This window comes from Hesperophylax consimilis, chromosome 17 (genome assembly GCF_061612785.1).
Source record: "Hesperophylax consimilis isolate HC1 chromosome 17, BYU_Hcon_1.0, whole genome shotgun sequence".
Lineage (NCBI taxonomy): Eukaryota > Metazoa > Arthropoda > Insecta > Trichoptera > Limnephilidae > Hesperophylax > Hesperophylax consimilis.
This window is the reverse complement of record NC_142852.1, coordinates 9,082,543-9,184,123: the sequence shown is the minus strand read 5'-3', so window position 1 is coordinate 9,184,123 and position 101,581 is coordinate 9,082,543. Positions and strand designations below refer to the sequence as shown.

Sequence of the window (101,581 nt, the reverse complement as noted above, 5' to 3'; positions counted from 1 at the left end):
AATATGTTGTTTATTGCATAACTTAGAAGTTTTTATTATTATACATGTCACATAGCATGTGATACACTTCAGGCCGCCGGCCGCCCAGAAAGGTCTCACAGTGAACTGGGCTGTAAACCGTTATTTTACTTTTGGTCTTTACTTTTCTGCGCGGTGGTCCTGAATTAGCGCGTGGAACGTCAACAAGTAGCGACGGCAATTCTGTACAAGTACCGTACCGGGCGGGAAAAGCAAATATTCTAACTTAAAATATTAATTTAACTATGAAATCTTAATCAATTTTCTTTTTTTTTTAATAACATCAATTCTAATAGACGGTTAACATTGGTAAAAAAATTACTGGAATTCCTTGTTGAAGAATTAAAATTTTTTCCATACAAAATGCTTGAGCGTCGTGGTTTTCACAGTTCTAATGACGTCACACCACACCCCGCCTCTTACCGCTCGGATTCCGCTCGTTTTGGCGGGCTTAATAAAATTTAAACTTTGAGAATTAATTTAATTATGAAAACAAACTTTAAAAAAAAAAAAAAAATACCAGTATTTAAGTTTGAATGCGAACATTGATAAAAAAAAAATAAAAAAAATGGACTCAACTTCCTTATTGTCTCAATTTTGAAGGGATATTATTTTTTCGGTAAATAATCACTGCGTGAAAATATTGCGCAAAAGTATTTTTCGTTATATTGTCACTATTCTGAGGAGATATTATTTATTGCACTGGCACTCTTTTGCAGCGCCCTGTCGGCAGATTCCCAAACTACGTCAAAACAGCGTCGCCATATTGGAATTGTCAAACAATCCGCCAATGCTCAGGAAAAAATGCATTTCGCCTTACTTAACGTCGGAAATTAAACTATTCGCACCGTGCAATTTGAAACGTTATCGATTAATACTAATCGAGCAGTGACCTGGTTATCTGTTCATCCTATGGATGATGTATCACCGAGACAAGTCCCACAGCAACAGAGATGGGAAGGGAGAAGGGCCGCTTCAGCCCGAAGTCCCTAGTAGGGGTGCAGGAATGGAGGGCGATCAGCTCGACAGAGGACTTCCTGGAAATCAGAGACTCCGTGATAAACTGCTGCTGGAGTCCGAGGACCCAAGTCTCGGAGGAGAGCTGAACATCTTGGCTTCTCTGGCGGATGCCGAGAGACATCGCAGCAGGGATTTCACCGGCTGCTTCCCACTTATGGAGGTGAGGCACCATCATCAAACAACATCCATTTTAAATTTTCCACCCAAGATAAAATTAAATTTAAAATAAATTCATTTAATAATTAGGTCTGGAACAAGATGGCGGGTCTGCTATACTAATATTTCGATCTGTCATCGGAACAGAAAGACTGGGAGGTCTATTGCATTTCATCATAATATAAACTTATAGAAGTTTGCTGTGGGTGTCAAGGTTTGAGCTCAGATTTCTTGCTTTTGGTGAAATGATAATTGATGGTAGTTGTCAAATCTCGAGGCAGATAAACACTGTCATTGTACGCCTGTTTAGGGCCCAGGAGTAGAAAGTGTAATGTTATCTTCTGCTGTAATTGATTGTACAATTTCTAATGTCGACATTATTTCGTGAAACAGAAAAGTAGTGTCTTTGCCCTATCTGGGAAGTGTAGAAATGTTTTATATTATTAATTGGCGGAGTCAGTTTTCTTTCAAATCGGTATAGATTTCAATTTTTAGGTATTATCTGTTACCTGAAGAAGACATGGCACGATCAAGTGAATCAGATAGTCGGTTCTTGTCAAGAATCAGAAAAGAGTGACATGTATGATGTGATGTATGAATGTGAATGAAACAAGAAGTGAATGCTAAGACAGTGTGTTGTGCGGCGGTCTCCTCTCTGCCTACCCCTGCGGAGAAACGGCATGATGTTTAGTTAGTTGGTTTAATATAACTTGACAATGTTTTGCGGTGTTGACATAGAGTTCAACGAACTCTATACAAATGGCTACACAGCTGATTGGCAAGTAGAGTTTCTTGTGAAATATACATCTGCATTTATTTTGTGTTTTTATTTTAGTACCCCAGTGGGAATATGACATCACTTAAGATCACGAGAATGACGAGGAATGTTGTGAAGTACCTGACTATTCAGATCACTAAATAGTTGTTTTGTTTTGATATTGCAGAAGAAAGATGATGTTAACGACAGATGACTGTTGGAAATTTCAATAAATATTGATTCATTAATAAAAAAATGATTTTGCGCCAAAATCTACAAATATTTAAAAAAAGAAAATTTGCTTAGATAATTTGTCTACATATAGCTATTTTTGTGAAATATCACTTCATTCAGCTGTACAGCTATTTGTGCAAGGTTCAGCGAACTCTGTCGACATCACTAAATCTAGTCCAAGTTATAGTATGCTACTAAACATCAAATGATAACGATACTTTTACTATAGCCCTGGTGAGAGACCACAATTCAGAATCGGAACATTGCTTGAAATGGCTTTGGCCGTGTTTGGTGACCTCCTTTTCCTCAATTGAGCATGCCAAAGTCTCAGTGACTCCAGGTGTTTGGGAGCAGTTGGGATTGCATTTTTCCTCTGGGGTAGGCTGAGAGGACAGACCGCTACACAGTTTTGTCTTGGCGCACTCTTCAATCATACATCATCTCGTATACATCTTCCTCGGGGATCTTCGACTTCTTTTACTGAGAGAGAATGAATGTTTCTTTCTTTATCCCCTATAGACTATAAAACTACTCGACCGATTTTGCTGAACATTTCAAAGTGTGTTCTTATTAGTGCCAGTAGTGTTTAGACGAGTGTTTTGAATTGAATCCTATAATTTCTATACCCGCTATATCTGATTTTTTGACAAAATGATCTGAGTATGACATCTTGTTCACATTTTTGTGAGCAACAAGAGGAGCCTAAAATTGAGTTTCAAAACCCTCCTTATCACGACCAAAAACCATGTTAAAACTGCGAGTGAGAAACCAAATCCGCTATATCATACAGAAAGTTACTATCAAAACCCGCTATATCGGATTCAACCAATCACAAGCAGTTATTTTGCCAAAATACAATATGGCCGCCGCTCTGACGCCGCGCTCGTGTGTCAAAATGATCTACGCGTGTGTTTCTAAACCCGCCATATCAGCTCAGTTGACTTTCAAAAGCCTCTATATCACGAAGTGAGTATCAAAATCCGTTTTATCCATTTTATTTATCGAAATTACCTAATTATTGCTAGACATATATAGAAAAATAAATGCTTTTCGAAATTTTATTACTCCAATTCATTATATAAAAAATTGTAATGCAATTACTTATGTACGCTAGAGATGTGACAGTTTTTTGCGGTTTTCTCCAAATCAATGAAAGTTGATATAGAATTAGAAGCGGGTATAGAATTTACACGACTCAATTGTAAGAAGAAGAAGGGGACGCCCGAGATATACTTGCACGCGAACGAATGTGCGAGGAAGACGTATTTCTGCACTGGAAAGAGATATGGAAGGCGCCTAGGAAAGACATGGGACGATCAAGTGAAACATGTAATTACTATAATACGGTAATAGTATTTCCACTTTTAAAATGCACCCAGTTGACAGGTATACTAAAATTTACAATCTCAACTAACAACTGACAACTAACCGTCGTGCTGTTTTACACGGGTAGGCTGAAAGGACCGAACCAAACAACTCGTTCTTAGCACACACTTTTTTGCCTCATTCACATCATGCATCGTCTCATACATACCCTTCTGTTATTTGGACTTTTGACATGGCCCGACCCAAGTATGTATCTGGTTCATGTCTTCCTCGGGCGTCACCGATTTCTCCTACCATTCACATTCACGTCATAAATCCTTACACTCTTTTCTTCGTTCTGCATGCCTAAATCAGATAAGCGTCTCATTCTTAATCTTACTCTTTAACGCTCACATCTGCCTTGCATTCTTTGTGGATGTCTACATTTCTCACACCATCATACACGGTTTTACCACACATACGCCTCGGAGATCTTATTTGTATAGCATTCATTGTACTTTCGTCCTTCTTCTACCAGTTCAATGCCCCCCTGCAATAGGATAGGTACTAGCACTGCATTGTGGACTGCTAACTTGCGTTCAGTCCTCCATGAATGGAGTTACCTGCATTTCCCCTTGTTTCAATATCTCTGTCAGCCTTCCCATCTCTCTAGAACATACTTCCTAAATACACAAACTCATCCACCTGCTCCAAGTATTCCTCAGCAACAACTATATTGCACACTCTTTATTTTTTTAGACTTATAGTGGAATCTCGATCAATCGTTTCTCGCATTGATTGTTTTCCCGCATCGATCGTTCCCCTATGTATCGTTTCAGCGCATTCATTGTTTAAATCACGCAGTTTTCTGTGCATTATATACTCAATCGATCATTTTTAAAATATACATCTTAAAAAATATTTATATATTTTAATCAACTCATTATAATAATAATATTTGGATGATTTGTATAGCGCTGTTTTTGTGCCAAATCACCTCAAGAGCGCTGTACAAATATATAATACATTTCTACAATGATCAATGTTGTTACTAACTATATATGTAGATAATATACAGTACCATACTTACCTGGTAGGTCATTAGAGATTAACACTTAATTAACTGATTGTTTACTAGCGAAATTTAGATACAGGATTTAGGACATAATTGGATATAACTGGACTTTCTCTTAGGAATGGTATATTTAATTTAAGGGTACGACAGCTTAAAAAGGCAAGTTTTTAGTGTAGACCTGAATTCTGTTGGACTTGTTATGGATCTTAGTTCCAGAGGGAGTTTATTCCAAGACTTCGGCCCAGCTACTCCGAAAGCGCGATCACCAAACTTAGTATTTGGCTTGCGCTTAGGTTCTATCAGTCTGCCTACAGCTGCATTCTACGTAATTATGCTTGATCTTAAAACATTAATTTGAACATGTAAACTTAGTGCTAATTAACCTGTAGAAATCCACCCGTGCGCCTATTGAAATATATATTAAACATGGGTAATGAATTATTGTGTGAATTTTTTGCTTTAGTCTGTTTTTCAAACATTCGAAACAAGAGATAGTGCGTGCGTGTGATATTTTTTACTTAGCCCAGGTTTCGGGAGTTTAAAAATGAACCGTCCTGTGAAAAAAAAAGTGCGCAGTCTTCAAATGTGTACTCTAAAATATAATAATTAATATAAAATTATTCGAAGATTTTATGCGGGTTTTTTTTTTAATAGTTTAGGAGTTATAATATTACACTGAATACTAAAAATATTAAATTTAAAATATTTCATAAAAATTTTATTATCTAACAAAAAGAAAATGCAGTTGAGATTAAACACAAAAATAACATTTCAAAATATAAAGATTGTTTCTGCTTGAACTGCAAAGCCAGTTATACCAGCAATTGGAAAACGAAAACTGCCAATTTTAATTAGCTCGATAGTGTGGAAAAAATTCTCGATCTTTGCTTTTTCAAATGTACACACGGTCTGAAATTATTGGCCTATGTCATTTTGGAGGATCAGGTCGTTTTGTGGAAAGGAAAGAGTGAACGTGGGTGTTGAAGAGACTTACGAAGTAGGAGGGAGGAAACACAGGGGTCGGCAAATAGTTGCACAACCGAGTTGCTAAACTCAAGAATAAGTCGTAGGAACGATTCGTTGTTATGTGACATATGTTGGGAAGTGCGTTTGGCATGCATAACGGTGCACTGGTACCGAAGGAATCAATGACTAGTTCCTCAGAGCATCTTCCAATAAAGTGCTCTAACAATTGCAATCTGTTTTTTAAGATAAAAGAATCTATTGAACGGATAACGAGATAACGAATGCTTTAATGTACTGATTGTTTTGTTTGTCTTTTGGTTCCAGCTGCCCCTGACGGACTCTGACGATGCCTCCAGCAGCCCCCCTGACGAGGAGCAGTGGACGCAACTCCAAGAGAGCGGTGACTATACCTATTTAAAAAAAAATTTCATGTGAATATCGCACAAGGGTCCCAAAGCGTCTGGAACCAGTGAGACTATGGCATCCCCAGTTGGGGTATATTGTGAGGCTGATGGTAGTGAGGAGGGGACGGATATGGCGAAAAGTAAAGAGGGGAAGTACCAGGCTAATCAGATCTGGTCATCAAACACAGCTAAAGACGTTTCAAGCAACGTCACAATCCTGAATCGTGTTCTTACACCAGAGCGATCGTTTGCAAATATACTATATATTATTTTTTAAATGAATAGATTGTGGAATAATGCAAATTAATCATATTTAATTTGTTTGTGCACGCCGGAATTTGATCCTGTGACCTCTGGCATGTTAGTCGAGATCCTTACCCATCGACCATTGTTTCCGTCAAATGAATGGAAACCGGTCGGTGGATGAGTTGACATCGCGTTTGGGTCCTCCATCACAACACAAGCAACATTTTCTGTTAAGTGTGGTGGTATTAAGAGATTTTAAAATATTGTCATGTTATCCGTAACCCGGGAATTTTTGTCTATCTTTTTAAAAAAACAAAAAATCTCGCAACTGACTTAATAACTTTTGGTTCCAGCGCATTTAGCACACGCTCTGTCTCCCTTACAATTGCCTGACATTGTATATCGCCATCCCATTTGAATTTCATAATCATAACGAAACATTTGATTGGAAATTTAAGACCCATTGCATTTCTTGTCTTCTTCTTTATTCTATGTATGAGACAACGTATGAATGTGAATGAAGCGAGGAGGGTGTGCCGAGATAGAGTTGTGTGGCAGTCCATGCTCTCTGCCTAACTAACTCTACGGAGAGAATGCATGGTGGTTTTAGTTAAGTGGTTTATGTGCCTATGTAAATTAACGCTCTGTTCGCTGAACCAAAAAGATAGGTATTCGCAAATGTGACTTACGGAAGAGTTGGTTGTGAAGTTTGATGATATGGTTCTTTTGATAGCGCTCGTATGGTAGAGGAATTCACAGGCACTCGTATAAGATTGAGCTAATTATAACTCCGGCTAAAATTCCTAGTTTTATCGGTACTGTGTTTTGGTCAACTGTCATTAGATGATGTTTTCGCTACGACGCCGGCGCGGGCGGCTAGATTCCACTCAAAGCAACACTGCGCAAATTCAACCAGTAAAATTTGAATCCTAGCCTCCTTATTGGTTGGAAGGTAAAAAACAATTCAGCGTCACAAAACAGTTTATTTACAGTCCTCCTCGCTACGTGACTGTAGGTTGTTGTATGGGTGTTACTGTAGTTTGTTGTATGGGTGTTACTGTGGGTTGTTGTATGGATGTTATTGTAGTTTGTTGTATTATTATACTGTTACATCATGATTTCCTCATCTTCATGTTTGTTGACTTCCACTAAATAAAAATTAAATTACATAGTTTGTACAATTGTGCCGGTCCCAAGATGATAAGTTGACTAATTTAGATTGTTTGCTTGTTTCAGCCGAACACCTTGACCCTTCCAAGATGGCAGCCCTTTCGTCGGCTTTCTCCAACCATATTTCATCGCCCAAGCACTCCAAGGTAAAATTTTATGACTACTAGCTTTTTTTTATTATTTTTTTTATATTAACTCCACACAGGAGGCCCTGAAGAAAATAATTTCCCTCAGGGCCTATATCATCTTTGGGGATGGTGTGTGGAGGGTCTTTTTGTGGAGAGGAAGGAGTGAACATGGGTCTTGAAGAGTCCCATGTTGTAGGAGGGAGGAAACACAGAGGCCGGCAGTTCGTTCCACAGCCGAGCTGTTGAACTTAAGAACGAATCGTAGAAGCGACCCGTTCTCATGTGACAAATGTCAACCGTGTACAAATGTTGGGCGTGCGTTTGGCGTGTATCCCGACTACGCACCGGTGCCGAAGGGATCAATGACGCTAGTTCCTCAGAGCATCTTCCATTGTAATACCGATAGAACAAGGACAGCATACCTACCTGACGCCTGTGCTCTAAAGATTGCAGTCCGTTTGTTAAGATTGGGGAATCTATCAAACGGACCGCCCGTTTTTGCACAGAGTCAAGGGTTTTTTTCATGTATTTAGGGGCTCCGGACCAGAGATGGCTGCCAAATTCGACAGTAGGGCGCACTTGCGATTTGTACAGGGTCAGCAGTTGTGTACTATTAAAGTATCTGCGGGCCCTGTACAGTACGCCCAGCTTCTGAGAGGCCAACTTTACTCTGGCTTCGATGGAGCCCCCGTACCTGAGCTGGTCACTTATAGTTACACCGAGCATATCAATGGAAGGCCTGTTGGGAAGATTGCTTCCTTTGAAGGAGACTAGATTATCATTTGGATCCCTTTTAGACGTAATCAGACAGGATTGGGTCTTGAGATTATTTTTACCCCAGGAGGAAATACTCTCGAGATAATAATAATAATAATAATATTTGGCTAATTTATATAGCGCCGTTTTCGTGAGAAATCACCTCAAGGGCGCTGTACAAATATATTTCTTAAATATTTAATACTAGAACTACTGACTTATCTCTAAGACTTATATCTAGTGACTTACGACTAAGGCCTATAACTACTATCTTAACGACATATACACGAGTATTTACATATTTGGCAACTTAAAACTAAAATTAAAATTAGCAATTTAATCTTACTAACGCCAGAAGAAGAAGGAAGTTCTATTATATTAGGGTGGATTTATTGTTAGCTGGATATATTATATGTTAAATGAATTAAATTAATGAATAAAATCAATCAATCGCCAATCTTAAACGCATTTAGATGATTCATCTGCCAACAATTAAACCGATTAACTTGTTATGTTCCCGCTGATATTGTCCATTGTCCACTGGTAGGCAAGTCAATAGCAAAATTGAATGAACGGAATCGCTAGATAATGTAACAATTACGGTATAAAAAAATGAAAAAAAAGAAATATTTGGATAGAATGACGGATTTATGGAAATGAGTGTCTGAAAAAGTGAGTTTTTAGTTTGGATCTAAATTCTGTTGGGCTGGTTATACATCTCAATTCCATAGGAAGTTTATTCCAAGCCTTGGGGCCGGATACTCCGAATGCACGATCACCAAACTTAGTGTTCGGATTTCGCTTAGGCTCTTTCAACCTTCCAATTGCAGATGATGTCGCTGATCTAAGAGTTGACTGCCTTAGACCAGTATTTTCCGGAATGCATAGCTCAGTAATATACGGTGGCGCCATTTCGTTGATAGCTTTAAACACCATCCAGCATAGCTTGTACTGGATCCTTTCAGGACACTTCAGCCAGTGAAGATTTCGGAGGTGTTCCGAAATGTGCGAAAACTTGGGTACCCCGGTGATAAGCCTTGCTGCGGCGTTGAACACTGATTGTAGTTTATCAGTTTCGCATTTAGGAAGATTTGCATAAATGCCGTTGCAATAGTCAAGACGTGATACTATATATGAGTTCACAAGTAATTTAGTTGCCTCTGTTGAAAGGTTTCTACGAACTGACTTAAGTTGTCTAAGGTAGAAGAACCCCGTGCTAACGGTCTTATTTACCTGACTTTTTAAAGAAAGGTCTGAATCCAGATAAACTCCCAGAAGTTTGACGGTTGTTTTAGCAGTTACGTCGTTGCCGGAAATAGCGATTGGTGAGTTTTCTATTAAATGTTGGCGTCTATGTGTGGCTGCCCAGAGAAACTCCGTTTTTGAAGGATTTAGCTTAAGTTTATTTGAGGACATCCAGAGATTGATTGCTTCTAGACACTCAGCTGTGCGAATTTTTAGGCCGTCGATCTCATTTGGTGAGCAGTAAAAGTATATTTGCTGATCGTCAGCATAACAGTGAGATAAAAGGCCAAATGACTCGATAATTTTTGCGACGTCATTTGTAAAAAGAATGAAGAGAAGTGGACCCAAAACGGATCCCTGGGGTACCCCTGAAGAGAGTTTTGAGAAGTTGGACTGTTTATTTCCAACCTTTACTGCTTGCGAGCGATTGGATAGATAGGATTCTAGCCAATATTTGATGTTAGAATGTAAGCCAAACGTTACTTCTAGTCTCTTAATGAGAAAGTCGTGGTCAATGGTATCAAATGCAGCGCTCATATCCAAAAGTGAAATAAGTGCTAACTTACCTGACTCTATGGCAAGGGTTATATCTGACAGGACACGAAGTAATCCGGTTTCTGTTGAGTGGAACCTCCTATATGCAGATTGATGATTTGTGATTAATTTATTAAGATTTAAGTGGGAGATTATTTGAGAAGCCACAATTTTTTCTAGTAGTTTAGCTACGAAAGGCAGATTTGATACAGGTCGATAATTACCCAGGTTGTCGGCATCAAGCTGTGGTTTTTTAATAATTGGGGTAACTACAGCAGACTTAAGTGGCTCCGGGAAGTCACCTGTGCTTAGGGACTTATTAAACACGTGAACCAGGAAAGGGGATAACACGTTGCAACATTTCTTGAGAAGCCACGTTGGGATAGGGTCAAGAGTACATTGTTTGTTTGGCGAACTAAGGATCAACTTTCCTACTTCTTCCAGCGTTGTAGGTTCAAAAGATGACAGTATCCTTGTGGAATTGGCTGTAAATCTTGGCGGAGGGGCAGAAGATGTGGAGGCGCGTATGGTTTCTATTTTTTCACAGAAAAACTTAGAAAAGGCCTGCGGTGTAATTTCTGTAGCAGTTGGAACAGTATTACCAGCGATGATAGTTTTGACCGAGTTCCAGAGACGTCGTGGATTTTTCCGCTCAGAGTCAATTTTATTGATCCAATAATCGGATCTTTTGGCACTTATTTTGCTTCTGTACTCATTTTGAGCATTTATCCACTGATCTCGTGTAGTAACATCTGGGTTTCTTCTATATGACCTCTCTAGTTTCCTCATTCGCCTTTTCTGGCTTCGGCACTCTTCGTCGAACCAGCCGTCAGACTTTCGAACTTTCCGCGTTTTCGAGGTGGTTGGAGCATATTTTATTAATAAGTTTGAAAGAGTGGTGTTATACTCCTCGATTAGATCTGTCGTCGTCTTAATTTCCCAGTTGCTTTCTATGCATAGAGAAGAATTTTTGAGATCTTCAAGGAAATTTTCGAAATTAAATTTACGCCATTCCCTCGATTCTATTGTTTTATAGGACACTTTTGGCGGGTTGAAATGAATTTCGGTGCGGACAAGTCGATGATCTGATAAGCCTATATCACAGACTTTAGCGGTCAGTGGTGGGCTACTACACATGGATACAAAAATAACCGAGATAACCGTTCATTCTCTGCTTCAAAGCCCTCCGAGCCGTTGGAGTTTGTGTGCCCTTTGCAGCTGTACCCCGCCACGCGTTTCTATGGCTCAGTCTGTCTGCTGCAGACAGAAAAACAATAGCGCATGTTGTTTTCCTTCCAACTACATCAAATATGACATCTATATAATAAAGGTATATAAAAACACATGCGTATTCAAATGCAAAGTTGTGTCAAAATTTCAAAACAATCGGTGAAGACGTTTTGAAATTTTAAGACTTTTAAGATACGAACATTTACATTGTTATTTATTTAGTTTTGAAATATTTATAAAATTCTGTGAAATATCAATCTATTGGTCTTCGTAAAACGTTTTCTCGCATTTGCTGACCCTGCACTAATCGCATGTGCAACCAACTGTTGAATTTGGCGGCCACCTCTGGTGGGAGCCCCAAAATACCGAAACGAAATATTTTGACTCTGTCCGGAAACGGGTGGTCCGTTTGATAGATTCTCCTAACTTAACAAACGGATCGCGAACAAACGATCTTTTAGAGTTCAGGAGTTGAGTAGGAATGCTGTCACTGTTCTACCGGTATTTCATTGGAAGATGCTCCGAGAACTAGCATCGTCGATCATAGTCGGGAAACGCTCCAAACACGCGCCCAACATTTGCACACAATTGACATTTATCACATGAGAACAGTTCTTGAGTTCAAGAGCTCAGCTGTGGAACAATTCATCCCTCCTATAACATGCATCTCTTAAAGACTCATGTTCACTCCTTCCTCTCCACATGGCATCCCCAAAAATGACACGAGGGAAATTATTTTCCTCAGGCGTCAGGTGTGGAGTAAATGTAAAAAAAAAATCATCCATCGTATATGTATAACTGTGTCAAACGGTTTAGGAGAACCTTTTTTTAATGATTTTGTTCACCTGAAGATGTGAGTACTGCACAAGAGTCCCAACTGCTCTGATAGACTGAGAGTGAGACTGACATCTGAAGTAGATTCAGAATGGTGGTTATACTAATGGTAATGGTTGGTTTGTTTGTTGCAGATGTTGTTGGGCGAGCACAGTTTGAGCGCCCCTCCCATGGGACAGTTCCTACTGCCGCTGGTCACGCAGAACATCCAGGAACCCAGCAGCGGCATGGTCACCATGGCCGAGGGCATCATGCAGGTTAAACCATCATTCTAGTCACCATCTTTATCGTACGGTCTTTCTCCAAGTCTCCCGCTGTCTCCCTCTAGCTCCTGACACCCGAGGCTGCAGTGTTACATCCTCCCTCCACATTCTCTTCGAGTCCTCAGTCCTTCCCGCCCTGCCCCAATTCTCTTCCACAGTCTATCCAATAGTATAGGTAAGATATTAATTTGTGCATAGATGAGGTTTCGTTTACTAAGTTTTCATCTGTGTTGAATCGAATTACTAGAAGGTTGATAGAATTGTAGCTACAAGCTATTTGCAAACCCGGGAATCTTTGAGATTGACAGCGAGAAAATGCCGTCATTCCTGCAGCTTGTGCGTGTGCATATATAAGCTCACGTTCAAACACAGTTTGGTCTAATACGCACGTACTTCAAGTCAACAACTTGCGAGCGAAGACACTCTGGCACTTGGCCGCGTCCGCCGTCCGAGACCGACTTTATCTCCGGCCTCACGCACCACCAGCCGACTACTTCTTCACCAAGCCTCCGCCCGCATGGCGTCGAGTACCAACCTCATCACTACAGGATAGCTGAGGTGTACCTGGCGATTCTCGACTTTTCTCTAGTTTCTGTAGATACAATATGCATGCATTATATATATAAACCTTCCCGAAGAAATTCTCTGAATGATAGTGAAAACCCTATCAAAATCCGCGTAGTTTTAAAGAACTAAACGCACAAACATATAGATAGCGACTTTATTTTATACTATTTAGAGATTTCTCTTGAACACTTACAGAGTAAGCGACCGCTATGTCTCTCACATAGACTAGTATAGGGGGGCCGGTCAGTCCGTGATGGGCTGCTACAGTTGGGGTATCCTGAGGCGCAAGTCAAATAAATCAAGGTGGAGATCCGGAGAGAAGCAGTCGCGGCGAGCAGGAGTAGAGCGGCTGGTGGCGGTCCGAAGCGGATAGTGCCTGCTGAAGGATGGCGCTCAGTATTTATTGTAATATCCCCACTCCTGTATTCGGTGATGGCAGTGTCAACGCGCTGCCTTCTTTTGCGGGCCTTTGGTGGTTCGCAGATTGGACGTCTGCTATGATTTATTTAGCGGAGGTCACTACCTTTAGAACTACTCTACTCCTTATGCTCTTTAAGTGGACCCTAACCACTTCTCTGTAGCATTTTTATTAATCGAGATAATAAACTGTAAGCAATAATGAAACGCTAATAGATGTTTATGATGAAATACTTTAATCTTGTCTCCACGGTATTACAATCAATAACTTTAAATGGTGTGTATTCGCTCATCGTGGCTGTGCTTAAGTGTTGATCGCTTCCAATCCTTCCTCCTGGCGGGGGGGGGAGTCGCTCCCGCCTAAAACCAGCAGCGCCTCTGCCGGCCGTACCGCAAACCACCCGCGAAGTGTAGATCCCTGATTGGCCGACAGCGATGAGAGTGGCGCCTCTGGCGGCCAATTAATAAACTAAACTCTGTGGCGACAGTATTTGAATGCGCTGCTAACAATACATACAGTGTTGCGGTGTGGGGATACCCGGCCCAATAAATTCAGGGGAATCTTAATTATTTTTCCTTATCTCTAAATTTTATACTATTTCTTATCAACTAGTTATGCTAAGGAGAGTCCGGCCGTTTTATCTGTGTTTTTATTTCGTGATATCTACGACCAAACTTAATCTAAACATTTAAATACATAGTGAAATCGACAAATTACGCCGTACAGCCTCGCTTAAGGGCGCGCTGATTGGTCCCGGGCGAGAGCCTTTGCCGGCCCGTGCACCCAGAGTGCGAGGAAGCGGGGCGGGGGCAAGCAGGATTTGAGGTATCGAAGCCTCACGTATATTTTAAAAGCTCCCCCTGCTCGTCGATCTGTTTATTCTGTAATGACAGCCACATACCGTCCGGTACATACGGTCTTACTAAAAAACGTGTTGAAAATTTTATTCTATTGATAAACGTGAAAACCTTACTAATATAGAAACTGACATAAAATAGTTCATAGAAAAATAAATAAGATTTATATGTTGCTTATCCAGTCATAATGGGTTTTTTATCTGTTGTATAAACTTCAAATAATAATAATTTCTCTTTGAATTTCTTAATTTTGCCAAGGTATTTTAAATGTTCTATACAGGGTGTATCGGCACGTACCCGACAAACTTTAACCAGCTTTTCCTTAGCACATTTGGAGTAAAAAATGTTATGGGCACTTTGCTGTCCGGTAACATTTTTTTTCAATTAAAAACAAAAAATTATAAAAAAATCCACACTCCGTCACTGTCATTGGCATTGTTTCTCGTGTTCAACAGCTGTTATTAGCAAGTGTGTCAAAAAGCGTCTTCGCTCTTTCATACACACTTAATAATAATAGTTAAAAATGAGACGAATGGTGCCATGCCATTTCGTTGTGATTGTAAAAGCGCGCCAATGTAGGTACGTACGTATATTATTCAACGAAACTCGAATAAAATATTGCCAGATGGGTTTTCAAACTGTGACAAAGGATAAAACAGTGGTGACATGTGGTGAAAATAGGAATGGTAAATTTTTTATTAAAAAAAAAATGTTACCGGACAGCAAAGTGCCCATAACATTTTTTACTCCAAATGTGCTAAGGAATAGCTGGTTAAAGTTTGTCAGGTACGTGCCGATACACCCTGTATATTTCTTCATTTTAAAGATGTCGTAAAACGAATACCATTTTAGAAACTAGATAAAATTACGTATCACATTTATGTATTTGAAATAAACTTTAATGTTTAAAAAGTGCCATATATTAATTTCAAACATGAAAAAGTAAAAAAAAATAAGCTTATTGCAAACGTTTTTGATCAAAACGTCGCACAACTTCAGAGAAATCAAAATTCTAAAAACACCAAGTTTGCAAAAAAGCTGTCACACAAAAAAATATATAATTAAAAAATATTTTCAACTTGCTTTTAATTTCCAGGAAACAACTGAAATATTAAACGCATTGCTTGCACATTTTAAAATGTTTATTTCTTCCACACATGGTTACACGTGCATTATGCATTTATGGTATAAAAAAACATCACTTTATAGAAGTTCTTTTGAAATATAGGCCATAAAATTCAATTTGAATACTAGAACTGTTTAACCTATCTTTATGACATAACATGAAAATAGATTTTACAAATGCTATTATTTAATAATTACTTGTCTAAAACTGATGAAAAATAACACAAATAAGTTCTAAATATGTTGAATTACACAAATGTAATAGAAAATTGACCTCTTATAAATTAAACACGATTTGTGAAGATATTCAAGAAGACCTCTAAACAGCTGTCAACCGCGGCTTACGCGCTTAAAGAATTTCATAAGCGTGAAGTCAAACATTTTGTTTTGTCATTTAACATGTTATAGTTATGAACAAATTTACAGTGTATCTTTGGGTTTTGAGTTTCAGTTAATCGGGCATTTGTCGACAGAGTTTTGCTCTATTTTAAACGAGTCGTGTTTCATTAAATATTTTCACAATGTTCGCTTAGTTATCATGGTTTTTTTGTAAAATTTAAATTCCGTCCAAATGTGTTTTCAACTAGTAAAAATAACAGCGGATTATAGTACAGGGTTTTCCAATAAGAGGTGTTATTTTGATATTCAAAGAAAAATTTCATTTTTTAAAATAAATGATCTGATGTTTATTTCATTATAAAGAGGAAGGTATGCAGTTAATAGTAAAAAATAAGATCAGTCAAATGACCACCACGACCACGCCTACAGGACCATATCCTTTTCGTGAAATTTTCCATGACCACATCGCAAAGTGGCTGCCTTATGTCCTCGATAGCCTCACGAATTCCATCTTTGAGGTCTTGAATCGACGCTGGGCTGTTGGCGTAGACCTTCTCATTTACGTGGCCCCAAAGGAAGAAGTCGCAAGGTGTTCAATCACAAGATCTCGGTGGCCAATTGTGATCACCTCTTCGAGAGATAACACGGTCCGGAAACTTTTCCGGTAAAAGTTCAATGGTCTCGTTGCTTGTGTGGCACGTAGCGCCGTCTTGTTGAAAGTAAACGTTGTCCAGATCAATACCATCCAATTCCGGCCATAAAAAATCATTAATCATCTCTCGATAGCGCAATCCATTAACCAATAACACCTCTTATTGGAAAACCCTTTAGTTGTCAGATAATGGACTGAATTAATGATTTACATTATTTATTTTCAGACGTTAGAATCAGAAGGTCGCAACTACACCCTTCGAGAAGTGTTCTTTTTGTGGCTATCCAACTACAAAGAGATCGTTCACAAGGATCCCTCCGGGGTGACGCAGACCCGCCAGCAGTCCCTCGCCGACAAAACCTCGGACGTGCGCAAACAGATTGACGACGCGCTGAAACTACTGTTCCTCCTCGCGCACTGCACGGACGATGAAGAGTCCCGGTGGGTCATCAACGAGGTGAACGCGAAGCTTATTGCGCAAAAAGCGCTCATCGCCGAGCACACCGTCGATCCGAACGATGCGAGTCTGCGAGAACTGCTGGATAATGCGCATAAGGTATTATACATTATCGTTTTTTTTTATTTTTTTTTTTATAGTGAATACCTCACAAGAGTCCCAACTGCTCCCGTCTGGAGCCAGTGAGACTATGGCATCCCCGATTGGGGGATGTTGTGAGGCTGAAGGTAAGTGGGGAAGGGAAAGAGGAAGGTGGGGAAGTACCTGGCTATTCAGATCTAGTCACTAAACACGGCTAAAGCCATTTGGAGCAACGTTTCAATTCTGAATGGTGGTCTTACACCAGGGCGATACTGGTAGTATCTTCCACTCTGGAACGTGCCGCAAATATACTATATATTATTTTAATTAATTAATTGTGAAATAACACAAATTAATCAAATAAAATTTATTTGCGCACGCCGGGTTCGAACCCGCGACCTTCTGAATGGCAGTCCAATGCGTTACCACTGGACTATGCCGGCCGTCGTTAAACTAACCGGGCCTTCACAAAATAATGTCATGTCATCAAATATTATCGCTTGACATTCAATTTCAAATTAGTATTACGAATAATTATTGTTTAGTTTTACAAATCGACATAATATACGAAGGTTAGATTAGGCAATTTAAATTTCATTTTAACTAACCGATTTTCGGATGAAATTTAAAATCTTTATTGTTATTTATATTACTGGTACTTTCTGGTAATGCATTAAATCACTTTACTCCGAAATATTTAAAATTGAATTGCCCCATTGTTTTTTTTTTTTTTTTTTTTACATTAATTCAGAGAAATTACTTTTTAAACGTATCCATAAGGATGCGCTGGCGTTTACATGGTTAAAAGACATTAAGGCGATGCCATGCGTAGTAATGCAAAATCATGTGTTTTTTGTTTGAAAATTTGTTCGCCAAGAAATGTTTCAGATGCTTTAATTAAATACTGCGAGTAGAATACATCTTGGTCTTTGAAACAATCGAGTATTTTTTAGATAAGTCTTTTTATAAGCCCAGAAAAAAATAAGGTAAAGGCCTATGAAAACTGCTTTAAAGTTCAAAATCTCCTACTTATGAAACCATTTTCGGTTATGATTTTATTGTATAATGTGGCAAATTAAGTTATTTATAAAATGATCGAAAAAAATTTAAATATTTATGCATGAACATCCACAAAATAAAATAAAAGGCACTTTTTGGCCATGTTTTTTTCTTGCATAAATCAAAATGGTGTTAAGCGGGAATTTAAACCTTATCGCCATCTACGGGTTGTTACTGATAGCGGCTCAATTTATAATATTACATGACGTTGTGCATCGCCTTTAACAGCTGATATTAATCCCCAGGTGACAGATTTGCTTTCAAATTTGACCAAAAAATTCCTACTTCGGTTGAGATATACTTGAAAAAGAAAGTTCAAATCAAAAAGTTAAAATTTGTTGTAGAACCACCAGTTTCCTACTTGTACTACGAGTTTCCAGAGACAGTGTAAATTTTTAACAGAAAATCATTTGCGATTTTCAAGATTTATCACCGGTCTGCGCTAGTTACATATTAATGCTTATTTGTTGTTCAAGGTGATTGACATCATCCTGATACGGCTGAACGACGAGCCCATGGGGGGAAGCATTGCCTCGACGACCGCGGCAGACCAAGACGTCAAAAGCTTTGTGGCTGCGGACAAGGAGTGCGTCAGCTTCAAAGACACGCGTCTCGTCAAGAACATTACGCGCTGCATCAACGATACCACAACGTCTAGTCGCTGCGCTGATAACCCGGCGTCCATATCTCAGGTAAATTTTTATTACTTATAATTTAACACTACTTGACTTCGAAATCGCTTCGCACAGGCGTACATAAAGAAAGGGATGAATTATACAACTTCGCAATTGTGCGGGGTTGGTTGCGGTAAGTGAACAACGAATTGAATTTGCCTTAGTGTTTGCAAGAGGAAATGAGTGGGAAAGGCCAAAGACTTACCCTGGTCTCGTCCTCCGTAGCCGCTGGTTCCTTTGCACTTAATCAGCTTGCATACAATTAAGGTGTTATGAAAATAACCCTAAGTAAGAACCTGTCAAATCTGTGATTTATCTTGTCTATTGTTTATGCTCTGGCAACTTAGAACTTTAACAGGAAGTGAGAAGAAATTCAAGATGGTGGCACTTCCCGGCCGGTGACAGCAGAGACAGGCTGTCCGGTCGGGGGGTCAATTATTATTTCTGGAGGTCTGAGGCTCTAATCGAAAGTTATTTCATGGATTTGCGATTAATACCGAAATGTTCAGTTTGTGCTTCGAGATTAGAAGTCTAGTCATATTTCCCGCGAGTGGAATTCGCCCCGGGTGGCGTGAATAATTAAAACGTTTTTACCATGTGTGGCCGTGGGGGTAATCATAGTTTATCCAAGCGATCGGTGATTATTTCTGCCGATAAACTGTTTTCGCCGTGTGCATTTTGATTCGGAGCATTTTTTAAATCGAACCTCACATCTGATGCCGTCGTCTACTACCTACATGGCTGAACCTCACATCTGATGCCGTCGTCTACTACCTACATGGCTGAACCTCACATCTGATGCCGTCGTCTACTACCTACATGGCCGGACCTCACGAGGCCGTTGGCCAGCCACATCCTGATGCAGCGGTCCACTCCTCTTGGCTGGTACTCACTGGGCCGATACCAGTCACATCTGAAGCCGTCGTCCTCTAGCTACATGGCTGATTCATCTACTCCGCTATTCGCGGCACTCAGTATTCGTTCCTCATAACTACGTACGTTCATATTATTTTAGACAGGGTAGATAGATTCTACTTTCTGGTCGATGGGGGTAAGTTTTCACCTTTTTTGTATTTCTCTGTGAAATTTATCAAATATAACTTGTTACGGCCAGTCCAAAGTTTATCCAGATTACTTTCATTCTACAACCTTGCAACTTCCTCTCAAACGTCATGCATCTATTATATAATTCTCCCGCCTTGTATGTAAATTAATACATATTCATAACATGGCGCATCAACGTGGTTGGTTCGTATTTGTTCTTATTATTTGATTTTGAATCGAAGTTGCAAGCATTTTAGTAATCATGTGTATTTGTTTTGTTTCGACGTGTCTCTCATAAAACATAACCTATAAATGTTATTAGGTACATAAATGTCAGTCAACAGTGCGAACTTATTAAAGTGCCATCAGTGCAACCAACATAAATAACGATTTGTACGCATTATTATAATTTATTTTTATTTTACGGGCAATATTATTTTATTTTACGGGCAACACAATACTATGTGTCAACTTGACAGCTAGGAATGTCAAGCGTAAACAAACATCGCGATTTTGACAACAACTGTCAAAATAATAATACACTTTGAAAGTTTCGATAATTATGTTATGCAACCAATACTATACAGTGCTTATAAGTGCATTTAATTATATATTTGCCTCGCGGGAGTACAATATATTCATAGCTATCGTCATTAGCTAATTTATAATCATTTTGTATTCAATACTTGCGGTTTCATAAGTAAACTTCAAAATGTCGACAATAATAGACAACATCAATGAGAAAAGGAGATGTGTCATACTGAAACAAATTCTTCAGGGAACAATATTTATTGTTCTTTTTGTAAATTAAAGGGGCATCTAATATCGGAATGTAGGAAGAAGAGTCACAACAACTCTAAACCTAGGGTTGCTTCTTTAAAATATGGAGATTCAAAAAAAAAAAAAAGGAAAAAAACTAAATGTGAGTCGCTCTGTTCACGCGCCTTCCTTTGCGCAGAGGAAGTGCGAGTGCAGAGTTGGCTCCGCTTGGTTAGACGGGTTCTTTCGGGCTCGAGTTCTGAGGTGGAGGTACCGCCGCCGAAGAAAAACGGAAAATTTAATTTTACTCTAGTTGATACTCGAGTATAATTTCTCATTAGAATAATAAGTTAAAATTTTGTAGATTATAAAATATACATATTTTTAAGTTCGTCCTTTACGGAAAATTAATTTTACTCCAGTTGATTACTCGAGTATAATTTCTCATTAAAATAATAAGTTAAATTTTGTAGATTATAAAATATATATACAAATGTGAGATGCTTCGAAACACAAATACATTTATATTTCTGGTCACGATCAGTTCAACTTAGCTCATATTTATTTTTAAGTTTATTTTTATGTCAACTTGGATTATACGACGATATGAACCCGCATATCCTCTTGTATTCTAAGCTTAATATCATATGAACTGTGTTCATATACCTTTATATTGTATTACTTTAAGTAAAAACATATGGAGTTATTCGCCCAGTATTTCAAGATGTTCCGAGTTTAAATATATTGTGCTTACATAGGTCTCATTGCCCATTTGTCTATGTAAGTATCTTTACTATTACAAAAAATTCTTGTTAAGTTTCTATAAACAAGTTACTACTGAACTAATATTAATAAATTTATATAATATTAAAACTTCATCATTTGAAAAATGTAAATCAATCCTAAAAATAAATTAGTGATTGATTGGTTCCTGTGAGAACCTCGGTAATTAGTTACACTAATACTACAATTTACAAATTGAACCCTCGGGGACAAAAGACGAATACTTAATTGATTGGCACCATTTTTAACGATGGTTGTAGACTATTTATAGCACCATTTATTTACGATGGTCGCTAACAATTCTATTGGCACCATTTTTAACGATGGTTGTTTACTAAATAATGTGGCATCATTTTTGCGATGATTGTAAAACTATTCATAACACCATTCATTTACAATGGTTGGTTATATCCTGTATTTCATATACCAATAGTAAAAATAAACTTATATGTTGTTTTCTATTGTATAACTGTCAGAAAAACTAAACCCACGAGACCAGTTTAGGGAGTTAGATAGGAATACTCTTCTATAGAGGAACTCTTCTTTTCCAAAATGGATTTAGAATCAGTGATAAAGTGCAGATGGTACACCATCTACGAGTGTAGCCTACTTTGGCTTATTTAAAAAAGTGAATCTGAACAGTGATGCTTTGTGCATATTTAATGTTTTGATGTATATTGATGTCATGCTTTAGTGATAATATTTGTATACTAATTTTAAGTTCTATTCTGTTATAGATGCTACGTCTACGGTAGTCCCAGACGAGAGTCAGAATACATCACCCAGCGTCGTACATGCTGCGGGTGATTACGGGCCCCGTCCACGTATCTTCTTACTGCTAATTGTGTACAATTTAAGGTCTTTATTTCTAAGTTCTGATTTTGTTATATCTAATACTCTGAACTTCAATTGGATGCGCCGCAGACTCATCCATCATGTCTTACGCATGATGGGCGCGACTGATTTTGTGACACACCCTTTTGCAAGCATACTATTACTTTTAGTACATTTCTGCTATATAACTCGTTTTTTATGTTATTATATCATGTATGTTTTAGGAACCCATCAGACCAAGTTAGGGTATCTCTTAGCTCAGGCTTTTATTTTGTTCTCCTTGTGTTTGAGGGCAAACACGTTGGGGGCGACCGGGGTAATGTTATGAAAATAACATACGATTTTCACTCTAAGTAAGAACCTGTCAAATCTGTGATTTATCTTGTCTATTGTTTATGCTCTGGCAACTTAGAACTTTAACAGGAAGTGAGAAGAAATTCAAGATGGTGGCACTTCCCGGCCGGTGACAGCAGAGACAGGCTGTCCGGTCGGGGGGTCAATTATTATTTCTGGAGGTCTGAGGCTCTAATCGAAAGTTATTTCATGGATTTGCGATTAATACCGAAATGTTCAGTTTGTGCTTCGAGATTAGAAGTCTAGTCATATTTCCCGCGAGTGGAATTCGCCCCGGGTGGCGTGAATAATTAAAACGTTTTTACCATGTGTGGCCGTGGGGGTAATCATAGTTTATCCAAGCGATCGGTGATTATTTCTGCCGATAAACTGTTTTCGCCGTGTGCATTTTGATTCGGAGCATTTTTTAAATCGAACCTCACATCTGATGCCGTCGTCTACTACCTACATGGCTGAACCTCACATCTGATGCCGTCGTCTACTACCTACATGGCTGAACCTCACATCTGATGCCGTCGTCTACTACCTACATGGCCGGACCTCACGAGGCCGTTGGCCAGCCACATCCTGATGCAGCGGTCCACTCCTCTTGGCTGGTACTCACTGGGCCGATACCAGTCACATCTGAAGCCGTCGTCCTCTAGCTACATGGCTGATTCATCTACTCCGCTATTCGCGGCACTCAGTATTCGTTCCTCATAACTACGTACGTTCATATTATTTTAGACAGGGTAGATAGATTCTACTTTCTGGTCGATGGGGGTAAGTTTTCACCTTTTTTGTATTTCTCTGTGAAATTTATCAAATATAACTTGTTACGGCCAGTCCAAAGTTTATCCAGATTACTTTCATTCTACAACCTTGCAACTTCCTTTCAAACATCATGTAGATGGGATATATTTTTCCCCGCCCTGAATGGAGAATTATGCTCTACCGTCGGTAGGTCGGTTTGGCGAGCTCTTTTCCAGTTCAACCACTGGAAGGGACTCTGGCGCGTTGGCCTTCAAAGACCAACAAAGTCAAACTTGGCCACCCACTATTCAATCATATTAACAGTCAATAATGTACTTAGAAAAACCACACACAATAACAGCCTATTAACACATCTATGGGCTAAGTAAGTATCGTAACATTGTGACAAATACATATTCATAACAAAGGGGCAATTCCCTTTTAACATTCGCTCACTCAACACAAAACAAAACAGTGACATTCACTGCGGCGGGTAAAAATGTTTCACTGGACGATGTGTGCTCCAAAACAATCACAGCCGAGTTCAACATATGTGACCATTGGTATCAAAACTGGTCAACTCCACTTTAGGTGAATTTTCAGGAAACACCAAAACAAGTGCTGGATTTGACTATTTTTCATACCACAGCCGCTTTTTAAACCGGTTTCTCTTACAAAATATGCGGATATGACTGCTTTTGAAAAATAAGAACTGTTCTTTTGTTAATAATGAACACAGTTCAATACTTAGTTTATTTTTTTTAAATTTTGGATCTGACCAGTTTTGATACCAAACAACTCATATGCGGGTATTCACAAGATGACACGCATGTTTGCGGACCAAGATGCAACGATAACAATGCCTCTTGTCGTTTGGCCGGGTCAAGGAAAAGGGACAAGGGGCAAAGGGGGGGTGAAGGGTACACATTTTAAGGCTTCAATTTTAAAACCTCACGCGCAACTAATAAAGTGTGAAATAGTACAAATTAATTAAATAAAATTTACTTGTGCACGCCGGTATTTGATCCCGTGACCCCCTGCTTGCTAGTCGAGCACGAAACACGTGATTATGAGCGTAATCTATCTCAATCATGTCGCACAGCTGTCTCGATACTGCCCTACAAGACTATCTTGTACGTGTCTCCGAAATATGGCAGAACGAAGTTTTGAGCACATCGGAATATGCAAGACTGGTTTGCGCTTGCGCGGGATTCTTGTACTAGATTACTAGAAGATCAGCTCAAATAATGACCTGGCGGGAATTATGATTGGAGCTTACCTTTGTATATCGATGAGTGGGGCACAGATGTCTTTGTAAGTTATTTGAAGACTTAAGACAAGCAGTGTTATGCACAAATCACATAACTGTTAGTGACGTGTATATTTTTTGAAGTATTCAATAAAATTATTTTTAATGATTAATTAAGTCCGTGGTAGGCCCTATCGAAATTCTAACTGCGTCAATTTTTTGTTTGAAAAAATGATTTCAATAAAATTCTCGATCTGTTGGCAGGCTTGCTTGCTTGCTGGAAACAATTTTGAAAAACACAAGGTAAAACGCATTGCTTTGTGCAATTTTTTTAACGCGATAAATGAGCAACCACACCAAACAGAACATGATTGAAATGATACATGGGTTAGGTTAGAATATTATTCTTATTTTTCTTTAGTTCTGTTTTGTCAAGGAACTGCTAAAAACTGATGTCAAATTTCATTGGTAACGTTGTTGATATTCAGATTCCAATAATTGTTTAGATATACTTGGCCGAAAGGTAATGTAGCATAGCTAAGCTATAAAAGTACTAAACGAAAATCGAATATATTTGAAATGCAACTCAATTAACCACTCAGAACATTAGAACGTCAAAAGACGTAAATATGATAATAGCGGTCAAGACATTAGAACATCTTTTCACGTAAACGCGCGAGATTTTACAAAAATCGATTTATTTCCATCACTAGTATACGGATTGCCATGATTTAAAAAACAGAGTATCGATAATGAATAACGCTACGCGTCTGTATTCAAGAATATCTATGGAATGTAGAGGTGCATTATCTAAGTCGATTGGATCTGTCATCTTGTTCGTTCATAATTTATTGCGTTTCTAAATAATTTATTAAAAATATTTTAGTTTGGACGGTTAATATTTTGAGGTGACTAATAGTTTTTAATTATATTTCTTCAATATATAAAGTGTTATTTCTTTATGATACTCAGAAAAAAGTACATTTTTCACAGCTTTGAAATAATGGTCAGCGATTTTTACATATTTTTGACGTTTTCAGAAAATGTATATTTAGAAACGCAAATATTTACGTATAACAAAACAATACGATAGTGAATTTCATAATCTTTCCAAAACATTTTTTAGAATAAGGCTACGTTTCCCAAAACGTGAGTTATGAAGCTTTTAACAAAAATTTTCACGTTTTGACAGTTCGCAAAGGAACACAAAGTAAATAAAAGTGTTTGTCTGAGAGGTTAACCTTGTAATGTGTTTATTACGGTCCGCCTATCTGTATTTGCCCATACCTGCCTTCTTTAAATACGCTCGACATCTCTCGCTTGCTTGCGCATAGGAGTTGAGTGGGGCGGAACGGAGAAAGAGATTCGAATCGGGTTTCACGGTCATAAAAGCCCTCATTCCAGGATTGAATTATTACAATAACAAATAATATACTATCCTTTTATTGAAATACCGATGTAAACGAAAGCCACGAAGATAAATATAAAAAGAAGACTTGCATTACGATTGGATAATTATGTACATATAGTTGGGACCTTTACAAAGAGATTGGTATATAATATTCAGATAAAAACATTGAATAATTCCTTCTTTTTTGCAATGAGCCCGGCGCGATATATAGCCACTATTCATAGTTTGGAGTACCGAATAGTAAACACGGACTTAATAAATAATTTGTGAATCTTATGGATACACTATCAAGAGGATGGTGAAATAATCAATCAATTTTAAATGATTATCGTAAAAAAAGGTTTAAAGCTATGATATCAATATTTTGCTCACTAATAATGCTACTACAGTAGAACCTCGTTAATTCGAAATCCATGGGACATCAAAAATCAAATTTCGAATTGACGAATTCCCACGTAATTTGAAATTTTAGGAATAAAAAAATAAAAAAAAGATTCCGTCCCTTTTAAATTCAGATATTTGTAATAAATTTGTAAAAATGCGATTTATTTACGTGTAAATCGAGATTTCGCAATCGATTTCGGTCGCGGCCTGCCGTTTAAATTAAAATATTCATAAAAATACTATGTATTTATTTCCGTGTAAAAATATGATATTTTTACACTTAAATCGAAATTTCATAGCCGAGTTTCGCGGACCCTTTAAATTCAGATGTTTGGTGTAAATTCGTAAAACCACGACATATTTCCACGTAAAACGTATTTTCTCGGCCCTTCAAACTAGGATATTTGAAATAAATTGTAAAAAATCGACATTCCAGTGTCATTTTATTTAGATTTACAAAATAATAATAATAATAATTAGAACGATGTATAACCACATACGGATACATTTTTCGGGGTTTTATCGCCACGGCTGTCGTTTAGATTCAGATTTACGAAATTTTATGATTTTTTTCGAATTACACGAACAAATTTTCGTGCACAGACAAAAATAAATTTCGGATTACGAATTAACGAATTTCGAATTTAAAAACCATTTTGTATGAAAAAAAATTTCTTTGGATATTTTTTGGGCGAAAGTTTTGCATTATGCGTTTTTTCTAATTATCGGGGTTCGAATTAACGGAGTTCTACTGTAATTGTCAATAGATGTTACTTTGATTTATCAAAGGAGCTATAGTAGTAACTTTCTGTTTACCACTGGAAACATTTATTATTTTTTCAATTCAGAATCAGTTTTTCTCTCTTCGAATTTCAAATTGAATTAACAACGGCTTGGGACCAAGGTGTCCTTTGTAATATTATTATATTTGAATAATGAAAATGATTGACCTGTTATAACAGTGCCCTTTATTTACCAAAAATTTTTCTCCAGGATGAGGACACGCCCGACAATGCCACAGCCGCCGCCCACGACTCTGGCGACGGAGACAGCCGCGCAGGGGACACGGACAACAACGAGGACGAGGATGACGACGATGAAGAAGATGATGACGAGGATGATGACGAAGCTGAGGACGGCGAGGATGAGAATGAGGACGAAAACGAGGACGAGAATGAGGCGGCTGTGGAAACGGTCGTTACCGCTGTCGGTGCTGGCGTCACATCCTGTCCCGCCGAGGATAAGGACAGCGATGAGGCCATCAAGAACATGCCGGTCGATATATTGACCAAGTTTGAATCCTTCAACAAGTTCTTGGAAAAGTGAGTTTTGGCTACTTTTAAACTTTCTTTTCGTGTACTCTGTAGCAATTTTAGAATAAAGAAATTTGCATACTTGGCTCTTAAGAGATAAACAAATGTTTGTTGAAGCGTGTATAGCAACTTGAGTTGCCATCTGGTTTTTTTTCAGCTCCCCCATGCTTGATGCGTTTTGGGACTTTCCGGGACTTCAGGAATAAATTCCAAGTAAATGTAATGTATGTAAGTAATTCTCTATTACTTATTATTGATATTAATTTTTGTTGTTATTTAGTTCTCCTCTGCGCTCGACCCTGGAGCAATACATGATGTCCCAGATGGCGGTGCGCGAGGCCGAATCCCGCCGCCGTCCGCACCCCTCGTCCCACCTCCGCACCGTCCCGTCCCCCGAGGACGCCGTCGCCGTCGGAGCCGAGGACGACCCTGAGGACGACCCGGAGGACGATCCGGAGGATGAAGACGAGGAGCTGCCGCAGAAGATCTTCGACTGCGACTCCATCAACACGTGGGAGCGGTTCATCGGGAGGGAGGATGGGGCCAGGAGACGGCTGTGTCCGGGGGGGTGCGGAAACGCAAACGCTTGCAGTCGGTATCGGAGGCAAAAGGGGGACGGAAGAGGTACACACATCTTTAATTCATCTTCTTTCATTCAACTTTTCACTTTATTCAGCTTCTCATTTAATTTTCACACAAATTCTCATTCAACTTTTCAGTCAACTTTCACTCAACTTTTCACTCAACCTTCATTCAACTTTTCACTGAACTGAACAACTTTTCACTCAAATTTTCACTCAACTTTCACTCAACTTTCACTCAACTTTCACTCAACTTTTCACTCAAATTTTCACTCAACTTTCACTCAACTTTCACTCAACTTTTCACTCTAATTTTCACTCAACTTTCATTCAACTTTTCACTCAACTTTCACTCAACTTGCATTCAAGTTTTCACCCAACTTTTCACTCAACTTTTCACCCAACTTTTCACTCAACTTTCACTCGGGGAATCTACAAAACGGACCGCCCGTTTCTGCACAGAGTTGAGGGTTTTTCAGGTATTTTGGGGCTCCGTACCAGAGGTGGCTGCCAAATTCAACAGTGGCGCACTTGCCATTTGTACAGAGTCAGCAATTGTGTACTATTAAAGTATCTGCGGGCCCTGCACAGTACACCCAGCTTCTGTGAGTCTAGCTTGCCTCTGGCTTCAATGGAACCTCCGTGCCTGAGCTGGTCACTTACGAGTTGCACCAAGCATATCAATGGAAGGCATGTTGGGAAGATTGCTTCCGTTGAAGGAAACTAGATTGTTATTTCGATCCCTTTTAGAGGTGTAATCAGACATGATTGGGTCTTTGAAACATTAAATTCAGCTAGGAAACCATTTGTTAGTTTGTGTATCCTTTGGGAGCTTGTCAATAGATGTCATAGACAAAAAGCTATCATGGCTTAATCTATTGCAACACTCTCTTTCCTCTGATTCACCCATAAGGATGCTGTTCAACACTGGTAATGTCTGTCTATTATAAGAATGTTGGCTGTACGTAAATCTTTGGTTGATGTAATGTTTGTCTGTGGTTTGCAGCGGCGCCGTGTGTCAACTCTGGCGGCTCCTCGAAATCTGAGGGATCCACCAGCCGATCTCACTCCCAGGAGCCGATGGACGTGGAGGAAGACTCTCCGGCCAACAGCAACCAGGTCCTTAGAAAGGTGACAATACTAAACACAAAAACAAATAAATACATTGAACTTACGCAGTGGAACTTCTATATTTGTCTGTCCCTATATTCGTCAGATTCTTTATTCGTTGGATTCGATATTGTCAGATTTCCTGAAGCCAACGGAAGTAGAGGCCTCCAGCAACAAGGTTCTAAGAAAAGCGACAATATTTACACATAAACTAATAATACACTTCTATATTTGTCTGTCTTTGTATCCATCAGATTCTTTATTCGTCAGATTCGACATTCGATATTTTATCCGAACAAATAATACACGCAGATTTACATCATCTTTATACAGTGGGATTCCATGACAAAACAGAGAAGAAACTTACCTAACCTAACTAAGTTATGTAAAGTCACCGAACATTCTTGTAATGCATGGTAAAAAGTTGGGTATTCAAGCGATAGATGGCACCAGTCAGAAAGCTTACTCCAGAGTCTGACAGATGTCGCTAGTGTAGCAATTGCCTGTGGGGTATCCTTGTCAGACTTCAAGCTTGCAGAAACAGAGAATTACCAACCCTCGGGTAGTGAACAGTATAGCTAAATCCAGACTTAATTTATTGTAACGTAAATACACGCAATTAAGAGTAAAAAACATTTTACTTAATCAAGAGTTCCCAACACACACTAAATCTGCTAGTAAGCAGAGATATAACAATTCTAAACATAGTAGCCGGGTATAGGTACCGCTGCCCTGGGACCCATTCATTGGATAACCAACACCTCTATCAAGGATGCCCGGGTTCATGTGGTGATGTTTGTCCAGGTCTTGGCGCCTGTCAGCTGCGTGGCGGACCGGATCTGGAGAGGCCGCTTGAGGGATACCCTTTAATCACTACGGCCATAGTCTCTGACCCATCGCAGTGGGATTGGTGGATTCATCCGCCACTCCTGGATACACTGACTCACAGATTCCCCCTTTTCCTTCCTAGAACGTATTCTCCTTCGATTTCCCAAAAAGGAGTTGCGAGGAACTGAAAACCAGATTGGTATATATTATAAAACATGTTTGTTTATGTTTCAGGAGTGCGTAGAGCGAAATCCGCCCGACAGCGCTCGCTTCATCGACCTGCAGTGGGCGTGGTGGGAGCTGCGCGCCCTGCTGGCGGGAGTCTGGCACGCGGCCGAGCGGCGCGGGGAATGCGACGTTGCCGTGGCCGCGCGACCGCCGTGCCATTGCTGCCGGTGCGCCTTACTGCGCGCCACCATGCATCCGCTGCAGGATCTTCTCAAACAGGTGACTATTTTATTAATAATCACAGTATGCGCATAGTTCCTGTGATCATGGGCCCATTGTGCTCCACCCATTTCACCTCGTTCCTCTGGAGGATCCTGTAGCGGTAAGGGTTTTCGGAAGGCCCCAAGAGGGAAAAATCCACTGAGGTGGCCCCAGCTCTCCTCTTCATTTCCCAAAGGTTCTGCTAGTTTTTTTGTTTGATTGGTCCATTGTTAGTCCCATGAGTATCTAGGGAAATAGAAGGTCCACCCCAGCCGAGCCCCGAGTGCTGGCATAAGATGTAAATACTATTTTACTTATACTAGTAAGTGCTCTCTTCAGTGACTAATGTTTGGTATTGTTGCAGATGCACGAGACGTCGGAGAACATGGAAAAGTGTACGTGCCAGCGCAAGCGGCGGCCGAGCGTTCGCGGAGGCGTGAACCGCGGCCGCTCCAAGCACCGTGAGCCCAGCAAGCAGGACAAGTGCCGCGTCTGCACTTCGCACAACGGTCAGTATCATCCATTTATAAAGGTGTTATATTAATATATACATCTTTACCCAGCATTATGCTCGTTGGTCCATTCATCCCACTGCGGTGCAAGGCGGTGTTCCTGCTGGAGTGGCCAAAAGGTTTTCCTCAACCATTCTCTCTCGATCTGGTCCTCGGGGCGGAGGCACCCATACCCGCCTCCCAAATTTGCCATATTGCTACCTGCCTTACAACAGATGTAAAAACTCAAAATACAATAAACAGCCTGGGTTACTTAAAATGAAAAGAAAGAGTCTGTGAATGAATATTACTTGCACGAGCCCTGTGATTTTATAATGTGTATGTTTTTGTTGTAGCGGAGAGTCGACTGAAGCTACTAGGGCTGCTGTGGGGGCGCGGTGAGCCCCCTTCCGCTTGCTGCTGTCGCTCCAAGATGCCCAGCGGGGACACTTGCAAGGTAAGCACCTACCCATACAAAAATTTGTATAGAAAGTATGATACAGTTAAATATGACCGAAGGAGATAGGTTACCATTAGCTCAGTTGGTAGAGCGTTTCCCCGGCAAGGCAAGGTTCCTGGGTTCGAGTCCTAGATGTGACCGAATCTCTTTTATGATTTCAATAATTAAATTAACGCTTTTATTTTTATAAATAATAACTGTCTAACTACTGAATTACATGGGCTATAATTACTCCAAAAATTCCTCATCCCACTACATGTTTCTACACCCGCTGACATGTTTTGTGCTCTTTGAAACTCCAATATTGTGTCATAGAATTTAGTCCTAACTCCATCATTCTCCGTTGAACTCGATCACTTCATCTTGGGAAATTCCTTCATCCAGGTGATATGGTCGTCACCATAAAATGAGGAATAACACAAGGAGTATGTTGACGCAACTATTAACCTTCCTTTAACCTTGTCCTTGCAATTTTTCCCATCCTATTTTACCTACCTGTCATTATCTGACTATACCCACGTGTTTGTGTGACATTCTACAACATTAAAGGTGACTGTCAAATTAGTTTATTGATGGAGCCTGTTTGTTAAACATCTATTTGTGTTCAGTGCTGTTATTGATATCAACTCAGGATAGAAAGCCTGTGCAGTGAATATATTCGGTTCCCTCAGTGTCTTTCGTATCCAACCTGGATGTTATGGAAGCTTGTGCATGAAGTAAATCATATCTCCTGTGAGTGAAACCATCCATCAACATCTTTGAAGAACATCAAAGAGGTAAGTCGGATTCCTTCCTTACTCCATGTTCACCATCTCCAACCATAGTTGTGTCAACTTCCAAGTTAATTTTTACAGTCCACTTTTGATTCGCCTATTGCGATTACAGAGTGCCGTGTGGGCGTGTTTCGTGATGCAAATATTTGCCTAATCGAAGCTCTAAATATCCAATATAAAACTGTGTTTACGACATTCAAATGGGATGGAGATCTACGAAGTCGGGCGAGACGCAGCGCTGGGATATCGGGCTAGATGGAACACTTGTTCTCTTTCAAATTTGTACAGAAGGGGCTTCTAGCGTTATTCTTTATTCTATGGTCGTCACCTGGTGAATTCTATAAAACAGTGTATTGGTGCATACTGGCTTCTTGAGCTCGATGAATACGGTACAGCTCCTAATATGTGGCAGGGCGTTGTGACGTATGACTCCGTACTTGGCGGTTCCGATGCGCAGAGAAATTTGACAATTCCGTTCATAAGAGACTAACTCGGGTATTATCCTATGGAACTGGATTGTCCACACAGATTACCGACTATAAGAAAGGCCCAGAATATTTAAAATTAGATGCATCGGAATGAACGTCTTGACAAAAATGATGTCAAGTTTATTTTAAAAATATGTCTCTTGGCCTCAATCTAAATCAATATCAATCCAGTCTAGTAAGAAACCCTGAAAACTTTCCATATTCCGTTACAAATAACCAACTTCTCCCTACCTCTTGTCAGGTCTCTTTGTTAAAGTTCACCAGGGTTGTCATTAGATATTGTAGTGTATCCTAGTTTCACAATGTGTCTTCCCAGGTAGCTGAGCTATGTTCCTATTTATTCCTATGGTTATGTTGTAAAGTGGTTATGTATGTTGTAAGATGGTTATTTTAACATCTGGAGGGCTTTTACATACAGGTAGTAAATCTTTCAGGTAGCTGAGCTTTGTTCCTATTTATTCCTATGGTTATGTTGTTAACCTCTCAGACAAAGACTTTTATTTACTATGTGTTCCTTTGAGAACTGTCAAAACGTGATAATTTTTGTGTTATTTACAAGTTTTGCTAAAAGCTTCATAACTCATTTGGGAAACGTAGCCTCATTCTAAAAAATGTTTTGGAAAGATTATGAAATTCAGTAAATATTTGCGTTTCTAAATATACATTTTATGAAAACGTCAAAAATATGTAAAAATCGCTTACCATTATTTCAAAGCCGTGAAAAATGTACTTTTTTCCGAGTATCATAAAGAAATACCACTTTATATATTGAAGAAATATAATTAAAAACTATTAGTCACCTCAAAATATTAACCGTCCAAACTAAAATATTTTTCATAAATTATTTAGAAACGCAATAAATTATGAACGAATAAGATGACAGATTCAATCGGCTTAGATAATGCACCTCTACGTTCCATAGATATTCTTGAATACAGACGTGTAGCGTTATTCATTATCGATACTCAGTTTTTTAAATCATGGCAATCCGTATACTAGTGATGGAAATAAATCGATTTTTGTAAAATCTCGCGCGTTTACGTGAAAAGACGTTCTAATGTCTAGACCGCTATTATCATATTTACGTCTTTTGACGTTCTAATGTTCTGAGTGGTTAAGTGGTTATGTATGTTGTAAGATGGTTATTTTAACACCTGGAGGGCTTTTACATACAGGTAGCAAATCTTCCATGGTAGATGAGCTTTGTTCCTATCAGAACAGGGTACGTTTCATGCATCTATTGGTGTCTTCCACTTCTGCATGTGTCTTCTGAGGTGGCTGTGTCCCGTTAGTAGTCCTGCCAGTTCACTCATTGAGTTGCCTGCTTCCTCTTGTCTGTTTATGGATACTTTGAATTGTCCCATTCCTTCCAGCGCTGGGATGCGACCCGCCTTTCAATTTGTCGTACGGTTTTGGAATAAATGATGATAATATTTATTTTGTCGTTCCAGGTGACGATATACTTCAAGGATCCGGCCATCGAGCCTCTTCACCTGGACCTGGCCAAGGATGACACTGTCGACCAGGTCTCTGAAGAGGACAGCGAGAAGGTAAACTATTTACATTATTACGTATTTCTCTATTGTATCCAATATTTTCTGCACCGCACTGATCTTCGAGATTGAGTGGGTTTCACCGTGCAGTAAAATCCCGTCAATTGGAGCCCAGAAAATTAAAAAAATAAATATTTGTAATTTATTTTGGATAAAAAATTGTCTCGCGTCACTACAGTGTTGCTAGTAGGGAGAGAAAGTGTGGCAAGTGGAGAAAAGAGGCAAATATAGGGAATAAACACGCGCGAAACGTAAATGCAAAGGGCGAAAGAGCAAGCTCTCTCTCCTATAATGGATTCCAGGCATCGATGGAAACAAAATATAAATTTTATTGGTAGGTAAAATTATTTTATTAAATTCAATTAGTGCATAAATTTCAGACATTCTAATTTTGGTTGTCTCTGCGTGATTGTTTGTCCCCATGATATCTGGTTCAGTGAACTCAATTTGTTATGAATTTAAGCGTCATTTTCAAAATTGGAATATGTGACGCATGTTTGGGGGCGGTGCCTGGAACGTCACGGTGAGACCCAAACGGTCGCACTAGACATATCCAAGGCCTTTGACCGGGTCTGGCACCGAGGACTTGTCAACAAATTGCATTCTTACGGACTTCCCGCATCCCTGTGTACGTGGATTGCTAACTTTTTAAGGGATAGGTCGATTCAGGCGGTTGCTGACGGTTTCACCTCTTCCTCGCACTCCATAAATGCTGGCGTCCCACAGGGATCGGTTCTGTCTCCGACTTTGTTTTTGTTGCACATCAATGACCTTTTGACATGTGCACCGATTCATTGTTACGCGGATGACAGTACAGTTCATGATAGCTTTTTGTTTGATAAGCCCCCAAAGGGCACACAAACTCCAACGGCTCGGAGGGCTTTGAAGCAGAGAATGGACGGTTATCTCGAGAGTATTTCCTCCTGGGGTAAAAATAATCTCGTCGAATTTAATGTTTCAAAGACCCAATCCTGTCTGATTACGTCTAAAAGGGATCCAAATGATAATCTAGTCTCCTTCAACGGAAGCAATCTTCCGAACAGGCCTTCCATTGATGTGCTTGGTGTAACTATAAGTGACCAGCTCAGGTACGGGGGCTCCATCGAAGCCAGAGTAAAGTTGGCCTCTCAGAAGCTGGGCGTACTGTACAGGGCCCGCAGATACTTTAATAGTACACAACTGCTCACCCTGTACAAATCGCAAGTGCGCCCTACGGTCGAATTTGGCAGCCATCTCTGGTCTGGAGCCCCTAAATACCTGAAAAAAACCCTTGACTCTGTGCAGAAACGGGCGGTCCGTTTGATAGATTCCCCAATCTTAACAAACGGACTGCAATCTTTAGAGCACAGGCGTCAGGTAGGTATGCTGTCCTTGTTCTATCGGTATTACAATGGAAGATGCTCTGAGGAACTAGCGTCATTGATCCCTTCGGCACCGGTGCGTAGTCGGGATACACGCCAAACGCGCGCCCAACATTTGTACACAGTTGACACTTGTCACATGAGAACGGGTCGCTTCTACGATTCGTTCTTAAGTTCAACAGCTCGGCTGTGGAACGAACTGCCGGCCTCTGTGTTTCCTCCCTCCTACAACATGGGACTCTTCAAGACCCATGTTCACTCCTTCCTCTCCACAAAAAGACCCTCCACACAGCATCCCCAAAGATGACATAGGCCCTGAGGGAAATTATTTTCTTCAGGGCCTCCTGTGTGGAGTAAATATAAAAAAAAAAAAAAAAGCTGTGTGAAGAATTTAATCATACAAGCGAAAGTACCTTCTACTTATAATATAATATTATGACACTTAAAAAATTGGAACTGACTGTCAAGAATCGAGAATTCAGACTATCCTGTGATTTTTTGCGGGTCTGCACTAGTACCATACAATATTTCATAAATCTGAATTTCACAGGCCGTCAATCAACCGCGAAATTTCGATTTACACGGAAGTTGTCTGTTGTATTTTTACGAATTGAGTTTGAATATCTGATGCCAGCGGTTATCGGCTGTAAAAATTCGATTTACACGAAATAGGTCATATTGTTGCGAATTCATGGAATTAGCGAGGTTCTACTGTATAGATTATCAATGTGTATGTGTGTTTTAATTTCAGCCGGATCCCGAATCTGAGGAGTTCTTTGCCAGCTGCTACAAGAAGTTTGTGAACGGTGACGAGGACATTCCCAGAGGAGACGAAGGTCACTTGAATTATATTATAATCAGTATTAGTTCTTCATTAAAATCTTATTTCATTGATAATGAATCATGTTTTGCAGTTGTGCATGTTGAAATCTGGTTGTTTTGTATGCAATGAATTTATATCATGAAGTGGTTATGTTGCGATTATGTATGTTGTAATGTGGTTACGTATGTTCTAAGATGGTTAAGTTGTTAAGCCACACAGATGGAGGTTACGCTGTAATGATGTATGTTGTAAGGTGGTTTGGTTATGGTATTATGAGGTTATGTTGCAATGAGGCTTATGTTGTGCGCATGTTGCAGGTGTGGTGCCGATCTGCGGGCGCTGCCGCTGCATGTGCGGGCGGGCCAGATTCTACTGCCCCAAGCAGAGAGACATCACCATATCTGAAAATATCGACAAGTCAGTTCTTCATGCACATTTATTTAACTCCCCTAACATTTGATAAATGGTCCTCCGTCAATAGAATAAGGTACTGCCATTATGCCCATTTGATGCACTCTCCTAATGGAGATTGGCTATCATCATTCCACCTGCTGCAACTCGTACCAACATGAAGTTGCGCATCTTATCCTGATTGAGTAATTGAGACTGGATAATTTCGCATTTACGAAAATACACATTTTTATCATTTATTGAGTTTAAAAATCCATCTGCGTCAACTTTTTCGATTTATCCAATCCATCTGCGTCAACTTTCTTGGGTTATCCGATCCATCTGCGACGACTTTCTCGATTTATCCAATCCATCTGCATTAACTTTCTTGGGTTATCTAATCCATCTGCGACAACTTTCTCGATTTATCCAATCCATCTGCATTAACTTTCTTGGGTTATGCAATCCATCTGCGACAACTTTCTCGATTTATCCAATCAATCTGCGACAACTTTCTCGATTTATTCAAGACATCTACGTCATGGATTTATCCAATTCAACCATAAAGTTCATGATCTTCAACATTGGGCCAGATTGAGGACTTTTGGCGCAGACATTGTTTACATAATTTAGTCTCTCTCGCTGCAGCAGCTGGTACAGTTCCTTCGCTACCTAGGATTCTTGCAGCAGAGTCTCCATCTTCTGTCTTCGTAGAACGTCACAGTGGTGCTGCTAAGGTTTGTTATCTATGTGAGGATGTTGTGTCAGCGCTCTTTATTGGCAGCAGACACATGTCAGCGCTATATTGGCGGCAGACACATACCTGAACGGATGACGAACCTCGTGTTGGCACAGTTGGTCTAAATAACAAATGTAGATCCTAGGAAATAAATTGTACAGCGCCCTTGAGGTGATTTTTCACAAAAACGGCGCTCTACAAATTATCCAATTATTATTATTATTATTATAATTGTCATTTTGATGATGTTTTTGTTGTGTTTTCAGTTTCACGCGTCTCGCTCCCCAACTGCTGATCCTGCGTCTGGACACGTTATGTGCGGCGCTTTGCGCGCGTCATAGCGCAAGGCTCGCACAGCTCCTGCTGCAGGGCGCCGTCATGACTCTGCTCAAAGGTTAATTCTACTTGCTGATTTATATATTTCTATTGACTGTACTACAAAGCTGGTAGTAAGGAATTCTTGGGCACAATCCGTTGCATGTCGAACCTCTCACAGCACAGCTTCTGAAGTTACTTTACGCAACTTTTTCTTTTATTTTGTTCAATATGTCAATAACTATGTATTTGCCTTTGAGATATGCAATTTTACCCGTCTCGTAAGAGTTAAGTTAGGTTAGCTTGCGAATGGTTTTCTTTCACCAGGGCAATACTGAGAGCAAGTGCCACTCTGAGTAGCAAGAGTTCAATGCTAAGCGCATCTTGAATTGTCAAACATCTCACTAGATTTTAACAGAATGTAATATTGTTACTTCCAGAGTTGTGGAGACGGGCGGCGGCCATGAGGGCCGGCGGCCTGGCGCTGAGCGGCATTCTGGGGCCGGCGCGACGCCGCCTGGCCACGGTCTGCGGCCGCCTGCTGGCTCCCCACCGCTTCCTGACGGCCGTGTACCGCGCCTGGGCGGACAGGGCGGCCGCCAGCAGGGTCGTGCATGTGAGTACATCTCCGATTCGACATGGTTCCGAAGCTTGCGATAGAAGTGATTTAGCAAGCTGATTTAAAAAATAATACATTATGTGACACCTTACAAGTGCCCGAGCTCTTGGGGTGAGGTTTGTCCAAGTCTTCGCAGCGTATGACTCTCTTAACCCATCGCCTTGTACCGCAGAAGGTTATAACAGGTTTTATTAGATAATAATAAAAATAATGCCTGCGTCATACATAAACCACAAGTACAATCTCAACCAGCAGTTGTAAGATGTATGGAAAAGAACCATCATCGGGTTTGCTACGATTATGAAATAAAAGAGAAAAGAATTTCAATATTACATTTATTTCAACATCGCATAGAGCTAGAGATCTCTACTTACAACAAAATTAGTTTACATCTCTGGGGTGAGCGACAATACGAAGTATTTGAACGCACGGATGGAATTTATATTGGTAGCAAAAGTTTGAGTGTGACATAGTGTAATGACATTGAATAACTAACCTGTTAACGTGAGTAGGGCGCCAAACAACACCTAGGAAAGCGTTGTTAAATTTAGAAGCTGTACGAACCGATGACCAGAGAATTAATTTTAGCTAGCTGATTGCGTCATCGCTTGGCCCGGAAGTCTGTCGACTGGAGCGCTCGCTCGTATCTTCTCACAAGTCACGTCGTCCCCGGCAGGCTGCCCGATTGGTACTAACGGTCCACGCTTCTCGAAATTCTGTCTCGAGCTCCCTTCTAGAATCGGCCATAGAGCATGCGTCACATAGATAACTGAGAGGTCTTGTCAGATGTTTGAAAATTAGTGGCAGGGTAAAATTGAACTGCTACAAGGTGACATAGACTCTAAGGGAAATGATTGCCTTTGTCCTGTAAATATGTACGAGGAAACGTTTTAGTTCTCAGAATGGGGTGGTAAGGAGTGGAAATAATAATCCAAATTTATTTTTCCTTTTCAATATATTCACCAGCTACCCTAAATACATTTTTCGGATCTTTCAAATGCCGAAACTGCATCCTTCACTTCTTCATCACTTGAAAACTTTTTACCACAAAGTTATTTGTTCAAGTGGGTGGTGTGCCTTTCTTGTGCCACTGCATAGAGTCCTGTTTAGACTCGGGTTCATAATGATGAACACAAGTATCATCACCAGTAACAATTTGAGCCAACACTCCATCTTTGTATTCCCTACAGAGGTCCAAAAATGCACGAGAACACTCCACACGCTGTTGTTTTTGAGGCGGCGTGAGCATTCTCACCACCCATCTTGCGCTGACTTTAGTCATGCCAAGATGGTCGTGAAGAATTTTGAAAATGGTTGTATCTTATACTTCAACCATTTCTTTAGTCAGGCATCTTCTATTATTAATATTTCGACTTTTTGAATAATTTCCGGAGTGGTCACCTCGAGAGGCCTTCCTGGCCGTGGATCGTCTTGAAGCGACTCCCCGCCTTGTTTAAAGAGGGTATGCCACATGTAAACCATAGTTTTACTTGGACAAGAGTCCCCGTAAACGGATGACATCTCTTCCATTATGATCTGAACTGATTTTCCTTGCTTTGTAAGGAATTTTATGACAGCGCAGAACTCGATTTTCTCCATATTCACAATTCTTGTGACTTGTTTGGTCGACGATAGCTCAAAGACTAATGACCTAATTACGATAAAACCCAGTATTACTAATAATGAGTTGCTCAATTAGTACCTAATTCAGCGACACCCCCACTAATCACCTACCTACCCATTTCGCGAACTTAATTACGCCCCCTCGTATATCCTGTATTATCATTGTCTATAACAGTGAATAATATATTTGGTTGTTTAGTTGTCGATGCTGCTGTTGTTGGGCGAGGAACCTCCCCTGACGATGGACGCCCTGCGCAGCTTCTCCTCGCTGCTGTCCATGATGACGGAGGCAGAAACCTTGGACGCCGACGTCACTGTCTTCCTAGGAAATTAGTAAGTCACTAATACGCCTATCCTAGTCACTTACATCCAACACTTAACATCTCTTCAAGATCCATGTTGACAAGTTAAAGCATTCTTTATAGGCCTGGTACTTTATATTTTTCTAGGCTTATAAAAAGATGTGTTCAAATTTTCAAATGAAAAACATATGATTTTGCATTACTGTGTTTCTTTAAATGATAAAAATCACTAAGTTACGTTTGTATTACAGTCGGCAATGCGAGCGGGATGATTACCTAGACCGGATCACAATGCGTTACCGTGAGGTGGCCCAGGACTGTCTCGGTAGGGCCTCCGCCGCTGGCCTCTTGGAGGATGACCCCTACGTCCTTCCGGAGGGAACGCCACCAGGTAAATATACATATGTGTTGACTTGTTCAAGATACCACACGGCAAAGCAAAGCAAATGATGCCATTGAATGAAATATGTATTTTATATTTATGTAATCACTCTTTAACCCTCTGGGATATTGACCGTATATTTCTTAAAGACGCTCAGAATGTCGGAGAATTTGTGTGTATTTTCACTTAAACCTAAACGGAATATTTCAGAATGTACCCAAAATCTAAAAACTGTTTTTGAAAGGTGATGAAGTACTCTGTTCGCTAAATATGCAAACATAAAAAAGTTTTTAAAATGTCTCACCTTTCGTTTTTTCATCTAACACTGAACTAAACTTACCGATAACGAAAAAAAAAAAAAAAAAACATTTTATTAGACAAATGTATTATAAACGTTACTTTGTGTGAATGTGTGAATGTTGTAGCTCTAACATTGTACATTAGTATTTCTAAGTGAATACATTCCAGACGCATTGGATTACGCATGATCAAAGTGTTGCAAAATTCATTCGCCGTTGATGAGTCATATATCTGCATTGCTCTAACGCATGATTTGACATTAAAAGTGTAGTCTGTCTCGCTCATATCACCGTTACGGCTACCGCCCGATGCTGTTTCGGTAGTATGGTAAAACATGGTTCTGTGCATATCAGGGTATGCACGGCCCACGGCAATTATGACTGGAGCGTACTTTCGTACATCGATGACTGGGGCACAGGTGTTGTTGTAAGTTTTTATGTGAGGACTGAAGACAAGCAGTGCAATGCACAAATGCACATACCAAGGAACTGCCTCTGATCTTGACTACCTTCTGGTGCACTGCAATGTGCAGTGTGTAGAGTTAGGTTTTAGAAGTTTTTAATGCATTTCTATTTGGTCCATGAAAGTTCCCAAGTAAAACATTGACTTTGTAGTTACCTTATATAGTTGCTAAGGGTTAAGATGCCTGTCCCGGTAATACAACAGATCCTGAATTCAATTCCTAGTTGTGACCGTTATCTTTCTATTTTTCTATTAGATTTATTAGTTTTATCTTCTTCTTCAATAATAAGTTATTTTTTTTAATTTGCAGATTCGGAGATGTGGGAGGTGTGCTGGCAGCTGCGCGCGTGTCTTCCACGAGAACAGCACGATCTGGACGAGTTCAAGCGCATCGTGCAAGCCATGCTGGTCTGCACCACGGTGGGTGGTTTCACGCACCTGGCGGGACGGCTCGTCGGAGGTGTTTTGGGCGGCCGATTGGGCAAGGTGAGTTCATTCCCTCCCATCAGTCAAGATCAAACGCTAAATGTCTTTGCAAAACTGTTAACCACTCGAGCAAAAGTGTGTCTAGAGATTTGCAGGCGTTTAGTTTTGGATTTGACGTGGGGAAGTACACAAGTACATTTGATAATATGTACATTATACTTAAGTGGAATAATCAAAAATAAAATTTGCATCTAAAATTATACAGAACCCATGCAGAAGAGAGCATTATTCTAACCTTAATTGTTATTATCAGAGATGTGCTTTATTTCAAATAAATCCATTTCAAATGGAAATGCAAAATGGGTATTTTGCATTTTAAATGCTTTTTTAAAAACCATTTAGCATTTTGCATTTTAAATGCTTTTCTCAATGCATTTTCCATTTTAAATGCTTTTTTGCAACATTCTTCCTACTATCTCCACTCATCTTTTTTTCATAAGCCCCAAATATCAGTCGGTCCTCAACCTCGCTATGAGAGATAATTTACATTTGTCAAGTTGCTCCCTGGTAGGAGCCCTGGCAATTGAGTGATACCATTACAAAACATACTTATTCAAATACTGAATATGGGGCCATGACGCTGTAATATTAAATGTTAGATAGCAGTTTCTATGTTTTTACGTTGGCAACATTAGTCCCGTGTAAATTTTTTGTGGTTTCATAATCCATAGTCGTGGTGTTTTGGATTTACCATCATGTAATATGTTTGTTCTACATTGATGTCCATTATTTAATGACAAAATTGTTTAAAAATTCTATAATTATTTTGATTGTTTGACCTGAGAAACCATTTTGAATTTTCAATGCATTTTGAAAATAGGTATTTTGCATTTTGCATTTGAAATGCTTTTCTAAAAACCATTTTTCATTTTCAAATGCAAAAGTTTTGACCCATTTCCATTTTGCTTTCAAATGGTTTTGGTTACCCATTTTGCACATCTCTGGTTATTATTACTGAGGCTTGTTATTATAGCCTTTTTGTAACTATATTCCGTGCGGTTGAACACATAGTAGTTTAAGGCCTTAGTCGTAAGACACCAGATATAAGTCTTGGTAACTAGATAAATCATCACAATGATAATTCATCACATCTTTAAAAAGTTATATAAAGTCATGGAAACTGATGAAACAAAAACTTTATTAACTGGGTTAAGTAGGTTAGGTTTAAATTTTTTTTTTCATCGTTTCCAATGACTATATCACTTTTTAAAAGTGTGTTGAATTGTCACTGTGTTGAGTTATCATGGAACCGTAAGTCTTAGATGTAAGTCACTAGTTTTAAGTCGAACCTTAGTCGTAAGTCACTAGAAATAAGTCTTAGATGTAAGTTACCAGTTATTATGAATCCTAGTTGTAAACCAGGTACAGTAAAACCCCTATTTTACGTTTTTTAAGGGACTGAAAAAAAAAAACCTAAACGGAGGGAAAATGTAAATGGGGGGTATTGAATTTTATTTTTTATTACAAAAATTGTGTATAAATATATTAGGGATACTGAAGAAAAGAACCTTTTCATTTAAAAAAAATCATATATATCATGGGGTATTGAAGAAAAACACATTTTAAATTTTATTTTTTATTAAAAAAATCACGTAGATTAGTTTGTTGCATTTTTTTTTTTCTGTTCTATTTCTTTTTCGATCTTGTATAGACATTTAAAAGTTTCTTCTCGAACACCGCCAATGCTTGAAAAATAGGTTTTAAGACCCTCGATGTACTTCATCGCTTCTTCTTTTGTTGGGATCACATTCTCTTCTTCATCGGATGGCTCTTCTTCACTGGACGAGTTTTCTGGTGCTACATGACTGTCCACGATGTCGTCCACTTCCACCAAGTCTGACGTCATCACGTTGGAGTCGAGGTTCATGAAGTCCTCCAAGGGTTGATCAGAAATCCTTTCCCAGCTATCAATAAAATGATCCTCGGTATCTTCTTCTGCCGCTGCCTCCTGCTCCTTGTTTATCCCAGCTTTCCAGAAACAATTTTTTATCGTCACGTCCGTAATTTCACCCCATGCCTTTACAATATAATGCATTGCATCTAAAATGGATATTTTAAACTTTTTGGGGTCCTCACCTCGTTCTAGCTCAGACAATAACTTATTTACCAAGTTTTTTCGGTAGTAGTGCTTGAATGAACGGATTATCCCCAAATCCAGAGGTTGCAGTTCACTCGTGCAGTTGGGTGGAAAAAATGCCAACTTAACATTCCTCAGTGTCAGATTTGTGGGGTGCGCAGGGCACCGATCAAGGAATAATACAATTTTCCGATTTTTTACTCCCATCAAAGCGTCTAATGCAGTAAGTTGCTTTTCGAATAAGGTTGAAGTCATCCATGCCTTTTTATTAGCTGCATATTTTGTTGGCAGCGACCTCACATTTTTGAAGCAGCGGGGCTTTACAGACTTCCCAATTACAAATGGGGGAAGCTTCTCACTGCCATCTGAATTCGTAATCAAAAGAACAGTAAGCCTCATCTTGCTTAATTTTCCTCCGTGACAGTCCTCCCCTTTAAAGCAGAATGTCTTAGACGGTAGTACGCTGAAGAACAGCCCAGTCTCATCCGCATTGAAGATATCTCCGGGAGCATAGTCTGCAATTAACGTCGGAACATCTGTCTGCTTCCAATCTTCAGCAATATCTAAATCAACACTTCGTGATTCTCCGCAAATCGATCTGTAGACCACATTATGCCTCTTTTTAAAACGGTCTATCCATCCATTTGAGGCAGTAAATCCTTCGATACTGAGTCGATCCGCGATGCGTAGCGCCTTTTCGCGAATAATCGAACCACTGACGGGAACATTGCTGGCCCTCGCACTGACGAACCACTCTTTCAAAATTTCTTCCAGTTTTTCATACTTCGACGTAGTAATATATTTACGTTTTTTCGCCATGACACCACATTGAATCGCACTTTTTTCGATAGATTCCCGATTTTTAATGATTGTAGCCAACGTAGTTATGGGTATACCCAAATCACGAGCCAGCGAAACACGTGAACCAACGTGTTTATTAACCTTTTCAAGAATGTTCCTTTTCTCTCGCACTGACAACGTTTTTCTTTGTTGAGACATAATAATAATATATGTATACGTAATACACTTTAGATTGTAATAAACTTAACGAAAACAAAACAAGAAACGTAAAAACTATGTGATGATCGCGAATAATGTCAGAAAGAAGTGTCACAAATCGAGTTGAAAACCGAATGACAGATGCGTAAATAAACCGAACAAATGATGCTACAGTATTTTACACATGGCTAAAATTTAAAAATGTCGGCCAATCACCGCGTTATGCTCCGTACCCCGACCAATCACGGCACGGCTGGCTAAAATTGAAATATCTCGGCCAATCACCGCGTTATGCTCCGTACCCCGACCAATCACGGCACGGCCGGCTAAAATTGAAATATGTCGGCCAATCACCGCGTTGCGCGCCGTAAGCCGACCAATTACGGCACGGCCGTGTCAAGCCTGCGAAACTAACATTTTTTGAATATTTTCGACGTAAATTGCGGGAAAAAAAACGTAAAAAGCGAGTATCAAATGTACTAAAATATATCGGGACTGAAATAATTACGCGTAATTGGCAGGAAAACGTTAAATCCGGGGACGTAAAATTCGGGTTTCACTGTATATTTATTATTTGATAAATATATTTGTACAGTGCCCTTGGGGTGATTTTTCACGAAAAACGGCGCTATATAAATTAGCCAAATATTATTATTAAGATGTACAATTTCTGCGAAAGTATTTAACATATTAGCTAATTGTGGAGTTCTAAACAAAATCATTTTATTTCATAAAAATCACCCACCTACAGCTACCCAAATTTGGGTAGCCATTGCTCAAAAGGATTAGTGGTGCAACCCAAATTTGGGTAGCGATCGCTCGAGTGGTTATTTATTATATTTTGTTATTGCAGAACTCGGAATTGAAGGAGGGCGCAGTCTCGACCACCGTACCCGAAACACCACCGGAGGAGGAGAAGAATTCGAAGCCTGAGGATGAGGACAATGATGATTATTGGAGGTGAGGCAAAAATACTTTTTTTATATAAGTAAATCAGACACAAGGCGAACCAAGAAACTACTCGATATGGACAGAAACTCACTGAGAGAACTGGTAGGACTACTAACAGGACACTGCCATCTCAGGAGACACATGCTCAGGAAATGTGAAGAGGATGAAGAGACTCCAATTCACCTTTGGTGCCAATGTCCCATTCCGTTGGGAACAAGGCTGATACCCGGGGAGACATACAGTAGAACCAGAAGACATAGCCACATACCCAATGACAACCCTGGTGAACTTTATTAAAGGGACTGGGTTGTTGTTAAAGGATTGAGGTAAAATGGGAGATTGCGCAATGGGCCTATGGCCGAAGTGCTCACGGGAACCTTACGTCAACCGTCTCCTATATAAATATAAGTAAATTAATTATTAGCCGCTCGAAAAAAATATTTTGAAAATAATTAAAAGTGCTTTGGAAGGATACAAATTCAAGCCAATTAATTATTTAACTTGAGCAAGCTGACAATTTGGTACATCTTATTGAGAAGTCAATCAATTTCAAGAATTTTTGTTTAGTCATCTGTCATAGAATCAAAGGTATTTTCAATCTATTAGAGCAAACTGGCAATCAAAACAAGTTAACTGTTGATAAAATCAAGAACACTGTCAATCAAATTAAGAACACTGTCAATCAAATCAAGCAAACTGTCAATCAAATCAAGTGCTCTGTCCAAATTAAGCACACTGTCCAAATCAAGCACACTGTTCAAATGCAAATTGTCAATCAAAACAAGTAAACTGTTAATAAAATCAAGAACACTGTCAATCAAATCAAGTATACTGGCCAAACCAAGCACACTGTCACACAAATCAAGCACAGTGTTCAACTGCAAACTGTCAATTAAATCAAGCACACTGTCAAACAAATCACACACACTGTCCAAATTTAGTTAACAGTCTAGCAAATTGTCAAGTCAGTCTCAGCAAACTATCAATCAAGTCAAGCAAATTGTCAATCACTCTTAGCAACTGCATCATGCAAATTGCAGTAGCAATAAATAGATATTTAATATAATGTTGTGATAACCAGGACCAAACGTCAACTGGTGGAGGGACTCCTGAGGGATTGTGATCAAACTCGGAGGAACCAGGATTCATCTCTGGGGTGAGCTGATATATATTGAATAAATAAAATGATCATTATTCTCGATTGATAAGGACACCCATCATAGGCCAATTGCACATAATTTTATCAAGTTTTGATAAGCTTGGGTGCGAAAATGAACAATCTGAATGAATTTTGCCTGATGGATGTTGAGTAGCCTAGTTCCCTTAGTAAAGTTACTCTAGCAAGCTTGTCATTATAAGTATAATATTACACATCCCCTTATAATATTTTTTGTCTTTCAGCAGATGTCAACTGCAGAATGATGACTGCGACCGAATCCGCTCCCGTCCGGTTAAAAGAAAGCTAAAACCGCACAACCCAGACCCGAGCGCTACCGAAACCCACACCCAACCCAAATCGACTGGATTCAACAAGACTGAGTTCAAAGAAAAACTAACGGAGACCTTCAAAACCCTCCCGACTGAAGTTTTGAAAACTTTACTCAATGCGACCAAGCACAATCGAAAGAAATCTAAAGAACCTCAAGAAACGGTAGTTAATAGTGTTGTTCGGTTTGACGGCGATGAAGAAAATCTCTTGCGGACCATGCCGACCAAGTTTGTGGTGAAGGACGTGGACTTGTACGAGCGTTGGGGCAGCACCATCTGCCTGATGCAGTCCAGTTCGGAGTGCGGCGTTCCGGGCGGACGTTGGGAGTGCATCCGCAACTCGTGGAGGAGCTCCAAGTCGTGTCCGAACATCCGGCAGCAGTGCGGTGTCGGACGCAAGGATGCTGCCGGCGCGGGGCTCGGATGCGTGGCCGACTTGGCGGATGACGCGAGCGGTGGTTCGGCGGATGCGGAAGATGGCGGGAGTATGGACGTGGCTGAGGCGGACATTTTAGAACTTAAGGAAACTGAAGAAAGGTAGGATTTGATTATTATTGCTCTTTTTTACATTTATTCCACACAGGAGGCCTTGAGGAAAATGTTTTCCTTCAGCTCCTGGTCATCTCTGTGGAAGGGACTTTTTAAAGAAAGCAATTAGAGGAAGTTCTAGGAAGGAAAAAGCTATCGGTATATCCAGGACTGTATGAATCCATCCCTCCCACTGCTGCTCAAGGCGGTGGATCCAGCTGAAGAGGTCAAAGGGTGTCCCTCAACCGGCCCCTCCCGATCCGGTCCGCCACGCAGCTGGGGCTCTATTCCTGAATCGAGGGCGCTCGTAATCGCCGTCGAAAGTACGTACGTTGGTCGTCGTTGCTATTCCCGAAATTGGTCGAAGGTACATACTTCGACGCCAAACGTCAAAAGTCATTCCACACAACAACTACTGGGTGCAACCAGTAGAAACAGGGCAGCGAGTGGTACGTTGTTGGCGTTTCTATGGAATTGGCTGTCAAAATCTAGTCTAGCTGTCAATTTTTGTTTTACCGCGCGGATTCCGCAAATGTAAAAGTGGGTGAAAATTTCCCACTTACTAAGTCTTTATCGGAGCTTACAAGCTCAATTAAGAGTTGCTTTTGGCAATTTGTAATATGTCCCGCAGCCATTTCTGTTTTGAATAACGAATAACTGTTGTCTGTTTGACAGTCACACCATAGAAATCCCAAAAACATCAGGAACATAGACAATATTCACAGGGGTGCCAATATAATCATCTCTTCTACCAACTTCGACCGTTCGACGCTCAAGAATACGTAATATTGAAACATTCGAAAAAGTTAGTCGCGACGACTAGTAGTTTTTCACTCGAAGACGGCGCATACGAAAACTATTGATCGTTTAACTCCAGAATCGCAGGCCTGGTGGGCAGATGCATCCGCTTCCGAGACCTGGACAAATCTCACCACTTGAACCGGGCATCCTTGCTCAGTCAGCGGCAGTACCTTGTCACCTATGGCAAAATGTTGGTTATCCAATAAATGGTGCCCATACACACCTCCCAAATTGAATTACTATGCTATTGTCCTTTTTATTTAGGCACAAGCTGAGCTGCATTTACATTATGCATTCATTATTCCATGGTTATTTTTTTTGTGGCTTACAAATATCTCATCTTAATTTATTTTCATTCATTTTTCAGTAGTCTTATGACCCTGGACTCTGGCTGTGAAGAACTGAACAAAGTCTTGAACCCCGAACTATTCATTCCGGCCACCTCTTCGGTCGACCCGTCCCTCCACATCGAACTCAAGTCCCAACACGGGAGCGACACTTCCAAGCGAAGAGATACCACGGACGAACCAAGCAAGAACTCGGTGGACGAAACTCTTAAGATGGATGCTGATGATCAGGAAAATCTCCGAGCCCAGATGCTGGAATGTCTCAACAAGATGGAGATTCTCGGACTCGACGAGTTCAACAGCAAGCGGGCTAGCGAGGAATTGAGTGATGTTTCTAGTCCGCCGTTGCACGAGCTTTCACCGACTGAACAAACCCCAGCGTACAGTGCCGCCCTCAACCAAAACAGACGTTTGCTCGCTCTCAATCAAACCTTGCGGCGCGGTCAGACCGACATCAGCCACTTGCTCAACACGGCGCACGACATCATGGCACAAGAAAAAAGCATCCTTAAAGAACTGATTGATTACGAACTATCCGGAGTCGTTAAGAAAGAAGAGGTTGTCGTTGAGACGGATCGACTATTAGACGACGTTATGGTTAGAGAAGCTAGACCTTTACCCTTTTTAGAAGATAACGATTTGAACCAACTGGACGGAACGGACGATCAAGATAAAGAAACGTGGGAATACAGTCCTTTGTCGTCTCCAAAGCGACGAAAGACTTTAAAAGAAGTCATGCAGGATGCTCAAGTTTCTTGGTTGGAAGAACATTGCGCTGCCGGTTTCAAACCACCTGATACGGGCCTAGTAATGCAGTACATCAGCGAATCTGATGGCATCCCGGATCTAATCAACCGTATTTTAACCCACGATAACAAATACCCGTCTCATAATCTCTGGAAGATTGCTGCCGATCATTGCTTCTTGACGCCTGAAACTAAAAAGCAATTGAAAGAGGTACGCCTCGCTAAAACAGCGAAGAAACAAGTGTGTGGAAAGCGAAAAAACGGTAACAGCTTCAAGAAGGTCAGCACGATCACATACGAGAATAAACCCACGGGAAAAGTTATGAAATTCGAAGACCCGAGTAAAGAAGAGATTATGGTCGAGATGTTAGGACACAGAGACAGCTCCAACGGTTTCACTCAGAAGGAGTTCCAGACTAAACTGTTCACGGCTTCTATTCAAGTTGTGATGAGGAAGGTCTTAAAGGTCATGATGTGCGATGACGAGCACGAACTGGAGGCACTCGATCTCGAGGGGAAGTTCGGCACCGAATTCGACGTCAAAGTTGGCAACAGCATCGATGGACACAGTATCGACGACTACTGGGAAGAGATCAAATCGCACTTCACGTCCTGGCGGCAATTCACGCTCGAACAATACTGGGGACTCACGGAACCGTGCAGAAAACCCGCTAATCGCGCAGACTATCTTAAAGGTGACGCAAAGCTGCGCGAGATACAAGAAGAAGCGGAAAAAATGGCTGCCGAATGCAAAAAGAACAACAAATCTAGCTGTTACGTGTGTAAAGATTGCGAAAGCGTGAAATTGAAGGAATCCAGCGACGTGCAAGATGACCCCATCAAAAAACGCGCAGTTAAGAAAACCGTAGCCAATAAAATAACCCTTGAAACCAAAACGATATCAAAAGCAAACTACATCACTCCAGTTGAACACGCAATGTTTGTAGAAAAGTTACAAGCCGTTAATAAAGACTACGTTGATAAGCTGCTCAAACAGAACTTTACAGGCGAAGATTGGATCTTGACGATGAATGAACTTCAGAAGCTCGAACGGAAGCTGAAAAGCGCAGTCGGTAAACAGCCGGCTAGTTCTCCGGCCGCTCCCACGAAGAACACGGACGAAGCTCGCGAAGCAGAACTGCTTGCGGGCCGCGGGTTGAGCAAATTAATCAATCAGTTCTCTTCGAAGAAGACAACGGCGGAAGCGAAACAAGATCTGAATTCGAAAGTGGCTTCAGTTGTGACTACTGTGATTTGTACCGGCGATCTTCCGGCTAGTTCGGTTTCGACGGCCGTTGTGAGTTCGGCTGTGAGCTTGCCGGTTCCGAGTTCTCCCGTTGTTACGCCGGTGATGCCGTGCCGCGTTCCGCTCGAAGACATTCCCATCTGCAGCGGGTGCGATTCGGGTGGCAAGTGTTTGTGTGATAAAGAGAAGGATCGACAGTTTTGTGAGCTCAAGATTAAAGCTAAGAAGATCGAGGACACGCTGAAGATGCTTAAGGAGAAGGACGATGAGGAGAAGATCAGGGAGAGGGATGCGAGATTGAAGGTAATTCATTTTGCTGTGTCTGTTTTAGAGGTATTGCAATGGTAGATGGCTCAAGGAACAGTTAATATTACCCACATGAAATCTGACGAAAAATTTATCTACCTACTGTGTAATTATTCATCTCCCATGTACTTTTTATTGTGGTTTAACGTCTCATAAATAATGACTTATGTGATTCATAAATGGGAAAAAAACTCTTTACATTGCAATTTTCCCGCTTACAATCTTGTATTTATGTATCTTATATTTAAAGAAATATATATGTTTTTTTTTCTATTTTATGCAAAACTACAGATTTCTTACCAGATTGATGAAATTTTGCACACTTGAAAACAACAGAAAACCACCCCCCTTTCCTATCTCCTAACTGTGGATGGGACACCGGTGTCCTACGTACAAAAATTCATGAACATTTTTAAGTGTTTTTTACCCTTATGTACAAATGAACCAAAAATAAGCTCAGAATCATCGCTTGCACTAAATATTGCTTTAGAAAATATTTTTTATTTGATGAGTGTCATTACACAAGGTTGTCACCACTGTCAACTGCAGATATTTGATACATGATGCAATTTCAAAATAAATTTTAATTATTAACGCCCGGGCAATGCCGGTGACTGCAGCTAGTTATATACAAGTGTAAAGCCCGGGCAATGCCGGGGACTGCAGCTAGTTATATACAAATCAGTGTAAAGCCCGGGCAATGCCGGGTACTGCAGCTAGTTATATACAAATCAGTGTAAAGCCCGGGCAATGCCGGGTACTGCAGCTAGTTATATACAAATCAGTGTAAAGCCCGGGCAATGCCGGGTACTGCAGCTAGTTATATACAAATCAGTGTAAAGCCCGGGCAATGCCGGGTACTGCAGCTAGTTATATACAAATCAGTGTAAGCCCGGGCATGCCAGGGACTGTAGCTAGTTATGTATATACAAATCAGTGTAAAGCCCGGGCAATGCCGGGGACTGCAGCTAGTTATATACAAATCAGTGTAAAGCCCGGGCAATGCCGGGTACTGCAGCTAGTTATATACAAATCAGTGTAAAGCCCGGGCAATGCCGGGTACTGCAGCTAGTTATATACAAATCAGTGTAAAGCCCGGGCAATGCCGGGTACTGCAGCTAGTTATATACAAATCAGTGTAAGCCCGGGCAATGCCGGGGACTGCAGCTAGTTATGTATATATGTACAAATCAGTGTAAAGCCCGGGCAATGCCGGGGACTGCAGCTAGTTATATACAAATCAGTGTAAAGCCCGGGCAATGCCGGGTACTGCAGCTAGTTATATACAAATCAGTGTAAAGCCCAGGCAATGCCGGGGACTGCAGCTAGTTATATACAAATCAGTGTAAAGCCCGGGCAATGCCGGGTACTGCAGCTAGTTATATACAAATCAGTGTAAGCCCGGGCAATGCCGGGGACTGCAGCTAGTTATGTATATACAAATCAGTGTAAAGCCCGGGCAATGCCGGGGACTGCAGCTAGTTATATACAAATCAGTGTAAAGCCCGGGCAATGCCGGGTACTGCAGCTAGTTATATACAAATCAGTGTAAAGCCCAGGCAATGCCGGGGACTGCAGCTAGTTATATACAAATCAGTGTAAAGCCCAGGCAATGCCGGGGACTGCAGCTAGTTATATACAAATCAGTGTAAAGCCCAGGCAATGCCGGGGACTGCAGCTAGTTATATACAAATCAGTGTAAGCCCGGGCAATGCCGGGGACTGCAGCTAGTTATGTATATACAAATCAGTGTAAAGCCCGGGCAATGCCGGGGACTGCAGCTAGTTATATACAAATCAGTGTAAGCCCGGGCAATGCCGGGGACTGCAGCTAGTTATGTATATACAAATCAGTGTAAAGCCCGGGCAATGCCGGGGACTGCAGCTAGTTATATACAAATCAGTGTAAAGCCCGGGCAATGCCGGGTACTGCAGCTAGTTATATACAAATCAGTGTAAAGCCCAGGCAATGCCGGGGACTGCAGCTAGTTATATACAAATCAGTGTAAAGCCCAGGCAATGCCGGGGACTGCAGCTAGTTATATACAAATCAGTGTAAAGCCCAGGCAATGCCGGGGACTGCAGCTAGTTATATACAAATCAGTGTAAAGCCCAGGCAATGCCGGGGACTGCAGCTAGTTATATACAAATCAGTGTAAAGCCCAGGCAATGCCGGGGACTGCAGCTAGTTATATACAAATCAGTGTAAAGCCCAGGCAATGCCGGGGACTGCAGCTAGTTATATACAAATCAGTGTAAAGCCCAGGCAATGCCGGGGACTGCAGCTAGTTATATACAAATCAGTGTAAAGCCCGGGCAATGCCGGGGACTGCAGCTAGTTATATACAAATCAGTGTAAAGCCCAGGCAATGCCGGGGACTGCAGCTAGTTATATACAAATCAGTGTAAAGCCCGGGCAATGCCGGGGACTGCAGCTAGTTACATACAAAATCATCTCCTTTCACAAAATACCCCCTTTTTCTGAATATATTTACCGTATTTATGCATAATGAAAAATATGCACTTGGACTATAACGCTCTTTGATGATCATTACAGAATTTTAAATGGCGGCATTATTGAAAATAATATAAACAAAAATAAAAAAGTTTACGTTATTATGTGTGTTTTAGAAAATGGCGAGTGAAGCGAAACCCGGCGCAGTGCCCCCTACCAAGGAGGCGCACGCGCTGAAGACGAAGACGGTCATCAAGAAGATCGTCATCACGAACCCGCTCAACAACGCGCAGTCCATCATCGCCATGGAGGAGGTGAACAATTTACATTATATTTAAAATAAAACCTCTGCTTTAACTTGCCGAGATTAAAAACTTACGATGTGGGTGATTTTCACACACTCTTTGCCTCATTCACATTCTTACATCGTCTCATACATACTCTTCTATTATTCTGACTTGATCGTGCCACATCTTCATCGGGCGTCCCCGACTTCTGCTACCATTCGCATTTGCATCATATATCCTCCTTACACTCCTTTCTTCGCTCATTTGCTCTACATGCCCAAACTATCTGCAGTCCCTTTCTTGATCTTACTCATTACGCTTACATTAGCCTTGCACTCTTTGCGGATCTCTACATTTCTCACACGATTGTACATGGTTTTACCACACATACGCCTCAGGGATCTCATTTGAACAACATTCAGTCTACTTTCATAGTTCCAGTATTTTTAACTATACGTAATGCATCTATTTTCAATTTTTGACATCTTTTGGGCCACCTAGTAGCCAATTTCAAAGAAAAAATAAATTAAAATTGATTTCACCGAGGATTGAACCTTCCTCCCCAGGACTGGAGACAACCACGCTAACTGAGCCAAATCCCAATTGGGTATCACCGACATTTATTTCTTACGTTAACTGCTGTAACGTCGTCCAATTTTAGAGAAATTAATATATGTTTGCATGTGACTAACTAGCTAACTAACCATCACGCCGTTTCTCCGCAGGGGTAGGCAGAGAGGACGGACCGCCAAACAACTCAGTCTTGCACACACTCCTTGCCTCATTCACATTGATACATGGTCTCATACATACTCTTCTATTATTCTGACTCTTGACATGGCTCGACTCAAGTATCTGATTCACTTGATCGTGTCATGTCTTCCTCGGGCGTCCCCGACTTCTGCTACCATTCACATTACAAGGGGCGGCCGAGGAACCCGATTTTCATATAATTTGGAATCACATGAGAATTCGTTAATTTGAGATTTGATGTCCCGTGGATTTAGAATTAGTGGGGTTATGTTGTTGTATGTGTACAATTTATATGGCTTTAAAATAACATAACAAATTGCTAGCAGAGAAGCTGCTATTTTATTTTCCACGGAGGATAATGTGAAATCGAGAAGCTAACTTTAAAAAATGGTCAATGTTTTTCTTCAGAATAAATCAGTAAACATTTTCACTCTAAATCGCAAAAAAATTAACGCAGCGTGTTTAATTTCCAGGAGGTGCCCGACACGGATGAAATCCCGTCCGCCTTAACGCCCCCCGCCTGCGACAAGGCGGCCTCCGATGCCAAGAAGACGACCGCCGCGCCGGTTGCGGCCACTGCGGCGACCAACAACAACAGCTCATCGTTGTCGTCGCCAGTTTACCGGGCGCGCAAGAGCGACGTGGCCATTGTCAACGGAGTCGCCATGAAGGGGGGAGTGCCTATCAAGGATAGCGTCACCATCAGGGATATCATTGGTAAGAATTAATGAAATCAGAAACGGACGCTTTAAAATTCCTTTTAACCCTCGAGCCTTTGGAAGTATCAAGTCATTTCATCGTTCTTGCCGGATATTTTTTGAGTCCGGGTGAAAATAAAGGTCCTGTAAAATATGTTTATTACGGTCCGCCCATCGGTATTTGCTCATACAAAATACGTTTTCATCATCCACGCCACCCGTGGCGAATTCCACTCGCGGGAACTATTATTAGACTTCTAAACTTGAAGCACAAACCGAACATTGCGGTAATAATCACAAATCCATGAAATATCTTTCGATCAGATCCTCAGACCTCCAGAAATAATAATTGACCCCCGACCGGACGCGCTCACTCCTCTCTGTCCGGCCGGGAAGTGACGCCATCTTCAATTTTAGTCACTTCCTGTTATTGCCAGAGCATAAACAATAGACAAGACAAATCTCAGATATGACAGGTTCTTACTTACTGTCAAGTAAGAAAAATAATCCTATGTTATTTATAAAACCCTCATTCCAGGAATAGAATTATTTCACTAACAAATAATATACTATCCTTTTGTTGAAATACCGATGTAAACGAAAGAAACGAAAATAAAATTAAAGACAGACTTGAAATGAACGAATTATAAGTGGCCCGCGTGAACCATTTTCAAAAAACCCGCCAATCCACCAATTTGAAAAAGTGTCGCGGGCCCGCGGTAAAACAAACAATGCAGCTTGCGCGCGGTCACCAGTGTTGCCAACGAAGGCGATTTATCGCTATTTAGGCTACTCAGAACGAGAATCAGCGACGAAAAAATCTAACCTGTTGAACTTACTTTTTAAACAAAAATACACCGGTTTTTGATATAATATTTTTTGCGTTCGAAATGGAATCTTGTAGCCACCCCCCCCCCCCCCCCATGGAATTCGAAAAATTGTTGTGGGGAATCACATATGATGTTTTTGGGTGCGCGGAATGTTTTTTCAGCGAAGTTCCGTAACAACCCCCATCCATGGATTTCAAATATTTTGTGGGGAGCACTCATTTTGAAGTTTTATAGAAATTCTCTAACAACCCCCCCCCCCCCCCCTATGGAAATAGGAACCGTCAGGTATTCAGTGGCCCGCCAGTGATTCAAAATCGTCAATTTCGCCCAACTGTTAAAAAGGTTGGGCAGCCTTGCTGTATTGCATACAAGCATGTTACAGAGCCGAAATTCATTTGTAATCCCAATCATACCTCTAATGACACCTGTAGAAATATTATTATTATTATGTAATGAGCAGGCAGCATTCTGCTGATGCGCTCATATCTGATTTGACAACAAGTTTGCCAGTAATTGAGTTGTTTTAACCTGTCGAATGTGGATGGGACACCGGTGTCCCCCATACAATTTCCATTTATTAATTCTTTAAAGAATGAAATTAAACTCACCTATAGGTTTGTCGATTCTCATCAATTTGACGAATGGGTCAATTTTCCTACTAATATTCATAAAATTCTTTGGTAAATGCTTAAAGAATTAATAAATGGAAATTGTATGGGGGACACCGGTGTCCCATCCACAATCGACAGGTTAAGTTTGAACTAAGTCCTTTCTTCTCTCCAAATGTGAATCCAATAGAGCTTTGAATTGATTTATATTTGTTGCATCGATGACATGTTGTGGGAGTTTGTTCCAAGCATCCACTACTCTATTTGCAAGGAAGTGTTTTCTAGGATTAGATGCAAAAGGCGTTTTGGTAGTGAAGATTTGTTGGATGCTAGGGCAACTGTAATGTCCAGATAAAAGTCTCCATCAAGTCACCCCTTTCTCTTCTTTCTTGTAAGGTTGGTAATCTTAGTTCCTTGAGTGTATCTTGGTATCGTAGATCTTTCAGAGCTCTTAGTATTTTGTCTCTGTACTCTCTCTAACAGATTTATATCCTTTGCGAAGTAAGGACTCCATATTTGGAAAGCATATTCCAAGAGAGATCGCAAATATGTTAAATATGTTCAATAAATTTATATGGATTTAAAGCGAACGAGATAGTTTTCTCATTCAGCTCGTTTCAAATCTCCCGTTGTCGGTGCAAATGGCCTCGTTCGGCACGCGGGGGTTTTAGACTATTGGTGCGATATCAGTTTTTTATATATCTATTTATGTCAGCTGTTAACCTAAAAATTCATGTCCATTTTGAGATTTACGCCCAGTGTTAATATGTTGGAACAAAACGTTTTAATAAAATTAATTGAAATATTTATGGTAATCATTTATTTTTCAGGCTACCGAGAACCTATAGTTCAGCCGCCCAAGCTGGAGTCGGGGGGGGCGGTGACGGGAGCGGCGGCAGTGGCGAAGGCGCCGCCACCTGGCCTCCCCGGCCTGGCCAAGGTGCCAGCCATTGCGGCCCGCCCGCCAGTTGACAGCGATCACCACCACCAGCACGTCTGCACAGGTAATTCACAAACATTACACTATAGTCCTCAGTCTAAAAAAAATTCCGTTAAATTCGTAATTTGGTGCGCTGATGAAAATTGGTTTGTGTAATTCTAAAATATTCAATTAGATAATTACGTATATCGGAATCTGACTTGGGAATTTGTTCATTCGACATTTGGATTTGTGGATTTCGAATTAGCGGGATTCTACTGCATATGAATTTTGAACTAATTAAATATCCTACATGTATGTGTTTGTTGCAGTAAATCACGGAGGAGACAATTGCAGTGGCAACCCGGAATCGGGGCGCTGCTCGCAGCACCCCGCCTCCCCGCGCCCCGACCAGCCGTGCAACTGCTGCTACTGCACTGTTTTCGGTCATGCGGTACGTACAACGCATACTACCCTTTTACTTGTTACCCTGTCACTTCTCGTTGCTAAGCCACTGTACACGTTTTTTTTTTTAAATATGTTTTCGGTCGGATTGATAATAACGAATATTTTCTTAAATTGGTACTTAAATTCCTACCCGTTTATTTTATTTAGGGGGTATTTCACTATGTCGGGCTAAATATCTGACTAGCTATCCGTTGGCTGGCTTTAAAGATCAGAATAACTTCGTTATTCAACGGCGACCGTTTCACCATTGTTTCGAGCTTCCGGATAGATAACACTCGAAATAGTCTGGCAACATCGCAAAATGTTTGCAGTTACTCCATCTACTGCCACGGCTGTCATGCGTCACAGTCCGCACACCGCAAAGTGTGCATTTTTTTGGTTATGTTATGTTGATTATCAGGTCATTTTAGATAGATTAGTGTCGAATTAATACATTGTTTCTTATTTTGAACACAATCAAATAATTCAGGATGGATCATACAAGCATTCAAATTCATTCAACAAAATTCGACTCACTTCTCCGCTGTCAAACTCGGAATGTTTTGACGCCATCTTTTTTTTTTTTTTTTGTAATTATTTTTTATTTTTAATAATAAGATTACATGGTATATAATTCATTTTACATCTTGTATTTTTTTACTACTCTTCCATCTTTGATTCGAGGAATAGCGCCTAACGTGAGGTTTGAGCACTGATTAGTTAAATCGAACTTTAACCCGAGCGTTAGCGTTATTCAGATATAGTGAAAATGAAAAAGTGACTAATCCGCGGATTAGTGCTTAGTCAGAACATAATCAGAGATAGTGAAATACCCCCTTAGTGTAGTTACCCAACAAATGATCCCCCGACAGTTGGGCGAGGGATCAACTGGCAGAGGGATCAACTGTCGTGGGGCTAACTGTCGAGGGATCAATTGTCATGGAATCATTTTGTGTAACGTTTTTAAAATAAGAAATTATCCAATTTGTCCAAAGAATCGTCACTATCTCAATGAAAATTATTTCTTCAAAGTTTCTTCAGGCAGATAGGTAGGTACCATTATACTGTAAAATAGTGAAATAAAAACTTGGCGATTTCACATTTGAAAAAAGAAGCTTTACTGAACATCTTGAAACAGAAACGGAACTTACAAACAAATTTACAGACAGACAAAATGCGAAACGGTTGAGTTAAAACAGGACTTGTTTGAATTATAGCCTCCTGTCACGACGCCCGTATCCAAGAACTTCAACGAGACCCGAGAAAGACTCCGCTCCATCCTGAACCGCAAGAAGCAGAGGTGCCGACCAGCGGGCTCGCAATCTTCTCAGGTAACAGCTTTTACCACTTTCATTTCAATGCTCCACAGCTCATGATGAAAATTATAAAATTATTCAAAATAAGTTTTTTTTTTCAAATTTTTATAAGCAATAATTAGTCGCCTGAAATATCAATACAAATTGAAAATAAATGCCGCTGACGGGAATTGAACCCGCACCTTCTGATATCCGGTCAAGTGCACTGAGCCACGTCGGCTTATTTCCAACCCGCTAAATAATTCAATATGTACTAGTATCTCAATCAACAATTACTGCTTATTATATTTTTTCACCTGTAAACAACCAACTTTATTTTTGTAGGAAAGGCTTTGTTAGTGCTAAATTTCTCACTAGATGGCGTCGAGACATATTATATCTACATTTGTTGGTGAAATATTTTGACTTGTCAAATATTTTTATTTTTTTAATGGTAAAGTCACAGACATAGGAATTAATAGACGAGAAGATAATGGCGAGGGGTAAAATCAACTGTTGAAGAACGAAGGGAGTGAGGCTGACTGTGATTCGTCAATAAATCAATCTGACAGTAAATAGGCATCTCGCATTATAATATCACCATTTACTTCTTAAAAGTAAAATCTGCTTTTGAATGAATAGACATTTTTACATGGGAGCGCAAATTACTCGCCACGTTATGAACAAATTTGCGAAGTCCAAATTCGGCAAAAAAATTCGGTTCTATTTTCAGAGACTAATATTTCGTTTAAGTATATAGTTAAGACACTTTTATAAATGTTCATAATTTACTTCCCAGCAACCAACCAGCTTTGTGTTTCGCGTCCAGACGTATCTCGATGTGATAGTATATGTTTCTACAACTGATCCATATTATACGATGTGAATATGCTTAGAATAAAGTAAAATAATGCTTATATATGGAATGTAATACGACAATTGGGTTTATTCTCTTTTTCACATCTATTTTTACAAGTTTTCATAGCACAAGCCACCATTTTGCCGTGTTATTTCGTAAAATGAACCGATGATGCCTCGACCATAGTTCGCACAAGAATGATGACGTCACGTTTTCAAATTTCACTTGAGGCCATACGCGAGCACAGCCGGCTCCAATGGAACCGGTATGGGGAGTGGGGATAATACGCTTTTAATCACTTAGGGCAGGTCTACTATTATTCACATGTCTATGGGTAAAGTAATGTTTATAAGACAAGGGTTTTTTTATGCATAGCACAAAGGATAACAAATTATTTTTATCCTTTTTTTTTAACCCCTCTCCTAATTTGTTCGCTTTTGGAATCATCTCATAGAAATCGTTGTCTCCCTCACCGTCATGGTGAGCAATATGATCTTAATGGTGTTAGAAAGAGAAAACACCACGCTTTATATTCAAATAAAAAAATCACAAAGTTTCGTAAATTTCTCTCAAATTGCATTCGGAACCTTTGGAATTCGAATTCTTCTGTTGTTTACTTCTAGATTTGAATATAAAGCATGGTGTTTTCTCTTTCTAACACTGTTTGGATCATATTTCTCACCATGACAGTAAAGAAGGTAGGTTCGTACAAAGATTTTTATGAGATCTTCCCAAAAGCGAAAATATTTGCCCGAGAGGTTAATTTGATTTTGCAATGTCAAACGTGCTAATATTTTAGTTTAGTAAATTGAAAATTACTGACCTAAATTATAATTTGCTAAACAGCCATTTTTATGTTTGGAATTATTCGAATGTGACCTTATTTTAAATAGTTAACCCTTCATACTCCAGCGGTGAATGAATTAAAAAAAAAAAACTGGTCGTGTGTATCTTTTTTTTCTTCAAAAGAACTTCAAAATAACCGTTTTAATTAATGTCAATGTAAATAAATATATATATAAATAAAGCGAGATCGACGGTATGCACATCTAAATTTGGGTACCTATCGCTCAACGGCAACCCAAGTTTGGGTACCTATCGATAAAGGTCTAACCGAATATGGGTAGCTATCGCTCAAGGGCTACCCAAATTTGGGTAGCTATCGTTCAAGGTGTATCCGAATATGGGTAGCTATAGCTCAATGGTTACCCGTATATGGGTAGCTATCGCTCAAGGGTTACCCGTATATGGGTAGCTATCGCTCAAGAGCTACCCATGTTTGGGTATCTGTCACTCAAGAACTATCCAAATTTGGGTAGTTATCGATCGAGTGGTTAAGGCGATGCCATACGTAGAAATGCAAAATCATGTTTTTTTGGTTTGAAAATTTGGTCACCTTGAAATGTTTCAGATGCTTTAATTAAATACTGCGAGTAGAATACATCTTGGCCTTTGAAATAATCGAGTATATTTTAGATAAGTCTTTTTATAAGCCCAGAAAAAAATAATGTAACGGCCTATGAAAATTGCTTTAAAGTTCAAAATCTCCTACTTACGAACCCATTTTCGGTTATAATTTTATTGTATAATGTGGAAAATTAAGTTATTTATAAAATGATCGAAAAAAATTAAATATTTATGCCTGAACATCCACAAAATTAAATAAAAAGCACTTTTTGGCCATGTTTTTTTCTTGCATAAATCAAAATAGGAGGATGGTGTTAATCGGGAATTTAAACCTTATCGCCATCTACGTAAGGGTTGTTATTGATAGCGGCTCAATTTAAAATATTACACGACGTAGTGCATCGCCTTAACATTGAATAAAAATAAATTTCGTTGGTAAAGGGTTAAAAAAAAACATGTCAGTTTTCAATCAGTCAGTGTCAGGAAGTTTTCTGTTCTGTGTAGACCGCTGATTATTTCACAGTGTTTTCTAATGTTTAGATATTTGTATTTGTTGTGGTTTCCACAGGGCGACTCCGAGACTTCGGACGGGGCCAAGACCTCCGCCAAGGAGAAGGCGGAAGATGGATGCGCCGGAGGGATGCACCAGCCCATCGCGGGTGCGGGCGGCAAGACGGGTATGTACAATTATTTTTTTAATGTGAATATAATAATTAATTTAATCAGATTGCTTTTATTGTTTATGATTGCGGATGGAACGAAACTTGTGTGCTTTGTTGTTATTAGTTTTTAAAGATGTATTTCTGTTTGATTTCAGATTCAGTGGCAGCTGTAGCTAAACCCCTTCCGCCCAACGTCATAAAACCTGTACCGACCAACACTGTAAAACCACTGCCGTCAAATCCCATAAAACCCGTCCCAGTCAACACTGGTTTCAACCCCAACTCCAAGTCAACCATGGCCACAAAACCCGTGCCGGCAAGTGCTGCCACCGCTGCGAAACCGAATCCGGCGAATCCCAGTGGTGCAACAGCGAAACCGAACACAGCAGCGAATCCCAGCATCGTAAAACCAGCGACAGCGGTCTCAAAACCAGCGATGACGAATTCCGCCGTAGCAAAACCATTGAATACCGTCAATTCCGCTGTAAAGCCAGCCGTACTAGTGCCGAAAGTAGCATCAAAACCCGCATTAGCGAACGTCGCCGTTCCAGACGTGGCCAAGAAGCAAATCGATGCCGCTAAAGCTGCTCCTGTTCCGAAGCCGAAATCCCGTCCGGATCCGCCAAACTTGAATCCGAACCCCCCGCCGGCCGTTCAACCAAACGTCCAAGACACGATCAAGAGTCTTAAAGAGGCCACAAACATCTCCATTAGGAACAAGGAGGTGTCGGGTGCGCCGGTTCAAGTCGCCACTGCTGAAGCTCAGAGGTCGACGGCTGTGCAGGCCCCCCCCCGGGACTCCATACGGAGGTTGGAACGCGAAGCTAATAAGGTCATCGACGAGCAGAATCAGAAGAATGCGAAAAAATACAAGCTTGTGGCGTGCATTGAGAATAAAGCCATTCAAACTGAGGTAAGTTTTTATTTTCAAATTCCTTTCATTCATTTTCATCCATCCGATATAAATCTGTTAGAGAGAGTACAGAGACAAGATACCAAGAGCTCTGAAAGATCTACGATACGAAGATAGACTCAAGGAACTAAGATTACCAACCTTACAAGAAAGAAGAGAAAGGGGTGACTTGATCGAGACTTTTATCTGGACATTACAGTTGCCCTAGCATCCAACAAATCTTCATATTACCAAAACGCCTTTTGCATCTAATCCTAGAAAACACTTCCTTGCAAATAGAGTAGTGGATGCTTGGAACAAACTCCCACAACATGTCATTGATGCAATAAATATAAATCAATTCAAAGCTCTATTGGATTCACATTTGGAGAGAAGAAAGGACTTAGTTCAAACTTAAAACAACTCAATTACTGTCAAACTTGTTGTGAAATCAGATATGAGCGCATCAGCAGAATGCTGCCTGCTCATTACATCATAATAATAATAACTCAATTACTGTCAAACTTGTTGTCAAATCAGATATGAGCGCATCGGCAGAATGCTGCCTGCTCATTACATAATAATAATAATCCTGTAATTTGCGCCACATACCCAGCACGACAGGATATTTTCACTGGTTTATTTTTATCGGTACGATTTAAAATGTGTCATTTTTGATTCTCCACTTTTTGTTTTTGTTTGTGAATATGGCATTGTTGAAGTCACGCCAGCCAATGTCGATGATAGCCGTTTTACCTGCTTAGCGTGTGCTACGCCACAATGACGTAGCCCGGTCAAATTTTTAAGGAATCTGTAATATTAGATCGTTTTTAAAATCAATAATTATTAACCAAAATTACACATTTTTAGAATGATTATCAGTAGTATTTAAAAAAAATTATCATATCTTCCATACATTTTTAACGGTAGCCATATTTTATTCCCATTCCCAATATGTATTTGTCCACTTTCAGCAAAAGCCGCAGAGTCAGCAATCCCCGGCTAATCAGAGTCCTGCTCCTCCGTCGAATCAACAGCAGGCTCAGCAAATCTCCCAGCAGCGGAACGCGAGTGCCGCGGCTGGCAAGCCGCCCCCCCTCGTCGTCAAGAAGCTGCCCGGCAACCAGCAACAAGCTCAGCCGAATCAGCACGCCAGTCAGCACGCCGATTCGCGCTCAAAAGGTTTGTTTTATATTTATTATTTCCTCATCTGTGGTGTGTATTTACTACACATTGCTTCTAATAACTTTAATAACTCACTTCAGATTTTAGGTATTCCTCCGTTATACATTTATGCACCGAATTAAAATATAATATTTTACATACTTTTCAAATTCTATTAAAAAACATAGATTTTTATTGAAAATTGGAAACAAATACACCAATACAATCATCCATGTGACACTGTTAAAGTGTGCAAGGAAATGACACGCTATTGATGTCCCGCTTTAATTCGCTATGCGGGAACATGAGAAATCCACACGTCCGCACTTGTATTTTGATTTAGACCATCGATACCTACGACCGCGTAGTCCAGCGCCTGTTGTGCCAGCCGGCCGTTAGTCGGTCGCGGACCGTTGTTAGATGTGGACCCCTCGCACGTTTTTTTAGCATTCGCTGATGGTTTTTTCATGTTTTCAGCAATTAAATACAATTATTATCACTTTTGATATAAAATATAATAAACATAAGCGATTAGCTATGAATTTTCATATTTTTCCGATATTAAATCGTTTATTTTGAGATGTGTATTGACTACACAGCACCGGAACACGTGGATTTTTTTAGCACAGTAAGGGAAAGGTTAAAGGGCTCTGTGTGCTGCGGCCTGTTTCGTGAGTCTAAACTTTGACTATGCTATCCACAATTAAAGATGGGGGAACGGAAAGGTGGGTAAATAGGTACATAGCTATTCAGATGTGTTCACCAAACACGACATAAGTCATTTCAAGCTTGTTTCGATTTTTAATGGTTGTCTTTCACTGGGACGATACTGTACAAATTATCTTGTTCTCTGGAACGTACCGCAAATACAATATATATAATGATATTTTCCTTGTGATTTGAACGACACAGTCAATTAAAACACAATTGAGTTTCTCTGTAAGGAAAGAAGAGGTTAATTTTGTTAATCTCACAAGATTTACATAAAGAAAAGCATTCAGTAACGAAATATTACCTGTAAGGAAAGAAACGACATTTAATGTTATTAATTGTTATGTCAATTCCTTAATCACAATCACGATAGCAATTACCAATTATTGAAATTATTCCCATCAATCTGCCTTGTCACAACGCATAAATTATTTTTACTATGTCTTAAACCATAGATTACGAAATATCGAGTCGACTGTGTAGGTACTGTGGCGCACATCCAGCCAGTGACAGTCCACGACACACACAGCCACAATGACGAGACAAGCTCGGCATTGCCTTGAGTTGAAGAAAATTATATTTTTATTTACATATATATAATTTTAAATGAATACATTTTGAAATAACATAAATTAATCAAATAAAATTTTATTGCCCAGGCCGGGATCTTATGTGTATTTAAAATCTGTTTTGTTGTTTTGTGCGTCCAGGTCGAGCGTGCTCCAATTCGGCCGAGTGGCAGACCACCGCTTCAACCACCACCACGACTACCAGCCGGGACTCTTCCATCTTCAACTCAACCTCCTCGGTCTGCTCCGGGTTAGTTAACAACTAAACAATCAATCAATCTACCAATCAGACAACCAATCAATCAATTTAATCGATAACCAATCAATCAATTTAATCGGTCGCCAAATTTCCATTCACATGGAAATGTGTCGTGTCATTATGATTTTACTAAGAATAGCTATCTGAATTCAACGGGTCAGCTGCGAACTCGAATTTTCTTCTTGAAATTCTCATGGCCCAAGGGTTGTGGCACCCAGTGGCCTGTATATTCTAAAAACAGACAATTGTCTGTTGCTTTTTTCTTATTTTCAAGGACGCTTGTTAAGTTCCATTCAAGTTCTGCTATTATTTTAGTTCTGTAAAGCAACTTGCCCATGATGATATTTAAACAAAACCTGAAAATTAACTTCAAAATATGATGAATTATTCCAAATTCTGTGAAACAACCCTTCCAAAGAGTCCGCGATCACAGCGCACGATCGCAGCGCCCTCAATTTTTTTCTACGCTTGGTGATGATCTGGCTTGTAAGTAGCACAGACCATCAGCGAATATTTTAATTCCCTATGAAAAAAATGGATTGATTATTGAATTCAACAACTTATAAACCAGCCACCAAAATACATATAAACAGAAGACTCACCAGAAATATCACTCGCAATTGAGTTCCGCTCCTTGATCTTCAGATTCGGCAGCAGACGGCAAATCAGCACAATAATATATTTGCATTCGCACTATGAGATTATAATATGTCAACCAGCTCTCAAGAGAGTAGAATTTTTAATAAAGATGAATTAGCACCTTGTAATTCCAAACGTACTGCCACATTATTGTGACAAAAATTTTAGTCTTAAATCGACCTCTTTTGACAAACGATACAATCCGGATGAATCCATCTGATCAATGCAAAGATGACTGTAATTCGCTATCACTCACCTGCAGAGTAAAATCTATCCAAAACTGATCAGAGATGTCTCTTTCGTCCATTATTTTCAATTTTTAATTTTAAAATTTAATTAAAACCAATTTTAAGTCGATTGCTTATCCAACGCTTCTTGACGGTCTGTGTTTATGTATTGTTTCATTATTTGAATGCTTATCTAATAACGAATGATTTTTTGTTTGTTTGTTGCAGATGTTCGGGCTATCGGGTGCGAGTGGAGGACACGCGCGACCTCAACATGCTGGTGGAGTTCATCGAGGGGCCGGGCCGCACCGTCGACAAGGTCAAGAAGCAGGCCAAAAAGGCCCGACAGAAAGCCAAAAAGGTCGGTACACAGTCACTCAGTTTTTACTTAGGCCCGATACTTGATGATTCAAATGTCTTGTTGTCTTGGCCAAAAATGGCTTCACTTGTGTCAGACGTTTTCTAACAAAGCTTTAGATTAATGCTAGGAACAAAAGAGTCAACAAATAATGTCAGGATATGAAGATGACAGCTATAGCAACTGTTTGGTTGTGAGTGAGGTTTCGAAGGCATTCTACAGGTTTTCCAATAAGAGGTGTTATTTTGAATAGCCCGCTATTTCGGTAGATGTTACTTATGAAGCTGTCATTTTTTGACATTTGACAAGTAGAAACTACGCTATTAATAAAGATGGAACGATACACGCTTCAACAACGCATTGTGTAATTATTAAAATTCACTTGAGTGAATCAGATGCAAATCATCTTGAGTGATGAGGCCCATTTGCACCTCGGTGGCTTCGTCAACAAGCAAAATTGTCGCATCTGGGGCTCGGAAAACCCAGGAGTTATTGTTGAAAAGCCTCTCTATCCTCAATGTGTGACTGTTTGGTGCGGTTTATGGTCCAGCGGAGTCATTGGACCTTACTTTTTCGAAAATGAAGCTGGAGCAACAGTTACTGTGAATGGATTGCGCTATAGAGAGATGATTAATGATTTTTAATGGCCAGAATTGGATGGTATTGATCTGGACAACGTTTACTTTCAACAAGACGGCGCTACGTGCCACACAAGCAACGAAACCATTGATCTTTTACGATTGAATATCAAAATAACACCTCTTATTGGAAAAGCCTGTAGTTTTGATGTTTCGAGAATTCAACAATGATTGTGGCGACGTGGCATCATATATTTTTGTAGCATGCAAATTATGGTATTTCTGGCCAAAAGATGTAGATTATATACTAGCTGTACCCCGCCACGCGTTTCTGTGGCTCAGTCTGACTGTGCAGATAGAGAAACACTAGCTCATGTTGCTTTTACATCCAACAGATGGCGCTGTTTTTTAAAAAAAGTATGTTTTTACCTGTCACAGGTGACATCTATATAATATATAAGTATATAAAAACATGTTAATTCGAATCCAACGTTGTGTCGACATTTCAAAGCAATTGGTGAAGAACTTTCGTAGATTTAAGATTTTGAACAAACGAACATTTACATTTTTATTTATATAGTTAGATATATGTAGTAGTTTTAGTAGCATCTACTTGCGTATCTGTAAAAAAATAATTAATATTCCCTATTCCCGTGTTAGTTGCTGGAGCGTTTGCTGATTGAACAAGGAGAGTTGAAGGAACAGATGACCGCCCTGTCCAACGGGGTGAACAAGCTACGCGCCGAGGCCAGTCGGCTGGAGAAGCTGCTCATCGTCAGCACCAGCAAGCGGAAGCCGAAGAAGGGTAAGTAAATTTTATAAACAGTGTAATTTTGAGATTTTTCTACATGAGGGGAGTATGGCTACGACCCTTGGCTCTATACTACCGACTTTCTTTTTGGTATGCTGGGAATAATCCACCTGCAGGTCAGGAGGGATTTGCACATCGCTACACATCTCTTCAGACTGATTCGTGGATGGTTTCAAAACTTAGCTATCATTTAGAACAGAGGTTCCCAATGTGGTCTATATGGACCCCCAGCGGTCGATATCGGCTTGCTGGGGGTCTATGTCACCGAGAAAAAAATTTGGGTGTCCACGAGATTCAAATGGGGGTACATACGAGCAGACCCCCATTTACCTCAAGTCAACATTTAGGAGTTCCGTAAATGACACAATAGACCTAACACAAATATAATGGACTGCGAAATTACTTATTTGTATTTTTATATTTCGTAAAGTTGTTAATTGAGGTATATAAATAGAGTCTATGTTCCCTTTCTCGTCAGAATTAATATATTCAAGCAAAACATTGCACATTGGAAGCCGCGAATTTTCCTAGTTCCCCAACTTGTTTTTGAAAAACGTCCAGGGTAATAATGACGTTCAACATTTAAAAGCACTTCACACAGACTTCAAGTAAGTTTGAGGACATCTTGACTATGGAAATGGAACGATGAAGAATCGGATATCATGTGACAAGAAGAACTGACCGAAATAAGCACTGTAAAAGAACTTAAGGAGCAGTTCTGTAGGGCTAGCTACAGAAAGAAATTCCCGTTGCTTATCCTGCTCCATTTTCATTTGGTGTAATACCTCACAAGGGCTCCCCTGTCTGCACAATGTAAAGACAGAGCAACTATACTGCCACCCGGTTGTTGGGCAGGCAAGGGAAGGGAATCTTTTTACGAAAAAAATAAATGATTATCACATGGGACGTTAATAGTTTTCGGAAAATTCAATATTCGGCAGGAACCTCTAATTTAGAACATAAATTTATGTTATCGATCTCCGTCAACCACAGTGTAGACTGTTTCTCCCAGCCTGCAGGAGAGAGGCGGGGACAGTAATCTTGCTGTTGGACAGAATCAATTTGGATGTGGACATGTTTAGCATCAATTAAGCTGCTTTTAAAAGGCATGCTCTGTTTCTAGTTGGTATAATAATAATAATAATGATTGGATTATTTGTATATGGATTATTGTTGTGATGAAGGGAGTTTGTTCCAAGCTGTTGGGCCTGCTACTGCAAAAGCACGGTCTCCAAAATTGGTATTGGGATTGCGCATAGGTACTGACAGTCTACCTGTGGCTGTTGAAGATGCTGATCGAAGCATTGCTTGCCTAGCATTAACATCGTTTGGAATGCACAGTTCCGACAAGTAGGGTGGCGCCATGTCATGTACAGCTTTGAAAACCATCCAGCAGAGTTTAAATTGGATCCTCTCAGGTCACTTAAGCCAATCAAGGTTCCGCAGATGTTGTGAGATGTGGGAATATTTGGAAACACCGGTTATCAGCCTTGCTGAGCATTGAAAACTGACTTGAAGTCTGTCAGTGTATCATTATGATTTGAGATTTTCACGGCCAAAAGTAATACAGTGATATTATGCCGTGTTGTGCCACCTCCTTCTTTAGCCAACGTTTCGGACAGCATTACAGTGTCCATCGTCAGGGCAGATGTGTTAACACTTCAACCCAATCTTCGTTTACACATGTGTAAACACTTCACTGCAATCTTCGTTTACACATTTGCCCTGATGATGGACACTGTAATGCTGTCTCAAAGTTGGCTTAAGAAAATAGCGCTATACAGCATATATATCTGTGGTTATCTTAGTTTACAAAATAAAAGTCTCGTTTAACTCAGATACAGCGTTTATTATTGAATTAAAATTCATTTCACAAATCACAATAACAACGCGTTACTATACGAAATAATACTGTGAAATGCGGACGATATCTAGGCCAAAGTTCTTTGCGCGGTAGTAGTTGGCTGAAGACTAAAGACTGAATACTAACTGCTCGCTGCGTCGGGCTTATTTATACAGCCCCTGCCGATGGCAACAGTAGGTAGGCAGGATCGCAAGTAAAACGTAGACACTCGCTCAGTCTGGGTCCTACTGGAACTTTCGGTGGCGCTGCTATTGCGCATAAGCGATAGGCTAGAACCTTCTCGCAACGTGTTGTCGTAGGTAGGTCGCGTTGTTTACGATTAGTTCTCGGTAGTAACTCGCAAGTACATAGGTCGGTCGAGTTGTTTACTATTAGTGAGACAACCTGGATTATTCCACCCAACGCCACATATCTATAAATGCCCACAAATAAATTACTGTATTTTTTTTGTTGTTTTGTTTTTAAAATAATAAATTGAATTGCATGTAGATCAGTCATTCCTCGAATAATCGTTCCCGCATTCGTTGTTTATTTTGTCCAATCCCAAATTAATTTCATACAAAACTTGCAAAAAATAAGATTGTTTAATGCAACAGTGGTCCAAACACAATATAAAAGTATATTTTCCTTTTCGCAGGCGGCAAGAAGCGGCAGGAGGCGAACGAAGCGGAGGAGGAGCGCATCCGCACCGTCCAGCACGCCGCGCGGGATGCCAGAGCTCGCGCCCGCGACGCCGAGGCCGCCCTGGCCACGGCGTCGCGACGGCTCAGTCGCGTCCAGCAGACCATCGACAACCGTGAGTTCTGCTTTTGCCTATCCATATGCTGCATTCACACATACTCCTTCCTCTCCACACAGCATCCCCAAAGATGACAGGCCCTAATGTAAAAACAAAATTCAGAATCATCCTTTATAAATGTTACGCTACACTTTTCAAAAATAATATCTGTGCCGTGAAAAACAAAAACAAAGTTAGACGAAATTACATCGGAAAAATCTGCTCTTACCTGTTTTTTTTTTCCAATATGAAATTTATTTAGAACTCAATAAACACTATCAGCTTTACTAATAAAAAAAATACTTTCCTACAGTTAATCTGTGGTGTCCCAGGAAATTCCAAGCTCAATTTCCAAAAGCTCAAATTCCAAAATCAAACGTCAAGTGTCCACTTAAATTTTTTTTGTGTCACATTTTATTAGTATATGATAACAATTCTTCCAGATTTCGGTAGTTTATACAACTGTTGTTACCAATAATATTATTTTGTACAAGAAACCTGTAAATAAATTATGCTAAAAATATAATTATTGACATTTCTACGATAAACTTACAAAGCTAATTTTCATCACTTTTCTTGGGTGAAATATTATAAAAATTACATCAAAATAATGTAAATAAAACTATCTTTCTGATGATACCTCAAATCTATTATTTCCACAATCAATTTATATCAAAAATAATGAAAGAAGACGCTTTGACACTAAAAACGCGACAAATATTTCGTTGGCATTCCACAGAAAAATTCTTTGTAAAAAATCTGAAAAGCTAGAAGTCATTCCGGTATTTGCTGCGTAAAGAACGAGAATAGCCCAAGCGATTGTGACCTTGTTTCCTCATACAAATTCCTTATACATAAGGGACAAAATCGCACATAAATTTTTTTTTTTTTTTAAATTCGTAGATAATGTGCCGCACTCACATATGCGGTCCCGGGATATGACGGGTTAAACGGTGTTTTAGTTACACATTGGATTTGGTACTAATTAAAATTGTCTTTAATTAAGCTCAGAAAGATCTGGCAACATTTCATTTCAGCAGATGCCACATGAAATTCCACCTTATTTTTTAATTGACTGTTCAACTGATGTTTAAAATACCTTGGAAATATAACGAAATTTCAAGTTTATACTTCAGATAAACCACCCTCTTTGGCTGTGTAAACAACGTAAATGTCTGTTTCTATTTTACGTTTTAATTAGTAAGGTTTTGACATACACAGTTGTTTATCTTACTAAAAACAGTGGTTTTTTTTACTTGCCTAATTTAAATCTGTGCATTCCGTCATGGCAGTGCAATATTGGTACGTGATATTTACGCCTGTATAATTTCTTTTGGAACAAGTTAAATAATAATAACGCTGTACCGTTGTTGTGAAAATTCCAACTTGGGACTAGATTTATTCGAAAACGAAAGCACAAATCAAAAAAAGTTGTACCACAAAATCGAATTTAAATGTGATGTAGATTCATCAATTTCTTGATTTTAATGCTAGTTTCCGGACACCGTGCACAGCGATATGCGACTCTCTTGAAATCGGCAGAAATTTGCACACTAACAATTTGCAAATCCGCGACCCAATTCCCCCAACTAATTTATAGTAACCCGCAGCCAAGAGGGGGAGTAGGTAGTACCCAAAATTACCATCCTCCTTATATTAGCTTAAATACTCGACATATCATTTTAGTATTTTACGTATTCCTGCGCAAATACATAAGTTACCATTAATGATTGACTGAATAATTGGGATTTCTATAGTTTAAAAGCCCATAAGACAGAAAAATGCTTGGGGTCTTCGGAAGACCAAGACACAAGTTTGTCAAGAATTAACTTGTTTCTTAGATATTTGAAAATTTATGTAATCTACCTTTTCTTTTCCAGTCCCGGAGATTCTTCGCCAGCAGCTCAGCGCCGAGATCAACAGCCAATCGGACAAGCCCCAGCCGCCTTCTGACAGGCCGAAGCAACCGTCGCCGCCCCACGAGCCCACCAATCACAGTCCGGCGCCGCACGTCGATCAGACCGCTATGGGACACACTGAGGTTAGAAACGTTTTCTTGAAACCCAAAGAAACTTGCACAATCTTGTGTAGGAATAGATATAGTTTTGCCTTTGTCCAAAATTAAAGAGGTAAAATATTATCATGAAATGCTTTGTCTTGTCTCCTTCATTGTCAATCATTATAATCTCACGTTCTCTACTTGCAGACGAACTCTGCGGAACCATGCATGGTGACGATAAAGCGCGTGCTGATGCCGGATTGCGGCCCCAGCGTCACCATCACCCCCCGAGGATCCGACAAGCCCATCTACTTCTTCCAGCAGAATGAAGGTAACCCAACAATTACTCCTGTGACCACTAACTTTGCTTTCATCATTACACATAATGATTTAACTGCATGCTTTCCACTGAAAAGAAATAATTCATTCATATTTTGATGTGAAAAAGAAGTCGGGGAAGCCGAGGAAGTCAACATGACACAATCAAGTGAAGAATGTATGTATGTGATATGTGAATGAAGCAAGGAGTATGTGCCAAGACAGAATATGTTGTGTGTTGGTTATTTAGTTAAATTTCATAGTGGAGGGAGTATGATGAACCCATCGCTCGGAGAGTGGAAACATGATCTGCAATAGCCATCCCAAGCCAGGATGTGAGCCACCACGCACCGGGGAACAGTGTCATCACCAACGGTGTCTCCGAGATACAGGGTCGTTTCTCACAGTATTTAGACCTTACTCCAGCACTCGGAGACCAAAAATGAACCATACAATTAAAAAAACTAAGGGCTTTTGGGGAAGAGAGCCCGGGAGGGTGGAGAGGAGAACTGGGGCAACCTCCCTGGACCCTTTGCTCGTTGGGCTTTCAGTGAATCCAGTGTTTACGGAAAACTATCCGTTTACCGTCTCCGCTTTTATAAATAAAAAATAATCATAGAAACTGATGAATCCCTTTCTCATTGCAGCCGCTCCCCGCCGCGACGCTGCCGCCCTCGACGTTGGCGCGCAGCCAGTGGCGCCCCCGCCACAGAAGAAGGAGAAAGCGGGCATGAGTTGGGAAGCGACCATAGCGCAGATGCACGCTCTGTCGCAGTCCAAGAAAAAGCCAAAGGTGAGCCTTTCAATCATTCAACAGGTACCAACTAAATAGTTCTGAAATTTCAAACACTTTTTGGGTAAAATACCCCACAAACAAATCACACTAAAAATCCTTAAAATGTCTTGATGTTGCAAAATTTATAATATTAATTTTTTTCTATCTCAGACCCCGAAAGTAGAACCGAAACCGGAACCGCCAAAACAACCGAACAAAAAACAGACAAACAACCAAGCATCGACAAACTCCTCGATAATCCAATCTCGTTCGGCGAGCACAGTGTCCGAACTTAGCAGCACCGACTTGAACTTGGCGCCGAGTAAAAAGCAACGAAAGATCCTCGAACGAAAGCTGCGCGAGCAACAAGCCGAACAGGAAAGAATCCAGAACGAGATGGAGCTAAAAGCGGCCAAGCGGCAGAAAGAAAAAAACGAACGAACGTCCAAACATCAAGATCAAAATAAGTCCAAATTCGAAACGAAAGCTTCTAAGAAGTTTTACGAGACGGATATAATTGATGCAATGGCTAGTTTAAGAGTTAATAAAAACTTTGAGGAGAAGGAGAGCGCTTCGAAATCCAGTAAAAAGAAAAATAATATTGCTAATGTCGACGTAAATAATTCTAAACAACAGAAGAAGGGAGAAGTTTTTGTTCAACCAGAGGTAATCTTTTTAAACACAATCTCGGGAAACTGGTCAGTCCACATCACATGGTCAAGTCTTTTGGGGCCAGGTCTATGCTTCGACGCATTTAAAAAAACATTAAGCATTCCCAATTTCTATCGATTTATAACAAGTTTCTCGTTAACTCTTTTAGTTTTATAGTTCAAAAAAAAATATATATATGTTATTTTGGAAGATAATATCTATACATTTGTTATGCAGAAACGTTAATTATATGAAATTCCCTCGATAGAAAAAAATCACAAAGCTTCGAAAATTATTTAAAACACGTTTGGTTCTGTTATTTAATATGTTATAGGCATGAAAAAATTCGCAGTGTATCTTTAAATGCATCTAAAACATTTGTCGAGAGATCTTTGCTCTATTTCAAACGAGTCGTGTTTTTATTAAATATTTTCACCATTTTCGCTTAATTATGATCATTTTTTAATAATGCCGCGCTCCTTCTAACATTCGTATTTGCATATCTCTATTTCAAACCATCTTTGAACGCTTACTACGCGGCCTTAAACGGCTGATGTTGACCTAGTGACGGATTTTAAAAAAAAAGTTGTACCACAAAATGGACTCCGAATGTGATGTAGGTTTACCAGTTTCCCCGCTTACACTATGAGTTTTAGGACACCGTGTATATTTTCAAATGGGCTTTTAGACGTATTATTCTCTATGACCATTCAGAAAACACTTGCCGTTTCCGCTACTCGTTCGTGCTCGAATTTTTTTGTCGACCTCTGTACTTCCTCCCACCTATATCATGAGTCTTCAAGATCAGATTCAGTCGTGCCTTTCCTCTAAAAACCCTCCACACAGCATCCCCAAAGTCAAGCTGCTCGAGCGTGCGGACTTAACGACAAGCATGATTCCAAGTCGGCATGTTCAATCGAACCAAACCATAAAAAATTTGTGTGTTCATAGCTTTAGGGTTAGTTTTTCCAATATGTAGGTTTTTGAAGGCAATCCTTTGATATATTTTGCAACTTTATCTTGACCGTAATATTGTCTGGATGTTTGACAGGTTCTGACGAAGAAGCAGCAGAAAGAAGCCAAGAAAGAGTCTAAAGAGGTCAACAAGAAGGATGTGAAGAAGGACAACGGGAAGAAAGAGGTGAAAGTGTTGGAAAGGCAGCAGGCACCAAGTCCTGGATTGAAGGTCGTCGGAGGAAAAGGAACTCTGAAGCAGAACCCCAAAACTGGGGCGGTGCAGCAAACATCGGGCGCTGTTAACAGTGAGTATTTTCTTCAAAGAAATTAATTCAATTTTTTCTTCTTCTGGTGGTTGATTTTTTTTTTTAAATATATATTTTTTAATATTACACCTCAAAAGAATGCTCCAGTCTCTACAGTGTTTAGGGGATGTAGGAAGTTATTTATTAATGTGGGTCTTAAAGAAGCCTGGATTATATGAAGGAGGAAATATAGGTGCCGGTAGCTTGATAAACATACAAGCCGAATTACTCAAAAATGAGTCGAAGATACTACCCGTTCTGATGAAGCCAACATCAACTGTGGACGCCTCACGAGAGCGCCCTTGTCTGCACAGTGAAATAGCGGGGAAAACCTAAGCGCAAGCCAAATACTACGTTTGGTGATCGCGGTTTTGTAGCATCTGGGCCGAAAGCTTGGAATAAACTTCCTCCGGAACTAAGATCCATAACAAGTCCAACAGAATTCAGGTCTAAACTAAAGACTCACATTTTTAAACTGTCATACCCTTAAATTAAATATACCATTCCTGAGAGAAAGTTCAATTATATCCAATTTTCCAATTATGTCCTAAATCCTGTATCTAAATTTCACTAATAAACAATTAATTAATGTTAATTAAGTTTTAATCTCTATTGACCTACCAGGTAAGTATTGTACTGTATATTATCTCCGTAATAGATAGTAATAACATAGATCATTGGAAAAAATATTATTATATATGTGTACAACGCCCTTGAGGTGATTTTGCACAAAACGGCGCTATAATCATCAAAATATTATTATTATTATGTCACCACCCGGTTGGGCAGAGTTGTGAGGCGAGTTAAGGTAGGGGCTGAAGGAAGGGATTTATTACTTAGGTGAAGGAAAAGCTTGTTCTGCATGCAAGACGACATACACAAAAACGAGTAGAAAACTCTATACAAACGGGAAACCGGTGAATCACATTTGGAGTCAATTTTGTGGTATGAATAACTTTGTTGATTTGAATAGGTTAAATTCAAAGCTTAGACCGTTAGTTGCAGGAAAAGAAGTATGAAAAAAAAAATTGTTTAGGGTTTTCTGCATGGTGAAGATTCTCCAGTTTTCTGGACACTGTGGATACTGACAACAACCAAACATAAATGTTTTCTAAATAAAAATTTGTGTGCATTCTTTACAGTCAAGAAGCCCGCCGCCGCGCCCTCCCAGCCCGCCAGCAACACGCACGTGCGCAGTGCCCCGCAGCCCAAGCAGACGCAGCAAAATGTCAACAGTCAGCAGGCGAAACAACCGTCGTCCAACGGAATGTACAATCTCAACTCCGACATCACCATAGAGCTGGCCAGCAATAGCCATAAGGTAATAATTAGTGTATTTGGAAGTTTACGAGAGATGGAAGTGGTGCTGATACCAACCCTGATGTTAGGCAGGGAGGCATAGAATTGGCAGAGGAAGGATGAAGGATGATTTAACCCTAGAAAACTAAACTGTTTTCATTATTTCATTGTAACTACACTTTCGTCGAGTGGACTACGCAATAAAACACTAGAAATAAATCAAAAATGTTTAATTATGATAGGAACTTCTTACATGGCACAAAAGTAAGGTTTATAATGAACAAATTAATATCAGTCTACAAAGTGACCACACATGTCAACATTATGTGGACCACAAATAGCCTTTCTACATCTGGTGCAACGGTGTTTGGTCATTCTCCGGGCCTTGGATGGACACAGGTAGCTAATTTTAGGCACGTTTGACGTAGATGGAACCAGAGCCTCTATTGTAGAAGATTCACCAACATTAACAATAAATATAAGAATATATGAATGTACGTACCTTCAAAATAAAAATTGTTGTTATAACTAAAGTTTCGTCCAGCGGAAGATGGTCATAGGACACGTCCTAGTATGCGTGTGGCCGCAATCACGTCACGTGCTGCACTGCTTACTCAAATTAGGAAGGTAATGAAAGAGTCAAGGTCGGGGAGCGGGGGAAAGTAGGTGATTTCGAATTTCGCCGAGTAGCGCATCGTCGCCTCGACGAGCGATTAGTTATCTAGGGTTAAATAATAAACTTATAAACAATCCAAATAAAATCTAATGACAGGCAGACAGACATCACTTAAACATAAAATTATAACAACAAACTAGTAAAGGTCAGTACCCGTGGGCTAAAAATATTTACAAAAAATACAAAATTGTATATATTAAATAACATAGGATATAAGAACACAAATAAATGACAATATATCAATTTTATCCTCACTGACAACTTCAATAATCACTAATATACAGGGTGTATCGGCACGTACCCGACAAACTTTAACCAGCTATTCCTTAGCATATTTGGAGTAAAAAACCTTATGTGCACTTTGCTGTCCGGTAACGTTTTTTTTTAATAAAAAATTTATTCTTCATATTTTCACCACATGTCACCACTGTTTTATCCTTTGTCAAAGTTTGAAAACCCATCTGGCAAATATTTTATTCGAATTCCGTTGAATAATGCACGTGTGTACCTATATTGGCGCACTTGTATAATCACAACGAAATGGCACGGCACCATTCGTCTCATTTTTAACTATTATTATTTAGTGTGTGCGAAAGAGCGAAGACGCTTTTTGACATACTTGCTTATAACAGCTGTTGAACACGAAACGCAATACCAATGACAGTGATGTAGTGTGGAATTTTAAAATTTTTTGTTTTTAATTGAAAAAAAAATGCTACCGGACAGCAAAGTGCCCATAACATTTTTTACTCCAAATGTGCTAAGGAATAGCTGGTTAAAGTTTGTCGGGTTAGTGCCGATACACCCTGTATGTATATACCTACAGCTTAACTGAACAAATGTTTATAAAATGATTCACATGCAACTGGACAGGGTTCACATCAACAACATGATAACTTGCCATATGTCATTAATAATAACTAAGGTATATTTTTTAAATGTTACAAAACTACACGAAAATATGTCAATATCATTAAAATTCTTATTATATAAGTTACACGCTCTGAATATAAAAGCGCTTTTTCTGAGATTAGTAGGACATTTTTGAAGATGAAAAAGTAATGTGTCTCTAGTTTTAAAGCTTGGAACTCTAAAATTAATCCAAGACAAAAGGTTCGACCAATCATTGATAATTTAATGAAGATATATCGTATCTGCGGAGTCTCTTCTAGTTTTTAATGGCTTTAGTGCATAATATTCCATCGAGCTGCTAATGTTGTGGTTATCAATATGTAGTCGAAAAAATGTATAATGCTATCTGGGCCACATATTATCGTTATTGCTCAACGGACAAAAACCTCAACACGAGAAGTGCCCGACTGGACCAGAGTCATGGTGCAGTTGGCAACGGGCAGTAGCTGCCAATGAATTACGTCTAAGCTTGTACCTATTTTCTGTATATTTACCAAAATTAGTTTCCTAAGACTTCAGTAAAACTGTCTTGGTTTTTTGAATTAGCCATTGATGCTGACAACCTAGAGGCCGGCTAATTCTTCCTGATAATGTTACAAATGGGAAGGTCCAGAAAGAATGCAAAGTTGATGTAAGCGTAATGATTAAGATTATGAACAGGACGCTTAAATGGTTGGGACATGTAAAGCGGATGAATGGAGAAAGAACAGAGATTGCTTGTGGACTAGCAATGGGTTATGATGTTATAGTACTCCGCCCAGCACCACGAGAAAAATAAGATGCAAGGTACTTAGTAAGTACAGGTGCATATGTCCAGATGTGGGACTGTCAGACGGCGGTCTCTGAATATGTAATAACAATTAATACTTGATTAATTTTAATGTCGCTGTTTTTCTAAAATATCTCCTGATAAAAAAAGAGTAACCGTTTGTTGTGTTCGTACAAACAGGTCTCCAACTCGTCGTGGAAGGAGTTTATAAATAAATGGTTCTTTTAGATTAATCAGGGATTTATAAAGGTGACTCGATAGTCGACCTAACTAGAAGCTGGCTAATTGGAATCTGAAACAGCAAGTTTCTCTGGGAGCCTTCCCACTGGCCCTGGCGACTACTGGCCACTGGCTCCATCTTGTGAACTTTCACGCAAGCTCTATGCACTGCCATCTGTGCGTGCATCTATGAAGCTCTTACTTCCCAACACTGTTGAATTTAACCGTGGTACGGTTTATTGGAAGTCGTACAGATATGGCTCATTCATGAACGACTCATCGGCTGCTGGACGGATGCAAGTGCATTGATTGACAAGGGAGACGATCGTGTAGAAAAATCATGTCCGTGTTGAATCCTCGCCTTGTGTAAATAAATAGTAGATAATTTGTTTGTATTGTTGCAGAACCCAATGTCTGTGTCTCCGCCTGTGATGGCACCCCCGCTGGAACACCAGGCGCACCAGCAGCACAGCAAGTCGGGACCTGTCTCCTGCAGCATCATGGAGCAACTCAAGAACGGGGTTCAGGTCAATACAGTTACCAACATTTACAATAACCGTGGGGATTGACGATTCAAGATTCTAAAATGTCCTGTGCCAGTTTTGGTGTAAGGAAAACAGAATAGGTCTGAGAACTGGACTATCGAAGTCTGTTATAGGTACGCCCTACACAGATGCATTGCTTTAATACAGCAAACTTTTCAACTTCGGAATATAAAATTACAGTGAAAATTTATTTCAAATTCTCAAGTTGGAGGATTTCTTTTATTTATTCATTTTATTTTAGTAATTTGTACATTTAAGTTTACAAATTACTGATTAATTGTTACATATAAATGAGTCGTGTAATTTCTATACCCGCTATATCAACTTTCATTGATTTGGAGAAAACCGCAAAAAACTGTCACATCTTTAGCGTACATAAGTAATTGCATTAAAATTTTTTATATAATGAATTGGAGTAATAAAATTTCGAAAAGCATTTATTTTTCTATATATGTCTAGCAATAATTAAGTAATTTCGATAAATAAAATGGATAAAGCGGATTTTGATACTCACTTCGTGATATAGAGGGCTTTTGAAAGTCAACTGAGCCGACATGGCGGGTTTAGAAACACACGCGTAGATCATTTTGACACACGAGCGTGGCGTCAGAGCGGCGGCCATATTGTATTTTGGCAAAATAACTGCTTGTGATTGGTTGAATCCGATATAGCGCGTTTTGATAGTAACTTTCTGTATGATATAGCGGATTTGGTTTCTCACTCGCAGTTTTAACATGGTTTTTGATTGTGATAAGGAGGGTTTTGAAACTCAATTTTAGGCTCCTCTTGTTGCTCGCAAAAATGTGAACAAGATGTCATACTCAGATCATTTTGTCAAAAAATCGGATATAGCGGGTATAGAAATTATAGGATTCAAATATACTATGTATATTTTTTCTTGCTTGATGTGGCTCCTACAAAACATCTTGAACTTTCCAATCGGGGCAGACTTTAGGTTTTCCGTCAGCGCATTATTGTATTTCATCCCTTTATATAGTATACTATGTCACGTCTGTTGTCACGTCTGATGTCCCGTCTGATGAGCATGGACCCTTGTCAATCACCAGGGCTATTATGGAGCTAAGGCAAGGAGACATAATGTATAAAAGCATTGAAGAACCTTGATCATGTTGTCACGTCTGATGAGCAGGTTGTGCCGGGTAGAGATTCGTCGGATGGAGTGCGCGAGGCCATCCTCAATTAATCAGCATCCATTGAACGTTTAACGGAACAATGATGATTCATCTTTGTGTCACCTCGACAGCATGCTGGGTAATCCAGTGTAGTCTCCAAGGAATTACGCTTCACAAATAAAACCATTTTTTACTTTCAAACAAACGATTGTATATTTTCATCTCTTCAAGCCACAACACTCGAACAAGCACAGGCCGATCTCACACAGGAGTCCAAACGTTGGTTTTATGTTTTGTAAATTTAAACGGAAAGTCTCCGAAGGATAAGTTCAAGGTATCCGCGCGATCTTTTTCTAAAAATTTCAATCTCCATTTTTTCTCGCCTAACACCACGCGCACCGCGGAATCGTCGTCCCTCGTATTGTTCCCGTATTGTCCCGATCTAAATCTACCCGCGTTATTTTTGCTCGCCCGTCCAACCGCTCGCAGGGCAGCCACCCGAAAAAACTCTCAACAACCCAATAATCGGGCACTACCCTGGCAATCCAAACTTGCACAATTCTTTGATGTTACAACTATTCTGAGTATTCGCCTTGTCCTTTTTTGGTAGCCTTTTTTTTTTTTTTTTTTTATAGTGAATACCTCACAAGAGTCCCAACTGCTCCCGTCTGGAGCCAGTGAGACTATGGCATCCCCAATTGGGGGATGTTGTGAGGCTGAAGGTAAGTGGTGAAGGGAAAGAGGAAGGTGGGGAAGTACCTGGCTATTCAGATCTAGTCACTAAACACGGCTAAAGCCATTTGGATCAACGTTTCAATTCTGAATGGTGGTCTTACACCAGGGCGATACTGGTAGTATCTTCCACTCTGGAACGTGCCGCAAATATACTATATATTATTTTAATTAATTAATTGTGAAATAACACAAATTAATCAAATAAAATTTATTTGCGCACGCCGGGTTCGAACCCGCGACCTTCGGAATGGCAGTCCAATGCGTTACCACTGGACTATGCCGGCCGTCAAATCAGCCTGATTTCATTGCACGTCCTTGTTTTATGTTTGTGTATGTCCTTGTTGTGTACAATTTTATTTGAAAAATATTTGGGTAGCAGGTTGTTTACTATTTTATGTACAAATATCATCGTGTTTAACATCGATTACAAGCCGTGGTAACCTGTTAACTGGGCGGGACGTGTAAATACGTCAAACGTAAACAGTATTGGGTACGGGTAGGACTTACGAATATGTCCTTGAAATATATGTTGCGCCCTGGAACGAGCGGGACGTATATTTCCGAGTATATCACACGGAAATTGTGTTTGGAATTTTAACATATTTTATTATTTTAACCTCTCAGACAAAGACTTTTAATTACTGTGTGTTCCTTTGAGAACTGTCAAAACGTGATAATTTTTGTGTTATTTACGAGTTTTGCTAAAAGCTTCATAACTCACGTTTTGGGAAACGTAGCCTCATTCTAAAAAATGTTTTGGAAAGATTATGAAATTCACTATCGTATTGTGTTGTTATACGTATATATTTGCGTTTCTAAATATACATTTTATGAAAACGTCAAAAATATGTAAAAATCGCTGACCATTATTTCAAAGCCGTGAAAAATGTACTTTTTTCTGAGCATCATAAAGAAATAACACTTTATATATTGAAGAAATATAATTAAAAACTATTAGTCACCTCAAAATATTAACCGTCCAAACTAAAATATTTTTAATAAATTATTTAGAAACGCAATAAATTATGAACGAACAAGATGACAGATTCAATCGGCTTAGATAATGCACCTCTACGTTCCATAGATATTCTTGAATACAGACGCGTAGCGTTATTCATTATCGATACTCTGTTTTTTAAATCATGGCAATCCGTATACTATTGATGGAAATAAATCGATTTTTGTAAAATCTCGTGCGTTTACGTGAAAAGACGTTCTAATGTCTTGACCGCTATTATCATATTTACGTCTTTTGACGTTCTAATGTTCTGAGTGGTTAACTCAATGTTTCTGTTTTATTTATGTGCTTTTGTTTATTGTTCTGTAATTATTACGTTTTTTATATTTTTTGGAATCTTTATAATTGTTTGTAAAATTTCTAATTTTTTATTCGATTTTTCCATTTTTATAATGCATAAATAAAAAAAAATAAGAATATGAAATTACGTCCTCCGGCCGTGACGTACTGACACGTCCTTATATGCTGCGTAATTCCACGGTTAACAGGTTAATGATGTTTGAAGCCAATACGCACAATCCATTGTTTGACTTAACCATAGAAATCCAAATTGATGGACCGGCTATTTTCAGACATTTGATGGCTTCCGTGGTTGAATGGCTACGAACCTGGAAATTGCGGGTTCAAATCCAGTAAATTTTATTGGACTGTACAAACAATTAAAGCTGCTATTTCTTAATCTAGCCTGTAATCGAGACCTAACGCTGTGTCTGTGTTGCAGGTAGCGGATTTGAAGCTGCCTCCCGGCATCACGCTGACATGGGTGGACCCCGCCAAGCAGCAGGCTCCCAACCCCACACCCAAGTCCGCTATCGTAAGTATCGCCCTGTTCGATTTTCAATGTTACGACTTTATATGATTATAATTATGCTCTTTCAAAATGGTCCTGAGGAAAATACTTCACCCTTTGACCTCTCCAACTGGTCACTCGACGCATCGCCTTGTATCTTGTATCCCTCATACAATTTTTCCTTCCCAGAACTTATTATTATTATTATTATGTGCAGAGCAGGCAGCATTCTGCTGATGCGCTCATATCTGATTTGACAACAAGTTTGCCAGTAATTGAGTTGTTTTAAGTTTGAACTAAGTCCTTTCTTCTCTCCAAATGTGAATCCAATAGAGCTTTGAATTGATTTATATTTGTTGCATCGATGACATGTTGTGGGAGTTTGTTCCAAGCATCCACTACTCTATTTGCAAGGAAGTATTTTCTAGCATTAGATGCAAAAGGCGTTTTGGTAGAGTGTCCACGGAGATTTATATTTTTATTAGTAGTGAAGATTTCTTGGATGCTAGGGCAACTGTAATGTCCAGATAAAATTTTGAAAGTCTCGATCAAGTCACCCCTTTCTCTTCTTTCTTGTAAGGTTGGTAATCTTAGTTCCTTGAGTCTGTCTTCGTATCGTAGATCTTTCAGAGCTCTTGGTATTTTGTCTCTGTACTCTCTCTAACAGATTTATATCCTTTGCGAAGTAAGGACTCCATATTTGGAAAGCATATTCCAGGAGAGGTCGCACATATGTTTTATATATTTTTAACATCATGTCCGGTGTTAGGTCAAGGAAGGATTTCCTGATTAGATATGTTAGTGAATTTGCTCTTTTCACAATTCCAGCGATGTGTGGTTCCCATTTCAAGTCCTGTGATATGGTAACTCCTAAGTCTTGTTGTAATGTCACTGCTTTTAGAGGTGTTCCATTAAGTTTGTAGACAAGTGTAGGGTTAGTTTTTCCAACATGTAGGACAGTGCATTTTTCGACATTGAGTTTTAGAAGCCAATCATTTGTCCATTGATATATTTCGTTTAAATCGTTTTGCAGTTGGTTGTGATGAGTGTGTGGGTTTGCAAAGAATTTTGTGTCATCTGCAAAGCAGCTGGAGTCTGATTTTATTATAGTATGCAGGTCCGTGATGTACAAAATAAACAGAACTGGACCGAGAACTGATCCTTGAGGGACACCACTGATCACATTTCGCTCAGATGACAGTTGGTTGCCAATTCGAACTTGTAATTTTCTCTCAGTGAGGAAGGATTTGATCCATTCGAGAAGTCGTCCTCTTATGCCTAGGAATTTAAGTTTAGCCAACAGTCTATTGGTTGGAAAAGTATCGAAGGCTTTCTCGAAGTCGAGATAAATTACGTAAGTGGGAATCCGTTTGTCCCACTCGTTTGTCCAGTAATCTATGTTAAGAATGAGATTGGTAATCGTGGATCTTTTTGGCACAAATCCATGTTGTTTGTTTGTTTGTTTCCTTGGACCTCTACTATCGTTATCGTTTTGCAGTTGGTTGTGATGAGTGTGTGGGTTGGCAAAGAATTTTGTATCATCTGCAAAGCAGCTGGAGTCTGATTTTATTATGGTATGGAGGTCCGTGATGTACAAAATAATTTATTTTATTTATTTATTTATTCATTTTTTGGGAAATCAATAGTTTATATTTTTACAGATTGTACATAAGTGAAATAGCCAAAATAAAACCAATTACGGATTTCCTCCTTGTGACTTTACGTAAGACAGCATTAGAAGAAATAATTAAATTTATGAGAAATGTGAAGTTATAATTATATAAAATAAAAGATTGTATAAAATAATAGAACAAAATAATACAACAAAAAAAAAGGGGAAAAAAAAAAAAAAAAACTAAAATTTATATAAAATAAAGGATTATCGATACATTGGTAACCATAAGAATACAAACAATATTGTGCATATAAATCATATCATAACCATAACCATAAGAAGACAATGTTGTGCATATAAATTATACCATAACAGGATTATAAATATATAAATACTAGAAACATAAACATCAGAAACATCAATTCAAGAAACATCAGTGAAATACTCTTTTAAGGTCATTTTATATTTAGTAAATTCGCAATTGAAGATGTCGATATTGAAAGTTAGTTGATGGAAATATTGTATGTTTTTAGTTTTTCTAGATCATTATAATTATTTATGCAATGGTGATTTGTGTTTTCATTAAGTCTTACATAAATTTTACAATTTTTGATCCAACAGAATTTGAATTTATTAATTTTGGTAAACTCTCTGACCTTTTTGTAGAGTACTTTGTTTTTATGAGTTAAATGTTCATTTATATAGATCCGTTGTTTTCCATTAAAGTTAATATCCTCTGCTGTTAGGCCCCTTCTTGTCCGGATTGCTGCTATGATTTCGTCTTTCTGTTTCCTGCCCTTTAGTTTTACTATAATATTCCGCGGTCTTCCTTCAATCTTCTCCTTGGGGGTGACTCGGGTGGCGTATTCAATGTCGTCGCTTACTATATTTAATTCTGAATAGATCCTTTTGATAATCTCCGTCAGGTTCTCTTTTTTTTTTTTGGTATCCCAATGATATGTTATTAATGCGTGCGTGTTGTTCGTTAGCATCCAATTTTTTTTGTAATTCTTTAAATTCACTTTGTTTTACGGCGTTTTGTTCCAGAGTTTTTTCAAGGTTGTTGTTTTTTTTCGTATCAATTTTTTTTTCTAGAGTTAATATTTTATTTTTTAATTCCTCGATTTCTTCTTTATACTCGTTTCTGATGATTTCCAGAAATTGTACCTTAAATTCTTCAAACTTTTTGTCAAGAAGTTGGAGGAGTTGGGTGTCCGTAGTATTTAGTGTTTTTGCAGTTGCTCGTGTAGTCATTTTGGCACGAAATATTAATTAGTATAACTTCACTTCACTATTAAAGCTATTAAAATATAGATATTTAGATTTTAGCTAGAATTTTTTATTTTATTTTGAGATATTTCAAGAGTGAAATAAAAACACGACAGCTGTCATTGAATGTTATTGTTGTAAAATAATCAGAACTTCCTCTCTTTCCTTTTGTTATAAAGACGCTCCACAAAGAAGACATAGGCGGTAAGGGAAATGAAATCAAATGCTCAAACATGCGTATGCCTGATGTCTAATCATCAATATCTGGTGCCTCGTTGTTCTCCTCCAGTCCCCAGTCATTCCCGTTCTGCCGCAATCATCTTCCACAGTCTGCAGTCGCAGTCGCCGCTCTTGACTAAACAGAAGTTAGATAATTAATAGAATGGTATGCCTGTTTGTTCCAGCCGACTGTGAAGCTCAGTAACGTGGCCCCCGAGTGTCGGCCTTCTCCCCCCGTGGTGGCGCCCCCGGCTCTCATCATGGTGGACACCACTAAGCTGCAGGCAGCCAGGGGTAAGGGACCAACTCACTCATTCAACAATATTCAAATTGGACCTTTGAGAAATGACAAAGAAAGCTGTGGTCGCTATGTATATACAGTATCTCTTTAAGGCGAAGCTTAATGCCAAATCACTATTTTGATTAATCTTTATAACGAATTGGTGTACATTATGAATACCAAAAAATATGCTTTAGATAAATTGAAGGTTTTCCTATCGTTTCGCTTGAGTAGAATACAAATAAAAATATAAATTACTCAGTAAAAAATATAAATGTAAACCACTAAAAGATATTTTTTTTCAATAGAAACAACTTTAAAAAAATACAGTATTATAGCTAAGATTATCTGTGACAGTTTCACTTGATTAACTTTTTTGCTTTCTTATAAAATTATTTACAAAACAAATAAAAACCAGTATTGTGCTTGAAATCGAACGTTTCTAGACTCCGTTTGTCAAGCGATTTTAATTCCTATTATCTACAATATAAGTTATACCAAGAATATACACATTTTTGGCTTGTAGCTTACTCTTAATATGAACAATTAAAAACTGAGTCTGTTTGGTTTAACTAATGTTTGGATTACTGGAATCTTTAAGAAACAACTGGATTTTGGAAACATTTGAGAGTTTGACGTTTTCCATGTAGTGGAAAATTATATTATTTTGTCTTTGAAATCGGATATTGTGGATTTACCAATGTTATATTCCTACGTGTGAAATCATACCCAACTGCTCCCCACCGTCTGGAGCCAGTGACACTATGGCATCCTTAATTGGGGTATATTGGGAGGCTAAAGGTAGTGGGGAGGGGAAGAGGAAGGTGGGGAAGTACCTGGCTGTTCGGATCTGGTCACCAAACACGGCCAGAGCTATTTCAAGCAACGCTTCTTTTCTGAATGGTGGTCTTACACCAGGGCAATACTGAGAGTATCTTCCACTCTGGAAGTGCCGCAAATATACTATATATTATTTTGAATTAACCTCACGGCACACTGACACTCCCACACGTACTTCTGTCGATTTATATCTTCGATGATTATAAATAAATTTCAATAATATACAAATTCTTGTTTCCAGATATGAAATCGCAACAACCTGCGCCCGTCCCACCCCAATCACAACCCTCGAACGCAAAATCCAAAAAATCTAAGAAAAAATCCAAAAAACCCCCGCCGAATCTCCTGGTCCAATCTGAAACCAGCACGACGCACAATCGGCCGCGCGGAGACGAACCGCGCATGGTCACGCTGAGAAATCCAATGTTCCATCCAACGCTACCCTCGGTGAGCGTGTCAAGTCTGCACCAACAGACCGGTAAAAGAGTCGGCGAAAGTATCAGAATCCCCGACCCGATTCCGATGCCGCCAAATCAATGCCAAGCGACCATCACGCCAACATCAAACGGCATGTTCACCATACGCAACCCGTTGATGTCCATGGTTCACCAACAGAACATGATGGCGCTCGGCGGACAAGCGAAAGAAACAAACTCCAACTCTCCGGTCATATTAATGAGTAATACCCCAGTCGGTAATACCGACGCTTCGCGCGAAATCACCGGAAGAATGGCCGATCTCGGTTTAAAACAGCATCCTAATGCGGCGCCAATTGAAAAAAACGCCGCGGTGAATTTGAGCTTTGCCCCGAATAAGGATCGAGGCTATTCGCTCTTCAATACAAGTTCCAACGAAGATTCCGAAGCTCGGAACAGCAATAATAACTGCGATTATCAGGATCAGTTTGTGGCGCCGTCTCCGATTGGAAGTAACAAGCATCTCAGGAAGGAGGAAAAGGGATACCAGGTTCGACCGGAGCCAGTGGGTACTCCGCGAAGAGCCGACGAGGAGATTGAAGGGTTCTACACTCCGTTTGGGCACTCGGAACAGGATAAGCTGTTTGGATCATTGCTGTTTCAGCAGAATCCAAGAGATGAACAGGTATGTGTGATTTTTATTATTGAAACTGAAATAATCACTGCTGAGAATCGAACCCCGACCAACGCTTTAGGCTGACTATTAAACCAACAACTATTTATTGTAAGAATGGCGACATTTCATTGTTATGTACTGAAAATAATCGAAATTATGTATTTTTCAATTTTATATTGTTACGCTTCTTTTCTTGACTCATCAGTTAAAATTTTGAAAATGACAATTAAAATGATTTTCAGTGAAAAATGACAGGAAAGCGAATTCTTGAAAAATTAGTTCCAGGCTTGAAATTATATTACTAGCTGTACCCCGCCACTCGTTGCTGTGACTCAGTCTGTCTGTGCAGATAGAGAAACACAAGTGCATTTTGCTTTTACATCCAACAAATGGCGCTGTTTTTGAAAAAAAGTTTGTTTTTACCTGTCACAGGTGACATCTATATAACAAACAAATATATAAAAACACATGCGTATTTTGAATGCAACGTCAAAATTTCAAAGCAATCGTCGAAGAACTTTAGGAGATTTAAGATTTTGAACAAACAAATATTTACATTTTTATTTATAATCAGTTTGAATTTTGAAGATGACACTTAAATTCAAAGCAAATTTGAATTCATTGAACCAGTTTTTGCGTAGGATTAACGCACAGCACAGATAACCGACTTTAGCATGTCTGATAACAATGTTTATTATATTCAAACAATACCAATTGAATTTTAGATATTCCTGAAAAATGTGTTGTCGAAAGAAAACTAGTTTTCATGATGCCTTTGGACTCCTAGGCCCCGGATGGGTTAATGTTTTAGTTGTATTTGCAGCCCTATTCGGAGGTTAAACAGCAGTCGGTGTGGTCTCCGGTCACGGGGAACGAGGAGCATCCCCGGGGACAGCCGCACTTCTACCCCAAGATGGTACGTTCCCTTGTCTCTGTCCAATCAATCAATACATTGTTTATTATTGAATGTATTGCACGACAAAATCATCTATTTACAGTACAAGACTTTCTTAACTTTTGGGAAGATTGGTATACAAAATAGTTTTAAAATAATTTACCAACAAGTCCCAATGACATGGTGAAATTTCACAAAATTTCGGAATGCTTCCGAGCTATCTAAAATGTGCTATATACTGCTTATTTTTGTAGTTGTCGTTTAAAGAAATACCATTTTAGTAACTGGATAAAATTGTCTTTGCAATGTTTGTATTTGAAATAAACATTGATAGTTATAAAAAATATTTTTTTAAATCAAACATGAAAATGTTAACAAGCAAACTTACCGAGACATTTTGAATCAGAACGTCCATAATTTAGTAAGAATTCAGTATTTATTATTTTTTTTATTATTACATTAAGGAGGTATAGAGACTGTACGAGTAAGATAACTAAAGCAAGTGTACTTGGCTGCGCCCTCCTGTCTAGGTACACCAAGAACTACCAAAGTGGACGTGGGAATACCGGCCAATTATATTACTGAGAGAATATTGTATATAACTTTCGTCCAAATGTAATAAAATTATTGTTTCTGTAAATCTTTGTGGATTTGAAATTAAAACATCCCAACCCTTCTAAAATGAAATTTCCTTGCGAGTAAGCTGAAAGTATTTCTGACATTCTTTACTCTCTAATTTTCCAGGATTCATCCTCCGCCAACTCAGTCGAGATATCTCTAATCCAGTCCGACCAAAAAACTTCCCAACTTCCCGGGGGCAACCTTCCCATCGGCCAGGGGCACCAACAGCAGCAGTCCTACCGCAGCGGCCCACAGCCCGGCTATCCAAACCCGGTCAACAAGCAGTGGAACAACACAAGCAACAGCACTGGCCCCGACCGCCCAAACAACTACCAACCGTACCAGGAATATTTGACCAATCCGAACCAACAGCCAAACTTCTATCATACTTATAATCAATACGGTCAACAAGTCAACCAGCCTCCGTTGCGATCTTCGCATTCGTCAAGTTCCAGCGGGCTGATGACCGGCTCCGTCATTTCGAGCGGAACTAATTCCGTATACGATTCGGTATCGAATTCCAGTTCCAACTCGCCCGCCGAACCCACGCCGGCCAACCACGACACATCAGAAACAATCAACGTCCATCAGATGCAAAACAATTCGCCGCCGGAAACCGGGCGGATCGACGGAAGAAACTACGCAGATTTTTCACCGTACGTCACGATGCTGCAACAGCAGCCAATGTCCGCGCCGAACAACTGCTACAATCCTATGTTCGGTCGCGTGTCTGAAAGCCCGAACGCCGGCGGCGAACGAATCGGAGACATTCGCATGCCGGAAATGTCCAACTATGGCGCTTCGGCGAATAACTTCGGCTACGGCAATCAGAATGCCGCGTACGTTTCGACATCAAATCACTCCCGTCAGACTGACGGGTATTTAAATCTAAATCTCAATCAGCAGCCGAGACAACAGCCACATCCCGCGGAATACGTGAACAACGAAAACAATTTTATACGAGACAATACGCTGACGCGAAGTTCGTCGGAATTCACTCCGAGCGAGAGCATCTTTTCAAGCAGCCATCCCAACAGAGATCTCGATTGCTATCCCCGCGTCAAGACGGAGTTTGGAATGGACACCTGGACGGGCCGGGAGCCGCTCGAGGCTCGGCGGCCTGACGATGAGTCGAGGTTTGGCGGGTACGGACCTATCGGTTCGTCCACCACGGCCAGTTACCACGGCGACCAGAAGTCGGTGGGCGTCATTGGCAGCAACCGGGCGTCCAACGGCACTCAGAAGGCTGATGACTTTTACAGAGGTGGGTACGGACATTTCGAAATTTTTTATTTAATTTAGTTTTCATTCGTTTTTTCCATAATCGTCCAAACTTCTGAGTTTTAAATTATTTGAAACCTTCTTTTTCTTTATTTGTTTCAACTCATATACATATGTATATATTTTTTTTTTACATTAAACTCCCACAGGAGAGTCCCTAAGGAAAATTATTTTGTGCGTACTATGAAATTATTTAGTTCAAACAACCCTTTGGCAGTTACTACATGAGAAGTTTTTTTGGTTGAAATTTTATTTATTTTTACGTTAACTCCACACAGGAGGCTTTGAGGAAAATATATTCCCTCGGGGCCTATGTCATCTTTGGGGATGGTTTGTGGAGAGTTTTTTTGAGGAAAGGAAGGAGTGATCATATTGTAGGAGGGAGAAAACACGGAGGTCAGAAAATCTGTTGAAATCAAAAACAAGTCGTAGAAACGACCCTTTCTAACTAACTAACTAACCATCACGCCGTTTCTCTGCAGGGGTAGGCAGAGACACACTCCTTGCCTCATTCACATTCATACATCGTTTCATACATACTCTTCTATTATTCTGACTCTTGACATGGCCCGACTCGAGTATCTGATTCACTTGATCATGCCATGTCTTCCTCGGGCGTCCCCGACTTCTGTTACCATTTACATTTGCATCATATATTCTCCTTACACTCCTATCTTCGCTCATTCGCTCTACATGCCCAAACCATCTAAGCGTCCCTTTCTTAATCTTACTCATTACGCTTACATCACCCTTTCTCATGTGACAAATATCAACCGTGAACAAATATCGCACTTAGATGATTTGGGCGTGTACAGCAGATAACGAGAAAAGAGTGTAAGGAGAATATATGATGCGGAAGTGATTTGTGGAAGAAGTCGGTGACGCCCGCCGTAATTGTGTGATTGTGTGCCGCCACAAAATTTTCGTCATGCGCCAACTGATTATATTTTCGCTATAAATTACTTGTTTTTTTGCAAAACAATGTTTTTGTTAATTGTACCATCTTAATAATAATAATGTGTTAGTATATTTAAAAAAAAAAAATGAAATACTCTATCATATCATTGGCTTTTTTTAGACTGCGTAATTCCATTTTTTTAATTGATTTTTGATGTTAAAATTAGCCCAGCTTCAAATTCGTTAAAATTCCACTTAGGTATGTCTCCTTTTAAATTTGACAAATGGTAATTACCCATTCTACGAATTAAGCCAACAATATACGTAGTTTCCTCATAACATCTAGTTATATTCATAGAAACAATTTTTAAATGTGTTCATATAGATACGCTTGTGTTTAAGAGGTTAAATGAATCAAAAATTTGTATCCTCCTATTGTAAACAGAAGAGTATGTATGAATGAGAATGAAATGCCTGAAAAGTGTAGTATGGCATTCTGTCCTCGTGAAATGGCGTGATCATTAGTTAGGTTAGGTTTATTGGTTGTGCATGTGTTGTATGTTGATGTGACTAACGTCCTGTAACTGTCTGTTCCAGCGGACACTAGGAGCGTGTTCGCGCCAGACGCGTCCATCACCAACCTCAACGAGCTGGACTCGACGGAGCGGGACATCGAGTCCTTCAAGCGCTTTGACTTCTATTTCCAGCCGCCCAAGCACAAACCCAAGATCAGCCTCAACCTGAGGGACATTGTCACCATGCCCAAGTCCAGGGATAAGTGATGGGAGCGCTTCTACCTAACCTAACAAACTTGGAGAGAGAGTCGGCCAAACGGCGAGAGAACATCAACCAAACAGTGAGATAACTTTAGCTGACAGCGAGACAACCTCAAACAAACAGTGAGAGAACATCAACCAAACAGTGAGAGAACATCAACCAAACAGTGAGAGAACTTTAGCTGACAGCGAGACAACGTCAAACAAACAGTGAGAGAAAATCAACCAAACAGTGAGATAACTTTAGCTGACAGTGAGACAACGTCAAACAAACAGTGAGAGAACATCAACCAAACAGTGAGATAACTTTAGCTGACAGCGAGACAACATCAACCAAACAGTGAAAAAACTTTAGCTGATAGTAAGACAACGTCAAACAACAACCAAACAGTGAGATAACTTTAGCTGACAGCGAGACAACATCAACCAAACAGTGAAAAAACTTTAGCTGATAGTGAGACAACGTCAAACAACAACCAAACAGTGAGATAACTTTAGCTGATAGTGAGACAACGTCAAACAACAACCAAACAGTGAGACAACTTAAGCTCACAGCGAGACAACGTCAATCAAACGGTGAGATAACTTTAGCTGACAGTGAGACGTCAAGCAAACAGTGAGAGAGCATCGACCAATTTATAAGAGTTTCTCTTCTCTTTATATAAACAAATACAATAGTATACAATTAATTCAACCTTACAAACTGTAAAAACAAACAAAAATGATAAAATTATTGTATTCAAAAGTTTTGACATTTTTTTTTTTACTTCAAATATTTTTGTGTTACGATTTTTTTGATAATTTTTTTTATAGAAAGTGATTATTATATGAATCGAATCCTTATTTGTTGATTGACAAATAGGCGGATTGGCTCAGTTGATAGAGCAGTTTCTGGAACAGTGAAAAGTTCCGAATTTGAATTTGGTGAAGCCATACTGTGTAAACAAATTCATAATATTTATGTATATTTAACAAAATATTGGTTAATTTTATTTATTAAAATAATATATTAAACGCCCGGTGAAGCACAGAAGTCGGTCCTAGTCACAGAAAAATCTGAATATATAAATTATATAAAGAAAATTACATTGAAACTTGATAGATGCTCTCAGCATCGCCCTGTTGAGAGATTTCTTAGTTTCTCAGCCTGACAACACTCGTCGAATTAGGGTTGCTATAATCCCTATAATAGTCATTTTTCAGTCCCCGATTCTCGGCCGTTCAGCTTTTGATCAAATTGTGACAAGCCGACAAGCACAAAAACAAGATCGTTGTGCTTGACGGCCGGTCGCAATTTGTCCAAAAGATTAAACAGACCGAGAATCGGTGTTCAAAGGGGAATGTTGTAATTTTTTTAATTGAAAATCGTCGATCGTCGCCAGCTAAGTCTATTCGATTGTCGTCAAACGTTTGATAAACTCCCCAACGTATGAAATACCACAAACTGTAAAAGTAATTCGTGAAATTCAACTGATATTATAAGATTTGTCCGAATTCTGGTACCGATAGTTTCATTGGTGGAGTATTGGAAAAAATGCAAAAAAAGTGTTCATTCATTGCTAAGATATGCCTTCATTAATTATTCAATACGATAATTTGATCATTTTGATACATACAAAATGGTTTGAGGTAAAAATCACGATTCCTTTGTAAATTCTGTGAATTTATCTCGTTACACTTATCAAACCTTTTGTAATTGCAACTTTCTTGTTACAAGTCCGTTACAATAGTATTACGCTAAGGTCTGTCGTAGAAACACATACTCGCTACAAACGGAAGTGCTGCCATCTCTAATATTCTAAGAGAACTGTTGAAGTTTTTCATTTAGATGCATCTACCCATGGTAGCGAGTTTTTACCTGCTAGTTTCGATTATTTTTTAATCTGTTGAAATTTCTACATTCTTGTTTCAAATCTGTTGAAATCCCAACATTCTTGTTTCAAATCTGTTGAAATTTCGACATTCTTGTTTCAAATTTGTTGAAATCCCAACATTCTTGTTTCAAATCTGTTATAATTTCGACATTCTTGTTTCAAATATGTAGCAATTCCGACATTCTTGTTTCAAATCTGACATTCTTTTTTTCAAATCTGTAGTGATTCCGACATTCTTGTTTCAAATCTGTCATCATTTCGACATTCTTTTTTCAAATCTGTTATAATTTCGACATTCTTGTTTCAAATCTGTTATAATTTCGACATTCTTGTTTCAAATCTGTAGCAATTCCGACATTCTTGTTTCTAATCTGACATTCTTTTTTCAAATCTGTAGCAATTCCGACATTCTTGTTTCAAATCTGTTGTAATTCTGACATTCTTGTTTCAAATCTGTCTGGACTATGACATTCTATTACAATTTGCCCTTTTTTCCTACTTTTTTTTCAATTGCAATCTTACAACATCTTTCATGTTGCAAACTAGTCACAAAATGCAACTAAAACTATTTTTAAAAAGATACTGACGCCCAGTGACTTGTCACAAATTTAGTAAAAACCAAATCAGACTTAAAATACACAAATTACTATGTGAAACAAAAAAAATTTATTACAGTCCAACTGTTATAGGAATTTATGATGGTAAAAAAAATCTAATTCAACAGATATGCCGATATTAAATATAAATAAACTCTCTTTTTCTACTTAGGTAAATTTATTATTGACATAAGGTAATACCATCAAATGCACTGAAGAGAAAACTGATAGAAGGGCGTCCGTGTGCCCGGTGTAAGCACAATTCTCCCTTACTTTCTTGATATCGAAATTCTACTTTGAACGAAAGTTTGATTTCATCATTTCGTGAGTCGCAAGGAAATTAGTCAGTTTATTTTCAAATAGGTATGGTTCTCGTACTTCTGTGGATTTTCCGTACAGTGTTCAATTGATATCAAAATCATGGTTCGTTTCCAATGAATTAAAAATGTTCTAGTTTTTTTTGTCCCTATTATCGATGACCTTATTAATGACGATTGTAAAAAAATTAATAGGCGTAAGAAAAAAAAAAGCAAGGAAGCCGATACCTAGGTCTGCACTTATTAAAAAACATGACTCTATTTAATTATTGGAGACCTAATTTCCAACTGATTGACTGAGTGACCTCTCATTAATTTAATGTTTACAATCTATTATCCTAGCTTTTTTATTAGGTCTCTTTTATTAAATTTAACATCTGGTGACCTAGAATAAAACCCGATTGCTTTATTTAGTGTTTTGAAATTGACGTATCCGCGATAGGTGTTGCTCCATTTCGATAATTAGAATGAGGGTATTCGCGATAAATATCCTCATTTTGCTTGATATAAGCCAGGTCACCTACTTTAAAACTGCTTAAAAGTTAGGTCACCTACTTTAAAACTGCTTTAAAGTCAGGTCATCTACTTTAAAACTGCTTAAAAGTCAGGTCATCTACTTTAAAACTGCCTAAAAGTTAGGACACCTACTTTAAAACTGCTTAAAAGTCAGGTCACCCACTTTAAAACTGCCTGAAAGTCAGGTCATCTACTTTAAAACTGCTTAAAAGTCAGGTCACCTACTTTAAAACTGCTTAAAAGTCAGGTTACCCACTTTAAAACTGCCTAAAAGTCAGATCACCTACTTTAAAACTGCTTAAAAGTCAGGTCATCTACTTTAAAACTGCTTAAAAGTCAGGTCACCCACTTTAAAACTGCCTAAAAGTCAGGTCATCTACTTTAAAACTGCTTAAAAGTTAGGTCACCTACTTTAAAACTGTTTAAAAGTTAGCTTACCCACTTTAAAACTGTTTTAAATTCAGGTCATATAGTTTAAATATGTTTTAAAGTTAGGTCAATCCTTATTTATGTTCAGGTCAACACTTCCTAGGTCGGCTGCCTTAATTCCTGACTCAAAGTCAAAGCTTCTGGCGTATAATAATATCCTCATATAATCCCACTGTTCTGACTTGTATTATATTTGAAATATGTCTTAGTGTTTGAACGCATCGATGTTACGTAAAAATATATAATAACATACATATTATGTGTAATTGTGCATATAATTACATATAATTATTACGGAACTGCAGCGTGTGATTTAAGTTATATTTTGAGAATGCTGTATTTAATGCGGAGGTTCGATATATTGTAATATGTCATTTATCTGAAACCGATATTCAGATGCAATATGTCATCTATCTGAAACTGATGTAATATAATATCATATATCGGAACCGAGATTATCTTAAACCGATATTGGTATAATAAATATTTCATATTATATCTGAAACAGATATTTCTTATGATACGTCATGCATTTGAAACTGATAATAAATGTTATGTATCAGAACTGAGTTTGATATAATATGTCATATATCTGAAACGATATTTATATAATATGTTGAATATCTGAAAACGTGTTTGATAAATGTGGTATATTGGAGGCGAACTATCGTTTGTTGCATGGCGACGCCATATTCATATCTGAACAATGGCGCTTGCAACGCTTTAGAGAGAATTACACTTAATAAAGGGAAATTTATGGAAAATTTTATGGTGTGTTTTTCTTTCTATCTCGATTCGTTTCCTCAGCTGATGATTGTGACCCCCTCTCCGATAGTCTTGAAGAAGCAGCATCCTCCCCTCATCGACGTCCTGACTCCTGCACTGAATGGAGAGCCGAGAACACTGAAGTTTCGGACGTCCGACATTCCTGCGCATAGTTTTCACCCCTTAGACATTATTTTGTTTGCTTTTGGGAACATCTCATGGAAATTGTTGTCATGGTGAGAAATATGATCTAAACGGTGTCAGAAAGAGAAAACACCACGCTTTATATTCAAATTTATTTTTTTTAATTATGTTTGCATTCAAAATTTTGATAAGTATTTCAAAAATTATATATTTATTTTCTACTAGTTGTACCCCGCCAAGCGTTGCTGTCGCTCAAGTCAGTCTGTGCAGATAGAGAAACAATAGCGCGTGTTGCTTTTACGTCCAACAGATGGCACTTTAAAAAAATATATGTTTTTAACAGTCACAGGTGACATCTATACAGGGTGTATCGGCAAGTACCCGACAAACTTTAACCAGCTATTCCTCAGCACATTTGGAGTAAAAAATGTTATGGGCACTTTGCTGTCTGGTAACATTTTTTTTCCATTAAAAACAAAAAGTAAATAAAAAATCCACACTCCGTCACTGTCATTGGCATTGTTTCTCGTGTTCAATAGCTGTTATTAGCAAGTGTGTCAAAAAGCGTCCTCGCTCTTTCCGTACACACTAAATAATAATAGTTAAAAATGAGACAAATGGTGCCGTGCCATTTCGTTGTGATTGTAAAAGCGCGCCAACGTAGGTATGTACGTACATTATTCATCGAAACTCGAACAAAATATTGCCAGATGGGTTTTCAAACTTTGACAAAGGATAAAACATTGGTGACATGTGGTGAAAATATGAATATTAAATTTTTTATTAAAAAAAAATGTTACCGGACAGCAAAGTGCCCATAACAATCTTTACTCCAAATGTGCTAAGGAATAGCTGGTTAAAGTTTGTCGGGTACTTGCCGATACACCCTGTATAATGCAAATCGAATGCAACGTGTCAAAATTTCAAAGCAATCGGTTAAGAACTTTTTGAGATTCAAGATTTTGAACAATTCATCAAATTTCTCTGGAACAACTAGCGCCCTGGTAAACGACACCACTAGTGAAACACCAGAATCGAAACTTGAAATATCGATGAAATAATATGTGACCAGATCTGGATAGCCAGATATTTCCCAAATTTTTTTCCCCTCCCCAATTTCCCCTTTAGCCCCACAACTTACCACTATTGGGGATGACATAGTCCCTCTGATTCCAGACAGATTAATTTAAAAATAAAAAAGGAAATAAAATAAATTATATGTTTTTTTATTAAAATGAAATGTCGAACATCTTATTAAAATGGTGCTATTCTTAATAAAAATAATACAAATAGGGTTATAAATTTGACAAAAATAAAAAAATAATAAATTTCATATCAAAAAATTTGCATAGACAATACAATTACAGTAAATCAAAAATTGAAAGAAAAAAAGAATAATCTTAAAATAAATGCAATTTTTAATATAATCATAAAAAAATGTTTCAGATGAGATCACTCGACAGAAATATTGTTTTGGGCATGTTTGTATACCTGAAGTAAGGTCAAATTGATCAAAAATACTAATCGAAATTTTATCTTGAATAGTTTTAATCAATTTCGTTTGAAAGTTTTTTTTAATGTAATTTGGTCAGAAAAATAAATTTAAACAGTAGTTTTACGAATTTAACAAGATGTAATTATTGATTCTGGAATTGGAAAAACGTTGACACATAATATTAATTATTAAAACAAAATCACACTTAATTAAATAATGATAAAAAAAAATAATCTTAAAAGTATGTACTTAGAAAAAAAAACAACATATAGTCAAATTATAAAATAACAATTAACAACACTTTCAAATGTACTCTCTGATATACAAAATCAGGTGTCAATTTTACGCTTGCGAGAAGACTCCATTTTGTAAACTTATTCAAATAAAATTGTGGCAGAGCAGAAACATGTGCAACATTTGCTGGAATTCACAGAGAAAATGTCCTAAAAAAACAATAATGTCCCCTGGTGAGTGGTAAAATGGTCAGCACTAACAAGAAAGACACATATAACACACACGTACAATACCGGCCAATTAAAGAAATTGCTTTTGGGCTTCGGGCGGCGGATTACAAAGAGTAGTAAACATACAATTAAAGTGGTAAAATTATAAAATGGCATTGTGATAATCACCGAGTTCAAGAAACTGGACACTAAATTAACCGTCAACATAAAAGAAGACTTTGAAACAACACTAAAGAAATATTATACGGTCGCGTCCCCAAATTACATTGGACTGATAATTTCATTATGAATCCATCTAACAGTAGATTAAATGCTGTAGAAATGATATCTGAGGCGTATTCGTGGTAAAACCCTGTTTGACCGTGTTAAAAATGCGGAGATCTGGAAAAAAGCTCGGAAGAATGGAATCTGGAAGAATGTGGAGCGGATGGACAAAGACAGAAGTGACGGGAGAATAATATATGACGCAAAAGTGAAGGGCAGAAGAAGTCGGGACACCCGAGGAAGACAATAAAAATATGTTACGAGACGAGGTATGAATATGAATGAAGCACGAAGATGTAACAAAAAATAATCCACGATAACCCAA

General features: G+C 39.2%; 1 protein-coding gene across 4 annotated transcripts; it reads left to right on the top strand.

Moving 5' to 3' along the window:
• The first annotated feature begins 761 nt into the window (after positions 1–761).
• Positions 762–98,893, top strand: LOC149415937 (uncharacterized). Of its 4 annotated transcripts, none has more exons than XM_089641519.1 (49): positions 762–1,198; positions 5,856–5,931; positions 7,418–7,497; positions 12,213–12,335; positions 16,526–16,855; positions 18,373–18,588; positions 27,114–27,442; positions 27,714–28,057; positions 29,021–29,145; positions 30,187–30,399; positions 30,746–30,890; positions 31,229–31,329; positions 34,045–34,143; positions 36,259–36,343; positions 36,648–36,747; positions 37,726–37,853; positions 38,215–38,390; positions 40,216–40,349; positions 40,570–40,709; positions 41,773–41,948; positions 45,878–45,984; positions 47,057–47,131; positions 47,380–48,000; positions 49,160–51,434; positions 54,068–54,205; positions 55,405–55,648; positions 57,898–58,071; positions 58,319–58,440; positions 59,651–59,764; positions 62,563–62,671; positions 62,812–63,569; positions 64,523–64,730; positions 66,134–66,242; positions 67,346–67,478; positions 68,714–68,858; positions 71,366–71,524; positions 73,387–73,547; positions 73,713–73,836; positions 74,471–74,616; positions 74,770–75,264; positions 76,301–76,511; positions 77,654–77,832; positions 80,791–80,913; positions 84,539–84,631; positions 87,896–88,004; positions 89,072–89,931; positions 90,746–90,838; positions 91,562–92,702; positions 94,214–98,893. In XM_089641519.1, the coding sequence occupies exons 1-49, from the start codon at positions 935–937 to the stop codon at positions 94,396–94,398; spliced, it is 12,795 nt and encodes a 4,264-aa protein (XP_089497645.1). In that variant the 5' UTR covers positions 762–934; the 3' UTR covers positions 94,399–98,893. The 4 variants fall into 4 exon arrangements, with proteins under 4 accessions (XP_089497645.1, XP_089497646.1, XP_089497644.1 ...); XM_089641520.1 differs by having other exon boundaries at positions 47,377–48,000; positions 49,163–51,434; XM_089641518.1 differs by having other exon boundaries at positions 47,377–48,000.
• Positions 98,894–101,581: the final 2,688 nt, after the last annotated feature.

Coding starts and splice junctions, on each gene's coding strand:
- LOC149415937 (XM_089641518.1), top strand. CDS start 935: ATGATGTATCACCGAGACAAGTCCCACAGCAACAGAGATGGGAAGGGA. Junction 38,391..40,215: donor CCGCCAGCAGGGTCGTGCAT/GTGAGTACATCT, acceptor TTGGTTGTTTAG/TTGTCGATGCTGCTGTTGTT. Junction 66,243..67,345: donor ACCTCCTCGGTCTGCTCCGG/GTTAGTTAACAA, acceptor TGTTTGTTGCAG/ATGTTCGGGCTATCGGGTGC.